Source organism: Alosa pseudoharengus, unplaced genomic scaffold (assembly GCF_046254945.1).
Source record: "Alosa pseudoharengus isolate Yale_2024_CS ecotype anadromous, Long Island Sound unplaced genomic scaffold, YU_APseudo_1.1 YU_APseudo_1.1_scf_19, whole genome shotgun sequence".
Classification (NCBI taxonomy): domain Eukaryota; kingdom Metazoa; phylum Chordata; class Actinopteri; order Clupeiformes; family Clupeidae; genus Alosa; species Alosa pseudoharengus.
Genome location: NW_027468657.1, coordinates 14,713,583 through 14,844,859, shown reverse-complemented (window position 1 = coordinate 14,844,859; position 131,277 = coordinate 14,713,583). Strand labels below are relative to the sequence as shown.

The following is a 131,277-nucleotide window of genomic DNA, read 5'->3' as shown; positions in this document are numbered from 1 at the left end:
GTCGTGAAGCCTTACGCACACACATTTCTGCTGAAACTAATGATAAGTTAGAGTGTGGATACATGTTTTATAAACCAATTCCTAATACTATAATTCATGATTAACTCAGGAGTTACAAGTGGTTAGTTAATGATAGAGCTCATCTAAAGTGAGGACTTTTTATGCCTTGCAACACATTTACAAATGAGTTGTAAAGGTTACATTTGCATTTATTCATTTAGCAGACAGTTTCATCCAAAGCGACTTACACATATCAATGAAATTAAAGGGCAAGGCCACAATGGTGGAAGCCAGGACTTGAACCCCCAACTTTTTGGGTTACTGCATGCCCTGCTCTTTATTCACTACACTCTGCCCAGTCCTGTTACAGCAATTAATTCATAAGTATAATATAGATGTGCGTGTTTACTATAAACAAACCATTTATGACTTTACACATGATTTAAAGATAAGAATTAATGTAGGAATAATGCTTTACAAATGAAGTGAAATGAAATGAATCACAGCATTCAAGGCTGACGGGAGATGGCGGTCATCCCATCTCACGTGGACTACACTGAATCAGACCCTGATTAGTGGCAACCTGGCAATCCGGAGCAGATAGCTACTGACGCAGCCATGCAGAACAGTGAAACACTGCAAAGTCATAATATTCCCGCTTATCTCTAAATACAGTCACACACAGATATACACAGGGACAGTACAGATATCATACAGTCATTACATAGAATCATACTTTTAGTATCAAAGTGACCCACTAATGAGAAATGCAGAACATTAAACCACATATTGGAATATTGGGCATAATGTTCTATTCCACTTTCTCTCAAGTCTCTGAACGCTGGGAATTGTGGACTAAGTATGACCCTTATGTATGATGTATTAATGTGTCTATCTGCACTGTACTGTATGTATATGTATATATACCATATGTTTAATGTAATATTGGAACCTGTACCAAAAAGCTGTACTGAGAACAAATTCCACCAGCCTGGCTGTGTGGTCATTAAATTAAATAAAATCAAAATCAAGTAACTACGAATAATTGCCTCCAAAACAGCACATTTCATTCATAACATTGTGCATTGGCGCCAGCAGGCCTAGTCCTGTACGTACATTTTTCCACGGCTTAGTCGTAAAATCATTCAATATTACAACAATAAAATTTGTTTATGTATGGTCTTGATTGACATGCTACGCGCACTAGGCATGAGAAAAGAAAAAGTGCCAAAGTGTAATTATAGCCGGGAAAACTCGGGTGCTCCACCTCATGTTTGATGTCAACAAAGAGCAAAGCTGATTTCGCCTGCTAAATGACATGAGTAGCCTGAAATATCCCACAACACAACCTAGGCTTATTGCCAAACGTCAAGCCTAGTTCAGTGTTCAAATAAATAGGCTTATTGCCAAATGTTTAGCCCACAGATCAGTGTTCACATAAATAACAGTGTGATAAAAAAGTGAAGAAAGTGCAAAATTGTTTTCAATTTCCATATTTCAAATGTAAGTCTGCATTATTTTTACAGGAATAGAGTACAAAGAAGAGGAATTTAGAAATAGCTTAGAAAGCGTAGAAACTGCTTAGAAATAGCAGTGTTGCAACTTTTCTCTTCAAACTCAAACAGTTATAAACTGCATTTTAACCTCACTTTAAATCACTGAACTAATATTTAGTTGCAGAACCAAGTGCTGCACATCTGCGCTATAGCAGAGATTTTCTAATGAGGAGACACAGCACTTTAAAAAATTGTCTATAGAAATGCATGGGGCTAGTTTGTAACGCCAATATGGCCGTTGTCTACACATATCCCACCCCTTCCTCGGCAAAACGTCGACATGTGAATACATTGAGCCAATCATATGGTGTGTTATGAAGACATCTTCCCAATCATGTGTTGTGAACTCGCTGCTGGAGCAAGATTGGTGTCGTGAAGCCTTGCACACGCGCATTTCTGCTGAATAGGATGCCCGATGAGTGCCCAAAAAGCATTGCTATATGGCCGCCGAGTGGAGGGACTTGCCTAAAAGGACTTTGGCTATAGTCAACTAAATTCTGGGACCTATGAACAGCTATTTCTGCCCAGAATGAACGAACTACATTCCACAGTTCCTGTTTTGCTTCAGAAACTGCATTTGCTTCAGAAACTGCAAGTCATGCCAGTTTTCAAAGGGGTTGTGAAATGTACTTAATTCATTCTAAGCAGAAATACCTGTTCAGCCAGGAGTTGGTTGACTGATGACATTCTGGATTGTGAAAAAAAACACGCAAATACAATCGCTAATCTGGCATGGATGTGTATTTCTTTGGAATTGAGTAAACAACTGTATTTAAAACCTTCGTTTTGCAAGATTGCTACATTTTGAAACGATTTGGTGAGAGTTTAATGCACCAATTTAAGTTTAATTTCACTGCACCCCTGCTGGATGTCGTAGGTCAATGAACCTTTTCCAGACCCACTCACAATTGTACAATTGTGAAGATCTATCAACATAAAATTACGGTTCCAGTGATACCAAATATGCCTTCTATATATTTACTAACACCTCTGACCCTTTATTTATACACTAAGACTATTACCCTATAGCTTAGAAGGATACAAATGACCAGAATAACATGGACTAAAAATAACAACATGTTGGAAAAGCCCCTTATCTGTGCCCTGGCAACACAATATTCTTATATTGATTCCTAAATTTAACCAGATAAAAAAAAAAAAAAAACATTTGAGAGAAAATCTCTTCCTCTGTAAGTTCCACGGTCTTACTTACTGCACACGGTCTTACTTGTGCAGTAAAGACGTAATGTGAGCATGCGCGAGTGAGTGAGCAGCAGGTGATGTCGGGTGGCAAACTTTATTAAATATGGGAGAGTTATAAGTATTTTTTTTCGCGGATTGAAGGTAGAATTCAATTAAGAAACTTTTTTGATTTTGAATGGGCCAAATTTAAGTTGGCGTCACGCTCCAGTGGCACACTTTGGATCCGATTGTTTGATCCGATTGTTTGATTGATGGCGTCTGACGCAACAAAGACGCCCGGAGTTTCAAACAAAATAAGATTTGAGCCCCCAAACAAACGACTTAACTCGGAATTAGACAGTAGTCCGGATAATTCTTTTTCACTTACGCCTGATATGGAGGGAATCTTGAGCGATATAAATGAGAAATTAAAGAAACTTGACAAGTTGGACTCAATGTCGGACGATATCAAAGAATTAAAAGAGACTGTGATTGCAAATGGGATATCACTGGAGCAGACACGCAATGATCTACAGTCTGTGAAAGAAAAGGTTAAGAAGGTGCAGAGGTCTGTCAGAGATGTTACCAGGGAAAACCTCAAGCTGAAGGAGAAAATGCTGGAGATGACCGCGCGGTCAATGCGAGACAACTTGATATTCAGCGGTATCCCCGAGAAGAAGGATGAGAATGTGAGAGATGTGCTCAAAGCCTTTTTTACCAACGAGCTGGGTATCAAGGAAGAGATTGTTCAACGGATTGCTTTCCCCAGAGTGCACAGACTCGGACCAGCAAGACCCAAGAAAAGTTCCTATTCGAATGCTGCGAAGGCGGAGGAGCAGGCCAAACCAAGAGCCATCATCGCCTGCTTCGAGCAGTACACGTACAGAGAGATGGTCTTCGGGCTGGGGCCAAAGCTTAAGGGGAAACACTTTGGCATTAACCAGCAGTACCCTGTGGAGATTGTGGACAGACGCAAAGCACTACTTCCCATATTTAAAGAAGAGAAAAAGGACAAAAAAGAAAAGGGCAGGGTAAGACTTGTTGCTGATAAACTCTATATCGACGGCGAATTATACAAAGACATAACAATCACACCATGGCTCTTTTTATTGCAACCGAATGATGATGATGATAACTTAGCCTAAATTAAGGTGAATCGAAATGAATTTGAATTGATCTCCCTGGGATAAGTTTTGTTATTGTTGCCACTGACTGACATGGCCTACTCTGTGGTCTTTTAATATGTCAATCTTACGGTATGTTCCTTTTAATTATTATTTTTTTTTTTTTTCTGTTTTGTTTTCTGTTTGTTTGTGCATACATAACATTTCGTTTTCAGAATAAGGTCACTAAGAATAATAAAACTCTATTGGCAGGAAAGCTAATTAATGATTTAAAGCATTATGAGCCTTGAATCCCTGTGTATTGCCAGCTATAATTGTAATGGACTGGCTAATGACACGAAAAGAAGTGAAATATTTACTTGGTTAGCTGAAAAAAAGGATTTGGATATAATTTGTTTACAAGAATGTCATTCTACTCAGGATGTGGAAGAAAAATGGAGACGAGAATGGAAGGGGTCTATTTACTTTAATCATGGAGCAAGAAACCAAAAAGGAGTATTGATATTGTTTAGAGAGCATCTTGAAACTTGTGTGCATAAAATAGAACGTGATATGGATGGTCGTATAATTATTTTAGATGTTGAAATTGAAAGTAAACGTTTCTGTTTGGTCAATATTTATGCTCCAAATGATAATGATCCAACTTTTTTTGATACTGTTTATAATATGATTAGAAATTATGATATTCCTGTCATTCAAGCTGGGGACTATAATATTGCCCTCCAACCTTCTAAAGACAGGGCTGGAGAGGGCAGGGACTGTTATGGACAGAAAAGACATGCTCTTACATCTATGATGTCTGCAATGGATCTTTTTGATGTTTGGAGATTAAAAAATCCAGATTTAATTAGATATACTTGGCGGCGGAATGCTTCTGCAAGTAGAATAGACCTTTTCTTGATTTCTTTCTCTCTTATAGCAAAAGCTATTCAAGTAATAATTGCGGAAAGATTTAGATCTGATCATCATCTTATTATATTAAAATTTAAGTTTGCTGACACTGACAGGGGTAAAGGCTATTGGAAATTTAATCAATCATTGTTAGAAGATGTAAATTTCATTGTTAAAACAAAGCAATTTATCTCAGATTTTTTTCTTTTTAACACTGACTCAGCAAATCCACATATTGTATGGGATACATTCAAATGTGCTTTCCGAGGCCATGCTATAAAGTTCTCCTCATGGAAGTACAAACAAACCTGTAATAGAGAAAGAATTTTATTAAATGAGGTGCAAAACATTAAAAATCGCTTGGATGCAAATAGATCTGATTGCATTGAACAAGATCTCCAAATATTAGACGATAAAGAAAAAGAATTAGAGAGATTCTATCAGAATAAAATCAAAGGAATTATATATAGAAGTAAAGCTAAATGGATGGAACAGGGTGAAAAATGTAATAAGTATTTTCTGCAACTTAAAAATAGAAATTATCCCAGAAAGAATATATCAAAAATTTTGAAAGATGATGGAACAAATGTTATTTCAACTAATGGCATTCTGAAAACATTGATGGAGTATTATAATGGGATTTTTAACGAAGAGGCACATCATTTATCTCATCTTTCACTGGCTGAGCATCAGTGTTGGGAGGGTTACTTTCAAAACGTATTCCGTTACAGAATACAGAATACATGCCCAAAAATGTAATCTGTAACGTATTCCGTTACGTTACTCAATCTGAGTAACGTATTCTGAATACTTAGATTACTTCCGCATTGAATTGCATTGGAATGTGGCCATCAAATCCTGCTTAGGCCTACTAAACAGGCCTATTCTGGTGTGTTCATCTGTTCCAAATGGCTGTGTTAGGCCCACATAGGAGAATGTAAAGTCAACTAGGCCTAAGCTACCTGATACAACTTTAAAATAGCAAGGTGACCACTAAAACTACAGCAGGCGACTAGGCTAATTAAAACAAACAAAATAAATAGGCTACTTTAAGGGCGTAGCCAGAAATTATAATTAAGGTGTGCCTGTGAAATTTTTCGGTGGCATCAACCCAGTACAAGTGAGGGGCGCATATGACTGATGGAACGCAAATGACCTGTACATGTAAACACTATGGGCTACTGTATATCAGTGCTCTCAAAATGAACGTGATCGCGTAATCAAAAACCGCACGTTAAAATATGCTAGGCCTACTCGCAAGAATAATTCTTCAGAGGCTGCACCATATAATTCATTTTAAAACGTAAATGTAGATCTAATTAGAAAAAATAATAATCCATAAAGCTATTTTAAGTTAGAATAAACAACTTAGAATGCAGTGCCTATTTTAGAGATTGGTTTTATTGCCTAGGTCTAAATCAACACGTGAACTAGGCTTTGCTTATTGCTTAGCAAACTGTGTAACCGATTGGCCGAAGTAGCCTGAGCTATTAATACTTGGGAAAATATCCTTTGAACAGACATCAGGAACCACGATCAGTGAGGAACAGGAGTTACCTCCACTTACTTTACTCGTAATTTGCTGTGCAAACAGTCATTTCAGGGTCTCCGATATGACGCGTCCATAATGCGCGCTGGCTGCGCTTTGAGGCTAGTGCAAGACGGCGGGGCTTGGATTTAAACATGTAAACAATTTCATCATAGATTGCTTTCAGGAGCTTCTGGGAAATGGACTTGCCTTAATTTATTTAGTGAGTGAACAAACTTATGAAACAGAGAAGTATCGTCATGTAATCCATTGATTTCAACAATGTAACTGTATTCTAAATACCAACTATTTAACTTGTAACTGTATCGGAATACAGTTACTCATAATTTGTATTCTGAATACGTAACGCCGGTACATGTATTCCGTTACTCCCCAACACTGCTGAGCATATGGAAATGTATCCCCACCCAGAACTTACTAATGCTCAACAAAAATTATGTGAAGGTCTTATTACTGAGGGAGAGTTATATGATGCCATTTGTTCCTTTCAAAATGGAAAAGCACCAGGTCTAGATGGAATACCAGTGGAGGTATACAAAATATTCTTTACTGAAATTAAAGTTCCTTTGCTGGCATGCTATAACTATTCTTTTGAGATTGGTTGTCAATCATATACTCAGAAAGAAGGTTTAATTTCATTACTTTTGAAACATGATGCAGAGGGCCAGGAAAAAGACCCTGTGAAATTAAAAAACTGGAGACCTCTTACACTCTTATGTTGTGATGCACGTATTTTGGCCAAATGTTTAGCACTTAGACTAAAAAAAGTCATTCAGGACTTAATACATCCTGATCAAACTGGTTTTTTAAAAGGACGCTTTATAGGCGATAACATCAGACGCCTGCTTGAAATAATGGATTATTATGATAAAGAAAATTTGCCCGGCCTGATTTTCATAGCTGACTTTGAGAAGGCATTTGATACAATAAATTGGAATTTTATATATCAATGTCTAAATGTGTATAACTTTGGTGAGAGCTTTATTAAATGGATTCATGTGTTGTATCAAAATCCTTGTAGTAAAATAATTAACAATGGGCACATTTCTGATACAATTACCCTATCCAAAGGAGTGAGGCAAGGCTGCCCCCTTTCAGCATATCTATTTATTCTTTCAATTGAAATGCTGGCCATTAGAATAAGAAATAATACAACTATTAAAGGATTAGAAATAAATGGGTTAGAATCAAAGTCTTCCTTTTATGCCGATGATGCTTCATTTTTTATTAAACCCGATGTTCTGTCATTAAACTCTCTTATCGCAGAACTGGATTCCTTTGCTTTACTTTCGGGATTAAAACCAAATTACGACAAATGCTCTATTCTTAGAATTGGATCGCTGAAAAATTCAAATTATATTTCCTGTAAGGTGCCTATAAAATGTTCAGAAGGCCCTGTTAATCTTTTAGGGATATATATACCAGAAGATAAAAAGCTCCTTGTAAAGATAAATTTTGAGTTAAAATTTCAGAAAATGAATAAGATACTTCAGGCCTGGAGAGGTAAATATCTCTCAATATTTGGAAAGGTAACAGTAATTAATTCATTAATACTGTCACAATTTACATACTTATTGCAAGCCTTACCTTCACCTGATACAATGTTCATAAAAACATACGAAAAAGTAATTTTTAATTTCATCTGGAATGGTAAAACTGATAAAATAAAACGCAAATATGTGTACAATACACGTGACAATGGAGGTTTAGGACTAAAGAACCTTGCGACACTGGATATGGCCTTAAAAGGTGCTTGGATTCAACGATTATATAATAATCAACACTGGTTTTCATCTAAATTATTCATAGCTCAATGTGGCACATCAGTAGGTAAGTTATATCCATTTTTTCAGCTAGGCCAGGAATCAAAAGTAACCCTGAACCAAATTTTTCCTAATCTTTCCCCTTTTTTCAGAAACTCTTTGTCTATGTGGTTTTGCTTTCAGTTCTCTATGCCAAATAATACATTAGAGATTAAACAACAGATATTGTGGCTTAATTCTAATATCTGCATAGACAAAAAACCTGTATATTGGCAGTCATTTTTAGATAATAATGTACTTTTTGTAAATGACATATTGAATAGTAAAGGACAATTTCTTAGTTATGAATCCTTTGTGTCAATATATGGAGACTTTTGTCCAAAACTACAGTATTTCCAGTTGTTATCAGCAATCCCTTCATCTTGGAAAATAGCACTACTTGATTCAAATGCAAACCTAGGTGTCTGCCGTCCGGCTATTAACAATTATAAATGGTTGGGGCATAAAAAAGTAAATTTTGACATGTACAGCTTCTTTTTATTTTTTAAAAATACTGCAATTTCTCCATATTATTTTCAAGACTACTGGGAAAGTATTTTTGATACTCCACTTCCTTGGTTAGATGTCTTTAAGAATCTGTACAAATCATCCTGTTCAACATATGTATGGGCCTTTCAAGTTAAAATTTTCTACAAGATTCTACCAACAAAGAAAATGTTAAAGATTTGGAGAATAAATGAAGACAATATGTGTAGATACTGTGGTGAAGAAGAGGAAGACACCATGCATTTGTTTTGGTATTGTCCAGATGTCATGCTTTTCTGGCACAAGGTGGCTGCTTGGCTGTCTGAGCAAGGACTTGACTTACCAATAACAACAATCAATATAATTTGGGGTTTGCAGGAAGAACAAAATATGCTGTTAAACATTATTGTGCTCCTTGGAAAAAAATTTATTTTAAAAAAAGAAAAATGTATTACATTGGAACCATTCATCATGTTTCTAAAACACCATTATTTAATGACTAAGAACATGATAAAAAATAAAAGAAAACCACAATTAGATGATTGGAGAAAATTAGCTATCACGAAAAAATGGGATAAAGATCAATAATTTTGTTTTTATTATTTATTTTTATTCTGATAGTTATCGATAAGAATCTATCTGTTGCCACAATGTGTCATACTCTATGCTATTTTTCTGTTCATGTCATGGAGTTAATTTACAGCTTAAATATGAACATGACTGGGTTATATAGTTAAAATATGTATGCTTATTTGTTTGTTTGTGTATGATTTTGGTTAATGTTGTTTGTTTGTTTGTTTGTTTTCATTACCGTTGTTTACTTGTCTGTCCTCTATGTTGTAAACACCAATAAAAAAAAAAAAAAACGATTTGGTGAGAGTTTAATGCACCAATTTAAGTTTAATTTCACTGCACCCCTGCTGGATGTCGTAGGTCAATGAACCTTTTCCAGACCCACTCACAATTGTACAATTGTGAAGATCTATCAACATAAAATTACGGTTCCAGTGATACCAAATATGCCTTCTATATATTTACTAACACCTCTGACCCTTTATTTATACACTAAGACTATTACCCTATAGCTTAGAAGGATACAAATGACCAGAATAACATGGACTAAAAATAACAACATGTTGGAAAAGCCCCTTATCTGTGCCCTGGCAACACAATATTCTTATATTGATTCCTAAATTTAACCAGATAAAAAAAAAAAAAAAACATTTGAGAGAAAATCTCTTCCTCTGTAAGTTCCAGTACCTGTCGGAGATCTGACCGGACACAAAGGAGCCGCTCAGAACACCCATGAAAAACACAGACAGGCTGAATGGAACCTTCCAGGAATCCCCACATACAAGGCTCCACTGTAAATCAGGAACAGAGGCCACATGAAGTAACCTCATGTTTTGCATTTCACAAAAACACCACACACCCACAAAGCACCATAACACACATAGACATCTCTCTCTCTCTGAGTGTCATGAACAGAAGCATACACATTTTTGAGTCTGAACGATCATCCAATTAAAAACTGGGACATGCTAAAAAAGACTTGCCTTTTCAGCTACGACTGAAGACTACTGTTTGTGGCCAAACATTAAGTTACTGTACATGACATCAAAACACAAGCATAAAAGCTCCACTCCTCACAGGGAGAAAACATAACATCATGATGTTGAGCATGAAAACGTGACAGTTATGTTCAGTTGTTCCATGCCAAACCAAAGATGTTTTGTTAAAATGTATATATTTCTCTTAACATTTAGATGTAAATGTCAAATATTTGACAAAGTGAAAAAGACTGAAAGCTGTAAGCTTTGTGTGATGTGTAAACAGTGGCTGGGTTAATTATTACCACACACAGCACCTTGCAGCTAAATCAACTAATTGTTGCCTAGCTTTAATAAATCATCTGGCAATACTCCTGGCAGTCTATGAGTAATTCACTAAGTTGTTGCAATGTACCAGTTTACAATCAATCTCAGCAGTTGTTCATTTGCCAATAAACAGGATGATGTGATCCCAGGACAGGGAGAAAGTAAACAGACCCTGTTCTCCTCACCTCAGTCACGATGGTGGACTCATACTGCTTTCTGTCAAAGTGCCATCCGTCCAGACAGCCCTCCGTGCTATTGCTGAACCCTGTCCCCGTGCTGTTTGCCCGCCTGTAGCGCTGGCACCTGCCGAGAGCCCATTGTCCCCCTGCCCGCTCCTCCAGGGGCAGTGACGGACTCAAACTCAGATTGTGCTGTTGCCAGCTGGTGTCGAGGTGTGGCAGCTGGCAGTGATGGTCCGGTGTGTCGGCCAGGAAGACCATTGCCATGCCGGCATAGCCGTTGGGCACCGTGCTCAGGCTTAGCAGTAGGAACATGGCTTTCTGGAATGCTCCCCATTCTCCAAGAAAGGAGGTGACCTCGTCATAGTCCATGGTGGCACGGCAACAGTACAGCAGGTTGGAAGGGGCCCAACGAGGTCGAAGGTCATGGGTGAGAGGAGGCTAACGAGGACAGATGGCCAAACTCTCGTAGATAGTGACTCTCTCCAGTCATGCCAGGTGCATATCAGCAGGAAAATAAATCTCCAACACTGTGCACTGTGTGTTGGTAGTGGGGGTGGGTTCAGTGGGGCCAGGGGCGGGACAAGAAAGAAAAGTGCCAGGAGGAAGAGAGCCAGCAATTACCAGAGATAACTGGGGTGGAGTACACGGGGGGGGGGGGGGGGGGGGGGGGGGGTGTATGTGTGTTATAGCTCTGTACTATGTAACAGTGGGAATGTGTTTTCAATGGCTGCTTCTGCTCCCTTAATCCCCTTGCATTTGATGCCATCCGTCAACTGTATCCTTTCCTCCATTCTCTATGTGGGGCGTTACCAAGAACTGGCAAGAAGTAGCTGACTACGCCACCCTAGTATCAAAACCAGGGAACAGGTTTCTGTTAATCAAAAGACTCAAGAGGCTCACAGGTTCAGGCATGAGACGGAGACAGAGTTCCACAAAATTAAATGTTTTTATTTAAGCACAGAGGATGGGGAACAAATTAACAGAGGTGGAAAAAGTACGAAAATATTGTACTCAAGTAAAAGTACCAATACCTTGATGAAATATTACTCAAGTACAAGTTAAAATACCGATCTGAAAATGTACTCAAGTAAAAGTAAAAAGTAGTTCATTTAAAATGTACTTAAGTAAAAGTTACTTAGTTACTTTTTTTTTTTGGGGGGGGGGGGGGGTACCAGAACAACCAGTTTTACCAAAGACTTTCTAATGAGGAGATATAGCACTCAAAAAATCCTCCATAGTAATGCATGGGGTTAGTTTGTAACACCAATATGGCAGTTGTCTACACATCATATGTCTACACATATCACAACCCTTCCGCGGCAAAACGTCGACATGTGAATACATTGAGCCAATCATGTGGTGTGTTGTAAAATACATTGAGCCAATCATGTGGTGTGCTGTGAAGACATCTTGCCAATCATCTGTTGTGATCTCGCTGCTGGAGCAAGATTGGTGTTGTGAAGCCTTACGCACACACATTTCTGCTGAAATAGATGCACGATAAGTGCCCAAAAAGTGTTGCAATATGGCCGCCGAGTGGAGGTACTTGCCTGAAAAGGACGTTGAGAAATGGAGATCTATGTGAAAAATCACCGGAGTTCTCCTTTAAGTTTGAGCAGTAGTTGATTTTCAAAGTTAGTTGCACTCATCCTTGGGTCGCTTTGCAGTGAACAGTAATCCAGCACAACTGAAAAGCCCCTTACAGGCAGCTGAGGCAGGCAGGCCAATATTGAGTTGCAGAGAGTTTTTTTAAATATTTGGAAACGAGCAGAAGGTTCAGCAGATTAAAGGGCGTCGTACTGGGGGGGAAAGTGGAAAGTATAGGGCCCCAATGGAGGAGAGGGCCCGTGAAAAGTGGAATACAGCAGGCACAACATTTTCACCAGGCATTAGTAATAACTCAGGTAATCCACACATAAAAAATCCAAACAACTCCATAAGTATAGTCATGTAATGAAGTGGAATAACACAGGGAAAAAGTATTAAACACGCTAAGAAAAAGCACTAAGGCAAGGAAAGGGAAGGAACGAGCTGGAATCTGTATCAGTAGTTATCCTTTCTATCTGTGCAAATTAATATAAGCTTGGTTAGTAGCCTACACATTGATGGGCTATAAAAAGGTTTTTCATTACCAAGGTGTCACACAAGAAACATTTCATGATGGATAAAAGCAAAAAGCTCTCCCAAGACCTTTGCAACCTTATTGTTGCTAAACATATCAATGAAACTGGTTACAGATGCATTTCAAAACATCAGAATCTTCCAGTAAGCAGCATGGGAGCCATTATCTGCAAGTGGAAGAAACATCACTGCATCATCAACCGGCCATGCACAGGATCTCCTCGTAATATTTCTGACCAGGGAGTCAGAAGGATAGTCAATTCCAAGAGCCAAGGACCACTCGGAGAAAGCTCCAGAAAGACTTGAAGGCAGCCAATTCAATTAAATAGTACTTGAAGGCAGCCAATTCAATTAAATAGTTCTGGAAGTAACTAAAGATCAGGATTCACAAGAGGGACCCCTGGAATCTGTTTAGAACAATGGGCCAAAATCAGACCTGATAGGCCTACTGTGACCAATAAGTTTTGTCATACAGGAAATGTCTTGAAGCTGTCTTTACAAACAAAGGCTTTTCCACAAAGTATTGAAGAAGTTTCAGTAGGCACGTTCAATACTTTTTTCCTGTGTCATTCCACTTTAATACACAAAACTCTTATGTTTGGATTTTTTATATGTGTGTTAATATAATGTGTGGTGAAAATTTCGAATAGACTCACTGGAAGTTTAGGCTAATTACTGGGGGGGAAAATAAGCGTTCAATACTTATTTCCACCATATATTTATTTTACCTGAATATTTTAACTTCCAAATTAAATGTCAAAATGAATGTCAGACGAAAGTTTGACTGACTGGATTTTGTATACAAAACATAGTGTAAACTGTGTAAGGTCACCCTCACTCTCCTTTGCTAAAGAGCTAAATGGTTTAGTCCGCCTGCACAATTCATAAGGTAGTTTATCTTTTGTTTATTATGACCGCCGCAGCAAAGCTAGCGAAGCGGTCATATAGGGATTGTCAAAGGTCCCCCCCAACCCCCCCCCCCCCCGTCATCTACTCCCTGAATTTTTGGTCAACGATACCCGGGACACCGAACCACCGGGGCACATGAAATTTGGTGGGTATGTAGCCCCACTAGACTTTTACGGAAAAATTTCGTTTCGTCCCCGGGGGCCACTCCCCCCCCCCCCCCGTGCTGGGCCCCCCGAACCGCAAAAAAAGCAGTTTTTCCTAAATAACTACCTGAACCGTGGCACTGAGGATGAAGAATCTTTTATGGTATGTTGGTCTCAAGGGCCCACATCAACCTGGCCCATAATCACTCATTTGTGATTTGCACCCCCCCCGGTAAAAAATGAAAATGCAATATTATTCTGCTTTAATCGCCCCTATCTTCAGTTAAGATGTTCAGAACTGCACCAAATTGTATGTGTATGATTGACCTGGCATTCTCTGGGGGTATGCCAAGTTTCGTAGAATTTCATCCATGGGGGGGTCTAAAAAAAATTAGGTTATGTGTACATTTAGTGACTGTACACTCATTGGCCTGTACAGTATATGGCGGTGCACACATATACACATGCACACACACACAGGCACCCACATACTATCGGTATTAGAACGGCCGATACATAATTTCAAATTCAGTAGGATTAAAAGAAAGCCAAAATAAATATTCATCATCATCATGGCTGCATTTCCAGTATTGGCGATAAGTATCGTTTGTCCACTAGATGGCGCGTCGTTGCAGTGAGACGTAATTTTGTTGGAAGTTAAAAGTGGGTTGGAAAAAACAATGGATGCTTCCTACAAGGACTAGTTTACCGCAGAGAACGTCTAATAAGGATAGGACGATGTTCACATGAAATGTAATTCCCATTTCTTCTTGAAGCCGAAATAAATCTGAGGATGTTTATCGGACATGCTTGGTTTTTACTGCAGGTACGTTAATCTTATAATATCAATAAGGACCTAGGTAATGTTACCTTTAGCATTGGTTGAGTGATGGGAGGCCAATTTGATTGATTGCATTTGTAGAAAACTATAAATGCGGTTATACCAAGCAAATTGATAGCAGCACTGTAATTGTATCTTTCGATTTGTTGCACGTGCTACAAAAATCATTCTGTGCAATGGAAGATTTACCAACGTTACACCGGTCTGATACAGTTTTGCCTATACATGCGTGAGACTGAGACGCCTGTTTATTTTGTTTTAAGTGCGTGCAGGATGAGAGGGGAATCGATGTGCTTTGATTCCAGCTTGGTAGTTGTAGTCTGTGAAATTAAAAAGCACGTGTGTGTGAAGTATCCAAACAATGACACCTTCATTTCATTATGGCTGCTTTAGCAACACACCTTAAGCTACTGTGTAGTGGGTCCCATTTAGAAGGCTACTTCATTCGCGCTTGCCTTGACTCATGGAGCTGCGTGAATTTTATTACAACTTTTCGCCACGATATGGCAGTTTAAGTCCGCTTGATACTGTAATTGGCGTAAGCCATTGGTTTCCAAAGGAGATTTTATTTGTGTCGCCAGCATAGCCTTTTGACAATTTATGTTGTAAATAGGCCTACCTTATGAGCCTACCTGTAGCTTAGGGAAGCTAACAGCTTTCTATTAGGATCTAGTTTGTTAGTTACAGTTTTGTCATAGCCTAACTCCCTGATGCATTTTTGCATTTAGAATAGCCAGAGCGTGGATATCTCAATCGGAAAATTAAACAATATCGGGCGCCTATGGACTAGGCTGGGTGAACCCAGCCTGATCTGCCCGCTATTTATTTTTTGATTTCTTAAAAGATTGAGCTTGGTCTGGTAAAAGCCAGACTAGCCATGGACCTCAGTTACACAATGCATGGGAACATGAATCAGCCTATATTTGCACGAACAATAACGGACAACAGCTCTTCAACTTTGGCCCGTTAAAATGTGTATGTCTAGCGACGCATTTCATCAAGGCCCATTTGGACATGTCAGTTATTTGCACCACTGGTTAGATGTAAAACAGCATTTCGTTCCAGACTACTGTTACTTAATTTGTGCATTAACAATAACGTTTCAGACTACTGTTACTTAATTTGTGCATTGACAATAAAGTATCACATGAACTAAAGATGACTAAAATCTTATGTAGAAGAAGAAACATTCACAAAAAATCCATCCATCCAAAAATGACCTTTGTTTTTGATAGCTGTTGAAAACGGCATGGAACTGACAGAGATGTTTTTGTTTATAAATAAATAAATAAATAAATAAAATTATGCTGATACCTTTTGCTTTTCCCAAATACAATGTAGCCTACAGGTGTAAGTGACCTTTCATCAATCCAGTTGCCATGGATGAACTGTGATGAACTGCCCTACTTGTGATTGTTTAGAGATTTTAAAGGTTTTATAACAATGCTACATCTTCTTTGGCTATTCTACAATCTATTCACCTTTTCAGCACCAGTAGGCTACTTTCTGTGCAGCCGCACACACACACTCAGGCATGCCAAACAAGCATACACAAAAGTTTCAAGAGTGGGGGACGGAGTAAAATATGGAGACAAATTGAAGTGTGATTTCTTTTCGCAGAACGGATGTACAGGACTGAGCGGCGGTCATATTTTGTACCGCTATGCGGTACATCTAGTTTAGTTGAGCATCGCTAGTAGCGGACCGGTAATTGTTTTGCTGCTGGTGCAATGTCTTTCTCCAAGAAAGCCAAGTCAGGTTACTAAAAACAAAGGCCAAAACAGGAAAAAGAGATACATCAAAATGAGGGGAAACATCTGCTAATAAACTTCTTTCCAAAGAAAGGTGAGCACAAACGTCAAAACACGAAATCACATGGTGTTTGCTTAAATATCTCCGCAATCATTAGTGCTAAAACGAACTGAGTCTTTTTTTTTACTCAAGTAACGGATGGGATTTTTGATGTAGCGAAGTACAATACTTCACTCAAAATGTAATCAAGTAGCCTAAAATTTAAAATACCGATTTTATAAACTAGGCTACTTAAAAAATACAAAATACACAGAAAAACTAGGCTACTCAATACAGCAACGTGAGTAAATGTATTTCGTTACTTTCCACCTTTGCAAATTAAGAGAAACCTACACTGGAAGGAAAGAGCTGTAACACAAGACTAAGAAAATATTAATTTATTATTAAAACATGTACAACAACTTTGTGCCCCATAGAGTGGGAAGGTAACAAAACATGACAGGACAATTAACTAGACGAGAACCAGGCTTACCATAGGGAGGCAGGCTATCCTGAAGAGAGGGATGTCAGGATCACACGTGGATATAGGAGACAGCAACCACCGCAACCCACACAGGTGAACACTGAACAGTACTGGAAACACACACAGTGAAGCCACACATGCACTACACACTAAATACTCCCACCAACACCAGGTGACCAGCCTCCCCTGCAGCACCCCCTACTCCTGCAACACAAACCACAACCACAACAGACAACGAAAAGTACAGACAACAACAGTAATCACACCAGTATGCCCGGATGACACAGGCTGACCCTATAGATCTGGGCCCACTTCCCCGATAACGACGGAGACACGCTCTTAAGAGGGTTTTCTACGATTCATCTTACTATCGTTCGTTTGGTTTTTCCGACTGTTTCCCGAACATGCTCGTAGCGTGAACCTGCGTGCACTGCTCTTAAGATGCTCTTAAGGGGAGCTGTCCACGTTAATAGTTCTGAAATATCCTCTGATTTGACGGTGATGTCAGGTGACTGCACGTCACAGCTATAGGCCTACCATTTAAACTTCGGATCTACACATTAATTCACATCAATACGAAAATAGAAACACTTTGACATCTGCATGTAAGCATCCCAAGTAGGTTATATACCACACAGAGACATAAATAATTGTAATTATTTTAAGTGTTGCACCATGCAATAATTTTTTCGCGGTGCCACTTAAGAACACGTTTGAAGATAAGAAAAAAGTCGAGTAAGAAAGAGAGGAAATGTGTAGGCTTAGATTTTGATGCAGTAGGCCTAGGCTACAGACTAAACCACATGTTGCTTTCTCTGCTTTTTACCTCATAGGCCTAATAAAATATTCACTTAGCAAAGATAATGTCAAACTATTCTGGCAATGTCTCGTTTCATAACTTGATTGCATTTTTGTCCGCTTTTCATCACATTATTATGACCAGATAAGGCTATTAGGCTATTTTGCACGCTAAAATCTGATTCATCACAGGTAAACACAATAAAGAATGGGAACGTAAATTGGATTATGTATTCTAAGTTGTAATTCCTCTGTATGTCCTGTTGGTGACCTCAGTGAGAAGTACTGTTAAGACGCTCTTAGCCGGTAACGAGTACTCTGGAGCACTCGTAGATCTACGAGTGTTTTCACGATGCTCTTAAGCTACGATGGTTTCGGGAAACAGTCGGCAAATCTTAAGACGTTCGTAAGAGGGAGTTTACGACGCTCTTAGGCTTAAGATGCTTTCGGGGAAGTGGGCCCTGGCTGACTTTCCCGTTACCACAATGAATACAAATAGAAACTAAATCAAAGACATGCAAGACATTCACACAATAAGGGAGTGGCTAGCCATCCAAACGACAAATTCAGCCTCACCTCTGCTGCATACCCGACCCAAGGTGCAAGTCAACTTATAAAGAAACCAACCAGCTGTATCCAGTGATTTACTAATAAACAGCCTTAAAGGCACAGGTGCGCTATTTCAACCCGCTACATATGCAGTATGCACCTGGTCCACCATGTTGTTGACCCAGACAGTAAGGTTTTCAGGCTATACTGTGTCCGGGTTTTGTTGGGTAAATAAACTAATGTTAGAGCGTATTTTTGGGGCTGCTGAAAAGGCAAGCCAATAGTTATGGCTGAGGCGTTCCCTTATCTCATGGTGTCAGGCCTGAATTCATGAGATAAGGGAAATCTTGACACTGCAGTCTGGAGGGTCGGGATTGGTACTACGTGCAGGGATGGGCAGTGTTAATAATACATGTTGTGTCTAAAATGCTTATTTCAAATACAAAATAGTATTTTGTAATTTGTATTTTGTTGGGTTGAAGAAAATGGCTGCATATGTTATATCAAAAAACTTTATAGGTGTGTATTTCTATAGTTTAAAAATACTGTCAAATATTTTTTGGTAAAACCAATACTTTTGGTGATGTGATGACATCACAAGTGCTAAAAAATGAATATAGCTTCTAGTACTGACTTAATTTGCCCAACTACAAGACATCTCATGAAGTGACTACAGCAGGGCTCTTTAATTGGCGGCCCGCAAGGTCATTTGTACTGGCCCTTTAAAAAAAATGTAATCTCTAGCAAGCGCATGAGCTGTTCTCCACTCTTGCATCTCTCACTCGCTTTAGTCCTGCAGCCACTGCACCTCAGCCCATTGCACAAGTTAGGCTACATTACAATTCATTACATTTGTACGTAAGTTGAACGTAAGTTCCATCTTAGTTTAGGTTCAACCTAAATTGGCACTACGTTGGAGTTTATGAACTACTAATATTTAACAGGTTGCACCACACAAATAGTTTCTGTCAACAATATCGCAAAAAAACACGGGCACAATTTCTGCAAAACTTGGTGGAAAGGTGGAGCAGATCCGACTCAAAGGGAATTTCAAAGTATTTCTATATAGTAGCTATTTTTTCGCAACGATAGCGAAAGAAAAACTTGGAGTCTCTGTGTCCATTTAGTGAATGTTTATGGATGACCCAGGGATGGGCACAAATACATCAAAATGTATTTCCAAATAAAATACCAAATACTCACCTTAAAAATGTATCAAAATAAGCTACAAAATACAGCAGCCAAAAAATGTATCAAAATAAAATACTGTATTTTTGTATTTTTCAAAACACTACAAAGTACTTCTTTCTAAAAGCCTTTTTCATCTATCCCTTCACTTGTACACTACCTGGAAAAACATCTGAAAGCAAGAGACTCCTTCCATAATCAGTCAACAGATTAGATATGCTGACCCCTCATGTTACGCATCCCATTATAAACCTCTGCCAGGGTCGGCGCCAGAGAGCAACGGGTGGGGGGGCCTTTTATTAGTTATTTTCCAAAAATTGCCATATAATAAAGAGCATCCTTCGAGCCTTTTGGATAACTGAAACAATATGATCATGGGGGAAAATAGTGCAAGAACATAGCGGTCATAGCCTATTGAGACTAGCACACAGCGTTTAATAGAATAGTTGCATAGGTTACAATACAAGTAAATAGGCTATAACAGACTCACCACTAGCAGGCCTAGGCTACAGCTGAGTGCAAAATCTCATCATCACTTTCCATTCATTTTGTTTTTGTGTTTGGAGATGTACTGTTTTGCAGCAACAGGAATGCCGACTCCACAACTGTTGCACTTCCCAGCCAGTTGGTGTAATAGATTGCCCACTATGAATCAGTGACAACTCAAAGACAAACAATTCAAATGGATGACTTATTTAGAAATGGGAAGTGGGAAAGTGACCAGCAAGTTCCAGTTGCGAGTACAGGGGGAGACGATACCATCAATTGAGGAAAACCCAATCAAGTGCCTAGGGCAGTGGTCGCCAACCCGTTGATCGCGATCGACCAGTAGATCTCGAGAATAACAGGAAAATTAAAAACACAGTCACCAAATTCTCACATGTTCGCCAACGTTTACAGGGCCTAAATTTCAGCACGGGATTGCGGGTATAGCGCATGATTTATTCAAGACCAGCAACTCTAGCCATCATAATGCGAGAAATTCCTGCATACATTTTACAGTGCTGTCTGATAACGTTAATCTAATATTGGAGCGACGTGAATGCGGGACCGGACGGACCAACTTCTGACTTCCGAACATAACCCTATGATGCAGACACACACACACGCACAGCACCACTTTGCAGGTGCGCTCTCTCTCTCTCTCTGTCTCTCGCAACAAGACTTGTCACCGCTGAAGTCAAATTATGCTAGGTGCTTCTACATCAACTGCTAACTGACAGAAAATGAAAACGAAAGTTTAGCGATCAGGAATTTGTTCTCCATTTGAAGAATGTAATCTATTGCGGACGTGCACAGACAGCTACAGACACGGAGTGCATTGTAGGCCTAGGCTTTGGTTACTTTCACTTTCTTGCCTTTGTTCAGGGCGAGGTCAGGGATCTTGGGCTCAAAAAGGTTGGTGACCACTGGCCTAGGGAAACGGTATGGCGCATCCCTGACCGACAGATGCAACGTTTCAAGGACAGAGAAACAGGGAGATGCATGGCTGAGTAAGATCGAGGGGTCAGTAAAGTTCAAGGCCTGGCTCCTCCAGCACGGCCTGCTACCACGACTCATGTGGCTACTGACAATCTACAAAGTTCCTATGACAGCAGTGGAAGGAGTCGAGAGGCGAGTGAACAAACACCTTCGCAAGTGGCTCGGAATCCCACCAAGCTTCACGTCAGTAGGGCTATACACCAGGTCTGGTCAGGTACAACTACCCCTATCATCAGTGGTGGAAGAGTTCAAGGTGGCAAAGTGCCGGGTCGTGATGATGTACCAAGACTCCACTGATGAAAAAGTCAGAAGAGCAGGCGTCACTACGAGATCAGGACTGAAATGGGCAGCTGACACATCAGTGGCACAAGCTGAAAGCTCATTGAAGCTGAAGGACATCATCGGGAACCCATGTGTAGGGAGGGGATCGGATCCACCCACTTCAAGCAGTGGTCAGACACCTGGAGGAAGAAAGGCGCAGGTCTAGGGCCGTCGAACTTGGAGTACAAGGCGCCTGGACAAAGTGGGACCTGCCGAAGCGGAAGATCACGTGGCCTGAGATCTGGAGACTGGAGCCCTTTCGCATCTCCTTCCTGCTCCGTTCAGTGTACGACACCCTTCCATCACCAACAAACCTCCACAGATGGGGAATGAGGGAGGACCCATTGTGTAGGCTATGCGGAGGGAGGGGAACAATGGCGCACATACTGGCAGGATGCTAAACAGCTCTTAGCCAAGGAAGATACAGGTGGCGCCATGACAAGGTTCTCAGTGCGCTGGCTGACATCTTGGAGCGGGAGAGGCAGAAAAAGCGCCAGACCAGTACAAGGCCGACGACATCCATTCATTTCATCAGAGAAGGGGAGAAACCACCAGCCCCCAAGAAGACCAAAAAAGAGCCTCTTGCAAGCAGCACAATCCTGGGAGATGAGGGTGGACCTGGGAAGGAAACTAGTCTTCCCCCAGGTTGTGCAAACACTGCTAAGGCCGGACGTGGTCTTATGGTCTGAGGAGGCAAGGAAGATCATCTTGATTGAACTGACGGTCCTGTGGGAAGACGGGTGCGAGGAGGCCTAGAGCGGAAAGCCACCAAGTATCAGGACCTCGTTGAGCAGTGCAGGGCCAAAGGGTGGCAGACCTGGCTATTCCCGGTTGAGGTCGGGTGTAGGGGTTTCCTGGCGCAGTCTGTGTGGAAGACACTCACAGCTCTGGGTATAGCAGGGAGGGAGAGGAAGGCAGCTGTCCGTAGGTTGGGTGAGGCAGCAGAAAGAGTGTCTTGCTGGCTCTGGAGTAGAAGGGAGGAGTTGAGCTGGGGGCCAGGAGGAGATGGGCAGTGACTGGCCAGCACTGCCGACCCACCAACTGGAGGGTGTTGTGGTTCAGGGTCGAAACACCATGTGAAAGTTGGACGCCACCTGACGACATCTTCTCCTGGCTGAAAGCTACAGTCATGCACTACAGTCAGTGACTGAGTTAGACAGCATCAGCATAGATGTATCCAATAGTAATAGAATGATGAATTTGTGTGTAGGCTAGGCTATGTCCTTCATTTCTTCACGTCTTACAACATAAACAAATGCAATAATAGTCTAGTGAAGTCAGAAATGAGCCTGTCTAAAGGCCTCTTGGAAATCATGTGGCATGTTACATTAAATGCGCACTAAACTGCGATACGAAGCAAAAAGGTAAACGAAGGTAAATTGCATATTTGTAAATGTGGCGAAGGCAAAATGTTTTGTGGTTAAAGTGAATCGTAGACTAATAACCAAAGAAAGTAGCCTAAAGGAAAGGATTTGCACCTCCGTTTACCAAATAAAGGCCATGGTTGTGTTTCTACAATATGTTGGCACAAAACGTAATTTCTGTCAGAAACCAAGTAGGCTAAACGTTTTCATTGTCATCATCATCGTGAACTATGACTATGGCCATGTTCAGTAGGTTATGTTTTTCATTTATTCAAGCAGTGACATTTGGTTTAATGCATGGGGTAACGTGACGTGCGTCAGAAAAAAGATGGGCCTGTCCCTCTCAAAACATGTTAAAATAGTGTGATTAGCAACCAGAAAAAAAAAATCCCGCGGGAGACACCCCCGGACCCCCGTGTTATTATTATTAGGCTATTATGACTGGCCTGCCCCCACTGCTAAAAAAAATCTAGAGGTCACGGTCATCTCATTTAAATGGTGGGAACGTCAAATGAAACAAGTAGGCATATAAGTCAGAAGAGCTACATATATGCGACTGATTACACATTTAATTCACCTGAACAGTGTTTGAATCCTGTTTGTACTCACTGGAAATCTTGGACCTAGCAGTTACTGTGCAAAGCACAGATTCCATTACTGTTATCTGTTATCACAGATTTCATTCCATATTAGCCACCAACAACCGGCTAATGATGTTGTTATGCATGTTCAAAATACAACATTTGAACACCCATATTGCTGCTGTTTGCATTTCTCCGGCCCCTCAGTTGTGATGCTTTTCATGAACTGGTCCCCATTACAAACTAATTGAGTAGCCCTGGACTACAGCAACAACCGGAAATGCAGAGAATAACCCAGCAGTCTAATATCACTGCTAATAGACCAGATGAATGCATCAACCTCAAAAAGGGAAATGTGAGTACAGAGCCTTGGCACAGGCAAGGTGCCAGACCAAAAAAACAAAAAACATAATACAAGAACTGTAATTACCTCAACACCAGTAAACTCAGATGTCGTATCAGAAATACAGACATACTGTATCAGCAAACTACAAGTCAAGCAAGTCAAGTCAAGTGTATTTATATCAACCCAAACACTGGTCTGACAATGTTGGGTAATTCTGTGGGGTTGTTTTTACTCATGTTGGGTTATTTCTGTAACCCAGCTTGTTGGGTTGATAGTTTAGGACATTGCCCCCTCCTCTCCCCCACCTGACGTGGAGTAAACTAACCAGCACCAGGGTGCCTTTAACACAGCTTCTAGTTATTTGAGAGTTAAAAAAAAACGTTATTCTTCCAACCGTCCAGTCCAGCAGCAGCTAGGCTATCAACATGCAATGGAAATCAGGCTATTTCGGAAGGTATGTATCTGCTTTTAACATATGTTTTATCCCATAAAAATATCTACACTTCGTGATATGAAAATATTCTGCCTGTCTGCCTATTTCATTCAGCCTCAAGCAGGTTGAGAATTGTCTCATTCATGCCAGCAGGGTTCTCGAGACACACGCTCACACGCCACACCTTGCATTTCTCACGCAGAAATATTACATGACATTCATACATTTAAATCAAGACAACCTGTTTTGTTATTCTAAAGTGTAATTATTTTATATCCAGAAACACTTCTAGGTTACGGGGACGCTGGCGAGACACGCCGCTCCGTCTGGCATCATGTTTTTGTTTGTTTTTATGTAATGTTCATAATGTACATAATTTTATGTAATGTCATGTTTATTTTTTGTATTGGTTTGTCTAGTTAAATGTTTTCCCTATTTATGTACGTTATTTTTGATAGTTTTCGTGTTATTCTTAGTCCTTTTTACTCCTAAGTCAGCTGATGTCGTTGACATTTGTCCATTGGGAGCTTGCTATGGCTAGCTTTTGCCCTAGCTGGGCATCGGACATCCTTCCATCTATCCGTGAGCGGTGCAGCACTTCACTGTCTGGTCGAGGGGATCTCTCGGGACAGCTGGACCTAGGCTACTCTGTGAAAGATCTGCCGTGGCCGCCGAGCTGTTGCTGACCTGCGAGCTGCCATGCCAACTGCAGACTAACTGGGCCTCTGACATCCTTCCATCCATCCGTGAACAGTGCACTTCACTGTCTGGTCGAGGGGATCTCCCGGGACAGCCGGACCTAGGCTTTACTCTGCGAAAGATCTACCGTGGCCGCCGAGCTGTTGCTGACCTGCGAGCTGCCTTGCCAACTGCAGACTAACGTTAACGGTGAAGAGCTGCATTCTCACGGAGCAACAAACGGTCGCTGTTAAGTCCACCGAATTGCGGATCTACACGATCGCTCAGTACTTTGGACTGTGCTTCCATCATCTCCAGATTGCAGTGTAGCAGGTCTAGCTTCTAACGTTAACGTTATCTCCAGACTGCCAGTGAATTCACCGGGTTGGTCAGTTGCTAAAGAACTTTGTTGCCATTGCATCGGTTGTGAAGACACAGCTCTGTGCGCAGTTTTCACGGATCATCATTGCCCTTGGACATTTTCAGCTGTTTTGGAAATTGGACTAATTTTAACATCACTTTTTCCCCTTTTAAAATATATTTTCTTTTTTTTTATTGTTTATTTGTTTTGTTGTATGTCTTGTATGTCTTGGTGTCACGGGTACGCTGGCGACTACGCCGCTCCGTCCGGCATTTTTTGTATTTGTTATTTTTTAAATGTATTTGTCTTGTCTTGATGTCATGGGTACGCTGGCGACTACGCCGCTCCATCCGGCATCTTTTGTCTTGTTGTTATGTGTCTTGTTTGTGGAGCGCTTTGGATTGCACTATGTGCATGTTAAATGCGCAATAAATCTGACTTGACTTGACTTGACTTGACTTGACTTCTGGATCCTCCAGCAGAAGAAAAAAAAATGTAGTCACTATTGTGACCGGTGGGGTGGGATTAAACAGGTTAACATTTGTACTACTGTATATTGATCTAAAAGGTGTGCTAGAAGTATAGTGTCTTCACTAGTTTACTTACAGTATAGTTCTCAGTACTTAAAACCTGTTATGCAGCACATGTTCCAGTACCGGGTCATTTACCCACCTCCCCCCAACATTCTAAATCAATTGTATGCACCATATTGCTATGGAGCATAGTAATAAATTTGTTAAGTCTTTATTCGTAATGCAGAAGAGTGGTAGTCTTTTGGAAAAGGACGCAGTGGAGATTAATCAATTTAGGCCAATTAGTCTACTGAATGTTGAAGGGAAGGTTTTCTTCAGTGTGGTGGCACGTGATAGCAATAAAATGTATGGTTAAAATGGATAATAATTTAACTTCAAGACTACTTTTAGTTAGCCATGTAACCCATCTTGGTTTTAAACAAAGACACTATCCCCTCCCCCAATGGAATGCTAATGTGCTGGTTTAAGGCCTATCACTTACACAAGACAAAGGATGCTTCCTTGATATAATGTATCCATGTATCATGAAATGTAAATGTATTCATGTCTGGTATCATTTTGATAGTCTCATTACAAGGATTGTAATGATGTGATTGTGAGAATGTTTGGAACATTCTATAAGTGATATTTCTGATATATAAGATATCTCTCCTCATGCTATTCTGACAAGAATGCATAGGTGTGAAGTGGGTGTGAGTAGGTGTGTCTGATACCAACTGTAGAACCAATCAAGTGGGCTTGTTCTTGGTGCCACTTTGTTCTTTGTTTAAACCATTTAAAAGTAACTAAACTGCAATGTTTGTGAGATCAGATTTTCTAGACTTGGACTAAGGATGTAGAGCGGAAGAGAGTAGTTGGCTTCAGGCCAACCTAGGCCTGGCCTGGGCTAGGCCTACATAGACCTTTTTTGTACTCTCTCTGCTTGTAACAGAATAAACCTGATTCCTGAGTTTTTCCTGAAGTTCGCCAGTCTAAGATTAATATTAAGTAATTATTCACCTACAATTACTTTCATGGAGGTTCCAACCGCAGAGATAATATACTTTTGTCGCTGATTCTAAGATGCCGCAATTTTTTTTTTTTTTTTTTTTTTCCTCATCGCTCTGGTGACAGCTCTCAGGTAAGGACGCTTTTTATCTGCTTTTCTGCTTTGGTGCTGAATGAAGGTGTATCTGTAAATCCGGGCGGTTCCTACTAACCACAGTTTGGAATGGGCGGTAAGATATCGGAAAAGGCATTCTGAGTGAGTAGACATTTTGGCAAAACCGTAACTTAATAGTGGACACAAAATTGTGCTTCCCCGATTTTGGCAATATTTTGGCAAAACCGTAATTTAATAGTGGACATAAATTTGTGCTTCCCCGATTTTGGCAAAACGTCGCACAAGACGAATTAATCCATATTTTGTAAAGCGTCTATATATGTGTTGGATTGAAGTCCAATGGTGCCTCTTTATTGGATATAAGGAGTAAATAGATTAGCGAGTGTGCTAGGCAGCTCAGTATTAAACACGGTGGTTCGTGTGCAATCTATTTTTCGCGGGTTTTAGGGACATCATGTCCTAACAAGCTACGTAGCTTATGCCCCTTTGTGTTTACAGAACATTTTATTCCTTCACTACCAAAACAGAATATTAGACAGAACTTGGTGCTGCCCTTTTTGTTTTTATCACCAAGAGCGTATGAGCGGCTAGAATCCAAGCTAACACTAGTCTTGTTTTGTTTTTGAGTAGATGTGGTGTTTTGTTTTAGGCTACATCTACACTCAGATGATGAATCCAGGATTTTTGTCGTAATCTTTTTCAAGTGTGCAAACAGCATAAGCTCAAACAGCATAACCTCAAGAGAGCATGGTTAGGCCTCTTTTAAGTACGCCTGAGCTAACTAGCTGCCGCTAGGGGCGTCTAGATGTCTTTGTGAGCTAATATGAGCTAACTGAAAAGGCTTGACTAAACTTCTTTTGTTCTTTTAAGCAGGAAATTCTTCCTGCAGCCCGTTTAAAGTTGTCCTCCAGCTCCATGGAGCTGTGTGTGTCTGTGTGTCCAGTATGAATGAATGCGCGTGTGGGCCGGCCCTGTGTGTGTGAAATTTGTTTATTTCATTATATGTGTTTGTTTCCATTTTTTGTTTCAAGTCCTTCTTTGTTTTCTTGGGTCAAAAGTTTTCACACCTTTTGCTATCTTATCTCACTGCCTTTGTTCTAGCAGCACTGTATTCTATAACCAACCCCCCAGCTTCTCCCCCATGGACACAAAAGGAACTTCACTGGGGAGATATGAACCTAAGAGGAGTGATAATGGGAAACCATTGTTGATTTCAACCATTTTCTTTCTTTCATTTGAGGGACATCTTTTGGGGTTAACATGTTAAGACATATTTTTATTTTTGCTTGTATGCCAATGGGAAATGTTTGCTACATGTTTACGCCTTGTTTGATGTGGGCAAATGTTCAATTGAATGGATTCATACCCACAACTTGAGTTTCTTTCTGTTTGAAATTACCTTTTATTTGTTTTTAGTTTGTATTTTTTTTGTTATAGTTAAGAAACTATAAAAAGGGGGAGATAGATGGTATTGAATTGAAATACCATCTAAGTTTACTGGTTTTATTGCTCAAACGGTCATTTTTTAAATGCCTACTGTTTTGTTTTACTGACCCTCACTTCTAATGCAAAATCTCTTTAAAAGACATGCAGGGGTACCCTACCCACGTGAGTCTGTGGATTATTTTTCTTTTAAACATCTAAACTTAACCAAAGTTTATTTATTTTCTTTATATTGGCCTTTTGCCAATAGATGCAAATGTGTAGTCTCTGTTTGGAGATAAATAGCCCTGCTATGTTAGAAGACCCATGCTGTAGGTGTGACTGTCTCCAATTGAGAAACTGAATACATTAGCATACTGTTGTTGACTTGTGAATCTGCATTCACGAGACACTGTTTGACTCTGTTTACACTCATGCTAATGTCTCCCAAGTTGTTGTGAATCCACTCTTCAGAATCTCTTTCATGCCAGAAGGGACAAAGGGAGGTGTGACATGCCTTTGTCTTCGACTACCACTAAGCAAACATATCAGAAGATCCTTTCAAGATGGCGAATGGCTCCACCAACCAGGCTCAGCTACCACGCCAGAGCAGCAGCCGTGGAGACCAGGCCATGCCACTGGACGAGCTTGATGGACCAGACAACTCTGCCCTGGGCTCAGGTACAGCCAGCAGCAGCGGTCGGGGCTAGGCCATGTCATGAGACGAAACTGGACGAGGCTCAGGAACCACAGGTCCAACGGAACCAGTGGCAGAAGCAACTGCCATGACTCTGGAAGCAACAAAACTGGACTGACTGAAAGCAACGAAAGGGGGTGCCGAAAGCAGCCTCGCACTCCGCATCATCAAAGACACTCATGGCCCATTGTTCATGGACTGTTTGGACTGACACAAGGGTGCACGCCGAACGCGGCCTGCATGCACACCCTTTGCACTCGCATACACTTACACTGAAACAATGCAGACACATTCAAGTTTCATAAGAGGACCCTTCTTCAACGGAAGAGAAACGCAAGAAGGGATGTATGCTGAACGCTGCTTTCCTTGCTCACGCACACACTTACATTGATTATGGACTGATTATGGACTTTATAAAAAAAAAAATTTTGTAAAATTGTTCAAGAAGGCTCATGTTATGGAATCTTATTTTGAACTTCAAGTCATTCAGACTTGAAAAGGGGGAATTGATAGCAATAAAATGTATGGTTAAAATGGATAATAATTTAACTTCAAGACTACTTTTAGTTAGCCATGTAACCCATCTTGGTTTTAAACAAAGACACTATCCCCTCCCCCAATGGAATGCTAATGTGCTGGTTTAAGGCCTATCACTTACACAAGACAAAGGATGCTTCCTTGATATAATGTATCCATGTATCATGAAATGTAAATGTATTCATGTCTGGTATCATTTTGATAGTCTCATTACAAGGATTGTAATGATGTGATTGTGAGAATGTTTGGAACATTCTATAAGTGATATTTCTGATATATAAGATATCTCTCCTCATGCTATTCTGACAAGAATGCATAGGTGTGAAGTGGGTGTGAGTAGGTGTGTCTGATACCAACTGTAGAACCAATCAAGTGGGCTTGTTCTTGGTGCCACTTTGTTCTTTGTTTAAACCATTTAAAAGTAACTAAACTGCAATGTTTGTGAGATCAGATTTTCTAGACTTGGACTAAGGATGTAGAGCGGAAGAGAGTAGTTGGCTTCAGGCCAACCTAGGCCTGGCCTGGGCTAGGCCTACATAGACCTTTTTTGTACTCTCTCTGCTTGTAACAGAATAAACCTGATTCCTGAGTTTTTCCTGAAGTTCGCCAGTCTAAGATTAATATTAAGTAATTATTCACCTACAATTACTTTCACACGGAGACTGACAAATTACCTTGAAAGGAATAAACTAATTGATACCACGGTGCAAAAAGCTGGAATTCCTGGCGTCTCCGGGTGCTTAGAGCATACCAGCATGATTTGGCACCAAATTTAATTAGCAAAGCGTGAGAAGAGAGACCTGCACGTTGTGTTCTTGGATTTGCCTAATGCTTTTGGGTCAGTGCCGCATAGTCTGTTGTGGGAGGCCTTTGATTATTTCAGAATCCCAGGTAGCATTAAAAGCCTAGTAAAAGCATACTCTCTAGATATTCAATTATGTTTTACTACAGCTGATTACACCACAGGGTGGCAACAACTCGAGATAGGAATCATGGCGGGATGTACCACTTGCTTTTACAATGGCAATGGAGGTCATCACTAGGGCCTCAAAATGGGTAGTGGGTGGGGAGAAGTTGCAGGGAGGGCTACGCCTCCCCCCGATTAGGGCTTTCATGGACGACATGATAACCTTGACGTCAACCGTTCCATGCACCAACAGGTTGCTGGATAAGTTAAATAGCAATCTGCCAGAATAAAGGTGAAGCCAAGTAAGTCTAGGAGTCTCTCAATTGTTAAACGGAAGGTAATAGATAAGAAGTTTGCTATAAATAAAGAGGTGATTCCCACAGTTCTGGAGAAACCAGTGAAGAGTCTGGGAAGGTGGTATGATGCAAGCCTTAGTGATAAATTACAGGTTGAAGACTTGAGACAGGTCACTAGGCAAGGTATTGCAAAAACTGACAAGTCAGGGCTGCCAGGTAAGCTCAAGCTGTGGTGTTTTCAGTTTGGTTTATTGCCTCGGCTAATGTGGCCATCGCTGTGTGGCAGTGGGTGAACTGGGAAGGGGTGGAAAAAAGACAGATTAAATGGAAAGATCTATGGGGCATGGAAGCTGGTAGAATCCGATTTATGTTAGGTGCTACATATGTTGTGCTCCCGTCTCCCAAGAATTTAAGTCAATGGTTTGGTGAGGATGATAAATGCATACTTTGCTCGTGTGTGGGCAGTCTCCACCATATCCTATCAGGGTGCAAGGTAAGTCTCACCCAGGGGCGGTATACGTGGCGTCATAACCAGGTATTGAAATGTGTGGCAGCAGCAAAAGAGGATAAAAGGAGAGAAGTCAATTCATTAGCAGCTAGTAAAGGGGTAAGGCAAATTAACTTTGTAAGTTTACTTCATTGAACTCACTGTTCCTTGGGAAGACAGAGTGGAAGAGGCCAATGAGCTGAAGAGAGCGAAATACACTGAAATAGCAGAGGAGGCAGCCAAGCGAAGTTGGAGTGCACGATTAAGGCCTATTGAAATCGGTGCACGTGGGTTTGTGGCCAGATCTGCTATTGGCTTGCTGTCTGAATTGGGCATTTGTGATCGAAGTCTAAGGCAGGTGGTTAGTAACATGTCCTTAGCAGCAGAACGAGAAAAGTTACCCTTCCTGGGGCGCAAGCTAAGGTAAGCTAACTGGCTCATTTGTTTTGTGTTTGTGATGGGCTGTGCCTGGGTTGATGGTGGTAGACTAGCGTTTTTTATGGTTATGGTTCAGTCCGCATCAACGGGACGGACCAACCTAGCCAACCTAGACCATGCCTAGGTTGGTTAAGGGTATTTGTTTATTGTGGTAATATGGTGGGAACATGGGGCGTAAGCTAACTGGCTAATTTGTTTTGTGTTTGTGATGGGCTGTGCCTAGGTTGATGGTTGGTTGGCCAGGGTTTTTATGGTTATGGTTCAGTCCACATCAACGGGACGGACCAACCTAGCCAACCTTGACCAAGCCTGGGCTGGTTAAGAGTATTTTGGGTATTGTAACGCCGGTTCAGCCTGCGCAGCCCTCTCTGTCCCGTCGGCTGCGTCGACCACGCCCACTCCAGTCCTGCTCCGCTTCGCCGGAGTTCTAACCACCTGCAGTCGATCAACTAATTAGCCACTGGCTTTAAAATGACTCTGTCTCCCTTGCCTCAGCGTGAGGTATTGTTTCTCTTGTAACTTACTAAGCCGTGTGATATTAGCAGTATTGCGAGAATTGTGACTTTATTGTTCTTTGACCTTGTTCCGTACCCCGACAACGATTCTTGGACCTGCGATTTTGGATTATTTGCCTTACCTGTGAAACCGTGTATGACCTGGACTGTACCTTCTGACCCCGACTCTTGGACTTGTGTAATTTGGATTGTTCGCCCTTTACCTGTGAAACTGTGTATGACCTGGATTGTGTTACTGGATTTTGCCACTGGATTTGCCCTTTGCCTATAAAAAGTATCCTCCGCATCTGAGTCTCCCTCGTATTCATCACAGAATACCTCACCGCATGACCGACTCAGCGGAGGCCCAAGTCTCTTCGAATCTACAAGACGATACCATCCAAGAGCTTGTGAATATGATGCGTGGAGGCCTACAGCCAACCAACCCTCCGGGTCCTTCCCGGACACCCAGCGTACCATCTCTCCCTGCGACGATTGCTCTCCCTGAGAGGTATGACGGTAACCCCGACAAATGTAAGGGATTTCTTATGCAGTGTTCACTGTTCTTGACCCATCATCAGGATAAATATCCTACTGAAGAGGCCAAAATACATTTCGTTATTTCCTTGTTATCTGGCCGGGCATTAGAATGGGCCACTGCATTATGGCACCAGCCTAGCCCTATCTTAAACTCAGAACCCCAGTTTCACGCACAGTTCAAAGAAGTTTTTGACCACCCTGCCTATGGGAGAGATGTGGGAAATTTGCTGTGTGAGATTCGCCAGGGGAGACGTTCGGCAGCGGACTACGCTTTGCAATTCCGTACCCTTGCGGTAGGGAGTGGATGGAATGATTCTGCACTCCTGACCCTTTATCGTAGGGGTTTAAACCGTGACCTCCAGGCGGAGCTGGCTTGTAGAGCTGATGTACGAAGTTTGGATCATTATATACGAATGTCCATATCCGTTGATAACCTGTTGCGAGAACGAAGCCCGTGGGAACTGCCCCCTCGGAGAACGCCCGCCTATCCTGTTTCAGAGCCTGATCAGTCCTCAGAACCAGAACCGATGCAGCTCGGTCGCGTTCCCCTGACCCGAGAGGAGAAGCAGAGGAGGCTCCGGCTCCGCCTCTGTCTCTACTGTGGAGATCCGGGACACCTCAGACTCCAGTGCCCCGTCCGACCCGTGCAGGATGTAGTCAGAGAGAGAGGAGCTGAGGTGAGACTTACGGTGTTATACAATGTATCCCACAAACAGCTCACAGTCCCTGTAAAGTTGGAAACTAATGGCACCATTATGTCTCTTTCAGCCCTGATTGATTCTGGAGCTGCAGGAAATTTTATTGATGCTCAACTGGCAACTGAGATGGGGGTCACGCTACAAAAAATTACTCCTCCTCTCACTGTTCATACCTTAGATGGTAGGCCTATGGGCAGTGGTCTGGTGACCCACCAGACTGAGTTTATATCATTAGATGTAGGAGCGCTGCACCGTGAGAGACTGCAACTCCTAGTTATTAATTCCCCTCGTGATCCCCTTGTTCTGGGCTACCCTTGGCTGCAGCAGCATGACCCAGTCATTTCATGGAGAGAGGGAGACATTGTCTCCTGGAACACTCAATGTTTCCAATCCTGTCTATCTATTCCCTGCCGATCCACCTCTATCGAGAGTCCCCATGTCCCCGAGGCGAGTATACCTCCTGCCTATCACGACTTTTCTGACGTCTTCTCTAAGTCTAAAGCTACCAACCTTCCTCCACATCGTCAATGGGACTGTGCTATAAATTTGTTGTCTGGTGCGCCTCTGCCTAAGGGCCGTGTGTACCCGTTATCTATTCCCGAGACGGAGGCAATGGAGAGTTACATCGACGAAGCGCTGAATCAGGGATTTATTCGTCCGTCTACTTCACCCGCTGCTTCAGGGTTCTTTTTTGTGAAGAAGAGGGACGGAGGTCTGAGACCTTGCATAGACTATCGCAGTTTGAATACAAGCACAGTCAAGTTCAGTTATCCGCTCCCTTTGATCCCCGCTGCGCTGGAGCAGATGCGCGAAGCTATCATGTATACGAAACTTGATCTCCGCAGCGCCTATAACCTGGTTAGAATTAGGGAGGGCGACGAGTGGAAGACTGCGTTTGTCACCACTAGAGGACATTACGAATACCTCGTTATGCCATATGGATTAACTAACGCCCCCTCCGTTTTTCAGTCCTTTATGAATGAGATTTTCCGAGACATGATTAACAAATTTTTAATTGTTTTTATTGACGATCTTCTGATATACTCTTCAGATCCAGTCCAGCATGTGGCCCATGTCCGCCAGGTATTGCAACGTCTCCGGGAGCACCAGCTGTTTGTCAAAGCAGAGAAGTGCGAGTTCAGCCGGCCAACGATTTCATTCCTGGGATATGTTCTGGGACCAGAGGGAGTTTGCATGGATGACCACAAGGTGAAGGCAGTTCTGGAATGGCCGGTCTTACACACTGTGAAGGAGCTACAGCGGTTCCTGGGATTTGCGAACTTCTACAGACGCTTCATTCGCAATTTCAGTGCAGTAGCGGCACCCCTCACCGCCTTGATTCGAAAGGGCCAGAGGCTTCTTAAGTGGAATGACCAGGCGCAAGAGGCTTTTGACAAGCTGAAGAAGCTTTTCTGCTCCGCTCCTATCCTGAAGCAACCCGACCCCGCACTGCCTTTCGTGGTGGAGGTGGATGCATCCGACATGGGTGTTGGCGCGATTCTTTCCCAGAGGCATGGAGACCCGGCTAAGATGTATCCCTGCGCGTATTATTCCTACAAACTCTCACCAGCCGAACGAAATTACGATGTGGGTAACAGAGAACTCCTTGCAGTAAAGCTGGCCTTGGAAGAATGGAGGCACTGGTTAGAGGGAGCGAGGCACCCGTTCGTGGTACTCACGGACCATCGCAACCTGGAGTACATCAAAGGCGCCAGGAGAATGAACGCACGACAAGCCAGGTGGGCCTTATACTTCACTCGTTTTAATTTTGTTGTTACATATCGTCCTGGGTCTAAGAATTGCAAAGCTGATGCTCTGTCTCGAAGATTTTGTTCTCAGGACGCCCCCCCGGTCGACGAGCCTATCCTGAATCCGGCCTGCATAGTAGCCCCTGTCCGCTGGGAGATCGAGAACGCTATCTTGGAGGCGCTGCGTGAGGAGGGTGCTCCACCCGAAACACCTACACAAAGGATGTATGTACCGACATCAGTGCGCTCACAGCTTATGCAATGGGTCCACACGTCCCTCAGCTCTGGACACCCAGGTATTACTCGTACTACCGAACTTCTGACGCGGAAATTCTGGTGGCCATCCCTGACCGACGATGTTAGAGATTATGTGCTGAGCTGTCCGGTATGCGCACAGTCGAAGACCCCACGAGGTCTGCCCTCTGGAGAGTTGCAACCGCTACCGGTGCCGGACCGTCCCTGGTCGCACCTCAGTATTGATTTTATCACTGATCTACCAATGTCTAATGGGTTCAACACAATTTTGGTGGTGGTGGATCGTTTTTCTAAGATGTGCCGTTTGATTCCCTTTTCTGGTCTCCCCAGTGCGATGGAAATGGCAGAGGCCTTATTCAAGGAGGTGTTTCGGTTCTATGGAATCCCCGAAGACATTGTGTCAGACCGCGGCCCACAGTTTATATCTCGGGTCTGGAAGGCGTTTTGTCAGCGGCTGCAAGTGACTGTCAGTCTCTCGTCGGGTTATCACCCGCAGTCGAACGGACAGACGGAGAGGCTTAATCAGGAGATTGGGCGCTATCTGAGGCAGTACTGCAGCCATAACCAGACAGACTGGAGCCGTTATCTGGGCTGGGCGGAATATGCGCAGAATTCCTTGTTTCACTCGTCACTGAAATTAACGCCCTTTCAATGTGTTTTAGGGTATCAGCCGCCCTTGTTCCCTTGGGAATTGTCTTCCTCAGATGTGCCTGCTGTGGATGACTGGTTCAGAAGGAGTGGGGAGGTGTGGCGGACGGCGCACGTACAGCTTCAGCGAGCGGTGCGCACTCAGAAGCGCTTCGCTGACCGGCGCCGCCGTTCTAACGCAGACTTCAAACCGGGACAGCGAGTGTGGCTGTCCACGCGGGACATCAGGCAGAGACTGCCGTGTACTAAGCTAAGTCCTCGTTATATTGGGCCTTTCAGGATTTTGAAGAAGATTAACCCTGTTGCTTATCGACTCCTGCTCCCACCCAGATTTCGGATATCGCCCACTTTCCATGTTTCTCTGCTTAAGCCTGTCTGTTACAGCCCGATGTACCCGCCCACCACTGCGCAGAGTTGCCCCGCGCCCCTAGATGTGGGTGGTGAACCGGCCTACTCCGTTCGTGCCCTCCTCGACTCCAGGAGACGTGGGGGTCGTCTGCAGTATCTGGTGGATTGGGAGGGGTGCGGCCCGGAGGAGCAGTCCTGGGCCGAGACTCTGGACATATTAGATATTCTGGATATCGAGATATTCTGGACCCGAACATGATGGCAGCATTCCACCGGAGCCGTCCGGACCGCCCTGCACCTCGTCGCCGGGGACGGCCGTCGACTTCGAGGTCGTCGGGAGCCTCCCGTGAAGGGGGGGGTACTGTAACGCCGGTTCAGCCTGCGCAGCCCTCTCTGTCCCGTCGGCTGCGTCGACCACGCCCACTCCAGTCCTGCTCCGCTTCGCCGGAGTTCTAACCACCTGCAGTCGATCAACTAATTAGCCACTGGCTTTAAAATGACTCTGTCTCCCTTGCCTCAGCGTGAGGTATTGTTTCTCTTGTAACTTACTAAGCCGTGTGATATTAGCAGTATTGCGAGAATTGTGACTTTATTGTTCTTTGACCTTGTTCCGTACCCCGACAACGATTCTTGGACCTGCGATTTTGGATTATTTGCCTTACCTGTGAAACCGTGTATGACCTGGACTGTACCTTCTGACCCCGACTCTTGGACTTGTGTAATTTGGATTGTTCGCCCTTTACCTGTGAAACTGTGTATGACCTGGATTGTGTTACTGGATTTTGCCACTGGATTTGCCCTTTGCCTATAAAAAGTATTCTCCGCATCTGAGTCTCCCTCGTATTCATCACAGGTATTGGATATTTCAATGTGGTAAATGGTGGCAGCATGGAGGGGAGTGTCTCCAGGACGCTGGTTTCACTGTTAAGCCTTCATGAGGTGTCGTGGGCCTAACTTAACGAAACATCGGTGAATGAGGGTGCCCACTTGATAACCCCAATGACATGCCGCATACTATATACTGCTGTTGGATGGGCCATTTGTCTTGTGTTTGTGACCATTTGTTGGTGGATTTGTGGGTAGCGTGCTTTTTAAAGTTAACTTGAGCAGGGGCTTCCGAATGTGTTTTTACCTTAGATTTTGGCACAAGGGAAACATCTAATCCTGTGTATTAATGTAATACACCATTTGAAAGCTTTGACTCTTGGGAATCCAAAAATGCCAACTTTTTTCATGTACAATCTGTATAGTGCTGTATATTCTAGGGCTGTCACTTTTGTGAAAAAATCCTGTTCGATTTTTGAGACATTAGTGTTCATTGAATCAATTGTAAAATCGATTTTTCATGTCTAAAGACGTTTCCATTTTCAACGACAAATATAGGCCAATCCACAAACAACTAACAGGCATTAGGACGAATGTAAAGAGGGCGCTTGTAGACGCAAGCCAGCAATATTTCTGATGATTTATTGGCGTGAAGTTTCGTGCACAATGACAAACAGGAGTGCAACATTCTCGAAAAACAAGCCGAGTGGACTGCCATTACATCAGTGACAAACATTACTGCAGGCTTCAACGTAGCTGTGTCTGTGTTTACGATTACAAATGTCAAACAAATTTCGCCTACGCAGAACTCGATTGCACAGTTTGCATAGCCTACTGCTTTGTTCTTCTCCATAGTTTGATATACAGTACCAAAAATCCGAAGTACTTCCACATCGAACTGCTCAAGTTATTAGGGCCTATCACTCGTCTCTCTCATGTCGTACAGCTTGATCGCGTTGTCCTCCATTTTTTGGCAAAACACGAGCAGCATAGCATTCGATTGAAACAGCTGTTTCCGGTGCATAAAAATGGTGGGAATTTTCTTTTTAGCTTTCGCAATGCTTACTGCACTTCGGAATTCTTTTATATTCTTATATTCTTGTTTGTGAATTTTGTTACATCTATCCTTTTTATTTGTTTAATTCGTTTAAAATTAATAGTGTACATATTTGGTTAAGATCGATTCCCTATTTTAGTTTTCGAAACTTGTGTTGTTTAGTCCAATCGATTGTGCAATCGATTTTCAAACGTAAAGTGACAGCCCTAGTACATTCTCAGATTAATCTTATTATGTCTCAATTAAATTTGATCCAAAATGCCCCCCTACCCCTCCTCCGCTTTTGGTGCTACCCTGACTTCTGGCTGCAGTGTAGCTGCAGCACCATAAGTAGATGCAACATATTGGGTACTGAAATATTCACAAAAATCCATAGAAATTGAATCTTCATGTTGTATTATCCAATATTAGTTGTACAGATGTATAGTTTATCTAATACACAACCATTGAACAAACAAAGTAAAAGAAAAAATAGAGACTTTTTTGTAATTATTCCATATTTTGTGTAGTCAGTCTATATTAGAACACCTGACATACTAAATAGTCCACAAGAAACCTCAAAGTGTTACCTTTCATTTGAGACCAGGATTATGCTTCTACACCAAGAGGTTGCCACACAGTAAGCCTTTTATTGTCAGTGTGCATTTTGGGAACCCAAAAGTCCTATGGGGAGTTTCCACAGGACATTTTACAAAACGCATGAGCATACTTTGGCAAAGAATGGCCCAAAGCAGTCATTTTTTATTCTATATTCTACTTTTGCACACAGCTTCACAAGACCTGGGGCTAGGGCTCAGGTGTGTTTCTAAGTCATCTCAAGTGACCTAGAGGGCTGAAATGGTGGTCAGTTCAGAGATATTTGTTATCCGGCAGAAATATAAAACAGTATTCTAGCCTCTGTACCTCTGTGCCAGTACTTCCCACAGCTATTCTGATTGTTGACCAAGAAACTACAGTGTCTAAGCTTTCCAAAGAGGTCAGACATTTGATTATAGGCCAAAGTATGTAGGAGCAATGATCTCCTAAGTAGATGATGTACAATGCCGGGCAAAATACTCAAAATGGGCCGTATGCAGAAGAATTTAAGAGTTTACTATTATAAACTGAAAGTGGCCAAATTTAGTCCGAAGAAGTATAAACATAGGACATGTGCAAGTGTACCACAAGTACATTTCTAAATTTACCTAAAGTTTGCCTGCTTTTGGTAGAACTTTGGAACAACTTTGACTGTGATGTGTATGTGTCCTCCAAAGCTAATGATACACAAGGCACCTTTCTGAGCAATGTTGCTGGGCAACGTTCCTGAGTATTGTTGTTTTGGCACATTACCTTTGTAGTACGGAACGCAATATAGTATACTAGATTGTGTGCACAATTTAGTATATTCTGTGCTCGTTTTACTACATAGTGCTCTCATTTTACTAAATTTTGCACTCATTTTATTAGATTTTGTACTCAATCCATTTTAGAAAATGAGACCCCATTTTAATAAAATGAGCACATTTTACTAAAATGAGCGCACATTCTTTCGATATACAAAAATATCTTGCAATGACACCTCCCGGGCTTCGTAAATCGGAACACATGTAACCGGTTATGTGGTTGCCCTGCTCAAAAAGTTGTCCCATGTATCACCTAATTTTGAAAATGTCCTAGAAATGTGGGAACATAGGGCCTAATCTTCAGTGAAAAAAAATCTTAGAAATATGGGAACATAGGGCTGACCCTCCTTACACGACAACTACCGGTCTTCTATAGCACTTTACATAGGCCAATTACTACCTGTGGTGAATGCTTCGATTTGGGTGATGTTACTGCTACCGTGGGAGAGAGACTACCTATAACATCAGATCACATTATCATCCATATCGGCTTGACATAGTTGCTCCTACTCATCTTGGATTGGCGTTAGTGAAACGAGTTTAGCTAGGATGACCAGACAATGCTATGTCAAACCTCGCTTTATCACTTATCTTGGATGTCTTAATTCTGCCTTTGTGAAATACCCCTCAGGTTTTTTTCTAAAACCGGCTGATTTATGTTGTTCTGTCGGAGCATAGTGTCGGTTTCAGTGAATATGATCAAAAAGATCTTGCCTACTGCAGCTTTAAGTACTAAACCAGTAAGGCAAATGAACACATGGGGAGTCTTGGTGTCATCATTTCATGTTCCCATGACCCTTTGCAAAAAGAACACTGAGATAATCACGCAGCAGTGTTGCCAAAAGTTTTCACACATGTTTTCTTGAAGATGAGTTGTCTTATGTTATGCTTTGAGATGAACCATGCTTTGTGAATACTGTGGCACAACATTCATGTGCAACCGAATTATCAAGTAAATCCAGCAGGTTCTTTGTTCCAGTGTGGCCTTGAGCTACTTGTAAAACACTGCCACCTGCTGATGAAGGGAGGCATTTTTGAGACAAATATAACGTCTCAAAAATCTGTAACTGTGCAAGCGTAACTGTGCATGCAAGTTGCAAATTGTTTTTTGTGGATATCAAAACACGCATGCAAATCAAGAAATATTTGTGGATCACCCCTTCTAGGCCTACTGGATTGCAAAGTCTGTGTGCAGGTGAATTACGTGGCCTTTCATGTAAAGAATGTCTCAAAAATATGTAGCCTAACTGTGGAAAGCGAAGAATGCGTGTGCTGGTGATCCACAAATGCGGAATCACATTTCACAAATGGTGAACAGTTTTACAAATGCCATATTATTTACAAATCAATATAACAATCAATATACAAGTTACAAATGGGATTTTTTAATTTGTGGATATCAAAACATGCATGCAAATCAAGAAATACTTGTGGATCACCCTCTGCACATAAATATTATTAGAACAAATTAAACCCCATACTCATGCATATGAAAGATTAATGTCATTATGTACTGTAGTTCTGAAGTTGTCAGAACATACCGTAGAACAAAGTTTTCATGTTACAACTTTGCTGATATTTCAAATAAATGACAGAATTTTGTGTAAACTAGGCTGTTGGTGTTGTTTCATAGCCTTTTGCTTGTGTGTAGTTATTTGCTAGATTTCTACAAGAGCTCGTGACATTGCTACATCTGCCAAAAAAGGTTGGGAATCCCTGAGCTAACCTCTAGTGGTGAGTTTGCTGAATTGCAACCAACTGAATACTACTTGATGTCCAAGAGTGTGAGGGAAACACGGTGGCATAGAGGGGCGGAAATGACCATCCCGAAGCCAGCGTCTTGGTCTGTCCAATCTGTAGCATGATGACGACAATGGATTCCATGGAGAGGCCTGTCCACTCCCATGAGATATTAAGGCATGGCATGGCAAGTTTATTTATATAGCGCATCTCATGCACAGGGACAACTCAATGTGCTTTACTTAATCAAAAGCAAAGAAAAATAGTAAATAAAATCATAAAAGGGCAACAACTTAAAATAGTTTAAAAATACAGTACATTAAATAGAATAACATAAAAACATAAATGACACAAAGTAGACTCATTATGAGCGCCACTAGCACACTCAGGAGTTGTCAGTTTTTTTTTTTTCTCCTGTCACCTTCAGAATTTTTGGTCAACCATTCCTGGGACATCGAAACAAAGAAACTTGGTGTGCATGACTGCATGTAGCCCATCTAGACTTTAACGGAAAATAAGCATTTGGCTTCAGTTGAGGCATGTTTATTGTCATCTGGAAGTTGCTGCTTCTCCATGTTTAGTTCTAACAGCAGGTTTTACCAACAAGTATTTCTCCTGGGAGGTGTGAGAGGCATGTTGAAGCATATCTGATAGATGATTAGGTCCCATTCCATGTAGTCATTTGTAAACTAGCAGTAGTGCTTAAAAGTCAATTCTGTGACTTACTCGAAGGCAATGCAAGGACTTTCATTTCTGCAAATAAATAGCCTTAATTACTCTACACTGTTAAAAAACAAACTATTAGAGTTAAGTTAGCTGACTTGTTAGTTAGTTAGTTGTCTAGTCAAGTTACAACTCCACTTTGCTGCTTGAACAGCCATTTTCTTCCTTTCTGTTCCTCCCCTCTGATTTCTTCACTTTACAAAACCTTTAAAGACCAAGGAGGAAAATCAGTAAATATGTACCACAGATGTACCACAATAAATTGTAATCCGCCGTAAATGGTTACAGAACTCTGTTACCTACCAATGGAGAGGTTTAACTTGGCTGATGTGCTCCGGAAGCGCCTCATCTTTTGTTTCTGGTAATAGCAGACTTAAAACCCCACAGATTATGGACATGCACCCCATAAGAATATAGGGTAACACCTTATTATATGTCCCTTTAAAATCAATAATAGAAAAAATAATTGTTAAACATCTCGTCACAAGCAAGGCACTCAAATTACATTGGTATTTCACTAGACAATGTTACTTGCACTTTTTTAATGATACCGAGTTATGGTGCATTAATCACATACTCATGCTATACCTTGCTATATAATCCGGCTTTAATTTCTGTTGCATTTCTTTCCAGTTCAAACAATCTAACAAACAAACGATAAACTAATGTTGGGACTGAAGGTGAATAGTGTACCCACCTATGTAGGCTATCTGCGCAGATAACGTGCTGCCCACTCGAGAGGCCATAATGGTCATTCCCAGGCCCATGTTCCGCACCACGGTAGGCAGCAGCTCAGTACCATAGAGATAGACAAAAGCAAAGGCCCCCGTCATGGAGATCTTTCCAAACATGGCCAAGGTGACACTCAAAGCGCCCAGTTCTGTTGGAAGCCAGAGATAGATAGATAGATAGATAGATACATAGATAGATAGATAGATAGATAGATACTTTTATAGATAGATACTTTTATTGCCAAACAACAATGTTGGTGGTATTTCTGTTACAGAAGGATTTAGTTCAATATTTTAGACCACATTATTACTTAAGTAATTTGCTGCAAGAATACACATAACATAAGGGAAAGAATTGTACATTTATTTAAAGTTTTACATGTCATTTCTATGAGTCACTGGTGTTACTTTACGTCTTCATCAATGTTTAAGTTGTCACTGGTGTTACAAAAAAGTAATCAGTGACAATTTTGTGAAAAACTGCATTTTACAAAATGGCTGCTATAGAGAATAAAAAAATATGTTGTTAGTCAGGCTAGACTCACTATAGTATGTCACTGAATCCATTTGTATTCTATTTTCTTTAATTTCCCTAAGAGTTAAGAAGGTCATACCAGTGACTTTGACTAAGGGCTTCAATAAGAAATCATGATATAAATGCTTTCTGATACCCTGGAAATCCAGAGTTCTCGCGAGAGCACAATTTGAATTGTGCCCGCAAGATATGCTGGCCACGAGCAATGATCCAAATTTCTTCTACCTCTCGAGCGAGAGGGACCAATCAAATCGGTGTAGGCGGGACAAAGGCGGGACAAAATTATTTCTTATTTTGCACGTCTCTTTTTTTAGCAAGGTGTGTGGCAATTAACGACCTGAGGAGAGATCTGGCCCGTTGTCTAAAAATCGCTATCGTACACTCCCTAAAACGCATTACGCCACTGACCAAGAGAAATCTGGTCAGAAGTCCATTGCGAGTTGTTTATATGTTATTTTAAGAGCGCATTATCAACAGTGATATGGGTGGGTGCACAACGCACCATGCTTCTCTCATCCACAAACGCGCACATCCATGCAAAACATTACAAATTACACTATTACAATGGGAAACATAATTAGAATAAAGATATTACGAAATACATCTCACAATGAGTAGTTATTCACCATCATTTGTAAATTGGTAATGACGATTAAAAGTGATTAGGGGAGAGGCAATGGAGCACAGCTGAAGATGCACTGTCATATAAGCAACTCCTCTGCAGGATAAATGTTGTTTTATTCAGTCATTCGAACATTATTAGGGTAAGTGTTGCTTTTTCCAGCCTATGTTTTCGATGGTAACCCATTGTCAGTCAACTAACCGTGTATAACTGTTTTGCCGTTGACTGACACCACGGTGAAGTTAGTTTCACTTTGCCAATGAGTTCAAAAGACGAGTGCAAATGTGTGAAGGCTATAGGTTTTAGTAAAGCATGGTTTAGTGGAATAACTGTTCCATAGTACGCTCTCGCATGCAGATTCCTTCAAATACGCTGCTGACTGTCCATATACCGATACATTGTTTGAAGTTATGCTGTGCGCTGAGGGAATGACAGATGTCATTCTCATTGATTTAAATGATGTTACGCCCAATACACACCCATGACTGATTAAGAAACATAAGGCCCGCCTTCTTGCCCCATGCGCCAGACGTTTCATAACGTTTTATAACTAAACCAAACCCAATATGGACTGGAGAAACCCCCAAATTTGTTTAAACCATTTGCCAGTGACCATGTGTTTTAGGCTGTCATAATAGGGCCCATTAAGTAAAAGGAAGTCCAGTGGTGTCATTAGTATGATTGCTTGTATTTCAAAATAAGAGTTTTGTTGTGGAGTAACACCAGTGGCATGACTCCCTGGGACAGATACATTTTTTTAAATAAAATAATCATATTCATTTGATATTTTGTATTTAATATATTGCTTATATAATTAATGTGATAGTTATGCATGCATTATTGCAGTTAAACTATTTCAAAAACATTTGTTTTGACCTCAGAATTTGGCCCTCAATCTGTATACATGAGTGTTGGGACTGGCACTTTTGTGGTGCTTGGAATCCTATAAAATCAATTCAAAAATCAACACTGTCACTTGGATGGCTCAAAAACATGTGAGAAATACAAAGAAATTGCAACAATTTGGTGTTTTTCAAAGTGTAACAGATCTGTAAAGTGTCGGGACAGAAAAATGGACATTTCTGCAGAATGGCCCTAAAATAAAATGTAACAAAGGGAGGGAGAGAGAGGGGGTTGGATGACAGTGACCAAGGACAGCGTCAGGTGAAGTCTCAAGGTGATGATGCATGGGGCAACTTTTTGAGCAATGTTGCTGGACAACCACATAACCAGTTCCAATTATTTTGATTGGATGATCATGACTATTTGCCTTTTGATAATTAAAATAGTCTAGAAAAGGTATTGTTGCCCAATATCAATGGGAACATGGTAGAACCACAACAGTGAGGATTGAGGAACATTGCCCAGCAACATTGCTCAAAAAGTTGCCCCACGTATCATCAGCTTCAGAGAAGGTGAAGGAACATTTGGCTTCAAATGAGTTGAACGGACGGCTAGAGTGTGCAAGTGTGTACATCATGCTGTGTCCTATAGGGGAACCCTACTGTACTATTAAAGGAACACGCCACCCAAAATCAGTAGTAATATATGTTCTTACCTTAACTTTCACGAGTTGAGTCGTACCTCTCCCGCGTCGGTATGTGCACTCAAACGCTCTGGCGCGCGGCGCGAATGTGTTAGCATGTTGCTATGCTAGCGGGCTCTGCCGTGGCCGTAGAGAGAGTAAGATGGCATTAATCAAACACATCCACGTTTTCCCTACTTAAATACAGTTGCACAAGTAGTTGATTAAAAATGTTAGGGCACACAACATGAAACGTGACTATTCTCCAAGCGAATAAAAAGGAGAACTACAATGTCTGGCACAATAGCACTTGGGAGTACTTCGACCTAGGTAGTAATATTAATTAACACCTAATTGTAGATCCTATCCACAACAGAGTTTAGAATCCATGCTTGATCGACCCCTCAGCCTCCCCCTCCCCTCTGAGCGAGAGAGAGGCACACACACTAGAGATGCGCTGATGGGCTATTATTTCAACCATAACTGCATAGCAAAACTTAATCCATCCATCAGCAAAGTTTTTTGACCAATTTTCAAAACCGCACCCGCCCGCCATCTGCTGTGTTTATAATGTATATGGGATGTTTTTAATGTAGCCTATATGGGATGCGGCGCTGCTGACGTGAGGCTAGAAAGCTCTTGCCTGTTCTGATCCAATGCAGCAAATATATTAAAAGGCTAAAGTCCTACATTGGCTATGTTGTAGCCTATATCCCCAGAATATCAGCAGCAAACTCAGTCTCTGTCTCGCAAAACAGTCTCCAAATAAAACGCACATCGGCCTGTTGCCTAGCCTATTCTGTGTGCCAATATAGCCTATCGTGCATTGCATTCTCCACATTTTTAGCTACATTTTCATGTACCACATCAGCGTTTTTGTTCAGTGAATCTTTTGTAAATTGCTTTACAATTACCGTCGGGCCCTTGTCAGCAGCCTTCGGCTTGACTCTTGCCACTATTCACTCCTTCGTTTTCAACATTCCCTGTAGAATTCTCAATATTTTTGGCCTCAATGTGTCCAGTTACATAGTCTGTCTGTTCTTAGTCTTGGATTTTGTGAAATAAATGTCTAAATATCACCTGTTTGCTGCAGCTTCGGTCTGCACATCCTTTTAAAACAGCATCTTTTTCTCTCTCGAGCATTTAATCTTCTGCCGGCTTGTCTCTCCACGTCGTCCAAAATGCTTGATTGCATTGCATTCTCCAATTTTTAGCTAAATTTTCATGTACCAAATTTTCATGTACCACAACTTGTCAGCAGCCTTCGGCTTGCCTCTTGCCACTTTTCACTCCTTCTTCTTCCGATGTAATTTCTGAGTCATCTACAAGATGTTTACACACACACACACATTCACCAACTTGACGTTGACTTCAACCTGTGCTATATTCTAGATAAGACTGCCTGGGTTATTTTGTTTCGATATCAAACACATAGTAATTGTAGCCTTCAGGGAATAGGCATTTAAAAGAGAGACAGAGAGTGATATGACTCGTATGACTTCTACAAGCTCAATAGCATCCACAGCGGAAAAAAGAAGGTAAGAAAAAAAGTCGGAAAACTTAGAAGGCAAGCAAGCAAGTTTGGCGGTTATAATGTGAACATGCACGTTGCACTGTTGTGCGGTGGACTTTCGGAATGAATGGAGTCGGCGTTTCTTTAATATCGAGGCGCTAGTTTGTCCGATCATCATGAATTGCGCTGTCTGTCTGAAAAAGACAAGAGTCTTCAGAACAGGCTTGTCATAGTGTCACCCTGACATGCCAGTGCGTAAAGTAATGTGAATGACTTGTTATTTTATCAAGGATTTCTTTCTTTTTGCAAAAAATAAAGTACAATAGGCATTAATTAGTAGGCCAGCAGCATGTTGAAATTATGTGCCAAATTGCGTTTTTTATTACAATGATAAAATTGTAAAAGGACGTGACCGAAGCTGAGGCAAGCCTGGCAATAGGCCTAGGCCCGACGGTAATTGTAAAGCAATTTACAAAAGATTCACTGAACAAAAACGCTGATGTGGTACATGAAAATGTAGCTAAAAATGTGGAGAATGCAATGCAATCAAGCATTTTGGACGATAGGCTATATTGGCACACAGAATAGGCTAGGCAACAGGCCGATGTGCGTTTTATTTGGAGACTGTTTTGCGAGACAGAGACTGAGTTTGCTGCTGATATTCTGGGGATATAGGCTACAACATAGCCAATGTAGGACTTTAGCCTTTTAATATATTTGCTGCATTGGATCAGAACAGGCAAGAGCTTTCTAGCCTCACGTCAGCAGCGCCGCATCCCATATAGGCTACATTAAAAACATCCCATATACATTATAAACACAGCAGATGGCGGGCGGGTGCGGTTTTGAAAATTGGTCAAAAAACTTTGCTGATGGATGGATTAAGTTTTGCTATGCAGTTATGGTTGAAATAATAGTCACGTTTCATGTTGTGTGCCCTAACATTTTTAATCAACTACTTGTGCAACTGTATTTAAGTAGGGAAAACGTGGATGTGTTTGATTAATGCCATCTTACTCTCTCTACGGCCACGGCAGAGCCCGCTAGCATAGCAACATGCTAACACATTCGCGCCGCGCGCCAGAGCGTTTGAGTGCACATACCGACGCGGGAGAGGTACGACTCAACTCGTGAAAGTTAAGGTAAGAACATATATTACTACTGATTTTGGGTGGCGTGTTCCTTTAAGCGGTTGAAATCAATACATTTTATTCATGAAAATACAAAATATGAGTGAAGTCTCAGAGGGGATGGTGGGGGGGGGGGCATTAGGGTTGAAATAAGCTAAATTAGTGGTGATGTAAAAGTCCGGCATTAGAAAGTAAAAGTCCTGCCATGTATTGGTTCTACCTGTGCGCTTAGTACAGGTGATTTCACTAATTAGCTGATCTACCTGTCTTAAGAGTTTCTAATTACAATCAGCTGATTAAGTGAATGGTTGGAACAAGAATGTGGCAAATAGGCCTATGTGTATAAATATGTATAAATAGGAAGACTCATAGCAAAGATAATTAATGCGTAGCAAGATGGGTCGTCCTAGTTCATGTCTATGAGGGCAAATTGGAGTTCAGTCAGAGACGGGCTCTGGTTCAGTCTCCGCCTGCACAGGGCCGTGCAGATCGTTTCTCGTACCATTTCATTTCTCAGAATTTAGGTCTACTAGGCCTACAATAACGTCACCAAATACATCTTTTATTTTTAGTTGATCAACCACAAAGAGTAGCATAGGCCTACTGTGCACAGTGCACTGACGACCGTAGCAGCCCAAGGTAACCAGTTGTGGGCAACCACATGATTGGCACGATGTCTTCACAACACACGCAGGGATTAAAGTGAAAAAAAATCGTTTGACTGAACTTTTTTCAGGCCATAAGTCATACGTTGTTCATATCTACCTATAAAAATAGAACCCCTTTTGCGGTCGCGACCTATTGGTTTTAAATGTACAAAAAGATGCAAACAGCAAAGTAAAGGGAGTATTAGCCTTATTTACACGGCAGCCATTGTTTAAACCAAAACGAGGCTACAGGGTACACTTACTATATAATTAATGCCACCTACAGGTGAATGCATAGAACATAACAATCGTATGGTTTGTGTACCCTGTAGCCTCGTTTTAGCCGCCAATGGCCGCCATGTGAATAAGGCGAATTGAGAGTGTTCTTGATTGAGATTGAGTTTTCCTGATGAACAAAAATATATTTTAGTACCATCCCTGACCATTGCTGATTAGCCATTGCTGTTCTTTTTTACTGCAGCAATATTGTAGAAAGGCTTTAACACACCTTCAGGCCAAAAGTGTTTAAAGGGGAGATTTTGTTCTTGTTAATATGCAATTCAACACCAAGTAAAATCTATAAAATCAAGTTTGCAAGACTTCCCATTTCCTCATCAAAGTAACGAATCAGAACATTCTAGATATTGTTCATACAGTATTTCCATTTGTTGCCTCATCCGCATTTAATGAAAACATGGTAATTTTGAGTTTTACAGACAACTCAGTTTTCCAATGAGCAGCAATACTGTGTGTGCTCATGCAGGAGGTCTGCGCATTTGATAACGACAATCTGGAGACGGTGCTTTTGTCTTCAGCAACAGATTGGTTGACAAGAGGTTGCGATATGGTGAGGGACAGGTCGTGTTGCGCTATGAAAGAACATGTAGCCTACTTTCTAAAAACGGTCAGCCATAGATTAACGTAGCCTACCTCTGTCGTGGTGGCTAGTTGCACCAGGTAGGGAAGATGTCCTGAAGTGCACGAACGTTAACCTTATGGCGGTCTTCTGATTGGTGGCGTGCTAAAACGTTTTCCTATTGCATCCATAAACAATTTTCTTGAAGCGAACCGCGCAAAAGCAAACCCCTGGCACTTTAACTTCTTTACACCATGGCTTGTTAGTTCTCCCCCGTTTCCAACAACTGCCCATCTCCATTTATTTTTTAACTTTTGACACTTGTCTTCCTTTAGCAACAACGCACCCATGACAGCCATGGCCTTGCCAAATAGACGCACACAAATCATGACGCTAATATGCGAGGTTCTGGTAGGCCTACTGGTTATGGTTTTGTGCTACAAATTAATACTATTTTATAGCAAAGTTTTAAGTTGACTATTTTAATTGTATGGTTATTTTTTGTCAACATACACTAACAACCTACTGTCGTTAAAAGTGAGGCCTAAGCAAAATAGGCTACAAGGCTGTCTGTGCGTCACAAACAGACTGACCCCCTTTCAACAGTTCGCGATGATGACAGTGATATTTTTTTTTTTATGCTAACACGCTCAGTCAAAACCTTCCGTCGCAAATTGTGAAAAACATTGTTGTACATGTCATAACAGACGGGATAATAAATTGCATAGGCTACGGTTTATATTGCGTCGCTTTACACATAATGTTAGTTGCATTGATTAAAAACTGTAACAATAATAGTAGCCTACATCGGGTGGCATAGAAGGCTATCTGTTCAAGTCATAGGTGACACCCAAAATGAATGACCTCTCCCCTGACAAGAGTTCGCGATAGTAAGAAATTGTCTACATTGATGCACGGAAAGAACACAGCCTACGCTTCTTCTCCGAATTCGCACATAGCCTAGAGCTCACAATATCATATCCAAAAAAGTTAAACGGATTGGCCAACCTAATCAGCTGTCTCTAATGTAATCCATCTCAGTATAATCCAACTTTTAGACCGTTATAGTCCTCCATACGTGTTCTTTGGAAAAGCAAAGGTGATAGTCCCCCCCCTCCCCCCCTATTTATTTTCTCATCGGATCTGCATCGATCTCAAATATGACATTTCTAAAATCAAATTGACGGAAATCCGTCCTATGACGGAGAACTTTAATCCTTGCACACGACATTATTGGCTCAATGTATTCACATGTCAACGTTTTGCCGCCTCCTGATATGCGTAGACACTGCCATATTGGCGTTACAAACTAAGCCCATGCATTTCTATGGAGGGTTTTTTGAGTGCTGTGTCTCCTTATTATCTCCTAACAGGTCTCTGCGTGTCCATGTGATTTCAGCCCATCTAGTCACGCCTTCCGTCTCATTGATTGTTTACTCGAATTGCCGTTTTAGCAGGATCCTCTGCAAATAACGTGTACTCTAATTTTCATTCTCCTATTTTGCCTTGGCTGTTTTGTTTTTGGCAGATATGCTCATCCAAAGTGATCGCACCAGGGAGGACATGTCAGTTCCTTTTACATTCTCCTCCCAATCTTTAATTTGCTAAACCCTGCAGGTGCATCATGCCTCCCCTCTTCCGTCGAGGGGATTCAGTTTGTCAATGGAGAAGCAGTTCCACATATCACACTAACATCTACTTTCTTACAGGGATGGTAGTGCCGGTTCACGGAATCACGTACACGCGTGGATCATGTTTCCAGTTTATACTGGAGTGGGGTCATCCCTCCGTCTTCACAAATCTCCCGAAGGCCCAGCGCTTTCGAAAATATCTCCTCTCGTAGCACGGTTTAAAACTAGCCTTCCTAATCCCAGCACTTATCACCTGTCTAGAACTGACTCTTGACTGTGTTAAACCGGCACTCACTGATGCACTTTTCGTTATTGTACTCTACCTTCTAAAGTGTTTTATATTGCACTGGCATTGTGGGAGAATTGTTTTAGCTTTAACCTGTTTACCGCATTGTCAGTAGCCTGGAGGACCTGACCCAATCTGAAAGATAAAGGGTCTGGCCACGAATAACGTAATGTCCCGACTCGAGGGGGCGGCACTAAGCACGCATTTGAAATCTCACTGCACGCAATTGGATAACACTATACGATCAATGTTAACTGACTGATTCTGGACTTCGAAGCAATTGGATAACACTACGTCTGTCATCTGTTTAGATCGCCTCTGGCCCGCCTATATCAGCTACACAGATATGATTGGTTCCCCGCGATGCAAGGGGCATAAGTTACATGTATCATACTCGTTGCCAGACTCGAGTCTCTCGCTGAGCAAATGCTTCCGTGGGAACTCTGGATTCCCAGGGTACATTGTCAGTCGCTTTGATTAAAAATGTGCTGGCCACATGTAATGTCACGTGAACACACACCCCTCCACTCATCACTCAAGGGCCAGTGCTTGGCGCATGACTAATATAATTTTTGCATCCAGTTGGGCGATATGTACTGCTTATTTATCTCCTCATTGCTAACTTTACTCATTGACTCTCCAGCAGCCAGTTCTAAACTGTTCTATCCTGCCACAGTTGGTGCAACTGGTATAGCGAGCTCGCGTTAAGTCATTCTCAGAGCTCCTCTGCACTCTTGAGATGCATAAGCACCTATGGTCCCCCAGCACTCATCTGTTCGTTTGTCTTGTCATATTTCAGTTACATGTTTTTTCCTCCTGTCGTATACAGGCATGAATTGTCCTTAGAAGTCCTTTGTCTACGTTGCAAGGTCATGCTTCTGCTTCCGTCGCATTACCGATGCTGCTCATCTTATTTTGGAGGGCTTTCCAAGAGCAGGTTGATAAGGTGTAGCTCACACGCATCCATGTTGCCCTTGGGTCTGCAGCTCAATGCAATGCAATGCCCGTTTGCTTCCCTGGTCCCCGTTCACTTCCATGGTTCACTACCTTAAACTACGGCCTCACACTTCACCTGATTTTCAGCAGCCATCTAGCTAACATGCTGCTTAAATGTAACCTCTCTAAAGAGGTTCACTTCTCACTCATTCCGCATTGGTGCAGCCACGACTGCCGCCAAAAAAGGGCTATCCACGTCCATCCATCAGAATGCTAGGAAGGTGATCTTCCGATGCCTATACTTGATACATCAAACTAACTCCTCTTGACGTTTTCGATGCTCAGAAGTTGCTCTCCCATGTTAACTCAGGTACCTCATTTTACCTTCACAAATCCTGGTGGCGGTGGTTAAATTCTGGCATTCGCCTTGCACTAATCGCTGAAACATATCGGGGCCCAGCATGCCGGTAGCTTGTGGTGATTTAGTCTCAGCCACGGGCATGTTGCCCTTGTCACTGGTTGCCCAGCTCGTTCAACGCTTATGGTTCAGGTCACTCCTCGCCGGTTGCCCGGCTTGTGATGCACGTCTAGGTTGCCCTAGACACTGGTTGCCCAGTTTGGTCCAGGTTGCCCTGGATGCCAGTCGCCCGGCCATCACATTGGTCTAGGTTGCAGTAGACGCTGGTTGCCCAGCTAATGATCCAGATTGCCTTGGACGCCGGTTGCCCGGCTCGTGATGCTCGTCTAGGTTGCCCTAGATACTGGTTGCCCAGTTCGGTTCAGGTTGCCCTGGATGCCGGTCGCCTGGCCATCACATCAGTCTTGGTTGCCCTAGACGCTGGTTGCCCAGCTAATGGTCCGGGTTGCCTTGTACGCCGGTTGCCCAGCACGTCTTGTGGTCTAGGTTGCCCTAGACGCTGGTTGCCCAGCTCGCATAAGCACTAAAGTTCAGATTGCTCTGGATGCCGGTTGCCTGGCTCGTCACAATAAGCGCTTTCAGACATACAGAAAAGAATACAGGATTTTTTTCTCTCCCGGCAGTAAAGACAGTAGATTCGTGTTTAAAATTAAATGAAAACTAAAGGTAGGCTATAGGCTAATTATGCATATGACCATCCAGAGGAGGCTGGTGATCTGTCAAGAATGATGAAGATCGTAAGATACAGATGGTTTTATTGTTGCTGTCATTATTACCACAAACACGAATTGACAACGAAACCATGGCGATCGTGGGTTATATCTTGCCTGTTTATTAGGCCATGCACAGCCCTGTCAGAACTCCGTGTAGCATGCATACTGGCAGTTTTCATAAACCATCACCAGCTAGTTCGCACTTTGGATATATCGTTGGATTGTGAAAAGCCCAATTTCGAATAACTACAGTACAACAGATGAGGTAGGATGCATCTTTTGCAATTAGAATTTCGTGTTGGTGAGACCTGTTGCCTATCAGTAGACATGTCATCTCGAGTTCCACGACAGCTTAGCTAGTGCCACCGAAATATGACACTGAAATCCTCTCACTATTGGAGTCGCTCAGATAAAACAGCTGTAACGTGGTTAGGACACTTTTGCTGTGGAGTGGAGACGCCATAAGTTAGGTGTGGTTTTGACAATCAGAAAAGCAATATACTGAAATAGTTTAATGATGTAAAGTCAAGTGCTGGTCTGGTGTGTGTGCACGCAGTTTTTATTGATGAGTCGGAGTGGCAAGGGCATTATAAAACTTCTCACTCTTAGGCCTACTCATACACCGCGTTGAAATGGCGTAGCTGTCTAAATTAAAATCATATCATGCTAGGGGAGAAATCGTGGGACATCCATTATTTTGTTATTCAGCACCCATGGTCAAAAATATGTTCCCGCGCGCCTGCATTACGTTGAAAACAGATAAATGTGTTTACTCGAAGCACACATACAAATACTGTATGTGCGCACTTACGTGACTATCCTACTTCAAGTATTAGCCTACGCACAATAGATTTCTCTTCTTTAGCCTATAATACATAGGCTACACTTTGTAAACAAAAAGCAGCTGTGACAGGCAGCGGCCGCATATATTCTGCGTCATATATCTCGCATCTTGTGAACTCTAAGCCCCCACCCCTCACTCGACAACCACACGGAGATTCTGTAATGTGCGTGTATGTCGTTCACACATACGTCCGTATAAGGTCAGTATTAGGTCCGCAGGTTAGCATCATATCTGAATCATCCGAAGGGTAGGACCTCCGTTTGACAAACCTCCGCATGTACTCCGGAGGTTATATCTGAAAGCGCTAAATGTATTAGCTTGCTAGTCACTGGGCGCCCAGATCGTGAAGTGCTTATGGTCCAGGTTGCCCTGGACGCCGGTTGCCTGGCCGTCGCATTGGTCTAGGCGAAAGCATGCTGCGGGCCCCATTACAACCCAAGGTTAAATGGTTAACACCTAGCCACTTTAAAATTCTGTCGGCTTCCTGGCACAACCTCATCACCACATGTCGTTTAATAATCTTGCATGTATACTAATGTCTTTGCTCCTCTCAGAACCAGGTTACTGAGTCACCGCCCTGGTGGGCATCACTCATCCTTTTGGGGGTAGTCTCCCCGCCCCTGCCTTCATCCATCGGCAGGAGACAAGATCCGCTCATCGCTGGACAGATCCGAGACGGGGCCTACGCCAAAGACTGTTACCTATTCAGGACTCTTTATCATGCTTGTATCCAAGCCGTTCCTTTACTAATTAAATGGTTAACTGATTCTATTCTGTCTACTGAGTCTTTCTGGTAGAACTATTGTGTGAAATGACCAACCTATTTGTTATTAAGGGTGTGGAAGAGAAAGATTACATTGTACAAACACATACACACCTCAGTGAGCGACAGGTGGTCTGTGTGTGTGAGAAGTGTGTTTGCGCACTGTGTCAGTGTGAAATGCATGTGTATACTTGTGTCTATCCACACATGAAGTTCCCTCACGGGAAAATTGACCTGACTTGGCTTGATAGTAAGATGACACACACACACACACACACACACGACTAACCTGCTGGAACAATCTTGATGAGGAGCAGCATGATCCCACAGAAAAATATGCTGGATGACAGCGTCAAGCGTCGTGAAACATAACGCCCAGCAAAATACATCATAGTGTACCCGGCAAACTCAGTGCCAGCAGCAAAGACACAGTTCAGGTAAGGATCTCCATCCATATTAGGGGTGTTTAATGACAGTCCGTAGTAAGTCAGAGATATTATTGACCTATTGAACAGACACATGAACAGAACTGAATGAAACACAGACACGGAATTGAATGATGGGTCTACATATACATGTAACTCTAACTCTCTTTGTGTCTCCATGGTGATATACAATATGTAACTCTAACTGTCTTCGTGCTGATGAAAAGATGTGCTGATGCCCCTTTCTGAGCCCAAACAATACAACTTAAAGAGAATGACCACAAATCTCACCAGGTGAACATTTGGTAAGATGATCTGTTCTACATACTGTAGCCTACATATGATAACAGCAAATGCCCACACTCAAGCAAGCAGCAACATTTTACTTACCAAATTATTACATTCAGGATTGTGATATTTCTTATATTTGTTGTTCTTATGAGATCCAGCCATGTATATTTTTTCTGATCATCTCCATCATCCTTTTCCTGAGGGCAAATATCAGGATATATATATATATGGGCAATTCCATGCAAAGGTCATCCTTACCATGGAAAAAAAAAGTTGTGCATACGCAAATAGAACTGTTGTTAAAATCTTCATTTAGGTCTATATTTTATTGTTTGTAACTGATCTGATTGAATTTGATGGAGAATTACACTCTTTTTACATCATAAATATGGTGTGCAACCATACAGAAACAACATTTTTCACATGGCAATATTATACATATTTAAAAAGTGGATAAATGGACCCAAGGTTCAAACAAATTGTGTCATTTGACAAATTCCAGATTGACAAGGGAATGGTAGAGCAATGTCTATGCTCAGCTTGCCTTTAAGAGCACAACTCCTTACATTTATAAGGCTTTTGTTTTTAAGTCAGCAAGTTCCATGGCCATGTCACATCCATAACGTTTTATAGGAAAAGTTTATGCTACACATACAGTGTTGATGCGACAATGTCCATAGTGTCTGTGCAAAGCTGATTTATATCAATGTAAAGTGTGATGACCAAATTGTGCCCCTTTCTTACTTTTAAAACCTTTAATGGTGCGTTATGGATGTGACATTATGGATGTTACATAATGTGAATTTACAAGACTGGAGACTTTATTATACCTCAAAGCCGATAAAACGTCTGTTCTGGTGGCATGTCAGTTTCAACGCATTTTACCTTAGTGTTTACAATTGACATTTTAAAGATTATTAGGTTGATCAAAACCACAGGGAGGCCTTGCCTAACCATTAGCAAAACAAACATAATATTAAAATACCTCCAGTGATTAGCCTAGCCATAGCCTATTTTCAAGTGGCCTAATAACGAAAATCTGAGCGATTATCTTCCTGTAACTGTCATACTGTTGTTGTACAGTAACTGGAGTATCGTGTTAGCTGGTGAAGATGGCTGACTTTGCAGCTGGAGTTAACATAGCAACCTCCTTCTGTTGCAGATCTGTTCAGCCTGCCGTTCACGTCTGCTTAACACAGTTTAATTTTAAATGACGCGATATGCCAGCATTTGAAGTGTCAGGTCCTCTGTAGCTAATACCCACAGAGTAACATAAGTAACGGCAGCAATAAACTAGATGTACCGCATAGCGGTACAACATATGACCGCCTCTCAGTCCTGCATATTCTCTTCGCAAAAATAAATCACGCTTGTCAATTTGTCTCCATTTCCTACTCCTGCAACTCATGTGCATGTAAATGAGTGTGTGCATATGCTTTTGTTTATAAGTGTGTGTGTGTGTGAGTGTCTGTGTGTGTGCATGTGCGTATGCGTGCCTGTGTTTGTGTGTTTATGTGTGTGTGTGTGTGTGTTTGCATGCGCACATGCGTACATGCGTGCCTGTGTGTGTGTGTTTATGTGTCTGCATTCATGTGGGTGTGTGTTTGCGCGTGTGTGTGTGTGCTTGCCTGTCTGTATGTGTGCGACTGTGCATTCATGTGTGCGTGTGTGTGTGTGTGTGTGTGTGCATGTACTTTATGTGTGCAAATCACAAATGAGTGGGTATGGGTTAGGTTGATGTGGGCTCTTGAGACTAACATACCATAAATATTTTGTCATCTTGGGTGCAACGGTTCAGGTAGGGCTAGTTATTTAGGGGAGTGGCCACCAAGTTTCATGTTCCCTGGTGTTTCAGTAACCCGGGAATCACTGACCAAAATTGATGACGGTAAAAGAAAAAAATAAATTTATTTTTTATATTTTAAATGACTTGTTGTCCTGATTCTTCCTGTGTCTCTTAGTCGGCACTGAGGAAGCAATAATTTCATCGCTAGTTTTTCATGATTACTATTTCAATTGTTTCATATCAAAATTCACTACTTAATTATGTGTTTTATGTAGTTTGTCGAGGACTGGTTCAGACACGTCACATCCATAACGTGAAACCGTCACATCCATAACGCCAGTTTTTCCTACATAATGCATTACGAAAATGATGCATAGTTTCAAAAACACACTTTTTGTGTTCATTCAAGTCTCCTTCATGCTACATATATCATGGTTTCGGCAGTTTCCTTCAAAATTCACAGAGTTTGTAGAAAACCTGTAATCTCTCACAAAAGTGTGTCCATTTCATGTCACATCCATAACGCTGATAAAATGCCTTGTATTCTTAGGATGAAATTGATTATATGAAATTTGAGGATTTCTCAGTATTCAGAGGACAGAGGTTACATTAAAAGTTATGCAAATTAATTCACTGATACTAATTTTGCCCCCACTCTAAGGCATTTTGTTTACCAATATGAGTCCAATTGTCACATCCATAACGCTGGAACTGCCCATATATATATAGTTAATACCTGTCTTTGCGTAATTAAGTCTTTTTTAAGTCCCTCCTCCATGTCATCCTGTAATTCTTGTCAGTTAAATGAGTCAAACATTTGGTCACCATCAGCTCTGCGGTGTCGTCTCTCTTGAAGATGACGTCAGGAGGAGTGATGCCGTTCTTCTTGGCAGCAGCTCTAATGATGGCCTCAGCCTCCCCCACTCGACCCTGAGACAGTAGCCAGAGAGGGGACTCTGGGACAAACCTGAGAGAGAAAAACTATAACTTAACAACCAGGATGTTTGCAGTGCCAGTTACCACAGACCATATACAGAAAGAGCAGCCAGGTGATTAATTGTGTAATTACTGAAGTGTTTTCAGTGAGAGTTGTTTGAGCCAGGGACCTCCTCACTCACCACCACATAGGTATGTACAGGAATCCTGGAGCAGACAAGGCCACCGTAAGCATTCTCCAGTCCCGGATGAAGTAGGCAAAGACAGGGAGGCACAGATAGCCGAAAGCGTACGATAAGCTGACACCCAGAGTGGCAAAGCTGACACGGCATGACTTATTCAGAAGCTCACATCCTGATGGACAAAATAATAAGAAAGAACATCAAGTACAGAACTAATCTGCCTAATGGTACCTTGCTAAAATAAGAAAATACTACGAGGCCAGTAAATTGACACCAGTGAAACCAGCTGGGTTGTAATTTTTGCTAAGGAAGGTTCCTTTCAGAAAGAAATGATCCTGAAAGGATCCCAATAGGAAACACAAACAATGACATGCCCAACCCTGAAACTGTCTCTCTCTCTCTCTCTCTCACGCTCAGGGTCGGACTGGGAGCAAAATTTGGCCCTGGCAATTTTCTCCTGGACCGGCCCACCACTGGACCGTAGCAACACTTCATAAACTGAACCCAAACATTTAGATTTGGACTAATCACAATAACACGGGGGTCCAGGGGTGTCTCTCTGGTTCTGGTTGCTAATCACACCGTTTTAAAGTGATTTGAAATTGAGAGGGACAGGATTCAGGGATAGGCTACTAAAGACAGGCTCATCTTCTGTCTGTCTCAAGTCATGTTACCCCATGCATTAAACCACATGTCACTGCTTGACTGAATGAAAAATATAGGTTACTGAACATGGACATCGTCAGAAATTACGTTTTGTGCCAACATGTTGTAGAAACACAAACAGCCTTTATTTGGTGCAAATCTTCTCCTTTACTTTGGTTATAGTCCGCGATTCACATTAACTGTAGGCTATCAACACAAGTGTATACTAAACGTTTTTGGCCTAGTTTGTGTGCCGTCATCACATTTTGCAATACCTTCGTTACTTACCTACCAGTTGATAGCCTACTTTTTACCTGCATCGACTCGCGATTGATTGTGCATCTAATGTAACACTCGGTGGAGAGACAACTTTCCAAGTTTCACTTTCACTGTCATTGTGAGCTAAAAGGATAGGCCTACTATATGGGAAATACTTTGAAGTTCCTTTTGAGTAGGATCAGCTCCAAAAATTAATGGGTTTTCTTTAACCTGTGCTACACTTTTCCACAAAGTTGTGCGAAAATTGTAGGCTACCCGTTTTTTTATGTTGACAGAACCGCACTACAGTAGCCTACATGGTGCAGTAAATGAGCTCTTGGTAGCACGTGCAACTAACGTCTATAAAAACAATATATTTATGGAATAAAACTAGACCTCTGATTGCTGTTTACGGTTAAACTGCAATAATGTGAACACCAGCCAGCGGAGGGCACTTATACAGCCTAGGCTACCATGCACTCGAACTAGCGGCTGCTTGGACAAATCCACTTGAGGGGTGGGGCAGGGGGGCGCGATCGTAACACACACTGAACCTGTCATGAAGAGGCCAAAATGATTGACCTGTCACCCCCCAAGCCAAATGGATGCAACTGCATTTATAGGCTAGGCCTAGGCCTAAATAGAGCTGCACAGTCCCGCCCACAGCCGATGCCGGAAGTAAAAAATCAGTGCAATTTCTCCATTGACAATTGCGGTATAAGCCATAAAACTTAACTGCACGTGGTAGACTTAAAACCAGCTACGGCTGTACTAAGCGATTGTATATGCTCATATAGACGCCAAGAGTTCATGGGGCACTAACCTTGTTTTGAGATAAATGCCTTTTATTCGCGATCTCTTGGATAAGTACTTCATTACCCACAATCCTGAACAATCCCACAATCCCACAGTGATGCCTCTGATTGGTGGAAAGGCCGTTATGGTCATAGTTTGAAACTTTCTCAGTGAAAAATATTGACAAAGATGGCGGAGTCTTTTACTGCCTATGGCGAAAATCTTAATGTGATTAAAAACTTTCTTGACGAATATTGGTACTTGTATCAACAAGGATTGTGGTTTATACATCACACAAACTTAGTCAGGGCCAATACACTATCAAATAGACCACTGTAAATGTTAGTTTAAACACTCAAACCTTTCAGGTAGCCGACAGCATTTCCGACATTGTATGTCATTACATAATGCAGCTAACATTAGCCTACATGCTGCAACACAGGTATGAAATATATTAGGTTTTAGTGAGTGTCCAAAGGGGTGAAAGCCACTTTAAATTGGGTCACATTATTGACTGTTGTGTGTCTGAGAGTCAGTTTGTGGGTTTTGTAAGGGCCAGCATGAGGGACAAGACCTACAAAGTTGTGGTGAGTTAAGCAGGGAGGTTGGTAACGTTAATGCTGCTAGCAGTGCTAGTTAACATTAGCTAGGCTACTGTAGCCTTCATACTGTATGATTCATATCAATCATTAACCTAGGAATACTTCTTTGTGCATTTAATGAACATTTTGTGTAATAATTCACGGCAAATTAATAAACTGAATATGGTGGTCCAAGAGCAGACCATGCACCAGTCCATGCATCAGCCCGACTGAGCAGTGATGACAGCATAGGATGAGTCAGGTAACGTTACGAAGCACTGCACCATGTTGCTAACATTATCCGCTTTCACACACACACGATATAAAATACACGATGATAAATATAAAATGAAACATCAAAACACTATTATTTACACAATTACTCCTGAAATAACTGCTATTAACTGCACATTCACTATATAAAAATCACTGTTTGGAGGAAAGGGTTTGCGTGCTGTCGCCGGTTGGAAATGGTTTAAATGGCAAAATAAATCGTGGTGGTTTATGGGATGAGTAGTTCCTTCGCTTGGAAATAAAAATATTTACACAGTCTTGTACCTTTGACTTTTTTTGGATTTTCTCTTCGTTTTTTCACTCGAAATGATATGTTGTATGCTTATGAGTTATGCCGTAGCTGGTTAGCCTAAGACATGCTGTAAAACTCTTTAGATACGGATTTTTCCAAACGTCAATGGGACAAATGAATGGGAATCTTACATCCGGCACCTAACCGCATTTTGGCTGTGGGCGGGACTGTGCAGCTCTATGACGGGCCGCAAATAGGCTAAATAACTAAAAAAACTAAATAAATCCCGGAGGTCACCGGCCCACATGTGGACCGGCCCACCGGGCATTTGCCCGGTTGTACAGATTACCGGTCCGAGCCTGCTCACGCTCTATGTAGCCGTTCCAAATTATGTTTTATGGTAAGGTAACGTTCAAGTTAGATCTGCTGCATGAAGGAAAGTAAGAGGACACCCTTGTCCCGCTTGTATGTCTGATAATAAATAGGTCCATCTCATCTCAAGGTTTCAATCCACGATCGGAATAATATTTTCATATTTGTCAGTTAACTTCAAAGTGTAAAATACATTCGGCATTGAGCTACACTCAAAACATTCGGGGCTGAAGCCCCAGCAAAATCGGCTGACAACACCTTTGGTTTTAAAACAGAAGCAGATTAAGGCAATTAGATACAGGTGGGCAAGGATCAAGTGGGATTGAGGTCTGAACAGGACTCTGGACTGGGATCAGGACAGGATGACGCTTGACTCCAAACCTTCAAGTGAAAGCGGTGACTCCTGACAGAACGGCATTAGAAAGCACGGCAACTCTGGACAGGTCGCACTAGAGAGCACGGCAACTCTGGACAGGTCGCACTAGAGAGCACGGGGACTCTGGACAGGTCGCACTAGAGCGGCGGTCCCCAACCACCAGAGGTGGAGGACTGGGGCCGGTCAGGACATTCCTAACTGGGCCGTAGCCTACGACATGAGTTTAAAAAAATGCATGCAAACTAAACTAGATTTAATTCGCAATAATGTCACGTTTTTACATGGCATAGGTCTATATGCAGTTGTGTGATTGCACACATGTTTGCATTTTGCAAGGTCTATTTTCTTACGTCTGTCTGTCCCGCCTTCAACACTTCAACACATATTGCCTTCAGCGCTGTGCAGCCTCAGGTCAGCTCACTTCACTTGATCAGTTCTTGACGAACGGTAGTGTCACACGAAGTTAGCTAAACTGCTAGAATGAGCAACAAAAAACAAGGATCTTTAGCAGGTCACTGGCCAGAGTGTTTGAGTTGCGAGAGCCGCTGCAGAGATTTCTTACAGAAAAAAGTGATGAGGACTGGGTGTCAAAACTCGCTTACCTGTGTGACATATTCGGGTTGCTTAATGACCTCAACCTGTCACTCCAGGGGAGAATGACGACTGTCTTTACACTGGCAGATAAAGTCGCTGCATTTAAAGCCAAGCTTGATTTGTGGGGACGACGAGTGGACTGGGGTGTATTTGATATGTTCCAAACAGTAGTGCGGGTTTTGGGAGAGACTGAGGCAGGGCCCTTTCTCTCGCAGCTGGTGTGCGATCACCTTGCTGCGCTTTCAAATGAGTTTGAGCGTTACTTCCCATCCTCCAAAGATCCACGGCAAACCAATGAGTGGGTCCGCAACCCATTTGTCAATATCCCGAATAGTCCTAACTTGTCAGCGCAGGAGGAAGAGCAGTTGATCGAAATTGCAAATGACGGTGGTCTTAAGAGTGTGTATAGGGAAACCTCTCTGGCGGGTTTTTGGATCAAAACCAAAGCAGAATATCCCGAGATAGCCGTAAAAGCGCTGAAAACGTTTCCCACCACGTATCTATGCGAGGCCGGGTTTTCGGCAATGACTGCAACTAAGACCAAATTGCGCAATCGACCGGACATTTTAAACACACTGAGGGTGTCACTGTCTTCCATCACCCCCAGATGGAAGCTTCTTGTTGCAGGGAAACAAGCAGGGCTCCCACTGATTATATTCGTAATGCACGTTTAGTTCCCATGTTTTGTTCCCATATTTTGTTAAGCATGTTCACACTTATAGATGTAGCTTCAAGTTGTCGTTACCTTCACTGTTCATACATAACTGGAGCTAGTTCTTTTCAAGTAATGCATGCACAACACATATGGAACATCGAACCCATACACTCCCCCCACCTCCACCCCCCCCCCCCCCCCCGGTCCATGAAAAAAAAATAGGAATCAAACCGGTCCATGGTACATAAAAGGTTGGGGACCCCTGCACTAGAGAGCACGGGGACTCTGGACAGGATGACGCTAGAGAGCACGGGGACTAGACAGGTCGCACTAGAGAGCACGGGGACTAGACAGGTCGCACTAGAGAGCACGGGGACTAGACAGGTCGCACTAGAGAGCACGGGGACTAGACAGGATGACTCTAGAGAGCACGAGGACTAGACAGGTCGCACTAGAGAGCACGGGGACTCTGGACAGGATGACACTAGAGAGCACGAGGACTAGACAGGTCGCACTAGAGAGCACGGGGACTCTGGACAGGATGACTCTAGAGAGCACGGGGACTCTGGACAGGATGACTCTAGAGAGCACGGGGACTCTGGACAGGATGACGCTAGAGAGCACGGGGACTAGACAGGTCGCACTAGAGAGCAGGGGGACTAGACAGGTCGCACTAGAGAGCAGGGGGGAGCTGGGACTGGAGCCAGGACTGAAGGTGGTGATGGAAAGGAACTGGGGCAGCGACTATAGGGGCCTGGGAGTGGACATGGAGAGCTGGTCACTGGAGAACACAGAGAGCGGGCCAATGTAGAGAGCTGGCCTTTAGAACACAGAGAGCGGCCACTGTAGAGAGCGGGCCTTTAGAACACAGAGAGCGGGCCACTGGAGAACACAGAGAGCTGGCCTTTAGAACACAGAGAGCGGGCCACTGTAGAACACAGAGAGCTGGCCTTTAGAACACAGAGCGGGCCACTGGAGAACACAGAGAAGGCAACTGTAGAACACAGAGAAGGCCACTGTAGAACACAGAGAGCTGGGCCCACTTCCCCGAAAGCATCTTAAGCCTAAGAGCGTCGTAAAGTCCCTCTTACGAACGTCTTAAGATTTGCCGACTGTTTCCCGAAACCATCGTAGCTTAAGAGCGTCGTGAAAACACTCGTAGATCTACGAGTGCTCCAGAGTACTCGTTACTGGCTAAGAGCGTCTTAACGCATATGCCTCAGTGGAGTCACCCGCAGGAAGATCAGTGACATTACATGTGTCTATGTAATGTCACCGATCTTCCTACTGGTGACTCCACTGAGGCGTGTGCATGAAGACGTCAGCAAATAAAATCCGCTGCATAACTAAACTGACTTCACTTGTGTGAGTTAATATATGTTCTTAGGTAGGCCTAGGTGGTTGGTGCAGGAATCATTCATACCAATGTTGTTAAAGTCATAGTGTGTTGCATGGAAAAAAACATTGTCCTATATTACGATCGGCCAATATATATAATTATATACTGTATATGTAAAAAATAAAATAAAAAATAAAATGAAAAATAAAATAAAAAATGGAAACAAACACAAAACAGGCAACAGGAGAATGTGACGGAGAACCAAATATGAAGGGAGAGATTTGTGCAGACGGTGTAGAAGAGAAGTTGGAGGGGCAGTGGCAAAAGCAACATAGGGAGGATGCGAAGTGTGCTGGTGTTGATTGGTGACACTGTGACTGTGGGGAAAGGAGCAACCCAAAACATTAAAAAAAGTCCTGGATCACATCACGGCGGGCCTCAAAACCAGCCATGTAGTGCTGAGGCTGGTCGTCCGGATCACGGCCCCTCTCATCAGCCTCGGCCTCCTCCTCCTCGTCTGGCCCATCCGGCTGAAGCCCTGCCCGCACTGCAATGTTGTGCAACATTGCAGTGACACAGATCACCGCGCAGGCCTTCGCCGGACTGAAGAGGAGTCCCCCGGGCCGATTTGTGGACACACCGGAAGCGCAACGTCCACCGCCCGATGGTGCGTTCTACCACACTTCTGGCCAGACGATGGGCCTCATTATAGGCACGTTGATGGTTGTCCTCAGGGTTGGCCACAGGTGTGAAGAGGTAGGGCCGGAGGGGGTACCCACTGTCGCCGAGAAGTCGCCACTCACCCCTCAACGCAGTTGCCTCCCGACCAACAGCAGACTCCCTGAAAACAAAAGAGTCGTGCGTGCTGCCCGGCCATCTCGCCACGACGTCGAGGATGATGGCCCGGTGGTCACACACCTGCAGATATAGATGTGACCATCATTGTGGGGTGTCAGTATGGGCACTAACGTGCCATCCACCACTCCGGCCACCTGAGGAATCTGATGCTCCCGGAAGAAATGCCCCTGGATCGCCGTCATCTCCTCTCTGGTGGGGAAGCCGACGTGTAGAGGCACCAGTCGCAGCAGGCAGTCCGTCACTGCCTGCACAGCCCGTGATACAGACGCCCTGGATAGGCCATGCCCATCGCCGACGACCTGCAGGAAGCTCCCTGTTGCATAGAACCTGAGGGCGGCCAGGAGTTGTGTTTGCGCTGTGAGCGCAAAGTTCCTCCTGGTTGCGCGCCTCAGGTCCTCGCTGGTGGCCTCAAGGAGCTGCTGGATGACCTCCCTCGGCAGCCTGTACCTCTCGATGATCGCCCGATTATTGTACACCTCCAGGGGATCGTGATTTACTCGAAGTGCGGCGTTAAGTCGCACAAGGCCACTCCGGGGACGCCTCTGCCTCTCTCTCTCTCTCTCTCTCTCTCTCTCTCTCTCTCTCTTTCTCTCTCTTTCTCTCTCTCTCTCTCTCACAGAGCGCGAGCACTCGCTGTCTTCCAGCCATGGTTTGCTCTGCAAGCCTACATTGACTCTAAGTATATATAGGTCCATATAGTAATCTGCAAAACATGTGGATGATTAACGATGATTGGTGTTGAGGCTGTGATGCATCATGTGGATGGCTTTTATGTGAGGGTTCATGTCTACAGCAGGTCACACACCAGTGCACAGGTGACTGTGATGAGCCATTAGGCTTGTGTGTGGTTCACATCAAGGCACTTCATGATGATTGTATGCAAAGGACTCATTTGCCTAATTCCTCTGGCCACTGGAACAGGCCAGGCAATATAATGGATATGTAAGTAGTAAAGGTTGTGTGTTGCATGCAGTGTTTGGCCATGTTCTTTATGCCCTCAGACACATGCAACAAAGAAGACTTCATTAAATGATTACTGGAACTGTATATCGGTAATGTATGCTTTGAGGACACATGTGACACAGTGGAAATGGGCAAGCATTTAGCACCCTTTAAGCATTTAGACATTTCAATGTGATTTGCTCATAACATTCCACACTGATGTCCTTACACCTTGTAGGTTCTTAACAACTAGGTAATATTCTGGAATATGGAATGATGACATGGAAGGCACAGCGTGTGGTGCAAGACACAATTTAATAGTGGGGCTCACTGGGACCACCTGGAAAGAGATGAAGAGTATGCATGTGAAATTACATTCACAAAGTAAAGACCAATCACTCCAAACAGTTTGCTCATGTCTGATGTGTCATTCACACATTCCCAATACATTACATAATTACGTATCACCTTGCTGCTCAGGGAGGATGATAGGCACAGAGATAGTGGGCCGAGCCAACTTCTCCTCCTCCAGTGCCACCTGTCGAGCCAGCAGGTCCAACTTGGCCCTCTTCATATATAGCACCTGCTGCTGGTACTCTGCGTCCATCTTGGACGCCTCCCTGGTCAGGCCACACAGCTCCCTCAGCAGGCCCAGCTTCTCCCTCTCCAGCTGCACCAGGTCCTGGCTGCACTGGCAGCTGGTAGCATCAGGAGCAGCAGCACCAGCATCAGGAGCAGCAGCAGCATCAGGAGCAGCAGCAGCAGCATCAGGAGCACCAGCATCAGGAGCAGCATCAGGAGCAGCAGCACCAGCATCAGGAGCAGCAGCAGCAGCATCAGGAGCAGCAGCAGGAGTGAGGGGGCTCCTGGGTTCCTGGGATGGGGGTAGTAGCTCCGTCGACAGTACCGGCCCGAGGCATAAGCGAACTAAGCGGCTGCAGGGGGCCCCCAATCGAGTTTCTTTCTTTTTTTTTTACATAATAAATAACGTAAACAAGTTACATCAATGAATGAATAAATGAAACAATTAATAATTCAAAACAAGAAAATTCTGATTTTATGATCAATATGCCTGCCTACCTCTACTGTGTCTGCCAGCCTTTGAGTCACGCGCATATAGACACCTCGGGTGCATAGACAATTTGTGCAGACACTGCATCAAGTTCAAAAATCGAAAGAGACGGTAATGTTAAGAAAAGTCACAAAAAAGGACGTATCCATCTGGTGCCGAAAACAGAAAGAAGAAAATGACAGAGGAGGAGAAAAACGAGCAAGATACAGGTATGTTTGCATTATTATTTACAGTATGTTTTGTGCTTGAGGTAGCTAGCTAGCTGTCAATCCCCGCCATCAACAGAGAAATGTCTCCCATTAATATATATTTATCTAGGTGTATTTCAGATGTCAAGGATATTGGGATTGTTTTGGATGTTCAATCAAGCATGTACCCTAGCCATAGGTGGGCTTATGTTGTAAATTAAAGTTAGCTAGCTGACTAAAGTGGACATTAGCACTACAGTAGCTACATGAAAACGTACTGTAGCTGAAGGCAAATTTACCACAGAGGGATTGTTTCTGATTTCGCACCTGAAAGTATTGATAGTTTATTACTGTTCTATAATATGTGACATAGTGGTAAGTCTGATAGCAACAGCAGGCTAAGCCCAGGCTCCCAGTCCCAACCCCAACCCACTGACTAGCGCGACTCTGGGGATCGGTAACGTTCCAGCTTCATAGGCAAAGATGGAACAGTACGTGCGCTCTGCTCTCTAAGATCTTTGGAGAGAGATGGTAGTGTTTGAGAAAATATACCATGTTGGGTGGGGAGACTTCTGTGATGAAAATAGACTTACATTTGATTAAGATAGTGGCAAGTGATGTAGCGGTGCTACCCTAATATTTAGGCTGCAGTATATCACCATGTTAAGCGTTCACCATACTGCAATTAAGTATACTTTTGATTATGCCTCATTTGCCAATAGAATATGAATTGGTACATGTGGAATTGCTTGTTGATGAGTGTAAGTAATGATAGCAAAATAAACTCATTCTTCTCGATCAAATATGCACTTATGCAATATGTTTTTTTCAGAGACACTGTTGAAGTACTTTGGAGCACATCCCAGACAGCATTTACATCTGTGCCAGATCCGTTTTTGAATCAGCAGATTCGCGCAGCAGTCGCACTCACTATGCAGATCTGCACCAACTTTGCGCCAGACTTGTCTGTAGCTTCTGACTGTGACAGTCCATCCAGCGGGTGCGGCGCCTATCCAGGGCAGCTTCGCAGACCAGACGCGCCACAACTGAATTGAGTCCGCCCGGCGGGTGTGGGCCAGATCCGCAGGAGCTGCGCAGACCTGACGCGCCACAACTAACGGAACACTTTTCCCCCACATAAACCTGCAACTCTACGTTATGTGATTATGCAGAGTGGAAGACTACAGGCTGCACCGTCTTTGTGATTATTGGTAAGTACATTATACAAGTATCATTTTAAATGTAAACTGGTGTTGATGTCATTTTAGTCTGCTAAATATTTAGGCCTGTATTAAACATGAAAGTTTACAAACTTAGTTTACTCTGAAATTCTGACAACCTGAAACGTGCCAGACAAGCTGGGTAGTAGCTAGGTTACCCAGACAGCATTTACATCTGAGCCAGATCCGTTTTTGAATCAGCAGATTCGCGCAGCAGTCGCACTCACTATGCAGATCTGCACCAACTTTGCGCCAGACTTGTCTGTAGCTTCTGACTGTGACAGTCCATCCAGCGGGTGCGGCGCCTATCCGGGGCAGCTTCGCAGACCAGACGCGCCACAACTGAATTGAGTCCGCCCGGCGGGTGTGGGCCAGATCCGCAGGAGCTGCGCAGACCTGACGCGCCACAACTAACGGAACACTTTTCCCCCACATAAACCTGCAACTCTGCGTTATGTGATTATGCAGAGTGGAAGACTAACGTTACAGGCTGCACCGTCTTTGTGATTATTGGTAAGTAGGCTACATTATACAAGTATCATTTTAAATGTAAACTGGTGTTAATGTCATTTTAGTCTGCTAAATATTTAGGCCTGTATTAAACATGAAAGTTTACAAACTTAGTTTAGGCTATTCTGAAATTCTGACAACCTGAAACGTGCCAGACAAGCTGGGTAGCTGCTAGTAGTTACGGTTAGCTTGTAGTCTAGGTTCTTTTAAACATGCATCCACAACTATGTGAACATGAGCTTTAAGGCTAAATTAGTGAGCTTTGCTTATTATTCACCAAAATCGCTTAATATCGTGTCCATTGTGTGTTAGCTGCAAATTCGTAGCCATTACCGCTAACGTTACCCACTTTGTCTGTAGCTAGCCTTGCTGCTAGTAGCACTGCAGGTATTGCATAGACGGCCAGCGTTTTTTAAGCCTGTTTAAATGGATTGGAGTGGAAAAACTTGGCTGTAAACACTAGGCTTTTTATCGAAGGTCCACAAGAATTGTCGCTGTCCTCCAGTTTATCCGGTTTGGGATGCAATGCGTTGTTGGCATACTACTGTTATAAAGTAAATAATCTTTGGATGTTGAATGTAATATTTACTCTTTGTTTCTTTGCTTTGTGTGCTTTTTGTACGTCTCACAGGAGCAGTGAGGAAGAATCGCAGGTTGATGCCTAACTTCAACGTTAGTCCATTGGGCTAGTTTTTGCCCTGGTCCTCTGACATCCATCCGTGAACGGCTCTGCTATTCACCGTCTGCTCGAAAATATTTCTCAGGACAGCTATAGCCTCTGCGAGAGATCTGCCGCTGCCGCGACCAAGGAACTGCTGCTGACCTGCGAGCTGCCATGATAGCAGCCTGCCCTGCAGTCTGGATTAGAGCTTAGATCGGGCCCAAAAAATCAAGCCCGACCCTACCCGAGCCCGTGCACTTTGTGCCCGAGCCCGACCCGGCCCGACACGTTAACTGTAATTATGAGCCCGAGCCCGATTTAAACCCGACATTTTTTAAATACGTGGACCATTATAACTGACGTTCTCAACTACAATTCCGAGCTGTTTGAGCTACAGAAATCCGTTTAGAGGACATTGAGAGGACAAAAGAGGACATTGAAGGCTGGCTATCATTATTTCTGCCATGGCAAGCCTACTTCATGTTCATCTTAAAGTATTTTTGTCATATATGTGAACATCGTGCGCACTTAATGCACGCAACAAAGCATACCTGACAAATGTATAACTCCGACTTTTCTCCAAACTTCCTCAAAGTTATTTCCCCTGTTTTCATTTTTTTTCTTTACATCTTCAAGCTTCACGTTGCACTTAAGCTACACAATACAGCACAGCAGGCCCGGTGTGATGTGTGCGAGTGGAGAAGCTGCGCATGACACGTGTTGCGCAGATGACATTACAATTGACATTTTGTAACTCTGAGCCTAACTTGTATAACTTTGTATACACTTGTTACTTAGGCCTACTTTGATAAATATAAAATATTTCTGAGTCTGACTATGGCATAGCTTTAGCTCCCCACCTAAGTAGGCTAATGATTAGAAAAGAAAAAAAAAAGCAAGCTTGATCAAGGACCCGGCCCGGCCCGGCCCGAGGATAGTGGTTGGAAATATCGGCCCGACCCGGCCCGCGGGCTCGGGCAGAGAATCTAAACTCTAGTCTGGATTGAGTAGCCTAGCTAACGTCGAAGAACTCTCACGAAACAACAAACTGTCGCTTTCAAAGTCCACCGACCTGCTGATCTGCAGGATCGCCCAACTGTTCTGTGCTTTCAGTGCTCCCCAGACTGCCAGTAATCTTCCTCCGACACAGCTCAGCGCCGTCGTCATCATCATCGGGATATCAGCCGGTTAGATGCAACGGACTATGTTAACATGACATTTTCTTTCAGTGCATTTAGCGGAGTTTGTTTATCAACATAAGTCTTATATTTCACATATTGGTTTGTGTTATGTTGTAGGCCTAGGCCTAAGCTTAGGCTAGCGGACATAGTGTTGTCTTTTTAAAATAAAAAACTATTTTGAAAATTACAAATTGTGTGGGTCTTAATTGTCTGATAGCTTAAATATGAATCACAGACCAGGGCCAGATGAGCCCCAGATGTAGAATATGAGTCTGGGCCAGGCTCGGACTGGTAATCTGTACAACCGGGCAAATGCCCGGTGGGCCGGTCCACACATTTTTTTTTTAAAGTTATTTAGCCTATTTGCGGCCCGTCATGTAGACCTAGGCTTAGCCTATACATGCAGTTGCATCCATTTGGATTGAGGGGTGACAGGTCAATTATTTTGGCCTCTTCATGACAGGTTCAGTGTGTGTTACGATCGCGCCCCCCTGCCCCACCCCTCAAGTGGATTTGTCCAAGCAGCCGCTTGGTTTGTGGGGAAATATAGCCTACGAGTCCATGCATGGTAGCCTATGGGCTATATAAGTGCCCTCTGCTGGCTGGTCAACATAAAAAAAAACTCCGGGTACCTACAATTTTCGCACAACTTGATGGAAAAGTGTAGCACAGGTTAAAGAAAACATATTCATGTTTTGGAACTTCAAAGTATTTTCCATATAGTAGCCTTTTAGCTCACAACGACAGTGAAAGTGGAACTTGGAAAGTGGAAGTCTCTCCACCGAGTGTTACATTAGATGCACAATCAATCGCGAGTCGATGCACGTAAAAAGTATCAACTGGTAGGTTAGTAACTAAGGTAGCCTAATTTTGCAAAATGTGCATCTCTCACATAATGGAACAAAAATGCATTGACCATGGCGACAAGCAGTCCTCCCGGAGTTGTGCCTTTTATCGTTACTTTCAGTTACAATAACTTCGTACACAGAGGAAATAAGCGAACAGCTACATGCAAGGTGCGTGGCACCAGGATAAATTATGCCTATTCAACAATGTCTGATTTCGTCAGGCATCTCCAAACATACCCAGATAGGTCAGTCACTTAGTCCTAGCATATATCGTCACAGGTTATGTACGGCTATGTATCTTGAAGTTCCAGTATGTGAGAGACTTGACGTGCCTTAATATCTCCAACCTCAAGTATGCAGCTAATAAGGAAATAGAATTGTTATTTAATTAAACAAGGTGAACTTCTCCCCACTGTGGAATGCAGTAAAGGATGCTACAAGGAAGGGAATTCAAACACACTCAACACCTTACCATTTATTGATGTCATTGTGGTTGAGATATCTGACATTTTTCTGTTAAAGATTGGCATGGAGACAATGGGACATGGTTGCCTTTGTCAGTGTCCTTATGTGAACTTGCACAGGTCAACTTGCTCATCTTTACTTGCGTACCACTTCACACCAGTGCTTCAGACCAGAGCTGATGCTTCAGCAATAGCAGTCACTGAAAAGCTGTAAGTGTTGAACACAGCTGTTCTCACATTAGCTGATTGTGATAAACATAAACCATTGTTGCCTAATTACCAATTATTCATTACACCTGTCTGTAGTATCTACTTTTTTTGTGTTTTTCACATATAGTATTTTGCAGTATTTTTAAAATACAAAAATACACACCAATAAAGTATTTTGATACAAAATACAGAGCCATTTCCTTCAACCCAATAAAATACAAATGACAAAATACTATTTTGCATTTGAAACACATATTACATGTTTTAGAAATACTACCCTATCCCTGGGAACAGGCAGATTACATCTTAATAGCTGGCCATATAATGACATACTTAGGTTAATACTGTATTTCACCACGTTGTCGGTCCAGTAGTGGGCCGGTCCAGGAGAAAATTGCCAGGGCCGAATTTTGTTCCCAGTCCGACCCTGGTCTGGGCCAGATCCGCACCAAATGCCATGGCAATATTAACTGTACTGGGCCAGTTCTAGCCCAAATCTGTCTCTGATCCGTAATTCCAACCTGTTCCGGTATTGGCCTGTTGGAAGAAATGACCCCGGGGCAGGTCCGTTTAGAGGATCTGCGCCAAATGCTAATGAAGATCTGGACCAAATCTGGCCCAAATATATTTTGCTGTCTGGGATCTCTACCACTACCTAACTCTACCTCATCAGTGTCTGCCTCCATGGCTGATGACACAGAAGGTGAGGTTTTCTTGATGGCAAATGGTTTACATAGCCTGTTAATATGACATGACACATTTACATAGTTTTTGTTTTATTTATTTATGTATTTATTTAATCATTGCAGGTTCGTCCACTGCAGAGTTGCAGATACCTGAAAGCCAGGAACGAAGTAGGAATAAGTATCTATTTTTTGGGATATTTTATTTTTGATTATTAATGTTTGTCTATTTTGGTTTTATTTTGTAGTTGAAGATTGCTCATTTAATGCACATTTGCGGATTTGTTCTGCAAATCTGTTGAAAAACAAGTCATTAAACAGATGTACTTGTTTACAACAAATACAAATGCTGTTGTATTTTGTTATTTGTCAATTCAACTTCAGTAAACCACCCTTACTGCTTCACTTTGAATATGAATGTTTCAAATAAATCTGTAAATAATAAATCAATAAGTACCCTCTAAGATTAAAAGGTGACAGGGTTGGTGTAAATAACAACTAATACATTGGTTTACCAAGCACATGGGGCCAGAAGTCTAGAGCGGAGCCCCAAAACATTTTTGGCATGTGAGCAAGGATGGATTACTGAATGAGCCTACCGAGTCCTTATGCATCTGTGTCCAGGGGGACAGTAGTTCATAATCAGTCACAGTATTAATACATAACCTCACTGTATTAATTTATAATATGACATTATGTGAAGTTGTCAATTATCGCCAAGCACAGGTGACTCTGCATTGTGGGAGGGGGCCCCCAAATCAAATTCTGCTTAGGGCCCCCAAAAGGCTCGGGCCGGCACTGTCCGTCGAGGTCCCTGGCTGTGGATGTATGCCCCCCATCACATCGACCCCCCCAGGGATGCCCGACGACACAGTTGTCCCCAGGATACCCAGGGCCATCTCCTCCTCGGGGGTAAGGGGATGTGCAGAGCTGCTGCCTCCACCTGTTGCTGCTATTTGTTGCCTATTTGCAGCTGCCTTTTTCTTTGCAAGACTGGCAAAGTCCTGCCACTTTTTGCGGAGATCCGCTCCGGATCTCCTGGTCCCCGACACAGCGGCCATCTTCTCCGCTATTTGTGCCCACACCTTCTGCTTTTGCAGGTTGGTGTGGGCACCTTTGAAGCCTTCAAATATAACACCTTTGTGCGCCTCTATTTCCTCTATTAAGAGGCGCACCTCATCGGGCCTGAAGCTCTGCTTTCGTCTTCTATCCATTTTTCTTCTCTCCAACACCGTCCTTGTTGATTGTGGCCATTATATAGACAAGTCATCTCACGTGAGCAATTACAACGAAGGTTAATCAAATCACCTACATTTCATCCCAAAATAATGTTTTAATTTAGCATGCTGTTGTGAAAGGAGATGTGGTAACGGAGATATGCATTAATTTCAGAAAGAAAATTACTGTTTTATTTAGGACACTTCCTTCCATAGACACATGTCTTCCGCCTACGAACAGAGTCGCGATATATTCAGCACTGCTTCGGTGGACAGTTCCCCTTAAGAGCGTCTTAAGAGCAGTGCACGCGCGTTCACGCTACGAGCATGTTCGGGAAACAGTCGGAAAAACCAAACGAACGATCGTAAGATGAATCGTAGAAAACCCTCTTAAGAGCGTGGGGAAGTGGGCCCTGGCCACTGGAGAACACAGAGAGTGGGCCACTGGAGAACACAGAGTGCTGGCCTTTAGAACACAGAGAGCTGGAGAACACAGAGTGCTGGCCTTTAGAACACAGAGAGCTGGAGAACACAGAGCGCTGGCCTTTAGAACACAGAGAGCGGGCCACTGGAGAACACAGAGAGCTGGAGAACACAGAGAGCTGGTCACTGGAGAACACAAAGACCTAAAACAGTCAAACTCACCTAGAACGAAAGCTGCACAATAATTTGCTATTTGTCCCAGGCCGACAATGAAGTAGAACACACAGAACATCTCCCAGCTGTTGGAAGCTGCCTGGATTAAGCTAAAGACAGTTTGGACTGCCATTGTGGCAAAGAAGATACATTTTCTTCCATACCTAGAACACATTTTAAATATCATAAATGTGATACGTCAATAGTATTATTATTATTATTATTATTATTATTATTATCATTTATTAATAATAATATAAAAATGTTTACCTGTCTGATATAATTCCTGACAGAAACGACCCCATCAGCACCCCGAAGAAGAACACGGTGACTGTAAAAGGAGTTTTCCATTCATCATCACACACCAGATCCCACTGTGGAAAGTGTGATGAGAATAGTAAGTATTACATAAAGAAGAACTATGGAGGCTTTCTCTGTCTATTCAACAACCCAGACTCTGGCCATTAAACAACATTCAGAGTGAATCAGCAACACTGTGGAAGCACTGATTGAAAACTAGCTCTCTAAACTTTGTTCCTAATTCGGGCAGAGATGCCGCTGTTGCATTTACTGTAGGGGAAATTAATAAACACCACTGAGAGTTGAGATGTCCCACTGATGCAGTCTCTTTCTCTCTCTAGATTTTTCTCTGTTGCCGTCTAATCATCAGTCAGACAGAGCAAATAGTCGTTGCTCAAAGGCATAAGCTAATCAGGGACAAACCAGCCGAGGATGCCATGCAGGCATGGTTTTCAGATACTGTCTTTCACATGACCATATGTTTTTTAAAAACTGTATAACATTGCTTTCACTACATCTGCACAGGACAAATATACACACTTGTGTTGTACGTATGCATTGCCCATGTATATTTAAAGAGGCATCATGGAGCTTCACATGTGCTGTAACAAGCTTACTAATACAACTATAGCTAATATAAATGGATCCCTGTAGGTAATATATTGCTACAAAAGCTGTTCCAATATTTTATCAACCCAACATAATCAAAAGCCTGGGAAGCCAGTGGGAACAAAAGGTGTGTTTGTTCCTGCCTCACAAGACCACATGCCATTGAAATGGGGGGAAAAAAGACGAGCTAAGCTACCTGTAATAGTAGTAGGAATTACTGTACGTTAATGGGCTGATAGTATGCTGCCTCACCTCAGTCACAATGGTGGACACGTATCTCTCCTTGCTGAACACCCAGCCATCCAGACAGCGCTCTGTGCTTTGGTTAGAACCGGCATCCAAAGCCCCCTGTTCCGCATAGCGTCTGCAACGACTCAGGATGACCTCTCCTTTCACCTCCTCGGTCGGGAGGGACAGATTGTAGCCCGGTCCCCCATAGCTGCTGCTGTTCAGGAATGGAAGCCTGCAGTGGTGAGGAGGAATATCAGCCATGAAAACCATGGCCATTCCCACGTATCCATTGGGGATGCTGCTGAGACCCAGGAGAATGAAGATTAATTTTTGATAAGGCCCCCAGTCTCCTAAAAATGCAGTGTCTTCATCAAAATCCCTCATTGTGTCTGTCCAGGGATAGTGACCGCTTAACTGGAACCTGTTCACACTTGTTTTAGCTTTTGTTTCCTGATATACAGGAAGTATGTGAGGGTGGAGCTTCACCGGTCTCAGGTGTTCTTACTGCTACTAGGTGACTAGTAACAGGTGATGTCCTGACCTATTGAAACAAATATATGACTACTGCGTTAAAGGGCCTATATAGAACCCCAACACGCAGAGCATGCAAACATCTTTGGAGATGGACACAGTACACATGCTTATGGTAATGCATAGGGTAAATGTCAGTGCAGTCTAATCTTGTATAGTTTAGGCTATTCAAGTACATCTGTGTCTATGATGCCTGTGTGTCTTCATTTGAAGAATGTGGTTCAACAATGTCAGGCCGTGAGAGCATAAACCTTATCTGTTGCCATTGCTGGTTTCAGGGCCAGATCTGCGGCTGTGGGTCATCCCAGCTTCACAAGACACAGGGACCTGCCCTTGTACTCAATACTGATGTCATTTTAGCATATCTTGTGTCATGCTGATACCGCTTCTAAACACACATTGTATATGCATTGTTTATGTATCCTGGGCAATGGCCAAAATGTGATTAAAGAGCACAACTTTGTTATTCAGCCTGCACTCACAGGGATGTTTGTCACATGCTATTCATGTTTTGACTTGACTTGAATTCATGGTAGGTACTGATGCAGAGAGTGTAACACACCCCAACCTGAAAATAAGAGTCGCATTACGTGGACCTTTGCCCAAATGTGTAGGTTTGGTATTAACTGTGTCCTGGTCTCTCTCTAGTCAACATATAGCCTTTGACACAAACCATTACACAAAGCAAAACAAGCGTTTCTCCAGTTTGACTGCTCCTGTCTTGATTTGTAATTAGAATCCCAGTCAGGTATTCCAAATGAGAAAAACAAAAACTGAAAAGAACTGGTGATTTTTACAACAATCACAACCAATCATGCAGTGACATAAAACAGGAGTAAAATGGCAAGAAGATCTCATGTTACATGCAAATGCTTAGTTTCCTTTAAGCATGTAGGATATAAAAGTCTTACTTGTTTAGAGGTGATAGAAACAGATACTATGTTCTGTTTAGCTGAACTTTCTGGAAATTATGCTATAAACATTGAGCTGATTATCACTGACAATGAAAACCTTGTCCATGCAGTCTCTTAACACCACAAGGGTACAGTATATCTAAATGTTATGGAAGATGAGACAAGGCCATCACAAGCATTCTCCAGTCCCACATAAGAAGAATCCATTCAGTCAACACCACTGAATGTGCTGCAGGCCAAACACTCCATGGTGGTTTAATTACTACATTCCTCTTCTTAGAAAATGAAAAGCTGCCAATGACTTTTTGGTATAACCTGAAAACGGCACATGCAAGATCTTAACCCATTAAAGGTCCTAGTCCATGAGCCAGGGGGGTTGATCGGTATCATCGGGGGGACAAATGCTATCATTGTTTTTTGGCAAGGTATACACCCCTAGTACTAGAAAAATCACGATAGCAGTGCAGGGGTGGTAGTGAAATCACTTTTTTCAGCTCATGAAGTTACTAACCCCTAAGATAAATTCCGTTTTTGAAATCTGGTGTATATCTGATTTAGGCTCATGGTTGAGATATTGTCAATATTCTATAATATGGTGCTTGGTATGGTATCATTGGAAAGGGGGCCTTTTAGGCTTTCATTTAAGCCCAGTACTGAATCTGTCTGACAAACACAGAGGTCACATGACTTCTTTAAACCAGAAATAACACGTTTTCTCACAATTTCCGCCTAAACTGTATGCTTTCTTTTATCCCTGTGGCATGAAAGAACACCAGGGACACACAATTCAACAACTAAAATACTCAAGGCACTCTGATGATTCATAAAATGTATAATATGCCCATATTATTTATTTGTGAGAGCCTTAAAGCCAGCACAAGTCTTCAAAATAGAATAGAGCAAATAGAATGGACAAATAGGATGGAGCCCTATTAGGTGTCTGCACAGCGTCATAGGGCTCCATCCTATTTGTCCATTCTATTCGCTCTATTCTATTTTAATAGTGTGTGAAGCTATCCTTGCACGGTGGGAGTTGATGACTCTCGATTTCACCTTTCTTTGCACAGAAAAGGTGGTATCTGAGCTTGTTGATTATGGTGGTTCATGCTTTTGGGGCATAGAGGACACATGTAAATGCCTCCAGTTTGTTGCTCAGTTCTGGTGAGAGGTCCCATTCCTGGCCCAACTTCATGAATGTGTCTTGTGTTTCTTTGTTGTTCATCAGGAGTGTAAGTGCCCTTGTCTTCCTTTTGCCTGCAAAAGCGCTTACAGTGTCACATCCTGTGTAGGCGTGCAACCCAATGAGAGCCCTACAAGTGTCCATGCCAACAGTGGCTGCAACCTTCCTGATAGCTACCAGCCTTGTACGGGTCCTTGTGCCACACTTCAGGAATAATGGGGCCTCAATCTTGACACAGAATGCTAAAGACATGATAAAGACATCTGTGTCTTCTGAACAGATAACTATGGATTGGTATCCCTCTCTTGCAGCATGGGCGGCATGGAGAAGTAGTCGTCCATCTGCTTCTTCTTGTTGACATTGAAGAGTTGACACCTCCTCACTGTCTTGATATGTGATTCTGTAACATTTGTCAATCACAGTTGCATATAAAATCTTCTCCTGTAGCTTTTCTCTGTATTCTGGCTTCCTCCATTCATTCACTATGAAGCTAATGAGACTGGTTTTGTTATTCACTTTGGTCAGGAAGCTCCTCCACTGCCTCACCATCTGTGTGCTTGTGATATCCTGCAACTCATGACCAGTCTCTTCACCCCGTAGAGATCTTTCACTATTTTTGATTGAGTTCTGCTTGTATGTATCGAACACAACATCTATTCTTCTACTCTGACTACCTTTCCTCAGAGCCATACCCAGGATTGTTGTGGCAACATCTCTGAAAGTCACCTCATCACCTTTCACTCGTTATCAACCATCAACCACTGTGGCAGAGTTTTTTTTTCTCCTGTAGTGCTACATTTTTCTGCAAGGCTGTTGCCAAAGTAGCTTTGTTTGTTTTTCTCAGCAGTCCATCTGGTGTGGAGAGTGCCCAAGGCAATGGACCAAGAGGATGAGAAAGGATATCCTCCATGTTAAGACTACGTGCTTGTGCCATCACTATGATGCGTCCAAACAGAGACCTGTCTGCTTTCAAGATGACTGCCCTACCATTTGATTTCACTTCTCTCTTCTTACACATATCACATGTCTCTCTTCTTACACATATCACATGTTTTCAGCTTGTTGGTTTTCATTGGGTCGTGGACTTTCTTTGCTGGTGTTTCTTTGTCTAGTCTCTCATCCTTGAAGTTTGCATTGCTCACCAATCTCATATGCCCTCATCAGGTCGGAGGCAATGTCTTTGGGAGCTGTCTTTGCCGTAGAAATGCTTATGAGGTCCCGCTTTTAAGAAGAATATATATATAAGAATATATTTTATTGTCACCATACTACATGTACAACAAAATTGAGTGCTCACAGTCCGTGTTTACAGTATTAAACATTTTATGGCCGCATTTAATGTGACTACTGCTGTTGGGTATAAACTGTGTTTTGTCTGCTTGTGCATGTTTTGATTGATATATAGCGTCAAATGGGTTTATCCATCCTTGTATGAGGCTAACCACTGCTGAAACTGCTTCCTCATCTTTCTGGATTCTTGGTGACTGTAGCTCTGAATGAGAAAGCTGTGATTTGTTGCCTTGTAGCATCTCCCTTAACTGTCCTAGGAATGCACTGCGGTGCTCAGCTGTTAGGTAGTAACGCCTGACCGCAGCAGCTTTCAGGCTAAACCGTGATGTGCCTCCAGGAGTCTGTGTGTCTTTATTCACTGTGACTTCAATAGCCTGATCTACAGGAATCCTCCCAAATGTGTTGTTATTTGACAGCTGCACTGAGAACTGGCCTGCCTTGAAGGCCTCATACACAGAAGGATACTTCTCTTGGAGGTTGGTCATCTGAGCAAAGTAAGGGGACAGGTACCTGAGAGATGAGAGAGAGATTGATTTGAATATTTTGGCTAGCAATCTTTACAAATTGAATCGATGCAGAATAAACAAACATACAGAAATGCATAAGAAATGTACCTGGCATAATTCATCTTATCGTAGGCAAAGCACCCCCTCACGAGACGCACGCAGAAGGCCAAGTACTACATCCTCTACCATGTCAATGTATGACATCCAGAATCCAGAGAGCTCTCCATTGTTGTGACAGAGGTGTTCTAGAAAGTCTGTCCACAGGGTTATTAGCTCAGCGGAGAGTGGACTTTGCAGCAGATTGGTCAACTTTTCTTGGTTCAGGTCACTGGTCATGTCTTTCACATCCTCCAAGAATGATTTGATCATCCCACTCCTCTCTGGAGCATTTTTCTCAACCCAGGGTGTGAACTCTTCCCATGCAAGTCTCATTAGTGCTTCTGAGATGTACTTGTGGACCCTGACTGCACGGTTATAGTGTTTACCATCAAGGACTCCATTGATGGACCCCTCTGCAACAACTCCAGCCTCTATGCATATGTCCTTTAGACCAGCATCCCTAAACCGCTTTCCTATGATGGCTAAGGCATTACATATGGTATGGAATGTCCCCATCCTGAGAAGAATGTTGGGGAACCATTCTCTGTGCTTCCAGGTTCTCTCAGCAGCTTTTGCATAGAGCGCTTGATCCATGACTACAACTATTGTCTTTAGTTGCAGCTCCTGATTAGCTCTGATTGTTTCAGGATTTCAAACACAGTGTTCAACTCTGTGGCTGGTGAGTTGATGGTTGGCAGATACCCAACAATATCTTGTGAGATTGGTTCCTGGTCCCTGGTGCTGATATTAAAACCAGTCCAGCTGGGGATTGTCTGATTCTCTGGATCTGTTTGCCTTGCAAGTGCCCACACCATTGTCTTCTTTCTTGCAAGAAGAGCAGCCTCCTTGGTTTCCTGGATATAGTGTTCCCTGGTTGGAAGAGGTTGTGGGCCCACATGTGCACCTGGATGAATGAATGAATGAATGAATGCTTTATGTGGAATGTACATCACAAGTAAATTGGACACATAAAATAGATACATGATTATCTATTATATAAACCTGCTCACCTGCTACATATACTTCCAGGCCTTGGTCTTCAATGGTGACTGATCTCTGCTTCTGTTTCTCAATGTGTGGAAGATCAGTTCTTGACAGATGTGGTCCATAGACATTGGCCTGTACCACTATGCCATTAACTCTGTGTGATGTACCCTTTCCAGTGAGGGTTTCCTCAAGTCTATCAATATTATCCCATGCAAGATTGGTAAAGACATGAGGCTTGATGGAGGCTGGAAGTACAACTCTTTGGTTAGAGGCTGTTGCTAGTTTTTGGAGACAAAGAGCAGTGTTGTTCTCTTCAAGGAGGGAATAAGACACCCCATGCCCCAGCTTGTTCAGTGTTTGTATGAGCTCAGTATTACCCGTCAGTGTTTTTACAGCATACGTGAGTAGAATGTGCTTTGGTGTTTTATGTTGACCACCTGTGACAGCGTATATTATGTCCTGACTAAATGATTGAACCAAAGCAGTGATCTTCTGTGTTTGAGTTTTGGTGTCAGGATTTCCAGTGAGCAGTCCAACGAGAAGCCGTTCTAGTTGATCTGGTAAGGTGATATAACCAATATCTTTCACATCAGACGGATGGAATGGCCAGGGGGTCACAGTCATCTCCTGTTTAATGATTGATCTGATATGTGATGATGTCTGATCTATGATCTTGTTGACATTGGTTGACTTGGCCCTCCAAACATTGAGTTCCCTCAGCAGATTTTGATTTTCCAAGACAACATCCCTTCTAGTAACAGTTTGAGGAACCATCAGCAATTTGCCTATGTCATCTGGAAATATATCGACAGAATTTCCCAGCTCATTTTCAAGCGTCCTTCGCATGTTCTTCTTTGTTGAATCCCGCAGGCTTGTAACTCCACCAGATAGCATGAATGATGTGAGCTTTGTGACCAAAGACGTGACCTGTACAACTGTTTTGTTGGGTATGATATCAGTTCTGATATACATGAAAAGGTCTTTATAGGCTTCCCTTTCAATCCTTTTATAGTCTTCATCACCATCTGTTTCTGCGTCGTTATCTTGGTTCTTCTTGGGCTTGTTTTTCTTGATTCTTGTGTACACCTTATAGCATGAATGATGATAGTGGGCCTCTGCAGCAACTACATCTCTGCTTGTTACTGCTAGAATCTTTTCATCTCTTTTTTTGGAGGCACATACTCTTAGTGTTTGGTCAGCATTTAATGTTACAGCTTGTGAAAGTTTTTCCTTGGACTTGGAGCCCTTCACGAACTTCTCTTTATTACAAAAAATGCAGATTGAATCATATACTCTTGCTCCATCTGAAGATCTCCTACTTGGTTTTTTTGGTAAGCTATTCTCTCTAGCTTCATCTGTAATGTTTTCTGTGGCTTTCCTTTTCAGAGTCTCTAATTCTCTTTTCATTGTGAAGAGGCTCCGACATTTTCTGTGATAGTGGATTCTTGGGACTTCTTCTTCTCTAAGGTCTTTAGCAACATCTGTAATAGGGGCATAGTTTCTCACTTAGTTTCAGTTTCTCACTCGCTGCGTCAAGCAATGTTTTCCAGGATTCATAGTCTTTAAGACCAAAGATTTCATCACCTTCTTTTGATGTTTCATGGTGTATGATACACACTTCTGATTCTTTGTACTGGCTGTCCATTCTGAATCCAAATCTAAATCTCCTCTACCCAGATAGCAAGCACACGTTGTCACAACGTTGCCATTGGTTGGCAGTGTCGGAGGTGGAATTTCAACGTTGAAACAATGTCACAACAACCGCAGCGCCTCAAGCAATTGTATATAGAATGTTGGATTGTTCTGCGACAAGCTGCGTCAAACAAAAATATTTAGAGGATCTACAACGTTGAAACACAGTCACGCCAACGGCAGTCCACCGACTGGCTGCAACTGCAGCGAATGTCAACAACGCAAGATTTCGGGTTTTATTATTTATTATTATTATTTATTGCATTTGTGAGATAATTTTAGAAGTTTGTAAGACCTCTTAAAGGCCTCTTAAAACAAGAGGATTTACAACGTTGAAACACAGTCACGCCAACGGCAGTCCACCGACCGGCTGTTTGCAACTGCAGTGATTATCTTAAACGTGCTAATTACGTGATAAATTATAAAACAATCTTTTTTAATACTACAAAATAACATTTGCTAAATGAACCTTAACTTTTTCAGCCATAGGTGTGTAGATTATACATACCTGCTTCTGTTTGTAAGACTAGGATATTTGTTTTCCCACATGCAATCAAGAAAAGCAGTAGCCAACTTATTCCTATGACCAATAAGTAACTAAGTATACCCACAGAAGTCACTGAAAAAGAGTGCATTTCCCAAATAGGTCAAGCTATCGCAACTCCAACAAAAAGTATACTATAGCTCACCCATTAGAAGTTCCACTCTAATGGGTATAACTGTTAAGCAGTTAGGCTATTCATGGTGGAACTGATGTCCAACTTTCTGGTTATAGGCTAGATGAGATCCAAGCACTAATCATGTAACATCAGATATTTCAGTTGGAGTTGCCCGTGACCTCACCATAAAATATGACTGCCATGGTCCAATAAAGTTTTTCTGATAGAAAATTCCTTATGTCTGACTGGGCATTATTTAAATGTGTATCATAATGTGCCACTGCAATTACACCTAATACAAACAAGTAAATCTTTGTATTAGACAAAGTTAATTTGTCAAATGATTTCAGCCTTCCCCCTAATAACTCACAATTTAAGTGAATGTCATCTTACAGTTTCATGTAAAGTATGTTTGTTGCTGAAAACCATGACACAAACCCAATGTTTACAAGCCCATCATTTATTTAATACTGGCATTTCACAGTATACGAGATCACTATTTCACTCATGAGTGAGTAATCACTTTCCCAGTAGCGTGCCATTAAGTCCCAGCCAATCTCATTCTGAGCTGCAGAGAGCACCTGAATGGACCAGATAGAAACAAAAAAATATACATTAGACAGAGAAATAGATAGCATGGATTTTAAAAACAAACAAAAAAGTTGCATTACATGTTTGTCACACTCATTTTACAATGTACAGTGGTGCTATTTAGTCAATCACCCTCTAACACACACACACAGCAACACAGCTGAAGGTGTGTGTATTTGCAAGCATGGATCAAATAGGCCAAAGGCACATTTACAGTGGTTTCTGTACTTACTTGGTGTACTTAAATAAAAATATTCAATGGAAATAACAATTGACCAATTTCAATATATGAATTTATCTTGTCTAGGTTCTTATTGAATTGAATTTCCCCTTGGGGATCAATAAAGTATCTATCTGTCGATCTATATTGAAAACTATATTTTGAACTTTTTTCACTGTTGTGTAATGATTGATTGGAAGCATACTCTGACTTCACCACAAGTTGTGTTGTTTGAAAGAAATATTCATGCTTTTCATGTTTTTAATGTTTATCACTGTTATAAAAAATGCCCAGCAAGAAACAAGTCAGTGATTGGTCAGTGTACATGTGGATAATGCAGAGCGACATACATGGCATGGTGCTGGTAACAACAGGAAATGGATGCTTCTGAAACAGAGAAATGATATTAGATTAGTAAACAGAGTGTGCTTTTAGAACATTGGATAAATGGTTGCTGATAATGGGCAATGTAGATATTGCATTAAAAATAAGCCATTTCTTTCTACAACAGTAGAGAACAGTTTTGCAATTATGTAAGTGCATACTGTGTGTGTAAGGCGGTCATACTGGTTTACTAGAATGACCAACATAACCTGGCATGGCCAGATAAATCAGCAATGTAGACCGGCAACACCAGCTAAAATGACTTGAGATGATACGACAAGCAAAACCAGCTGAATTACCATCGCAAGCTGGGTAAACCAGCCGAAGCTATGTTGTCGCATGAGTTTTGCTGGTCTAGCAGGTCAACCATCATAGGGTGGTCAAACAAGCTGGTCAACCAGCAAACCACCTTAAGCTGGTCAGGCTGTTTTTTTTCAGCAGGGTAGCCCTGACTGTAGCCTATAGCCCTGGTCCCTTGTCGGACCTCATAGTTCAGCAGTTAGCCTACACATCAGATGTATGGAATAATGAACACAGTATGCCAGGCTGTGACAAGTAAATACAAACGTTGTTGACATGTCACGCAGTTTCTAAGCTAAAACATCGCCTCACTATCCGCTAGCTGCCTGTGCCCTGAATACACGGCAGAAAAACAGTCTGTGTTGTGTTACGCTGGTAACAGGAAACAGATGCTACTGAAACAGAGAAATTATATATTAGTAAACAGAATGTGCCTTTGGAACATTGGATGAATGGTTGCTGATAATGGGCAATGTAAATATTGCATTAGAGATAAGACATTTCTTTCTACAATAGTAGAGAACACTTTTGCAATTATGTAAGCGCATACTGTGTAACCTGAAAACTGTTGCACTGATTAAAAAAACAAAAAAACAATGTAATTGATCTCAGCTGGTATTTTGTCTATAATGGAGTGGAATGGAAATTTCTAAGTGATCCCAAACTTTGGTAGCCTAGAAATCTAGACGCACCCTAGCGGCCAAGGTGATGTAATTTGCTGCCAGGGTAGTCTAGCAACTCTCCGTTGGCTTGCGAGTTGGAAAAATTCAACTTCAGTCAGGCCAATCACATCGTGTATAGAATCAGTAAGCGGACTTAACATAATGATGGCATAGTTGCGACTGTTCTGCGTGAATTCCCTGCTACTTGAAAACAAAGAAGATGGATGCTGCTGCTGGCGAACAGCGTGACACGAGTTAAGCTTTGTTTAAATTGGCAAAAGTTTGAACAACTAGCTCCGCTGGTGGGAAAATGCATGGTTGTAGCACTATCCTATTGCGTGCAGAGGGAATTTGAAAGACAACCGTTTATCCCGCCCCTTGGACTGAGCACTGCGAATGGTCCTACATCAAGATGTGAGGTCTGGCTCATCAGGCTAAAACTTTGGTAGTGCATGTTTACAAGAATTCCCCTCACAACTCCAAGCATACAGACAGTGTCTTCATCATCCTCAGCCTCCATTGAAGAACATAAGACAGGTGAGTGTGCCTCCAGTGTCAACACACACAATCTGACATCTCATAGCTCATAGGACTACTGATGTGTGTGTGTCTGGGGGTGTAATATAGTTACCTTCAAGGAAATAAAGCCCTCATAAGTACATTTTTCCAGAGTCTGAAAGCACACACACACACACACACACACACAGAGAGAGTAGGAGAAAAAAACTGTAGGCTACACTACACATTACAGGTTAAAAGGTCCACTGTGTTCATCAACAATATAGAACATATAGGTTGCTCTCGTGCTTATGATGTAACACACACACCTGCGCGCGTATGAATAAAAGTTAACTGAAATCAACTGATTTTCAATTCACCTGGGATCGCCAACGACAGACTTTGGTCTAACATTAGACACTGTGGTGTTTTGGTCAACATTCAGGTAAAGTAGTGGTTATAAGGTCACTTTCAAGACCGCAACACCATAAACCAAGAACGATAACTGTGTAAATTAGCGTTAGTCGGATTCGCTCGCTAAAGTTAGCTGAAAACGGTTACGTTAACGTTAGCTATATCGCTAGCTGCTATAGCTTGCTTGATGCTAACAGTTATCTAGTAAACTTTACGCTATTGTCTGTCACAATAATGGCAGAGAGCAACAAATTGCTATCAAAAAGGTCTTTAAGACGGCATACAAAAAAAAATACAGAGGCCATTGTCTCTATGCTACAATCACTTAATGTGGAAAAAGTTAGCGTTACTCACGACTCCGACTGCTCCGACCATGGCTCCGACTCCTACATGTCAGGGACGGAAACGTTAGACAGCTGTGATGGAGGAGACTGGTGTAACGTTAGTACTAGCTCTAGTTTAGAGGACATAAGCGCCACCTGTGGTCTGGAGGAAATCCAAAATATCGATTACTGTATGCAAGACGAGGACTTTGACATTGACATTGACAGTCCTGATGAGGAATATGACAACATTAAATTACGTGACGATTTAAAGGCGTGGGCAGTGGAAACAAACACACCAATCAGCCATCTTTCAAGTCTTCTTGCTGTCCTTAACAAACACCTGCCCGATGCAGATCTCCCAAAAGATGGTCGGACACTTTTGTCAACTCCTAAAAGCATAGAGGTGGAAGAAAAAGCAGGGGGCTCCATGCACTATTTTGGATTAGCTAAAGGTGTATTGGTGAGGATGCAGGACAGTCCCACCCTAACAATCGCTCAAACACTCCACCTGCAAATCAATATTGATGGCATGCCACTTTTTAAAAGTAGCAATAACCAATTCTGGCCAATATTGGCATTAATTGAAGAAGACCCAGACCAAATTCCCTTCGTTGTGGCATTATACTCTGGGTTTAAAAAACCATCAAATTTGGCAGAGTATCTCTCCGATTTTGTGGAGGAGATGTCAGTCATCTCCTCAAGTGGTGTTATGTACCAACAAAATCACAAAATAATCATTTCGGCCTTTGTATGCGATGCACCAGCAAGAGCATTCCTCAAAAACATAAAATATCATAATTCGTATTACGGCTGCGAGAGGTGTGTTCAGGAGGGTGTTTGGTGCAATAACAGATTAAACTTCCCTGAGACAATGGCGGCACCACGTACAGACGAGAGCTTTAAGGCCAAATTACAAAGTGATCACCACAAGGATGGTGAAAGTCCCCTCACTGACATCAACATTGGCATGGTCTCCCAATTTGTGCTCGATTACATGCACTTAGTGTGTTTGGGAGTAGTGAGAAAGCTCATTTGGTTGTGGATGCGAGGCCCACTACCCACAAGAATTGGCAACCGAACAATAACATCAATATCACAAAAAATAGTGGAACTTGGAAAAAGCTTGCCAAAAGAGTTCAATAGAAGAGGGAGATCCCTAACAGAGGTGGACCGTTGGAAAGCAACTGAATTTCGGACATTTCTTTTGTATACGGGTCCCATTGCTCTCAAAAACGAACTGCCTGATGTTATGTACGATCACTTCCTCCTTCTGCATGTGGGCATAACCATTCTATGCAGCCCACAGCTGTCAAAAACATACTGTGATTACGCCGAGAAGGTGATCAGAGTCTTTGTCCAAAACTTCTCTGTGATTTATGGCGATTTCATTGTGTACAATGTCCATAGCTTAATCCACCTGGCAGACGATGTCAGAAAATTTGGCCCCTTGCAGAGAATTTCTGCCTTTCCTTTCGAAAACTTTCTGCATCAACTGAAAAGAAAGATCAGAAAGCCAAACCAACCTTTGCAGCAAATTGTAAAACGCATCGCTGAACAAAAACTAAACAGCAGTGTCAGTCAGTCAGTCAATGTCAGTCCAGTGTTGCACAGTCTACTCTCTCACTACACCTGTCCCAAATTCTTTTTATCAGTCCATGCGCCTAACAACATAGTTTTGAGTGGGCACAGCATATTCAGAATTGAAAAAATGTTCAATGCTGATGGCTGCACACAGTTTTTGGGACGGAAATTTTTAAACAGACAGTCGTTTTTCACATCCCCAGTTGACTCCCTCAATTTGAATATTGCTTTTGTTCAAGGACTGTCTGTAGAGGTGGTGGCTTTGTCAGAGAAAACCATTGATGCCAAAATGGTTGCAATGCCTGTCAAACATGGCTTTGCAATATACCGACTGAACCATACATAATAAATAAATAAATAAATAAATAAATAAATGAGTTAGTTAGTAATAAATAAATAAATAAATAAATAAATAAATAAATAAATAATTTAGTTAGTAATAAATAAATAAATGAATAAATAAGTTAGTTAGTTAGTAATAAATAAATAAATAAATAAATAAATAAATAAGTTAGTTAGTTAAAGCTAAGTTCATCTGTTCATCATTTCAGTTTACAGATCATGTTCGCAATTGTACTATTTACGGAAAAGAATGAGGTTGAAGTGGTGCCCACAAGCTGGCTGAGTGTCGACCAAAAAGTGTCGTTCTGGCCACCATACAAAAGTATGCAACGGGGTAAGGTGGCTGTCCAGAATCAGGAGGATCCTGATGAGACATGGGGGGAGTTCTTTGTCAGGGTACTGAAGAAATATGGTGAGACCCTCCTGTAAACAAACACAGAGAGAAAGAAAGAGAGAGAGAGAGAGAGAGAGAGAGAGAGAGAGAGAGAGATAACATGATTCATCATAATGCAACTTCATTTCATTTCTATACATGCTGCAATATGGTTCCTTGTTTAACAAATGTTTCCCTCAAATACAGATTCTTATGAAGCGGCCAGGAAGAAACTGGTGAGGGCCACCAAGAAAGACTCCCTCACTTCTGAGGATGAAAGTTTCAGAAGGCCTAGAATGTAAGAACCGTACAGTACACAAATTAACAAAAGTCTAAGATTCACTGATGTTTTAATACCTGTGGTGTTGTCCTGTTGTCATACTGCAGGCCCTCTGCCAAAGTGGTGGAGCAGTTTGAAGCTCTACCTCAGCCACGCCATTCCATCGCCAACCAGCAACCAGCAAAACAACCAGCGAAACAACCAGTGAAACCACCTGCGAAACCAGGCTCCTCCAAACAGCTACCTGTACTCCAGCCTGTACTCCAGCCACCACCGGTGTTTTCATCGGTCTTGAGTGCTCCCACTACCTCCTACTCACAGCCTGTGACAAACACATTCGGTACAAAACATTTTGCTGGTCTGCAACATGACTGATGATATCATTTGTGTAACATAATCATTTAAGTCACAACACTTTCTAAAGCAATGTGAAATGTTTCTGTTTTTCTATTAAACCTTTCTTACCTATAGAGCGTGACCAGCTAATTTTCAGGGCCTTGGAGGAGATAAAGGCGCAAGTGCGCCAGAACACCCTCCTTCTCCAGGCCCTGGCTAAGAAGCAGCCAGCACAAGCAGCGCCCTCTCTACCAGAGGAATTCACATTCCCAATTCAGACACAAGAACATCTGAGGAGAGTGGAGAATGTGTTATTAGAGAAAGCACAGGAGAAAGCTATGGTATGTATTTGACTACATTGATGACCACAACATGGTGAAAAATTTCACGTTGGTTGAATACTTTGGAACCAACTGCATTATGTTTTGTCAACAGTACACATTCTATACAGTTAAGAACAAAAGTATTCATACCCCTGGCAAATATTGATTTAATGTTAATTTTCTCTTGACCAATATGTTTGAAAATGACACTTCTACATGGCTAAATGTTGTAAGATAATGTGGTAGAATCAGTTTTCATATTTTTTGAACATTTTTATGAAAAATGGCATGTCCAAAATTATTCATACCCTTTTTAAATAATCACTGGAAGCATGTTTATTTGTCATCACAGCTCTCAAAATGGTTCTCATAATACATACCAAGCCTCTCAATGTCTTCACAATGATTCTAGACAGCTAGCCTAGCCCCGCCCACCTAGATCTTATTTCAGGGAGATCTAGTCTGGAAACCTAGTTCATAACCATTTAAAAATCAAGCAAAAGCTATATTCTTTGTTCAGGTGTGTCCTTATAAAAGGTTAAGCAGAGTTGTGCATTTTAAGAAGAGTGATCCATGATCAGCATCCATGATGACCAAGTGGTCCATTTTGGGATGTGCTGCAAATGTCAACCATCAAAACACCATATCCACAGTGCAGAATAGCTATTATAGAAATGTATTAGCTTGGGGTGTTTTTTTCCAGACAATGGGACCTGGTGACCTTCTCAAAGTAAATGGTAACACTAAAACAAGGGGCTACAGTAAGATTTTTGGAGGAAAAAAAATCAGGCAGTCTGCCGAGAAACCCGTCCCAATAGGCGGCATCGGGCCATTAAACCACACAATGATCCAAAACATACAGCCAAACAAGGCTTTCCAGTCATTATCTAAAAAAAGGTATGAATAATTTTGGACACAAAATTCATACATATGTAAAAAAAAAGATGAAAATGCTTCTATTTCCATGTTTCTACCACATTGTCAAGCAACCTTTTGACATGTGGCAGTTTCATTTTCAGTCAGAACAAACATATTGGTCGAGAGAAAATCAACATTAAATTAATATTTGCCAGGGGTATGAATAATTTTGTTCTTAACTGTATAAAATCTATATACATCTGTACATTTCTGTTCTTATCTGTAGACAACACACCTTACAGCACTTGGTGGGATGAATGCTGGGGACGCGGTCAGGAGAATAATGCGTCACCTCATCACAGACACACTGGCAACCCAATACAATTGGCTTGGCCGAGGAGGCCAAAAGAAGGCTTTTGCAGCTTTAAAAATCACTGCAGCTATAAGAGGTGTCTGAATGCCACTGCATTGCTGTCATTGTAAAAGAAAAATTAAATACAGTGTGCTTAATAGACACTTTTTGATTCTCCTGGAAATAGTGCATTGTATTTTCAATGATCAAGAACTGTTACCTGTTCAGGTGCTGCGGCAGCGCAAAATATCACTGCCAGCGAGTGCGACAGCCACATTAAGAACTGGCTTAAGTATAGCAGTGACCGCAGTGGAGGAAGGAAGAGGAGAGCTGAAGAACCGCAGAGCCCTGTAATCGGTATGTTACAGACCTGAATAAGAAGAGGGAAATCCAAAGACATAGTGGCAGACATTTAAGTATATGCAATGGGTCATTCCAGGTTAAATCATCTAAGGTTCTTGCTGCACCATCTCATATTTTGTTAAAACATTGTCTTAATCAAGAATGGGTCCCAAAACCAAAAGCCTGTAAAATATTTCTGTTCAAATCCTGTCTTTATCACATTCATATAATTGTCAGTCCTTAGAATTACTTCAGTTTTGTAGCTTGGAATTCACATTATCTAGGAAGCAATGTTTGAGCATTTATGATAAGTATTATTCATGGGCACTACTATTTCGATATATGATGGCGTCAAAATAGCTATTTAGAATCATCAGTGTCTCTACACATGAACTCGAGCATTGAGAACATTGTTCGTGTACACAGTTTACTAAAAAGAAAGGTTTTGGACAACTCACTCCTTGGCTGGCATGATGGCGGCGAGCAGAAAAACTAAGTTTTTAAAAACCTTTCTTTTAGTAAACTCTGTGTACACAAACAATGCTCAAGTTCATGTGTAGAGACACAGATGACTTCGATCAAAGTTTCATGTTGTGTCGAGCCTTCTTGGTGTTTTAAAAATAGCTATTTTGATGCCATCATGTATCAAAATAGTAGTGCCCCTACGATTTCCATTAAAAAAGCCATTTGACCCGAAAACGACGACAAGCTAAAAGTGGCGCTTCGGACGTAGGCTATAATTATGCTTTTAAACTAAAGTTTGACTAGGGTACATTCACAAAAACACCCTAGGATGCATTCTGGCCAGTTACGCTTTAACAGCCCCACTGATGTTCGTGTTCCTAGCCTAGGCTACTCCACCAATTACCAAAAAATGCAACCTCGTTTAATCTTAATGCGCATTTGTTGCAGAGACACCGTGATTTTATATCATCCAAAGCCCAGCTACATTTCTTTGAAAGACAACGATCTTTAAACAAAGCAGGCTACCTACAGTACATAGATGGCAATATCAGTTGTGCTTTAGACTGACAGAAAATACTGAGGCAAAAAGTCCTACCCAAAATAGAAATCTCTCCGATTTTCTATTAGCCTATACATGGCGGTACTCGGGACTTTCAACAACAGTTGCTTATATTTCTGTATTATACCAAAAACATAAATATCTATGTATTTTAATTATTCCAAAGTAGCATAGGCTACAAAATATGTCGAGCTATGTGCTACATTTGAAGAGTTTCAAAACGCCACCATTTTAATGAATTTTCATAAATATTTTTTTTTACATTTTGTTTTCCAAATAATTTCAGTTGAACTGTAACTGGGTGTTGTTATTTTATATATCTTTACTCAATCAAAACAACACAATACACATTAAATAACCTGAATGTTTTAAAAAAAGGAGATAGCGTTTTGGAACCAAACTCTTCATTTCTTCACACAAAAGTAACCAAGTTTAGCTTAGTCTTCTAACCTTATTTTAAGACAATAATTAAAAATCTTACCTTATCACATGTCAAACAGTCACCAAGTGTCCAGTGCCCTAGCTATGGCTAATCCTAGGCCAAACTGACCTAATGTCGCGTGGTTCATGCAAACATCACGTGCATTCATTCTCAGGTAACATTTTGTCGCGTGGCTTTAGTAGGCCTGTGCATGCTGTGCATTTCACGATTGATTGCAATATGAAAATGCTATTTGCAAATGGAGATGCATTTTCAACTAAAAATATAGCCTAGCATGCCTCAATACAACGCAATTCAGATCGTTACAACGTTAAGCGCATTTTCATATAATAGATGGGGACAGTAAACATTTTTTAAAAAATAATTAAAAAAAAACATTCTTACCTCCTAGGCCTAGTTTCAGTGATAACCTCCTAAATGGGCAATCTGTCACTGATGGTTGTCTCCTTTTCTCCACAGCTACTCAGCGCCAGCGTCTGCGTCAATTGGAATTCAGTGATTCGGATTCCAGCGATTCTGACTCCGAGTAAGTAGCACATATGGCAAACCCCACATACTTTGCATTGTTTTGATAAATGGATCGATGAGCAAACTCTTTTGTTTTTCCAGAATAGTTCCATGATCTGGAGGAACCGGAGCAGCCCACCCCCCAATTCCTTGTTGGTGTTTTTTTTAAACATTTTTTATTAATTTATTTCTTTGTTATTTTTGTTATTGTCAATAAATATTATAAATAATATTAACATTTATAACATATTGCCTGCCTGTCTTGAATTAAGCAACAAGCCCCGAGAGGCCACTGGTTTTAGAACAGCTGTTAGGCATGATGCGCAATTGCGGAAGCAATCATTTCCATATAGGCTTGTAGGCTACTGGAGAACAAGTCATTGCTCATGATAATAAAAGTATAATGTTCATTCATTTTCACGGTATGGACTAGCAATGGAAAATAAAAACAAAATGTTGGCAATTGGTTATAAGCCAACGTTTTGCAATAAACGGATTTTTGTAGGCCTATTGTGACGCACGACGATTTTCTCCGTGCCAACGTCAAAACAACGTTACCCCACCGGACAAAATGAAGTTGGCACAACGTCAGTAAACAACGTCATGCCAACGGATGATATGCCGTTGTGCCAACGTTGTGCCAACGTATGCTTGCTATCTGGGTACTTAGTTCTATTGTGCAGGAGTATTCCACCAGTAACTAAAAAGAAAATCACAAGGGTGGTGATGTAAACATTACAGGCTAATGAACAAGTGTGTTGAAAAAAGAAAGAAAAGGTTTGTTACTTGACATTACTTAAACCCAGCCTATCATAACATAAGCTTAACCTGATGTCACTTACATCCTCTTGGAAATGTTGTAAGATGTCCAACTGATGTAGCTAGCTAGCCTGCACTGTAGCAGTTACTGTTATTGTTACACTGTTTAACCTGCAAGCTAGCCAGCCTACAAAAAACACCAAGCTACTCTTACAGGCAGGGTAGGAATTTCACAGCGGCCACGACGGCCATGGCCGTCGTAGCCCCTTGCATTGGCCGTGAGGCCCCTTTGAAAATCAGAGGTTTACAGGCCACGGTGGCCTTGGTGCCCCCTTCTTTCAATATTCTGCTTTGCGTCCTACTAATAGCGATTTTTATTTAGCCTGTGGCCTGTCAAAATAATCTTAGCATTCACAGCGCAAATTAATTTAGTCTTTTACGCAGTGGAGAAAGTGACAGCGCAAGAAAGAAAGTGCGTCCAAATTCACCCTTTTTCAGTTGAACTACTTGCGAAGTAGCCTATTCATCACACAGACATCACAAGTATCACATGAAAGAGCTTTTTCTCAGCTTTTAAACGATGTTAGCCGATAATTGCTGTGTTGAACGGTTCGCGAGAAAAGTAAATAATATAATTCAATTTAATCATACATTCTACTGAAGGTTTTGCGTCCCATGATCTCCCTACCCATTTATCTTGGTGGAATACTTTACGAACCCTTCTTTTAACACATGACAAACCATATATCAGAATAAACAGGAGACCTTACCGAACACAAAGGTGTAAAGCAGTCCCCTGTACAGTTAGCCTTTCCAGAGTAATCCAGTTTTGAATTTGCAGTAAAGTTCGACATACATGGATGTCTCCAAATTTGGGCTTTTACATTGTTCCACATGATTTCATAACGGGCCAAACACAAAATAAATGTTACAAATATCGCCTAGATATTGGTAAATCAGAGGACAGCTGACTAAGAGTTTGTGAAAGTAGCCTTAATGATCACAGAATGCTAAGCATGCATCTAGGCTATTTGAGTTTCTTAAAGCTGAGCTGTGCTTAAATTGTTCAATACATGATTTCATAACAGGCCAAATATAAAAGAAATGTTATATATAGCCTATATATCTGTAAATAATAGATAATCAGATGATTTACAGTTCTATGTAATATGTCATGTTTCATGTTTTTGTAATGTTTCATACAGTGATGCAGGTCTACTGCAGTGAATAGGCTAAATACAACTTTGATCATTTTTATAGCCTACTACTGTATAGTTAACTTTGGCCTTGGTGCCCTGACATGTGGCCTTTGTGCCCCCCGCCAAATATGCCCAACTGAAGGCCAAGTGGCCTTGCCCCCGGAATGGTGAAATTCCAAGCCTGGTTACAGGTACAGCGATAGGTATAATCTCCTTCTGTCTATTCCCATTCAATTCACAAGCACAAGATAAAAAAGTATTTTGTACTTACATTTAATACTCCTGGAACTCATTGGAAGTTGATTGAAGATGGCATAGTTGGTAGTGTTGTGATAACCAGTAAACTGAACAAACGATCTTTTCACATAACTGACAACACCTTGTTAAACTGTCAAAATCCATCAACATTCTGTGCATGAGCTACTTTCTGACATTCTAACTGAAAGTGGGTGAATATCAAAATACATGATAGAAACATTTTGTAAACCATTTACGACACTGTAAGGGGACCGATCAGTGAGGCATGAGGACACAAGGAGGTTTGGTTCAAAATGGAGGGTTTTTATTACCCAAAAAATGATCAAAACTGACAAAGTCTACAAACTGATAATTAGGCCTATAAAAGAGGTCAACCAAAAGTATAATGACACTAAAGACACAGCTGACATGACGTAGACTCAACAAAAAACTGACCTGCCACAATGAAACAAAAGGGAACATACAGTATATATCGGCTTGGCCAAACCAAAGGACACAAAAAGGGGATACACTAAATACATAGACTTAAATCATAACACAGAGCAAAGTAACTAAGGCCAAATTCCCCCCTCGGGCACATGGCAGACGTGGTACAGTCTAATAGGTTGGCACCCAGACTTAGGTCCTCTCAGCCCTCAGCCACGCCTTTGCCCAACCAGGAAGGGAACGCCCCCAACGCTCAGCCCAGGTAACTCAAGACAAAAGAAACACATGATTAGTAACAAATAACTTAGATAACCTTACAGTGTTAAAATGTGTGCACCCATATAAGACAATGTAAGGCTAAAGTACAAAAACTAATAAAGTAAATAAATGAAACAAAATGTTGAGTGAGTTATTTGAATATAATAGCACATGTGACTGCAAACAATAAAATGTGCAGCAAATTCATGATGTACCAAAAAAAAAACTAATAATGTGCATTTGTAAAGTGAGGGCTTGTGTTACCATGTGTGGCTGTGCCCATCACAGACACTATTGAAACAATTACTGTTTATTACAACTGTACAGGGGCGTAGCACCAGATCCCGGGCCCCTGCATAGGCAGTCCTGATGGGCCCCCATGTTCCTCAACCCAGGTAAAATAAAATGTATTCCAGACTTTTCTAGGGCCCTCTCTCCACTTGGGCCCCTATAATCAGTAGTAGTTTTACCCCCAGTCCGACGCCCCTGCAACTGTACATGAATAAATAGGCCATTTGGCCCCGGACTAATAGGGTATACTATTTGTCCATTCTATTGGATATCAACATACAAACCAGTCTTTTGATTAATTAAATATATTCACTTTACAACCTGTTTCTTTATTGACTTTTACAACTAATAGGGCTCCATCCTATTTGTCCATTCTATTCGCTCTATTCTATTTTGAAGACTTGTGCTGGCTGCACAAGTCTAATTTAAGGCTCTCACAAATAAATAATATGGGCATATTATACATTTTATGAATCAACAGAGTGCCTTGAGTATTGTAGTTGTTGAATTGTGTGTCCCTGGTGTTCTTTCATGCCACAGGGATAAAAGAAAGCATACAGTTTAGGCGGAAATTGTGAGAAAACGTGTTATTTCTGGTTTAAAGAAGTCATGTGACCTCTGTGTTTGTCAGACAGATTCAGTACTGGGTTTAAATGAAAGCCTAAAAGGTCCCCTTTCCAATGATACCAAGCACCATATTATAGAATATTGACAATATCTCAACCATGAGCCTAAATCAGATATACACCAGATTTCAAAAACGGAATTTATCTTAGGGGGTTAGTAACTTCATGAGCTGAAAAAAGTGATTTCGCTACCACCCCTGCACTGCTATCGTGATTTTTCTAGTACTAGGGGTGTATACCTTGCCAAAAAACAATGATAGCATTTGTCCCCCCAGATGATACATGGCTCATGGACTATCCCATATTATATACTTCTTTTTCAACAAGTCAAAATAGACCTATGGGTTGCACAAAACATGTCCCTGAAGTTGTTTGCGCAAACTTCCTCTCATTATCAGCAAGTCAGATCTTACCAGTTTCAGTCCCTTTCAGAATAGGCCTGGGGCGTGGTGTCTTAAAGGGACACCAGGCAAGCCTGATGCTTTTTCTCTACGAAACTCCCCCTCACACGGTCTGAAGCTCTTTTCCTTTTCTTTGCATCCTCCGTCAAGGGTTTTCGCTGCTTCTTCGCCGGCTCTGCCATTATACACACGTTTGCAACAATCTCTAGCGTTTCGTTAGCCTGCCTCTGTGCTGTAAACTGATCCCGCTTCGGTCGGCGGGTAGGATACACCGAACTTGCAAGTGGGATATTCTTCCTACAGGCAGTAGGGGCGGGCGAGAGAGCCTTCATTCGCCCTGTAATGAGTCATTTAACCATATACCGACTAACGAAGATGATTAATTAACACGAAAACGTTGCCTGGTGTCCCTTTAAATGCAAATGAGCGGTTGTTGGCCAGAAGAATGTGTGACAAACGTCATTGCCGGTTCCGTTTAAATGTCTATAGTAAAGTAGACCACTCAAGTTATTGGAGTTTAGCCAAAATGTCTGCTAAATACAATAACCATAGCAGAATCAATTCAGACACCATGATGTGACATAGCCTAACAATGTTAAATGATAATTGGTAAAACTTTATTTGGGTTGGTATACTATAAGCCCAGTAGAGGTGATGTAGCCTATTCCAGAGTTTAAAAGCATTTGTTAAATTGGCTGCCTACTACCGGGGCCTGGGTTGCTTCCAGCATATGCTAGGCTACGTTATATGGCCTTTAATTACAGCCGCGGGGATATTGTTTACCAACCCCACTCCCACTCGGTTCATATTACATAAATTCATTCCTACACTGGACTATTTGAACTTTCTGACACTAAATAAGATTAATGCACTATCATACTGGATATGTAACCATTCCCACCTCTTTGTAACATACACTTCAGGTGGCTTTAAATGCCATGTTCTTTTCTCTAACCTAATTAACTTATTCATTTATCATGTAAACAGACCTTACTGTTCTGTACTGACCCTAGGCAGATGGGTCAGGCCCTTGAGTCGTGGATCTGCTCGAGGTTTCTTCCTACATGTATCTGCAATTCCAGGGAGTTTTTCCTCGCCCCTGTTACTCATAGGCTTTCTCTGATTGTTTAACACTCTGTAAAGCGCCATGAGACATGTGCAATGTTTTGCCGCTCTATAAGTGATATTAAATTGAATTGAATGAAAAAAATTGAAAATTGAAAATTAAATATGCCAACAAGAACGAGATGTGTCCTGGGGAGTTTGTGTTTGTATACTTGGATATATGGATGATATCAGGTTCGTAAAAGACGTTTGGATGTTTTGTGTAGCCTAGCCTGTTTTGTGTAGCCTAGCCTGTTGCTACTCTTCTGCATGGTGCTGCTTGGAAACGATAGGCTACCTAGTGGGTGGGAATTTTCAAATGACTGTAAATTGTGCATAATATAATTTAAATAAAAATATAAATAATCTGTCTGTTGGTTAGTCCCACAGCCTGTTGACATGCAATGACAGCTTGGTAACCTCACAGTAGAGTCTGATGAACTGATATTTTAGTTCCCTTGTGGTTTTTTAGCGATCTGATTTATCGATCTGCACAAGTGAGGCGGCAGACACAGGCCTCCTCACTAAAGCCCTTTACGTACTCGACATTCCCGACCTGTAGCGTGACAATGTGACGTCACAGGAGCGCTGTAACCAAATACTCGTACTGGTGTTCGCGCCATTAGTTGCAATATTCTCCTGAACAGGGATGTCGCTGTTGTGAAAATGCTATCGCTACCTACTTTACACAGTAGAAGAAGCTGTCAGTAGCATTGGCGTCAATGGCAGTAAAAGCCATAGAGACAGTAAAAGCAGAGAATGTCTAATAAGGTTGTGGCTAGAAGGGATACAGCTAAGAACGGAAGTTACGTAACAGATAGTGAAATCCTGCCGCTCAGGACAGAAAGTAGGAAGCTATCATGGATATTCCCATAGACATAATATACTATGGATATTCCCATGGATATTCCAAAGAAAAATAGCTATTTTGCGAACATCAACATCACTTTTATGTTATAAATTCATGTTATAAATACTATTACAAAATAAATAGTTTAGTTATTATGATCACGGGTGTCCCAAAGAAGTATAATATATACGGACGCGTAAGGTTAACTTTACGCCACGTTACGAGAACTTATAATTAAAGACGATCTAACTAGACGTCTCAGCCATGGATATCTGTTTCATAAATGAAAACTATTTTTAAAACTATTTTTATGGATCGTTGTGAAAGAGTTGCTTCAATTGCACACCGAACACTGTCATTTCCCTTTGGGGATGGACCATAGACAATAAAACCAACTTGCTGTGATGGAGCTGCTAACAATTGGACTGAGATTGTAACTTGTGAAAGCTGGCATGCCAATATCTATTTCTGCATGGAGACTCGACTCCATCTGTAGAGAACACAACATGTAGGCTATATGTGCAATGTATTGGCAGTGCCATTATGAATAATATAGATATATGCAGTGAACAGAATATATTATAAGAAAAACTGAATAAATATGGTATGAACCATATGGACAGATATGTACAGTACAGTGCAGTGTGGTAACAGTACCATTGTAGTGAAGAAACAGTAACATAAACGTCAGAGAGACTTGCTTCTACAGCTACATAAGATAAGAGTTAGAGAGTCACAATAAGTCCAATATTATTTAATTTTAGGGGGTGGGGTTTGTGATTTTCACATACAAACAAAGCATTTTTTTAGCTGAACTCACTGTCCTGACCAAAACTGCAGTCTTTAGTTGAGACTGTAAACTTAAGTCATGGTTTCTTCCTTGTAATTACTGAGGTACTTCTCAAAACTCCTGTAGCCTACGACGAGAAGAAAGCTGGCATTGTTACAGTAACAGTATCGTCCGTAAACGGGCTCTGGTATCGTCGAGATTTTGCGATATTTCACTATCTGTTACGGAACTTCCGTTCTTAGCTGTATCCCTTCTAGCCAGAACCGCCACTCTCGGGAAACTTCCGGTTTCTGAACTGGTTACAGTTCCTGTTCTGGTTCCATGTGAGGGCGCTCACAAATAAGTGCAGAATGAACAGTGTTGTAATGTAACGGAGTACAAATACTTAGTAGAAAATTTACGTACCTGTACTTTACTTCGCTATTTAAATTTATGTCAACTTTCACTTTTACTCCACTACATTTCCTAGATAAAATGTATACTTTTACTCCGTTATATTTCCACTAAGCATCTTCGTTACTCGTTACTAAAACATAAAAGAAGAAATGTGTGCGACTGCAATATGGGAGGTTTGGCGAATCACTGCTTCTAGATTGCATTACGCACGCTCCGCACGCTGTGCGCTCTATTTCAGCGCTTGTTTGTTGCTAAAGGAGGAGGACGCACAACTGAAACCGCCATGGAAGCATGAGCTGGAGGACCTCCTGTTATCATAGACGACCACCCCGACGATAGTGGTGAACTCGGTGAACAGGGTAGTGGTGAAGATAACGTCATACACCCGTGGCTGTATTTGCAAGAAATGTTTCTGTACATTAGCAGCTTTCTGTGAAGCTGAACACTCCGCTACCTGCCTCAGCAGCCTGTGAAAGGCTATTTAGCATCGCAGGACTTGTCTTCAGTCCAAGAAGAGTAAGACTGAATCAGGCCCGGGGTGGGTAATCGGGAGAATCGGGAGAATTCCCGGTGGCCACTTCACTTTTGGGCCGGTCGAGGAAAAAAATATTGACATTTGTCACGTTAGTCTATCTTTTCAGTAGGACACGCTCCGCATTCTGTGCATGACACCAATGCAATGCCTCTGCATGGGTTGTAGCCTATGTGAGGGAGTTCTCCCCTCCCAAAAAGAGTTGGTTGGGTCCATATAGCCCATCTTTTCCGAAAAGTTTTCTCAGATACAGATAGCCGAGCCGGCCCTACAGTAGACACAAGCGTCAGGAAGGATGGATGAAAGAGGCCAGGAGAGACTGACGGCTCGTGTCCATTATTGTGGGGCGTAGACGCTTGCAGACGCCTAGCCCTCTCTCCCGTCGCCGCTTGTGGCCGTGTATAGGCTAAAGTGTATGGTGTAACGTTTTATTTTTTGTAATTACACAATGCCAGCTAACATAGGCTACTAAAGTGGAGGTAGCCTACTACTGTTAACATATTTTATTGAAACACTCACAAATATCACTGACATGTTCCTCCAAAGCACATTCTGTCTTGGTTCAAGTCGCCAACAAGGTCTTTTTGATAGGGTGCAGTGGCAAACTTGTTCTAAACTTAACTTCTTCGCCACTAGTCAAGTCAAATTTATTTATATAGCGCATTTCATACACAGAGGTCATTCAATGTGCTTTACATAAACAAAACCAAACAATAATAACAAATAAAAGCATAGAAGGGCAATATAGTCAAAGAATAGTTAAAAGGTAAAGATCATAATAAAAAGAAAACATAAAACACAAGGTAAAATCATTTAAAAATAAAGAATAATTAGTAAGCAAAAACAAAGGCAAAAGTAGTTAAAAGTAATAAAAGACAAAGTAGAATAATTATCAAGGCAGATTCAGAATTTGTAACTCGGCACAGTTAGCAGAAAGCATCTGAGAACAGTTTGGTCTTAAGTCTAGATTTAAAACTGGCTACAGTTGGGGCCTTTTTGATGTCATCCGAAAGTTGGTTCCACAGCTGAGCCGCATAGCAGCTAAAAGCTGCTTCCCCATGTTTAGTTCTAACTGTAGGTTTTCCTAGCAGGTTTTTCACCTGGGACCTGAGAGGGCGAGAAGGTGTGTACTGCTGAAGCATGTCTGACAAGTATTTAGGTCCTGCTCCATTTACTGATTTATAAACAAGCAATAGTGCTTTAAAGTCAATTCTGTGACTTACTGGAAGCCAATGCAAGGACTTAAGAATTGGAGTAATGTGGTCAGTTCTTTTAGTTTTTGTTAGAATCCTAGCTGCTGCATTTTGTATCACCTGAAGCTGTTTAATAGTCTTTTTAGGAAGGCCTGTGAACATTCCATTGCAGTAATCAACCCTGCTGGAGATAAATGCATAAATGAGTTTTTCTAAGTCATGTTTTGACATCAGCCCTCTGAGTTTGGCAATATTTTTGAGGTGGTAAAAAGCTGATTTAGTTATCGCTTTCATGTGGCTGTTGAAATTTAGATCACTGTCAATTAATACACCAAGATTTTTAACAGTATCCTTTGCCTTCAACCCTTTTGTGTCAAGGAGAGTGGCAACCCTAAGTCTTTCCTCATTTTTACCAAATATAATTACTTCAGTTTTTTCTTTGTTCAGCTGAAAAACATTTTGAGACATCAGGTGTTGATTTGTTCTATACACTGACACATAGATTCAAGAGAACCATAGTCGTTTGGTGATAGAGCTAAGTAAATTTGTGTGTCATCTGCATAGCTATGATATGAAATCAAATTATTTTGAATGATTTGTCCAAGTGGGAGCATATAGAGGTTGAATAATAGTGGCCCCAAGATCGACCCCTGGGGAACACCACAGGTCAAGGACGTTGGTGTTGAGGTACAGTTTCCAAACAAAGAAGCTCCTTTCTTGTAGATATGATTTTAGCCAGCTGATAACTATGCCTGTAAATCCAACCCAGTGTTCTAGTCTGTGTAGTAAAATATTGTGATCAACAGTGTCAAATGCTGCACTAAGGTCCAGTAGCACTAGGACTGATGTTTTACCTGAATCTGTGTTGAGGCGTATGTCATTGGAAACTTTAATGAGAGCTGTTTCAGTGCTGTGATTTGCCCGAAAACCAGACTGAAAGTAATCAAAATACCCATTTGATGTTAGGAAGGTGGTTAATTGATTAAAGACTACTTTTTCAATAATTTTGCCAATAAAAGGTAGATTGGATATGGGCCTGTAATTGTTTAGCATGGAGGCATCCAGGTTATTCTTCTTGAGAAGTGGCTTTACAACAGCTGTTTTCAGTGACTTAGGAAAAGTGCCAGACAGCAGTGATACATTTACAATTTGAAGGACATCTGCTGCTATGAAGAAATATAGCTTAATATATTTTCATAAAAACCTACACGATTATCAGGCGGAACAAATATTTCTGGCAGGCTACTGAAGACTAGAGCAAAGGACAGAACTTGTTTACCGAAGATGTACTTTCATTGGCTAACCGCCTCGCGTTAAAGAAGCCCTATGCAGGTCTGGTTATTCCTTCGCTGTTTCTGGGTTTTCGCCTGATTTGGGCTCGTATTTTTCACGACATAGCTCCCCCTGCAGCTTCGGTAGCAAGTGACTGCTACGCTAAACCCCCACTAGCTAGCGAGCTAGCCATCAATAAACCAAGCTAAAACGGTCGAGCAAACACATTGTTCAAGAGACTAAATCACATTACAAAAACGAAGTTCACCCAAGGGTAGGCTACTTACAATTTCAACTGCAAAAAAGCGAAGTCGGAGTCCGTTTTGCAGTCTTCTTAGAAACTACAATCTGAATACATTTTCGAGTATTTCCGCCGAGTTACATCCGGATGTGTTCAGACCGCGACCAGAAAGTTGCATATTCGGTTTTTCCGCGGAGAAGCACTAGGGGGAGACGAAGCACCCACCAAACGACCCAAAAAGTGTTGTAGAACCATCACAACGACTCTCAACCTGCATAATTAAGGTCATTTTTGCTAAAATTGTTGCATAGGGCCTCTTTAACCGCTCTCATTTGCATAAAGTTCAGCCGAGCCCAACTTCTTGACGCGCCGTCTCTGTTCGAATGGCCGCGCCGCCTTCCCAAGGTGCATTGCGGAAGCGTAAACCACACCTTGCCGCTCTCCATAGGAAATCAGTGGGCTATGTGCGGCGTGGTGGGCTTTGCCGCGATAATGGACACGAGCCGTGAGCAGCAGAGTGCTTAATTTGTAAAGTGGGAGGTGCCGGAGCGCAAAGGCGGGGTGGATCCGGCGACTCAAAACGGGGATTTAAGGTTACGGACCAACAACAAAAAAACCTGCGTAGCCTATAGCTCTGACTAAAAAAACTAAACAACGCGGTGCACACCAGGGCAATGTTTATTAACTTCAGAACTTGCAACACACTGGACTGCATGGGTGTAAAATGTATCATTTTCGATGTGTATCAAATTATCGAAATGTATCAAATTATCGAAAAAAACTAGACAAACACTCTACGCATAGGCCGAAATAAAAACATATAGGCTATAGTAGGCCTATGCTATATATTGCAATGATGACCACCCAGTAATCAATAATCAACTAGATACAGCGTGGAATGATAAGTAATTTCTGATTGACACATCTGAATACCTATCTATTTTATATTGACGTAGGAGTTGATGGATCCAATAAAAAAGGTTCCGGATCCAACGTCAGAGGTGCCGGAACATGTTCCGGCATGTTCCGGCTCAAATTAAGCCCTGAGCAGATCAACCAGTCGACCACTGAAAATGATGAGCCCGAAATTAGTGATGAGGAGGCCATGACTACAGGGACAAGTAGAGAGGATAAATTAAAGTTATTTAATGTAAGAAAGAGCAATTACCCTACATGATAAATATGCCTTGTTTGCTCAGAAGAGGGTGTAGTAAAGGAGTAGACTAAATCACCAAACAACAATATAGCCTACCCATGCAAAAAACATGTAGCCTAAATATTAGTTCAATATGCCTCTTTGTGGAAGCGTGGGATAGGCTACATTTCAAAGGCTTTCTTTCTTTCTGTTTTAGTTAATTTGTGGAATAGTGGAATATTTTTGTTAACTTCTCAGTTGAAGTGAATTATTATATAACCTTTACTGTACACATTTGTTGAACCATGGTACTAATAAAAACTACAGGATAGTAAGAGCTGAAATGTTGCTTCATTTATCCAATTTCCACCACTATGGAAACGTTGGCCGGTCTTGGGCCTGAAACTCCCGGGCACTGAATTCTGTCAACTTTGAAAACCAGCTTCTTTTGAAGATGAACAGACACCTTTTCAGTTTCAACTATGACTGGCATATTAGTAGCTGCTGGACATAGGTGGCCTGTGGGTGTGTGAGAGTGAGATGGTGACCTGGGGAGTAAGCCCTAGAAATGCTCATACCACATGACCAAAATGTTCTCCCTACCAGCAGGTCATTTTTCATTTTTACCTGAAGTTCATACAAAAGTGGCATTTCTGTTTCTGTTTTTTTCTTTGATGTCAGCTCTAAACCAGTTGGCTGCCGTTACACACACATGTCTGACACATATTTATTGAGATCAGGCCAGTTGCATATCAATTGACCTGGTGGTCATATTTCAAGTTCAAAATCCCTGCACACAAAGTTGCTGAGTGAGGAGAAAACATGTCTTTCAATGATGAGACATGGGCATACCTGTCAACACTCCCGTTTTTCCCGGGTTCTCCCGTATTTCAAGGTCATCTTCCAGCACCCTCCCGTTTTGTTATTTCTCATTTTTTCTATTAGTCTGACATCTCCCAGGTTGCCAGATTGTGTATGAAATACACCCGACACATACACGATCACTTAGTTTCAATTTCAACCGTTTTGTCATAGGCTAAAACCTGGCAACCCAAAACCCAAATAAGGAAGCGGGTGCCGACTGCGCAGCCTGAGTCTCATCGTAAGCAAGCGGGCTAGTTGAATGGCCTACTCCAGAACTAGCTGTTGTGAAATTGTTGGGAATTTAATTGATTAACACATCACATAAACTCTTATTGAGTGTTGTTGATACACTGAACTTGTGCCCTCGGAACCAAATCAGACAGCAAGCAGCTTTGGAGTTTTGGAGGCAGGCAGCTGGTGGATACATAACTGGCATGCATAAGGTAATGGTAAGGTAAAAGCAACGACCGAAATGCAGTGTTAAAACACGTGTATGAAACATATTAAATATGCAAACACTGATCCGGTATAAAATCTCCCGTTTTTGGAAAGCTAAATGTTGACAGGTATGGACATGGGGCAACTTTTTGAGCAATGTTGCTGGGCAACCACACACCCAGTTCCATTTATTCTGATTGGATGATCATCATGATTTGCCTACTGATGATTAAAGTTCTCCAGAAAAGAAATTGCTGCCCAATATCAATGGGAGCATGGCAGAAGAACCACAATAATGAGGAACATTGCCCAATATCAAAGGGAACATGGCAGAACCACAATAATGAGGAACATTGCCACATTGCTCAAAAAGCTGCCCCACGTATCATCAGCTTTAGACTTGCATCCACAGATGCACTATTTAAATACATTGAAGAAAATAAAATGTCACAATTTAATCAGTAGCCTATTTAATGAAGTTCCACATCTACTTCATTCCTCAATATGCACCTCTTGGCAGTCCTTATCTGCCGGCTTCTTTATCTGCCAAAACCTGTCAAACAGGCAAAGGGCTTTAAGTGTAATACTTGTAAAATGATTTAACTGAACAATGAAACAAGCAAAGCATATGATTCAATTACTTACCATCTGAGTTGTTTAACTTGAGTGAGGAATTCCGGAAGTTTCTCATCTTTTGTCTCTGGTAATGAAAGGCTTAACACACCAGATACCAAGGAGATACTACCCATAAGAATATAGGGTGCTGTTTTATGATAAGTCCCTTAAAAATGAAATAAAGTATTTAATCAGTTTACCATGAAATATAAAATAAATAAATGATTAAATGTTAAGAACATAATGATGATTACTATGATTATAAGTAAAACATTATAAATTAGAAAATAGAAAGTATGATGTGTCAGTGAATACTGTATTCCAAGTCATTCACTGATAGTTCATATTTACCTACCAAAATAAGCTATATATGGAGAGACTATGCTGCCAATCCGGGCAGCCATTGAGGTGACGCCCAGCCCCATGTTCCTCACTACAGTGGGGAACAGCTCCATGGTGTAGAAGTAAACAAATGCATAGGCCCCGGTCACAACCAGTTTTCCCGTCATCGCCAGAGTGACCGTCAAGGCACTGAGCTCTGAAGCAGAGAAGAAAATGGAGTTTAAAGTGAGAGAGTCAAGTGACTGCTCAGAGCAGTCGGTTGTGAATTACGCTACAGCCACAATGCCAGTGTATTTATACTCAATGCTATTCATGGTTGATGTCTTAAAGTAGACATGATTAAGGCCATACGGCTCTCAAATAGGGCATTTGATATGACACACAGAGATAGGATACACATTATAGTGTCAAAGCCATGGGTCCAGGCTGATGAAGACTTAACAAACCTTCCGGAACAAATGTGATGAGCAACAACACAGTCCCACCAACAAGAAGAGTGAATGGCAGGGTGAAGCGACGAGGAGCGTAGCGCGTGGTGAACCACACGAAGATGTAGCCAGCAAACTCAGTGCTGGCAGCAAAAAGGCAGTTGAGATATGGATCTCCATCCAAATTGGGGGTGTTAAAGGACAGTCCATAATAACTCATGGTTAGTGTGATCCTGTAGAATACAGACATGATCATTAATCTACTATCAATATCAACTGAACTGCCTATTTCAGTGGTTGTTATATGACTGTCATACAGTATGATATATGTATGTATATGTATGTATGTATATAAATTTACAAGGAAACCAAAATGCTTGAAATGTTATTTCACCAAATGAAGACGTTCATAATTGTGATGTTCCTTAAATTTTCTGTTCTTAGCAGGTCCAACCATGTGTACTTGTTCTGACCGCCTGTGTCATTCTCGGTTGTCTGGGGGGGGTTTTGATGTGCAGTCGATGATATTGGTAATCATTGCACTTGCTACTCAGTTTAAAGTATCATGAATAGTCATTTCAAGTATCATTTATTATAGTATACACAAAAGACAATCTCCGCAATCCTCCCCTCCTACCTTCTCATCTTGAAGAATTGGACTTATAATGTGACTGGACAGTTTGAAATCACCTTTGCGTCAGCATTGGGCTCCAGCTGGAAGATGTCCGCAGGAGGAGTGATGCCGTTCTTCTTGGCAGCAGCTCGAATGACGGCCTCAGCCTCCTGAAACCTACCCTGAGTGATCAGCCAGCGAGGAGACTCCGGTATAAACCTGAGGTGAGCCACAACATAGTTGGGGTCAGGCATTAAAAAGAGCAGAGGAATGATTTCAATGCTTTTGATTTATTGTAAAGATTTTGATTTTACATTCATCTTGTGCATGTCTAGCTCACGAACATGCCCCCAGAGTTTAGCGCTGTAGCTCACAAACATGCCCCCAGAGTGTAGTGCTGTAGCTCAAGAACATGCCCCCAGAGTGAAGTGCTGTAGCTCACAAACATGCACCCAGAGTGCTGTAGCTCATGAACATGCCCCCAGAGTGTAGCACTGTAGCTCACAGAATGCCCCCAGAGTGTAGCACTGTAGCTCACAAACATGCCCCTAGAGTTGGAGCTGTAGCTGCCTGGCTACTTTAGCTGCTGGCTGCAGCAACTCGAGCTAGGTAAAACCGATTGGGTCATTCCACTTCAATTCAACCAGGGCCCACGCACTTAGGTCTCAAAAAATTCTGAAGAAATGACCAGGTGTGCCTCTGTTACCCAGGAGACACACTGTAAAATTACTTTTATGTAAGATCAATACTTTCCAAGATACAGCCAGTTTTACAGGGGGGAGGGGGGTGTCGATTTTGTTCGGACTCTTTTTTTTTTCAAAGTTCACAAGCCCATAGCGCAAGAACTAAACCATGTAGGAGGCTCAAATTTTGCATGCTGGTACATAAATAGGAATAGTATGTAGCAAAATTGTCACGTTTGGTCTGGATGATCCTGCATGGTCATAGCTGTCCCTCAAATTTGATCAAAATTGTATTGGAGTTTTTGGCTGGGCTCTGGGCCTTCAGAAGGCATATTTGTACTCAACATAGGCTCTTGATTTATTTTCCTTACTGAGAAAAGTAGAAACACTCTCACAGAAAATAAATTCCTTCAGGGTCTGAACAGTAGACCTCACAAGTCTGAAAAATCATTTTGATTCTCATTCTCAGAGCACCCAAACACCTTGTGGGAATATACAAAGATTTTTTAAATATTTTTTTCTTTATTCTTCACGATCCCTTCTTTTTAAAAACACCAATTTGACTTGTCTTATGCAAATCTTTCTTTTTTACTTTCCACTTTTCCACTTTTACTTACCCTATACATGGGCAAAATGCACCATTGAGATCAATATGTTTTGTATAGAGTTACCACAGGTTACTCACCACAGGTGGCACTGTGGTAAATATAAAACATATTGATCTCAATGGTGCATTTTGCCCATGTTCAGGGTGGAAAGTAAAAAAGAAAGCATTGATCTTACATAAAAGTAATTTTACAGTGTGTCTCCTAGGTAACATAGGTACACCTGGTAATTTCTTCAGAATTTTTTAAGACCTAAGTGCGTGCCCAGAGGAAAGAAAATGTTAAAATAAGAGCTCCTCTCTTTCTCAATTGTTTCTCCTAGATAATAATGAGATCACAGTGATATAAAAATGAGATTATTGCTTTTGTCTCCCGCTTCTCAGGTTTGTCTCTGGAGCAAAAGAGTTAAGTTATCTCAGTGTAGACTCCTGAGATTAAATAATGCTCAGTGTTGTCTAATTTATACATCTCATATTTTACTCAGGCTGATCCACCAGAGAGCTCTCTCTGTAAACTCATGCAATTCTCATTTCAGATGTTTTTTGGTAAATCTCAGATTAGGCTCCATCAGTTCTGTAAAAGAGATCTCTTCACAAGCTTGAACCGTTCTCATTCTAGTCATCTCAGTTTAGTCCTTTTTTGATTTACAAAAGAGATCTCAGCAAAGGCTTATACAATACTCAGACTTGCTCAATTTATATATCTCATATTTTACTCAGGCTTATCCATCAGAGACCTCTCTAAGTGAACTAATGTAATGCTCATCCAGACCTATTTGTTTTATAAATTAGTCTGATCTGTAAGAGCTCTAGCTGTTGTACAACAATTCTCAAATGATTTTCATTGGCTTATTTGTTTTAATTGCACATATTTTCAAGTTCACATTTGCAAACAGTAGGCCTAACCATGTGATGTGACCACCACACATGACGATGCTCTGACGGTACCGATCCACTTGCACGACACTTCATTTTGTCGTGTCGCATAGATGTCGCGCTGCCTCCCCACATTCAGTCGTGTGTGGGCGTTTTGTTTAAAATGTCAGTTACCAGCTCATACTCAGTTCGTTTTAACGTATCTTAAGTGTTTTTCCACAAATGGACCACAATTTTAGGCATGTACTTAACAGTATACAACACATTAATAGCCTAAACAAACTATGCAAGCCATTTCAAAATCTTGTTTTATTTAAACTACTCAAAGCAATATCAAATCCTCACCAGAAACACCAACAGTCAATATATTCATCCAAATCCTAGTTTCGTTTGTTTTTTTTGTTGTAACCTTGTGTAACTTTGTGTAACTTGGGAATTACAACAGAAAGGAACACGTTTCAGCTAATCAAAATCAATGACTGGAACTGTCAGTTTCAGAGCTATTATTACCACACTGATAGATTGATTTTGCTTTTTATTTGCAGCCTACTTTATGCACTGTGGAACGCTCTGCGGATGGACAGCTGTGGAATCCGCAAAGGTCAAGAAGGCTTTTGTTACAAGGGCTGGAGGTTCCAAAACATCCATAAAGCTGGGGTAATTTTCTCTTATTTTAAATTATTTCCAATTGTGGTGAGCATTATTGGTGGGCTTTTTATAAAGGCTAGGCCTCTATTACACTAAAATTATTCAACCTTTATACAGTTAACATCAAACTGTGTAGCTACGAAAGCTACAAAATCACATTGTCATAGAAATGATAGAGGCGAAATTTCCACTAGGTTTTATGAAGATATTTTACAGATGGGCTGAACATACATCAAAAGTAAAAAAAATGACATGGCCAAAATGATTAACTCACCAACTATATTTGTTGTATGGTGTATACCAGGGATCACCAAATGGCGGACCGCGGTCCGAGTCCGGACCGTGACGTGATCCTATCCGGACCCAGACCATAATAGCCTAATTTAGATTTCAACCTTTATACAGTTAACATCAAACTGAGAACAGAGCTTTATATAACGATACAGGGGCAATACCACGCAAAACTGTCACGTCCGTAACGCCAACTAGGCTAAATATGGATGTGACAGTTTTGCGCAGAATTGCCCTGGACCTCTTCTATTCTGAGACAGGCGATTTTTAAAAGCGCCAATTTGAAGCACCTCTACTAGACAAAGCATATTGAGCAAGCATAGGGTAGGCTAGGCAATGGGTTCAAGGAACCAGCCTTGTCTCAGCTCAAATTTTATTTTAAGTTCACGTTAAGATCTTTAAAATAGCCAAGGCTACTCAGTTTTTCTCCCCAATCACTCTTATCTTGCCTTATTTCTCCTCATTTCGAATGTTGCCTTTTAGGCTACTTATTTTATTTCACATTAAACATTAGGCCTAGGCCTACAATCTTCTTGAATTTCCCCTTGGGGATCAATAAAGTATCTATCTATCTACAACTAGGCTCCATCCATCCATCCTAATATTATATATACACAGTGGCGATTCTAGACATTTTTAACAAGGGTGGCACTAGTGAGGCACTGATTCAAGGGTGGCATGAGGCAAAACATCCAGATAAATAGAAACAGGCTCAAGATGTGAAATTAGCACAAATACATTAGGGAAACCAGATGCAAATACCATACTCATAAATTGAAGGACAAAAAAACACAAATACCTTACTCTCACATTAAATGTCTGTATTTGAATAAAATGTAATACAAACATATTAAAGTTAATTATCTAAGTTGTCTGTCACTGGGCTATGCTGTTCTAAAACAAATTCCATCATGGGGACATTAAAATATAATACATTTTATTATATTACTGTAAATGAAGATATACAAAATATACTCATCCAAGACATTTCCCCCACTCTATGGCCATCTATTTTTGTAGCTGTTACAATAATTTGACCTGCTTTTTTGTCTATTTGTTTATTTTCTCAAGAAACTTGAGGTTGGTATGAAGGAGTGTATTGTGTATGTGAGCAATTTCATCTTCCTGAATCTCAATATTATGATCACAACAAGTCTGGGCAAATTATTAGTTACATTTTCACGTAGGGTAACTTGTTGCAGGGCAACCATAACCGGTTCCATGTCTTCCAATTAGATGATTAATCATCAGTTTCTTGAGAACTTTAAAGTTCTCAAGAAACTTGAGGTTGGTATGAAGGAGTGTACAAACATTGTGCACATGGTGCAACTTCTTGCAGGGCAACCACATAACCGGTTCGATGTGTTTGAATTGGATGACTAAAGTTCTCAAGAAACTTATCTGCCTGAATTTCAATATTCAATAACAACTCTGGGCAAATTATAAATAATTTGGCACTATTTTTAAACTACAAACCTATAAAGTATTTTGATACAAAATATGATGCCATTTTTTCCCAACTAAATAAAATAAAAATGACAACATACTATTTTGTATTTTACATACATGTATCAGACATACTGCCTATCCCTGGCTGTTGGCTGCAGCAACTCAAGCTAGGTAGTACTGATTGTTTTGTGCTTGTTTTGTGTTTATGTTAGTTTTGATCCAATTTGACAGCTTTGCTATGTTGCCCACCCAAAATTTCTACCAGCCCACCCAAATATAGTAGCCTAGCCTAGGTTAGAACCAGCCCTGCCCTGCATGGAGACATATTTTACGATAATAATGGAGAAAATGTTAGCAAAACTTTAGGTTTTTGTTAACGGAATCTCCCGACCCTCATTCATCTATTTGCGCAACAGCCCACATTCTGCCTTCAATCCAGCGAGACAAGTGAAATAAATGTTTTTTTTTTTTAAAGCTGTCATCGTCATAGGCACGATATTTAGGCTACCTCTGTTAAGCCTACACAAAGTTGCGTATTAAGGAGTATTTCCTGATCGGGGAAACCTTTCGTTCCGCAGTTCAATTGTGCCGCAGGCCAATAAAGGCAAGTGTGTTTGCCACTTACATTTCTGACGTCTGACACTTCACACTGCTGCAAGTGCATCAAGAAAGGTCCCGCCTTACACCATGTTAATGGCCAATCGTAGACTAGGATTTGGGGTGGCACCTGGGGTGGCCAATCGAATCTCAAGGGTGGCCTGTGCCACCCGGAGCCACCCCTCTGGCTCCGCCCCTGTATATATATTATACATACATACATATACATAGCCTAAACATTATGATGCTCCGGACCTTTGCTTGAGGAAATTTTCCGTAACGACCTTGCTGAAGATTAATTCAATACCCCTGGTGTATACTGTATTTTCTGTATTTTGTTTTTGTTCTTGACAATTGTCAGTGTCTCTTGAGTGATCAGAGCTAAATGTTTTGGGCTAATTTAGATGTAATATTGAGTCATTGTCTTTGATTTACCGGATTGACCCTAAAGCACTCCTTGTTTACAAATCACTTAAAGGACAAATCCGGTATGAATTGATCCATAGCTCTTGTTGGAAATCACTGTGTGCTGTTCATAGGAAAAAGAAAATGTGGCACAGCCAATTCTGAGTTATGGACAGGGAAGTATAGCCCAGAGCCGTATAGAAGTACTTTTGGTATTCCTGACATAATGCAGGGTAGCCGCGGGGTCTTAAAAGTCTTTAAACGGTCTTAAAATGTTCCTTAATTAAGGTCTGAAAAAGTCTTAAATTCCGTTGCCAAAGTCTTAATTATTTAAACGAAGGTCTTCAATTTTAATTATACTAGCCTGCAAGCAAGGTGAAATGGGGGGAAAAACTAACCTGGCGGGCCATCCTATATCATTGAAATGTATAGTCTGGAATCGAGCCATTCACCTCGCTTAATCCAAGGGGCGGGCAGAGAATTGTCTTTCAAACTTCCTAGGCATGCAATAGGCCAGCGCTACGACCATATCCGTATCCGGTCGGCAAAACGGCAAATACATCCTTCTTCGAAAGGAATGACTTAAGTTCATTGTGTTGCTCAACTTTCAAAGAAAAGTCCAACTCCTCCAAAGTTGACGCCAACGCCGATTCAAACAACCACTCTTCGTTTGCAATAGCCACCTTCCTTGTTGTTCACTGTCGCAGGACTGTCGCCATCCTGTTAAGCCCGCCTTAAGACTCTCTAACAAAATAGAGCGCTGTGATTGGATGACGTCCACGGCGTCAGCCAATAGAAATCCCTATGGTTTGATACTAGACGTACAGGCTGAGCAAATTAATTTGCCGCTGCTAGGGTGCGTCTAGATTTCTAGGCTAGGAAAAAACAACAACAATGTGAAAATTCAACAGGGGGTTGATTAACGTCAGAGATCGTCTAATTTAGTGTTGCACGGTGCACCGATACTACAAAAGTGTCGCAATAGCTATTAGCAGTTGTCACACTACCTAATTTTATTAGTATCAATACTTTTAAGAATGACCGTGTTCTTGTTTGTGTGCACAAGGCATGCTTCTAGTGCCTCCTCCCCAAGCCTGTGGCTGTGCGTCTTTTCTCCTCACACACATATGCGCAGCTGTCGTGCCATAAACAGCGAGACATGGCTGCTAGTTTAGCTTAAGTGATTCTGTGGTAACACATAATAATAGGCTCAAGTTGATTTGCTCACTTGCACCTCTCAACTTTGTGTTGCTAACCTACCTAGACTATGAGATGTACATAGGTCTACTATTGGGTTTAATGTCATTTAGAAATAGGCAGCGCAACCTTTGCAAACTTTTACATCTGGAGAGAGCTCCTTGCTAACTAATTCTGCTAGCTCAGGTCATGTATGTCATTCGTAATTAGTGCTAAAATCATTATTGAACATGATTCTATGAACTTGATAGTTTTTTATTTACATTTATTTTATCTAATGACAGACAACAATGAATTGCATCCACATATCCTTATGCATTATGTGCAACTATTATTCACTAGCCTAAAACCGTGAGACTGAAGGCTACAGTAATTACTCACGTATTTCTTAAAATTTCTTAAACACTCAATTACACCTAGGCCTACACACCACATTAAAATTTGCCTAGGTGTAATAGTTTAAAAATAAATATTAAGTATTCAAATGACTAAATATGTTTAGCAATTAAGCAGATTAATAGTAATTATGCAGATTAAAAAATACTATACATTAACTGTACACTTTATATGAATTCGAAGGTATATGAAATAGAAACATATGAAATAAGCCATCATTTTCCGTGTGTGTGGAAAGAGTCAAGCAGAATCTAGGATGCCCACTGGTGTGAATGATAACACTATATTCAATATTACTGATGATGTCAAGGTGGTCTGGGCCCCCAAATCAAATACATTTTTTAAGAATTATCGAAGAAGTATCGAAATCGCAATTCTTGATGTGGTATTGGTATCGAAACAATAATTTTGGTATCGTGGCAACTACACTAGTCTAATTTCTTAGGATATGCGCAAACAATACTTTGGGTTTTCGCACCGCCAGCAATGAATCAACATAATCAGTCGAAAGGAGAGGACAGCACATTATGGGGAAGTGTTGTTTTAATTGTCATTATGGATTTGATCGGGTGTTTTACAACCGCATAATGGGTGTGATGTAGGTCTTAATTTTCATGTAAGTGGTCTTAAAAAGGTCTTAAAAAAAGTCTTATTTGGGGTGGTCAAACCTGGGGAAACGCTGTAATGGAAAGAAGATACCGAAGGCTTTTTTGCCATATTGAGTCAGCTTTACTTTCTTGTCCATAACTTGTCTAGGTTATGACACATTTTATTGTTCTTTGTCCTTTGGACAGTGCCTGTTGAGCTCGAACAACAAGGCTTTGAATCCGTTTACACCAGATTTGACCTTCAATGAGACTGTGTGACATGTTCCAGCAATACTCATCACTTAAACCTCACTAATCACAGGAGAAATGTTCCTGTTGAAACCCACTATCAGAACTAAACAAGGCAACGCTGCATTTAGTTGTTATGCGTTCTGACTATGGAGCCAGCTCCCAGATGACAAAAAAAATTGCCCAAATTACTTTTTTGACATCAGGACTCTGAACTAAACTATTTTCAGATGCCCATTTTTTTTTTACACTGAATAGGCTTAGTCCAACCAAAACAAGGTTTTGCCTAGTGGTAAGCTGGATAGGGGTTAATCCTAGCCTGACAATACAGTTTACTCACTAGATGAGGTGAGGGAATTCAACAAACTTGTTTAAGCTTGACAAATATATCAATACAATCTGTTTTTCAATTGGGCAACATATAGCAAATGTGAGTGGTAGCTATCACATCCCCCATTCTGTGTTTAAGTGATTAATAAGGTGTGTCTGATCTTTGTGCTGTATCAAAATTCCCACAGTTATGAAAGCAGACGGTCAAACAAATGTCTTACTTTGTATTTTTGAGTGGCTCACAAACTAACAATGTTCTATTTTCTGCTCTTCTCTCCCTCCTCCCTTTGGTTGGTTCCACCACTAGGATAAAAGACGCAGATTGACCAGCCCACGCTTTCATCCACCATTGTACACAGTATGGCACGCTTTGGCACAAGTTCAGTTTGTTCATGTTATTGTTTATTAGTTCATTTCTCCATGTTGTATGATTTATAGATAGACTTAAATTGTCATTGTGCAGTTGGTCCGTACAATGCAATTTGCTTGTGCAGCTTTCAAAAATAATACTCACATACACACTCACACACACAAAAAAATAAAAAATAAGAATACACATTATAAAAAGAACATATCAAGGCATTGACATGCTTCCATTGCTTGAAGTCCATTTTAAAGTGCAACTGTGCAAGCTCCCATTGCTTAAAGTCCATTTTTAAAGTACAACTGTTTTGCTTTGTTTTATAAAATAAACGTTTGAAATGCTATGGAGTGCCCTATTTTTTGACCCTCAAACTGATATCTCAATTGTAACTCCTACTTCTCAACAGTTTCTCATTGCAATGTCTCCTCATTTGCTCTATTATTTCTCCTAAGGAGAAACAAGTTGTAAATGAGACTACACTCAAACATATAAGAGATCTCCCGTATTTCTCCTGCTTCTCAAACTAATATCTCTTATGTGACTCCATCTGCTCTAGTATTTCTCCTAAGGAGAAACAAGTTGTAAGTGAGACTACACTCAAACATATAAGAGATCTCCCGTATTTCTCCTGCTTCTCAAACTAATATCTCTTATGTGACTCCATCTGCTCTAGTATTTCTCCTAAGGAGAAACAAGTTGTAAGTGAGACTACACTCAAACATATAAGAGATCTCCCGTATTTCTCCTGCTTCTCAAACTAATATCTCTTATGTGACTCCATCTGCTCTAGTATTTCTCCTAAGGAGAAACAAGTTGTAAGTGAGACTACACTCAAACATATAAGAGATCTCCTGTATTTCTCCTGCTTCTCAAACTAATATCTCTTATGTGACTCCTACTTGTCTTATTGCTATGTGTCTCATCTTTTGCTTGTTTTTGCCTAAGGCAAAATTAGGAGAAATAATTGTGACAAAAGTAATACTTAAAAGAATCACCATTTTGCCTCCTTAGCAACAGAAGGGATACAAATGAGAAGCAAAAGTTTCCTCTGGGTGGGCCCTGGTTGAAATGACGTGGAATGACCCGATTGTTTAATTTTTTTCGTACCGACAGTACTCGGTGACCCTGAGAAATGGAGATCTATTTAAAAAAAAACTTTATCACACATAAACTACTTCCACACACGCTTTGTGTGTATTTGTCCGTGTGTGTGTGTGTGTGTGTGTGTGTGTGAACTTACCACCAGAGAGGAATGTAAAGAAATCCCACCATAGACAACACTAACAGCAGTGTCCTCCAGCTTCGGATGAAGTAAGCGAAGAGTGGCAGAATGGCATAGCCAGCAGCAAAACATGAACAGACTCCCAGAATCCCAAAGCTCATGCGAGCTGACTTACTGAGGAGCTCTGCGCCTAATGGTGAGGAAAAATAACTTATATTTTAAATCAGTATTAAGAATTCAATTAAGCTCCATCTACACTGCAAAAACGGTTTATCTAACCAAGTGTTATTAATCTTATATCAAGATAAAAAAAAACTAGTTGGTATTGTGTTCAGTATAAAGAGACTTACCTAGCGCGTTCTCATGAAATCATTTGACTTAATTTAAGAAAAGTTTTACTTATTTTAAGACATCTCATCCTGAAAACAAGCAAATTTGTCTGCCAGTGCGTTAAGCAAATTTGTCCTAAAAACAAGCAAATTTGTCTGCCAGTGCGTTGAGTAAATTTGTCTTGATAAGACTCCTTAAAATAAGTCAAGGTCTTCTTAAATTAAGTCAAAATGATCTTACGGGAGAGCACTAGGTAAGACTTTTCATACTAAAAACAATACCATTTTTGCAGTGTAAAGGAATGATAACATATCCCCATCAGATGTCTTTATAAAAGTCATACACAGGCATTCTCAGAGGAACCTGATATGAAAACATCAGGTGTCATTCAACTCACCAAGCACAAAGGCTGCACAGTAATTGGAGACGTATGCCATCCCAGCCACAAAGTAAAGCACACAGAACATTTCGTAGCTGTTGGAGGCAGACTGCAGCAAACTAGAGAGAGTCTGCAATACCATAGTGACAAGGAAGGTGTGCTTCCGACCATACCTGAGGAGGAAGTAGAATCTTAAGGATAAAAACACTACAGGCTCTAAAAAACTTGATGCTTTAAGCCAGAGCTTTTGCCAAGACCCACAGTTATTGGACAGGTCATAGATTCATAATTTTGCATCAATTGAAAGACAGGGTATAATGTTAAACACTAATGAGTATGCAATTCATTGTTGTAGTATAATTCATGACCATGTAAGTTTACGTTTATCATATTTTAATTTATACCTGTCTGAAATGATTCCGGAACAAAAGGATCCTGCCAGCACTCCGAAGAAGAACACAGTTAAGGTAAAAGGAGCTTTCCAAGCATCATCACACACCAGATTACACTTTGGAAAATTGGAAAAGATGGGTTTTCAAAGACAAATATACGGTAGTTTAAGACAAAACCCCTTGTCCTGGATTAAATGATCAAATAGCACACCCATCTCTTATTTCTTCTTATTTCTGCCTTGTTACTCAGATCATTACAACTGATCAAAATGACCCAGATATAGTCTACACAAGTCATATAAACTTAAAAAGCTATGCATTCCTTAATTAAACTAATCTACAGTGAGTAATAAGCTGCCTGTTATGCTGATGTTTTATCCAGAAGGCAATGTAAAGCTCACCTCAGTCACAATGGTGGACACATATCTCTCCTTGCTGAACACCCAGCCATCCAGACAGCGCTCTGTGCTTTGGTTAGACTCGCCATCCAAAGCCCCCTGTTCAGTGTAGCGTCTGCAGCGACTCAGGATGACCTCTCCTTTCACCTCCTGGGTCGGGAGGGACAGATTGTAGCCCGGTCCCCCATAGCTGCTGCTGTTCAGGAATGGAAGCCTGCAGTGGTGAGGAGGAATATCTGCCAGGAAAACCATGGCCATTCCCACGTATCCATTGGGGATAGCACTGAGACTGAGAAGGACATAAATAAGTCTTTGAAAAGGTCCCCATTCGCCAAGAAATGCAACAATTTCTTCATAGTCCCTCATCATGTAATTTCAACAGATAAAAAAGAACAACAAAAAACTACTTGGACAAATGTCAACATACTAGACTGATGTCTTTGACATCAAGGAACACAATTTGCTTGACACTTGCATGTCATACATCAGCCACTGTAACATAGGGAAGTACACAGCTAGCATATATTAATAGCCACTCTATAAATACATAGCACATGGTCCTAGTGGTGTTAAAGGGCTATGGTTGTTTTTCTCACTCTGTCAGAAAAAAATTACATAAAGTAGTTCTAATGAAAGATTCTAGAACAGAGCTCCGCTCTAGAATCTTTGGTTCTAATAGTCAGCTTTTCAGAGTGCTGCAGAAAGTTCCATTCACATGAATGGAGAGAGGTGGGGGGGGGGGATCTCATCGCCCCCTTCTGGTTGCGTTCCTAGAGTTTAGCAGAATGGATGGGATTTTCTTTTTTAAATATATCTCATTGGGAACATAGTTAAAGGAACACGCCACCCAAAATCAGTAGTGATATATGTTCTTACCGTAACTTTCACGAGTTGAGTCGTACCTCTCCCGCGTCGGTAGGTGCACTCAAACGCTCTGTCGCGCGGCGCGAATGTGTTAGCATGTTGCTATGCTAGCGGGCTCTGCCGTGGCCGTAGAGAGAGGCACATAGCAGTATTCAAACACCTCCACGTTTTACCTACTTAAATACAGTTGCACGAGTAGTTGATGAAAAATGTTAGGGCACACAACATGAAACGTGACGATTTTCCAAGCGAATAAACATGAGAACTACAATGTGTGGCGCAATAGCACTTGGGAATACTTCAACCTAGCGTGGTAATATTATTAACACCTAATTGTAGATCCTATCCACCACAGAGTTTAGAATCCATGCTGGATCGACCCTCAGCCTCTCCCTCCCCTCTGAGCGAGAGAGGCACACACACTAGAGATGCGCCGATGGGCTATTATTTCAACCATAACTGCATAGCAAAACTTATCATCCATCAGCCATCCATCAGCACCAAAGTTTGTTGACCAATTTTCAAAACTGCACCTGCCCACCATCCGCTGGTTGTTTTAATGTAGGCTATATGGGTGATGCAGCGCTGCTGACGTGAGGCTAGAAAGCCCTTGCCTGTTCTAGAAAGACTGATCTAATGCAGCAAATATATTAAAAGGCAAAAGTCGTACATTGGCTAGGCCTATCCCCAGAATATCAGCAGCAAACTCAGTCTCTGTCGCGCAAAACAGTCTCCAAATAAAACGCACATCGGCCTGTTGCCTATTCTGCCAGCTTGTGACAATAAATCGTCCAAAATGCTTGATTGCATTGCATTCTCCACATTTTTAGCTACATTTTCATGTACCACATCAGCACTCTTGCCACTCCTTGTCTTCCGATGTCATTTCTGAGTCATCTACAGATGTTCACCTCCCTAAATAGAACCAACTTCAACCTGTGTTATATCCTAGATGAGACTGCCTGGGTTATTTTGTTTAGATATTAGCCTATATATAAAACACATAATTGTAGCCTACCATTCAGGGAATAGGCATTTAAAAGAGAGACAGAGTGATATGACTAAGAAATGACATCGGGCGATGGCAGTGCGAGACGTAAGAGCTAAAACTTCTACAAACTCACTAACATCCACAGCGGAAAAAGAAGGTAAGAAAAATAGTCGGAAAACTTAGATGTGTAAGGCAAGCAAGCAAGTTTGGCGGTTGTTACTAAAAATGTGAACATGCACGTTGCATTGTTGTGCGGTGGACTTTCAGAATGAATGGAGTCGGAGTTTCTTTAATATCGAGGCGTCATATTTGTCCGATGGCCTGCTATAAAATGAATTGCGATGTCTGTCTGAAAAAGACGCGCTCGTGCAGTCAAAATGAATGGGAGTCTTCAGAACAGGCTTGTCAGTCAACCTGACATAACAGTAAAGTAGCCTATAATGTGAATGACTTGTTATTTTATCAAGGATTTCTTTCTTTTTGCAAAAAATAAAGTACAATAGGCATTAATTAGTAGGCCAGGAGCATGCTGAAATTATGTGGCAAATTGCGTTTTTTATTACAATGATAAAATTGTAAAAGGACGTGACCGAAGCTGAGGCAAGCCAGGCAATAGGCCTATAGGCCCGACGGTAATTGTAAAGCAATTTACAAAAGATTCACTGAACAAAAATGCTGATGTGGTACATGAAAATGTAGCTAAAAATGTGGAGAATGCAATGCAATCAAGCATTTTGGACGATATATTGTCACAAGCTGGCAGAATAGGCAACAGGCCGATGTGCGTTTTATTTGGAGACTGTTTTGCGCGACAGAGACTGAGTTTGCTGCTGATATTCTGGGGATAGGCCTAGCCAATGTACGACTTTTGCCTTTTAATATATTTGCTGCATTAGATCAGTCTTTCTAGAACAGGCAAGGGCTTTCTAGCCTCACGTCAGCAGTGCTGCATCACCCATATAGCCTACATTAAAACAACCAGCGGATGGTGGGCAGGTGCAGTTTTGAAAATTGGTCAACAAACTTTGGTGCTGATGGATGGCTGATGGATGATAAGTTTTGCTATGCAGTTATGGTTGAAATAATAGCCCATCAGCGCATCTCTAGTGTGTGTGCCTCTCTCGCTCAGAGGGGAGGGAGAGGCTGAGGGTCGATCAAGCATGGATTCTAAACTCTGTGGTGGATAGGATCTACAATTAGGTGTTAATAATATTACCACGCTAGGTCGAAGTACTCCCAAGTGCTATTGCGCCACACATTGTAGTTCTCATGTTTATTCGCTTGGAAAATCGTCACGTTTCATGTTGTGTGCCCTAACATTTTTCATCAACTACTTGTGCAACTGTATTTAAGTAGGTAAAACGTGGAGGTGTTTGAATACTGCTATGTGCCTCTCTCTACGGCCACGGCAGAGCCCGCTAGCATAGCAACATGCTAACACATTCGCGCCGCGCGACAGAGCGTTTGAGTGCACCTACCGACGCGGGAGAGGTACGACTCAACTCGTGAAAGTTACGGTAAGAACATATATCACTACTGATTTTTGGTGGCGTGTTCCTTTAAATGCCTTCCATATGATATGCATTGGGGTCACCTCTATTGCTTATACTGGTCATACTGTATATTTAAGACCAGTATGAATTGTGCTGAGTTTTTTTTGTAACTGCTCCGCTGCGCATCAGGGTTTTGTTCACCCTGTCAGGACTTATTTTCCGATAATTACCGGCGGACAATACATTATCCCTTACTTAAATCACAGAATTAATTTTATACATAGTGAAAAAAGGAAGAGGGGGTTTATCAAAGTTACTAAACCACACAAAAAATCCAATTACACAAGCTGTTTCCCTTTAAAACACAATGTTATGCATTTAAACAGTAAAAAAATGAAGTAAAAAAAGGCCTTCTTGTGGTGACAATTGCATCATCTGTTACATAAAGAAAGTCCACGGATGTTTTGGTCAAGAATGAAGGCCTACTAGGCTAAATGTCAAAATAAAAGTTCTTTCAGAAAATCATCGTTTGTCACTTGGCTAAATAAATTAATTTAATTGTGTGAAGTTCAAAGCGGGGTGAAGAAGATTCCATTCTTCTTTCTGCTTGTCATAAACAGGACACTGTTGTCAACTTAGCAACTTTGCTGCTAGATTTAACAACCTGTCAACCCTTATTTTCAACCCAAAACCTTGATAGGCTTTGACAGAAAATACAATGAACAAATTTGTTATTAGGTTGATGATAACATCATCACACCATCTAGCAACTTTTAGAAACAAATAAACCTGCCAATAGCAACTTGCCCTGAAAATTGGTTGGCAGCAGTGAACTAGGTCTGTGAATGTGCAAGGTAAAATGTCATCCGATAATCAATAATTTTGATGATGAAGTTTAGAGGACTTTTAGAGGCAAGATCACAACACATGATTGACACAATGTATTCACATGTCTACGTTTTGCCGTGGAAGGGGTGGGATATGTGTAGACAACTGCCATATTGGCATTGCAAATTAACTGCATGCATTTCTATGAAGGATTTTTTGAGTGCTGTGTCTCCTCATTAGAAAGTCTCTGACTGGCCCTGGTAACAACTCCACCTTGGTTGTTTTGCTCCCCTATGGTGATCATGGAAACCAAAGAGATAGCTTAATCTGGAGAAGTGTATCAGAATGTAGAGCAATTCAAAGTATAGGTAGCCTACTATAATACAACACAGGTTTATATGCATCTAAAGATTCAGAGGCTAAAACAGATATTGCAGCTTATATCCCTGATTACAAAATCAGATCATATGTCTAATTTGCAGCTGAAATGATTTTGTTGCATTACAGTGGATAGAAGAAGCTAGGCCCCCTAAAGCATGTATTTGTTCTGATTCTATGTCAGCTCTCACATCCATTGTAAATGGATCATCATCATGCTGACAGGATGTGGCACAGAGGTATTTATTCTAACTCCAACATTTGGCTCCAAAACTAAGCCCATTTATTGCAATTTACCCATAGTGTTTATAAGTGCCAGTGCCAACAATTAAATAATGTTCAAAATGCTCTCTGTAAAATTGCAGCCTCTTGTGCATGACTTAGCTGGGCGAACAAAGCTGTCCATACTATGTTGTGAAGTGCTGGGAGGGAGAAGAGGGAAAGCAATTTAATGTTTTAATATGCACAACAAGTTTCATGCTGTAATCTAGACTTGACATCAAAGTAAATATCTGTTTTATGTAGATTTCTACACCTGCAGCATTTACCATTAGGCTACTAACAAATAATGTTACCATTAGGCTACTAAAAAATAGCTTACCATTAGGCTACTAACAAATAATTTTACCATTAGGCTACTAAAAAATCATTTCTGGGGTGAGCCTATTTGCTATGGTAACCCAGCAACCTGTGTGTGTGTGTGTGTGTGCACGCGTGCGGTGCGTGAGGGAAGATGAGGGTGCATGCATGTGTGTATAAAAAGGGGTTCTTTTTTAGGCATACTGTCTTGCAATTGAACGTGAATAAGTCTACTACTTAAAAACATAAAAAGCTAAACATTATATCACGACATCGCTACAAATACAGTATGTGATTAAAATCAGCCAACATGCTTGGGGTGGAAACAGTGCTGAGGGTGGGTGTCTGCATGTTGCTCAGGGCCTAGGAGAGGTCTACAGGGCAGCCTTGTGGTCAGACTCCTGTCTAGGCCTCTGTCAAGGCCTCCGGCCCATGCTGGAGTGGTGGGCAGGCTCTTGGTGAGAAGAGTGGCTCCTGTGTGAGCATCTGCCGTAGGCCTCACAAAGCCTCAGGGGTCAAGCCAGGGGTCCGACGGCAGCCCAGGCCTCTCGCAGGGCATCCGGCCTATGCAGGAGTGGTGGACAGCCTCGGTGCGGCCTGGTGCGTGTGTGAGCGTCTGCCATCTGCGTCTGCTGTAGGCCTCGAGAAGCCTCAGAGGTCCAGCGGCCTATGTTGGAGTGGTGGGCAGGTGTTACCTGCGTTGTATTGAACCTGCGCGATTCAGCCCTGCACACGCCCGGACTCGAACCCGCGAACAGCAGCACTTCGGATCGGGAGACGAGCGTGCTGACAATTGAGCTAAAAGCCCAAGCTACTAGCTCACATGCCAGCAGCACTCTTAAGGTGTCGGGGAGTGAGGTTTACCAACGTTCCACACGCACCACTAAGCTAGCTGGCATCTGTTACACAGGCTGGGTTGCCATCTGACCCCTGGGTTTTGAAAGAGGGTTCCGTATCATTGGTCCGACATCCCATTAGTCCGAAAATGACCCATTGAGGAGAGATACCATAAGTCCGACATACCATTAGTCCAAAAAAAAGAAGCCCATTTGTCCGACATCCCATTAGTCCGACGATAAACATGTAGAGATGCATGGATGACTTTTAAGGAGGCTTGTGCTAAGTCATTAATGACCAAAATATTGACGCTACTTGTCAGTCTTGAGCTGTTCTCTATGCTCCTCTGTGTGTGAGTGAATGCGTAGGGGGCATATTGTGCGTGTCTCCTCCTCTTACGTTATTTGGAATGCGCTCATTACATTTGTGATGGGTTTTGTCGTAGGAACGTTTTTTTAGACTGAAACACGTTGTTCGATGTTCGTTTGCAAAAAAAAACCACATCCATGGCTGAATTGTCGCATCTCACGGGATGCGAACCTGGGTTACCCATGTAACTGCCACGCACGCACCCACTACCCTGTCTTTGTTGATAAATTCATGTAAAACATAATGTTATTCACACAGAGCGTCACATCAGTCTAACAAAAACAATGACAGACGGAGTTTTTAGGAAATAGACAGCAGTCTGGATTTATTCATTAGTTAATTAAAGCTCATATGGTGATTAAACAAAATCGATCACACAGAGTTTAATGTCCTCACTAATGTCAAGCTATAGGCCTACTAACTGAAACATTAACCCATAGTGAACGTTCCCCTACCCAAAATACCCTTCCCTGGATAATGTGGGCCAGCTTGTATTAGGCTACTAGATTTAGCCTTAGCCTATATTTACCCTAATGACCTTTTCGTTTGACCATATTGCTCACGTTTACACATTGTCAACTTGCCCTCATATGGTCTCGAATCAGCGAAGATTTACATTTCCCCTTGGTTAAGTGGATTAATACATTGACAAATACTTACCGATAACAAGAAGGGAACTTTCGCCACTACACATGGTTTATCCTCAGCCAGTTACAAGTCATCCATGCATCTCTACTGTGTATCCATGCATCTCTGTGTATCGTCGGACTAGTGGGATGTCGGACCAATGGCCTTCTTTTTTTCGGACTAATGGGATGTCGGACTAATGAGATGTCGGACCAATGGTCCGTCCCCTTGAAAGAGACACCTTATCGTCACAGGAGTAAACCAAGGAATACTGCATTTGGAGTACTTGCATACATCTGATGTGGAAATCTAAAATAATTTGCATATAAGTACTGGCCTGGTTAGCACGCAGACCCTCTCAATTTTAATTGAGAGTGGGTCTGGAAAAGGTTAAAGGAAAATTCCGGTATTTAGCACTTTGAGTCCCTTTTCTGGTTTGTTTTGGATGAACTAGAGTGGTGGACACCGAAATTTTGACGATTGGTCCTGTCTCGACTTTTCTGACTCGTTTTGAATCGCCTTTGACTCAGAGTGGCTGCCTACAGGCATGCACAAACATGTCCTAAAACAACCCGTAACGTTCGTTTTCAAAACTGTGCAACTCACCGAGTGGCTAGTAGTGTTCGTTGATGTTCCAAAACAAGTAGCTAGCGAAATACAGTTTCTGTTGTGTTTTATTTGGCATTTTGTAAAATCTCATTGATTTCCGTTGGAAGACTCATTGCACGTTGATATTACTGCGCCACTGGAAACATAAACGGGGGCTGCCCCAGCAGTGGCGCGACTGGCTGGGGCACCTGCACCGTACGCCGGCGACCCGGTGTTGTGTCTATTCAACTTATATGCATTGTGTTTTCTAAATGCATTGATTACTGGAGGCACTAGCGGGCGCTAGTGACAAGTATGTAATGAGATGAGAAAGAGAGAAATAAAGTTCTGCTGCTCCTCCGCTCCTGACTGCGTGTGTGTTCATGTCTTCTTCTGAATCTGAATATGAACTAACAACACAACACCCGGGTTCGATTCCCGCCCCGTGGTCCTTTCCGGATCCCACCCCGACTCTCTCTCCCACTCACTTCCTGTCAATCTCCACTATCCTATCTAATTAAAGGCATAAAAAGGCCAAAAAATATACTTAAAAAAAAAAAACTGGGGCTGTTTTGGTTGTAGTCTTTCCGCGATACCTTCTTTTACTGTCTATGCTTCAGGCTCAAATATTAAGCGGAAGTTTATACTCGGTTGTGAGGTGTCTGAAAAAATAGTTCCACAATAGCAAATAAGACGGCTGGAAATCATACATTGCGCCGATATATTTCATTTTAATAATCAACGAACACCACTAACCACTCGGTGACTTGCACAGTTTTGAAAACGAACGTTAAGGGTTGTTTTAAGGACATGTTTGTGCATGCCTGTAGGCAGCCACTCTGAAGCAGTAAAAGCAATTCAAAACGAGTCAGAAAAGTCGAGACAGGACCAATCGTCAAAATTTTGGTGTCCACCACTCTAGTTCATCCAAAACAAACCAGAAAAGGAACTCAAAGTTCTAAATACCGGAATTTTTTCCTTTAACTGACGTACTACAACTTCAGCAGGGGCATAACTAGCAGTGAAATTAAACTTAAATTGGTTCATTAAGCTCTTACCAAATTGTTTCAGAAGTGTAGCAATCTCATAAACGAAGGTTTAAATGCAGTTGTTTACTCAATTCCAAAGAAATACATGTCCATGTTGGATTAGCGATGGCATTTGCGAGCCTGTGTTTTAGGAACATAGGATAGGGGCATAACATTACTCGCTTTTCATGCAATTCACTTCATATAGTATAGCAGTACATAAGTCAAGTCTCAACTCTTTTTAAGATATTGTTCATATACAAAATATTTGCTTAATCCCAAATGGAATTACCCTGAAAATTCCAGAGTTCTCGCAAGAGCACAATTGAATTGAGCAATGATGCATGTTACATTTACACCTTGCATCGCGAGGAACCAATCACATTGGTCTATCTGATATAGGTGGGCCATGAGGCGAGCTAAACAGTTGACGACAGTGCTGCAATGAATCAGTCAGTAAACATTGGTCATAGTGTTATCCAATTGCGTCGAAGTCCGGAATCAGTCCGTAAATATTGGTTGTAGAGTATTCCAATTGCGTGCAGTGAGATTTTCAAATGCATGCTTGGTGCCGCCCCTTGAGTTGGGCCATTTTCATTATTCATGGCCAGACCCTTAAAGGAACACGCCACCCAATGTCAGTAGTAATATATGTTCTTACCTTAACTTTCACAAGTTGAGTCATACCTCTCCCGTGTCGGTATGTGCACTCAAACGCTCTGGTGCGCGGCTGGACTGTGTTAGCATGTTGCTATGCTAGCGGGCTTTGCCAACTAAGCGTAGAAGTAATAAAAAACATCCACGTTTTCCCGACTTAAATACAGTTGCACGAGTAGTTGATAGAAATGCTACGGCCACGCAACATGAAACGTGGCGATTTTCCAAGCGAATAAACAGGAGAACTACAATGTGTGGCGCAATAGCACTTGGGAGTACTTCGACCTAGCGTATGTTAACACCTAATTGTAGATCCTATCCACCACAGAGTTTAGAATCCATGCTGGATCGACCCTCAGCCTCTCCCTCCCCTCTGAGCAAGAGAGAGGCACACACACTAGAGATGCGCTGATGGGCTATTATTTCAACCATAACTGCATAGCAAAACTTATCATCCATCAGCCATCCATCAGCACCAAAGTTTGTTGACCAATTTTCAAAACTGCACCTGCCCACCATCCGCTGGTTGTTTTAATGTAGGCTATATGGGTGATGCAGCACTGCTGACGTGAGGCTAGAAAGCCCTTGCCTGTTCTAGAAAGACTGATCTAATGCAGCAAATATATTAAAAGGCAAAAGTCGTACATTGGCTAGGCCTATCCCCAGAATATCAGCAGCAAACTCAGTCTCTGTCGCGCAAAACAGTCTCCAAATAAAACGCACATCGGCCTGTTGCCTATTCTGCCAGCTTGTGACAATATATCGTCCAAAATGCTTGATTGCATTGCATTCTCCACATTTTTAGCTACATTTTCATGTACCACATCAGCATTTTTGTTCAGTGAATCTTTTGTAAATTGAAATTTTCAAAAATTGGTCAAAAAACTTTGGTGCTGATGGATGGCTGATGGATGATAAGTTTTGCTATGCAGTTATGGTT

The 131,277-nt window shown here is 41.7% G+C and overlaps 2 protein-coding genes and 1 long non-coding RNA gene across 4 annotated transcripts; all 3 read right to left on the bottom strand.

Annotated features, from left to right (window-relative positions):
* Nucleotides 1-11,576: 11,576 nt before the first annotated feature.
* On the bottom strand, nt 11,577-18,497 carry LOC143132345 (uncharacterized). Of its 2 annotated transcripts, XR_012988279.1 has the most exons (3): nt 18,313-18,497; nt 16,948-17,142; nt 11,577-12,336 (listed from the first exon to the last, which is right to left on the bottom strand). It is a non-coding gene; the product is annotated as an uncharacterized LOC143132345 (long non-coding RNA). The 2 variants fall into 2 exon arrangements; XR_012988278.1 differs by lacking the exon at nt 18,313-18,497 and having other exon boundaries at nt 16,948-17,848.
* Nucleotides 18,498-40,851: 22,354 nt separating this feature from the next.
* Nucleotides 40,852-77,098, bottom strand: LOC143132344 (solute carrier family 22 member 4-like). Its single transcript, XM_076291786.1, has 10 exons — nt 76,679-77,098; nt 75,788-75,891; nt 75,527-75,681; nt 58,687-58,858; nt 58,394-58,535; nt 55,882-55,979; nt 55,356-55,570; nt 42,614-42,796; nt 42,220-42,355; nt 40,852-42,121 (listed from the first exon to the last, which is right to left on the bottom strand). The coding sequence occupies exons 1-10, from the start codon at nt 77,039-77,041 to the stop codon at nt 42,043-42,045; spliced, it is 1,647 nt and encodes a 548-aa protein (XP_076147901.1). The 5' UTR covers nt 77,042-77,098; the 3' UTR covers nt 40,852-42,042.
* A 31,097-nt stretch (nt 77,099-108,195) lies between these two features.
* LOC143133281 (organic cation/carnitine transporter 2-like) lies at nt 108,196-121,464 on the bottom strand. The gene is made up of 10 exons (XM_076293066.1): nt 121,102-121,464; nt 120,713-120,816; nt 120,327-120,481; nt 119,618-119,789; nt 109,779-109,920; nt 109,483-109,583; nt 109,107-109,321; nt 108,674-108,856; nt 108,349-108,484; nt 108,196-108,256 (listed from the first exon to the last, which is right to left on the bottom strand). Exons 1-10 carry the CDS (start codon nt 121,462-121,464, stop codon nt 108,196-108,198), a joined length of 1,632 nt encoding a protein of 543 aa, XP_076149181.1.
* Nucleotides 121,465-131,277: the final 9,813 nt, after the last annotated feature.

Excerpts from the sequence above, each read along its gene's own strand:
- LOC143133281 (XM_076293066.1), bottom strand. The coding sequence starts at position 121,464 with ATGAGGGACTATGAAGAAATTGTTGCATTTCTTGGCGAATGGGGACCT. Across the intron at positions 120,482-120,712 it reads TCCGGAATCATTTCAGACAG|GTATGGTCGGAAGCACACCT; the intron begins GTATAAATTAAA and ends CTTCCTCCTCAG. Across the intron at positions 108,257-108,348 it reads CAAGTTAAACAACTCAGATG|GTTTTGGCAGATAAAGAAGC; the intron begins GTAAGTAATTGA and ends CCTGTTTGACAG.
- LOC143132344 (XM_076291786.1), bottom strand. The coding sequence starts at position 77,041 with ATGAGGGATTTTGATGAAGACACTGCATTTTTAGGAGACTGGGGGCCT. Across the intron at positions 55,980-58,393 it reads ACGACACCGCAGAGCTGATG|GAAAAGGATGATGGAGATGA; the intron begins GTGACCAAATGT and ends ATTTGCCCTCAG. Across the intron at positions 42,122-42,219 it reads CAAGTTAAACCTCTCCATTG|GTTTTGTAAAGTGAAGAAAT; the intron begins GTAGGTAACAGA and ends TGGTCTTTAAAG.